The 143,929-nt window shown below is 40.0% G+C and overlaps 6 protein-coding genes across 14 annotated transcripts in view; all 6 read right to left on the reverse strand.

The window, feature by feature from the left end:
- Positions 1-1,754: 1,754 nt before the first annotated feature.
- uacab (uveal autoantigen with coiled-coil domains and ankyrin repeats b) lies at positions 1,755-29,993 on the reverse strand. 8 transcript variants are annotated; one of them, XM_037246868.1, is made up of 20 exons: positions 29,790-29,992; positions 18,320-18,387; positions 17,831-17,961; positions 14,213-14,301; positions 13,574-13,638; positions 11,541-11,598; positions 11,280-11,350; positions 10,776-10,882; positions 10,334-10,515; positions 9,778-9,815; positions 8,967-9,017; positions 8,694-8,801; positions 7,947-7,979; positions 7,208-7,297; positions 7,021-7,051; positions 6,848-6,897; positions 4,079-6,772; positions 3,798-3,950; positions 3,325-3,390; positions 1,755-2,518 (listed from the first exon to the last, which is right to left on the reverse strand). In XM_037246868.1, the coding sequence occupies exons 2-20, from the start codon at positions 18,353-18,355 to the stop codon at positions 2,297-2,299; spliced, it is 4,275 nt and encodes a 1,424-aa protein (XP_037102763.1). In that variant the 5' UTR covers positions 18,356-18,387; positions 29,790-29,992; the 3' UTR covers positions 1,755-2,296. The 8 variants fall into 8 exon arrangements, with proteins under 8 accessions (XP_037102763.1, XP_037102760.1, XP_037102761.1 ...); XM_037246865.1 differs by lacking the exon at positions 18,320-18,387 and having other exon boundaries at positions 8,967-9,014; positions 29,790-29,993; XM_037246866.1 differs by lacking the exon at positions 18,320-18,387 and having other exon boundaries at positions 4,079-6,769; positions 29,790-29,993.
- A 5,334-nt stretch (positions 29,994-35,327) lies between these two features.
- Positions 35,328-37,964, reverse strand: LOC119121004 (relaxin-3 receptor 1-like). The gene has a single exon (XM_037248325.1). The coding sequence runs from the start codon at positions 37,940-37,942 to the stop codon at positions 36,959-36,961; it is 984 nt and encodes a 327-aa protein (XP_037104220.1). The 5' UTR covers positions 37,943-37,964; the 3' UTR covers positions 35,328-36,958.
- Positions 37,965-39,249: 1,285 nt separating this feature from the next.
- On the reverse strand, positions 39,250-72,219 carry LOC119120554 (E3 SUMO-protein ligase PIAS1-like). The gene is made up of 13 exons (XM_037247551.1): positions 72,177-72,219; positions 56,140-56,635; positions 48,180-48,264; positions 47,955-48,093; positions 47,714-47,848; positions 46,246-46,351; positions 45,887-45,960; positions 45,451-45,611; positions 44,967-45,103; positions 44,210-44,456; positions 43,489-43,628; positions 43,230-43,270; positions 39,250-42,566 (listed from the first exon to the last, which is right to left on the reverse strand). The coding sequence occupies exons 1-13, from the start codon at positions 72,198-72,200 to the stop codon at positions 42,264-42,266; spliced, it is 2,088 nt and encodes a 695-aa protein (XP_037103446.1). The 5' UTR covers positions 72,201-72,219; the 3' UTR covers positions 39,250-42,263.
- Positions 72,220-74,486: 2,267 nt separating this feature from the next.
- On the reverse strand, positions 74,487-80,666 carry LOC119120970 (SKI family transcriptional corepressor 1 homolog-B-like). 2 transcript variants are annotated; one of them, XM_037248268.1, is made up of 8 exons: positions 80,499-80,666; positions 78,125-79,844; positions 77,646-77,724; positions 77,475-77,531; positions 77,252-77,314; positions 76,291-76,365; positions 76,140-76,214; positions 74,487-75,120 (listed from the first exon to the last, which is right to left on the reverse strand). In XM_037248268.1, exons 2-8 carry the CDS (start codon positions 79,832-79,834, stop codon positions 75,026-75,028), a joined length of 2,154 nt encoding a protein of 717 aa, XP_037104163.1. In that variant the 5' UTR covers positions 79,835-79,844; positions 80,499-80,666; the 3' UTR covers positions 74,487-75,025. The 2 variants fall into 2 exon arrangements, with proteins under 2 accessions (XP_037104163.1, XP_037104162.1); XM_037248267.1 differs by having other exon boundaries at positions 74,487-75,123.
- Positions 80,667-86,794: 6,128 nt separating this feature from the next.
- Positions 86,795-121,105, reverse strand: map2k5 (mitogen-activated protein kinase kinase 5). Its single transcript, XM_037246861.1, has 22 exons — positions 120,693-121,105; positions 120,553-120,601; positions 120,232-120,299; positions 116,958-117,027; positions 115,782-115,822; positions 114,095-114,168; positions 113,956-114,004; positions 113,166-113,230; positions 108,484-108,523; positions 107,491-107,559; positions 106,271-106,352; positions 105,246-105,307; positions 103,886-103,934; positions 103,704-103,777; positions 103,064-103,114; positions 102,915-102,986; positions 102,082-102,111; positions 97,559-97,585; positions 97,274-97,306; positions 94,824-94,885; positions 94,502-94,547; positions 86,795-88,408 (listed from the first exon to the last, which is right to left on the reverse strand). The coding sequence occupies exons 1-22, from the start codon at positions 120,789-120,791 to the stop codon at positions 88,280-88,282; spliced, it is 1,341 nt and encodes a 446-aa protein (XP_037102756.1). The 5' UTR covers positions 120,792-121,105; the 3' UTR covers positions 86,795-88,279.
- A 15,230-nt stretch (positions 121,106-136,335) lies between these two features.
- smad3a (SMAD family member 3a) overlaps positions 136,336-143,929 on the reverse strand; it is a 17,337-nt gene continuing 9,743 nt past the window's right edge. Inside the window, exons 2-8 of the mRNA XM_037246863.1 lie at positions 141,488-141,681; positions 141,286-141,420; positions 140,545-140,670; positions 139,510-139,722; positions 139,246-139,383; positions 138,457-138,601; positions 136,336-137,590 (exon numbers count right to left, since the gene is read on the reverse strand). Of these exons, the coding sequence (XP_037102758.1) occupies positions 137,467-137,590; positions 138,457-138,601; positions 139,246-139,383; positions 139,510-139,722; positions 140,545-140,670; positions 141,286-141,420; positions 141,488-141,681 (1,075 nt within the window). The 3' untranslated portion in view covers positions 136,336-137,466. The remainder of the gene's footprint in view (positions 137,591-138,456; positions 138,602-139,245; positions 139,384-139,509; positions 139,723-140,544; positions 140,671-141,285; positions 141,421-141,487; positions 141,682-143,929) is intronic.

Genomic DNA, 143,929 nt, shown 5'->3' on the forward strand with positions numbered 1-143,929 from the left:
GACTATGGAAAATGGGTGGATGGAATAGAAATTTCCACCTGGATTTATTGAAGGACAATTGTTCAAATTAAAACTTCTGGTGAGCAACTTGTCTGTGCGGAGGAACTGGCAATAAAAAATAACCCAAACACAAACATAGTTTCTATGTTAGGCACTTTTATTAATTATAGTCTTAATGACTCACAAACACAAATATTTGTATTAACTGCTTTAACATAGTCTTGGTTGAAGCTTGAGGGACTAAAAGTCCATCCTAAAATCAGGCCAAAGTATAAAAACAGAGTTTAAAAGGGTTAGGCTCACAGGAAAAGACAGGAGTGCTTCAAATAACACATTTTTAGGAGGTTAACTAACCATATCTTAATGGATTTTGTTTGATTCTATTTGAAAATCATCCTATACGGTAAGTAACATCTGAGTTGTGCCTTTCTACTTCCAGACCTGCTGAACGTTGCAACTGTCACACTTTAGTACAGTCATTAAAATAATACAAAGCATTGAAAAAGTCAGTGAAAAGGCACAAGAGACTCGCTCAATCATGAAAAACAAAAAACACTACACCCTCAGGGGACACACGCGGCCGCTTCGGGGGAGGAAGGCGCTGCAGCCGTTGTCCTGGGGAGCTGCCGGAGTTTTCGATTTCCATTTTCTTATGGACAACTTTTCAATGTTTCTTATATAAGCAGCTCCCAAAGACGAAAGTGTGTCCACCTCCCACACACAGAAGTTAACATTTTATTAACTTGGCCTGCCAAGTCTGACCGCTAGAGGGCACTCAGGTTTCAACAAGGAGATGATCAGCCCAGGGATGAGAATGGCAAGTGTGAAAAAACACTGAAAATTAGCCGGGGGTCTGGGGGGCCCGATCATATATATCATCGGCCCCCCCAGACCCCTGGCTACACGTATCTATATAATTGTTTTTGTTTTTTTTGCCTTGAGATGTGCCAAAAGATGCTGTCGGCGGGCGGGCGAGTCGCCGAGGCTAACGTTGCGCGGCCAGCTGACCCCCCCGCCCCCCCCCCCCCCCCCAAATATATATATATAAAAAAAAAAAATCTCAATGGATTTACACGATTCACAAAATTCGATTCGGCGGAAAAATCCCGGAAATCCGCGGATCTGCGGAAAATTCTCATCCCTGGCAGCCACCGCAATAACTACACAGCAAGAGAATCCATTTCTCATACACACACTCACACACACATACACACACACACACACACACACACCGACATGACTCAAATCCAACATTATTCACAACAACGAACCACTATAATTGCCAGATGATACCCTCTACAATAATGGCGAGCCATTTTCAGAGTTAGATGACGTCTTTGGTGTTGTTACGCCGGAAAAGCCCTGGTAACAGGCAACCAAATTTGTTTTCAAATATTGTATTTAATGGGTACAAAACCGTGGAAATGTAGGATTTCACCACACTTTAACATTGTTAATTGCAAAACTATTAAATTATTTGTACACAACATTATGTCACTGAGGCTTCTCTTCAGCACTGCTGGTCACAGAAAAAAACAAGCAGATATTGTGAGAAGATGATTCAATCTGTACCTATTATACAATTTGAATATATTTGTACTTGCAATGTTGTACTATGAATCCTTCAAATGTCAGCTGACAGCACACAGCAAACAATCTATCTGAGGCCTAAGTATGGGAATGTGGAAGTGATCAGTGTGTTTGTGGCGTTAACAGTAAAATCGATAAAATGACATCACTTTTAGTTTATTTTCATGGAGGCCATCTTTAACTAGTCCTGTACACTATTGTACACTACTATAAAGCGGGCTATGCTCGTAAAAAGAATCAGGCTAAATTTCAAGACTTTGGGGAGGGGGGGGAGTAAAAGTCCAATTGACTGACAAACAATGGTCAAGATAACAATGGGCAGGGCCACAATCCCAAATCTGTTCAACATTTCAATGGCACCGATATTGTCCAGCAGTAGAAACTAATAGAGAAGCAATTGCTTGTTTTTACCACAACAGAACGACTGGAAGAGGACTGCAACCATGATTATCAAATACGCCAAGTTAGCCTAGCTTCCAGTTTTTTCTACTGTTAGTTTCTAATTTCTAGAAGCCCTGTGGCAACATGCCGTCTCCAATGTCAGCCTTGGTACTAAAACGGTATCCTGGATTTGGCGCTGAGACTTGAGATTTTCGGTCGTGATATTGTTGTACTGGTTATCTCCTGAATAACACAATATGTAAGCACACCCTTTTGCCCTCTGATGAATCACAATCCGGTTACTTGGAAGCCAATGTGCCAATAGCTATACTGACATGAAATGGGATTCAATAACAGTCCATTGAAGAGCTATCATCTGTGTGAATAATGCAGTGTGAAGCATGGCGGGTGTCGTGGAAGTGTGAGAATGGTGAATTTGAGTCTGCGGGCGGGAGCATAACATTACGCTGAAGAAAGCTTTAACACACAACTCTGTCTCATGCTGGATCTGTAGCAAGGCAGCTTGGACGTCCTCGTCCATGTGGCCCTACAAAGATAAAAAATACACTTACACAAGGAATTCTGTACCTTTCTACACTGTGTTATCATTAATTGTGAATTTGAAACCATTGGCTTTTATGCAATGTATTTTATTATTTTTATCAGTGGGTTTTTTTTTGGGTGGGAAGGGTGTAAGAACTATAGTTTTCCCATTACCACTCCTTTCCCCAACATCTTGCATTATAAACTTGAACATATCCTATCCTCAAGAATACAACAGTTTTCACCGGTCATGGAAAAATGCATTTAGAACTAAATGGAATAGTTCTGCCAGAATAGAAAATCAGGGTAAGAATCAGATGTATCAGATTACGATTTGAGTTTCATCATTAGGCTTGCTGTGCGTGCGACATATTTTACACATGACTTATTTGTGTGTTACACAAGATAATCTCTCAAGGGGAAATTCAAGCCACTCAGCTGTATATTTGTTTTGCACAGAGAACAGAGAACCAGGTTACACATGCAGGCATGCAAGGAGTGTGAGCTGTGCAAACGGGACCTTACCTCACTTTTAGAAAATGATACTAACCACAATGTTGTATGACAAATAAATAAATAAATAGGCACATAAATAAATAAATGCCATTCGTTTGAATGCTGGTTTGTCTATATGCCCGCTGCAATTGACTGGCAATGAGACCGGGGTGTAATCTGCCTGCCTCCAGTCAGCTAGTATCGGCTGCAACTAACCCATGACCCCAACAAGGCAATTTCGACTAAAAGCATTTTCTACATTTATATAATGTATCAAATGTTTAATGAAGTATATTTTATTTTGTGACAACTAACCTGCGCTGCACTGAGGAGGTGTGTTCGATAAATGGAAACCACCTCTCGGTGTTGTCTCTCAGCATCCTAAATGAACAGAGACAAAACACAAGATTAGTACTGCTTCAACGGCTACATCACCCAATATTAACTTCAGCATCAAAATCAAGCAATGCAGCCATTTTTGAACATATTGGTATAATGTAGGCCAAGTGCTTAAAACATAACAGCTTTTCTACTTGCATATGCACAAGTCAATTCCGGATGACTTTACGAGAAAAAAGCTACGTTTGTAGCATTTAGCTCCAAGTGCATTTGAACAAGTACGTCTGAACGTACGTCAAAAAATGTTTACCCCACCTTGACAGCTTCCACGCTTCCGTCGATAACATTCATTGGGCTTTAATGCAAAGTCAACAATGATGTACATGAGTTCCTATCTATCGATGAGTCAAATACATGCCATGTCTTGTGTGTTTTGCTCATTGACTCACAGCCAGCTGTTGCTGTAGGTTCTTGATCTGGGCTTGGAGGGTGTCGATGAGCTGCATTTGCCTTTTGTTAGGGGCGTTGCTCGTGTACGCCAGCTGGGACAAACCATTCAGTGCTTGCTTCAGCCGCTCCACGTCCATCAGCAACTCTGTGATCTGAGCCAAGCAGAAGCATGAAGACAATGGATTCATTACACAACCACCCAACAGAAGGACAAAACATATGCAAGTCAATTTAAAAGATGGAGGAAATAACGCGCTCTGATCTTTGATTCAACTGTTACCTTCTTGTCTTTGGCTTCAGTCAGCTGAGATGATGTCTGAATCCTTCTCTGAAGATCGCCAATGGTGCTGAGTGACTCATCATATCGTTCTTTCAGCTCCCTAATTTCTCGTTCAATGGCCTGTCCCTTCTCACGAACAGCATCCATCTCCCTCCTGGCCTTGCTTTCGCCCTCCCTTGCTTGAGTTGCCTCCCGGTGGACCGCTTTACATTCTTCTGTTAAACTCAACAGCTTGTTGGTCAAGTTGGTAGCTTCCTCCTCCAAATGCTGTTTCTCTTTCTTCATTTGGGTCATATGATCTTCTTTGAAGCGAAGCTCTTCGAGAGCTTGAGTGGCTTGAAGAAGTTCAGATTGTAGGGCTGAAACGTCCTCGGTCCTCTGGCCGCTGTTCTCCTCCTCTTCTCGGAGCGCTATTCGAAGCGTCGAGACTTCAGTCGCCAGGGCTTCATTGGCCTTGCTGTGCTCCTGCAACAGAGAAGCCTGTTCTCTGTGGAGTTCCTGAACTTCCTTCTGCAGAGCGCAAACCTTCTGGGCCTCCACCTGCTGAGCCTCTCGTGCTTTCTTGCAACCGGCTTGGGCATGCTGCATGGCGTCATGAAGGGCCTTCAGCTCAGTGTCATAGGTTGCGATCCGTGTTAGCTCCGATTTGAGACGGTCCTGAAGATTCTGGATTTGAGTGTTGCACAGGGCGTTCTGGTCTTCAAGCTCAGCCTTTTGACGATTTACCTCATTGTGCTTTTCTTCCAGACTGGTTAACTTGAGAGACACTGCCTCGTAGCGACCCTTGAACTCTACCTCGTATCCCTTGCGCTTCTCATCGGTGACAAGAGCAGTGTCAAGTTTTTGTTGAACAGATTCAATCTCAACTTTCAGTTTGTCTTTCTCCAGTTTGTTATTCTCTCTTTCAGACTTCTCTCTGTTATACTTCTCCTCCATTTCCAACAGTTTGGCCCTCAACTCCTTGATTTGGGTGTTGTACGAGTTTTCTTTGTCCTCAACGGCTGCCAGTGGGACAAACTTGGACTGAATAGCCTCCATGAGAGTGTCGAGTTCTTTCTTTTGAGCTTGCAATTCTTCCGTCAGCTTCACATTGTCCTCCTGGGCCAGCACGTGCGTGTCTGACAGTTGGCTTGCTCTATTCTCTGCCTGTACAACAGCATCACCCAGCTTTTCTGTGATATTTCTGTGATCCTTCACGCTCACGTAGTCGGTTTTCATCTCAAACAGAACCTTTTCCAACTTTTCTTGTAACTTGGCGTTTCCTTCTTTCACATTCTTTAATTCCTCTCTACATTCTTTCCCTGCGGACTCCAAACTTAAATTCTCTGCCTTGACACTCTCGAGAGTAGCGGTTAGTTCTATCCTCAGTTGCTCATGCTGTTGTCTCGGCACATAGTCTCCCTCGAGGCTCTGTTTCAAAGTCCGGCTCTGTGCTGTCAGCTGTTCACACTGCTTGTCTCTGTCGTCGCAGCTCGTCTGTAATCGTTCAAATTTTCTTATCAGTTCGGCATTGTGAGTCTTCAGGGCTTCTATTTCACTCTCCCGCTTCTCATTGGTACTTTGCAGATTGTTAATATTCTCCTGGAGCATCAACCTCTCGGTGTGAAGCGGTTGGACTTGTGCCTCTGCTTTGCCAAAACGTTCACTGGCTTCCACAAGTTTGTCCTCCAGCTCCTCCACAGCGGATGCCATCCTCATGCGAGCTTCATCGTGTTCCTTCATCGGGATGAAGTCCACCTCAAGCCTGCAATTCAGCTCCTCCAGCTTCTCTTGCAGTATCTCCCGCTCTTCCTCACTCTCCTCCATCTCGTGAATAAGTGCCTGGCTTTTTGCAGTTACATCATGTAGCTTTCTTTTCAGCGAGATATTCTGCTCTTCCAGGGCAGCCTGAATCCTTTGTTGCTCCTCAGTGGGCACCGCCCCTGCTCCTCCCTGGGTCGGATGATCCAACTTCCGATGGAGCTCCGCCACCTCCTCGAGGACACGATCATAGTCGTCTCTCAGCTCAGCAAGTTGCCGTTCCTTTTCATCTACTGCATTGGTCAGTAGGTTTTTCATGTTGTCAAATTTCTCGGCCGGCACCATGTTGCTCTGCTTGGATTGAGCTCCCTTCAACTGGGTCTCCATGGCGAGGACAGTTTCTGAAAGTTCATCTCTCTCTGCAGTCACAACTTCGAGCTGTTCGTTTAACCGTTCGGCTTCAGTTGCCAGCTGGCTTTCACTGTTCTTGTACTCTTCCAATGCCTTCTCACTCTGTTTAAGACGATTCCGAACACGACCCACTTCAGCCGAAGCGCCTTCATACTTGGTTTTGACATCCTGAAGCTGAGCACGAAGCTCTTCTGTGGCCTGGCCTCCCAAGTGTTCCTTCACTGCAACCACATGGGCCTGCAGCTGCTTAACCTTGCATTCCGAATCAAGCATCCTCTTCTGGACCTCCCCCAAGGCATCCTCGAGTTCTTTGACTTGCTGGTCACCTTGTCTCTTGATGAGATCTGTGTTCTGAACGAGTTCTTGGTACTCTCGATTCTTTCGGCTCAGAGCCGCGTGAAGTCGCATCCTTTCCTCCTCGGTTGTTTGCTGTTTCCTTTTTAGCATCTCAAGCTCATGTCGGAGAAGATCGCGCTCACCAGAAAGACCTTTCTCTAGTGGTCTACACAGTGAACGTGACGTTGCTGGTATCTGGAGTTTCTGCCAGGAGAATTGAAAGATGCATGTGAGACAAACTGACAACCCACATATGTATCAATTGTAAGTAACTTAGTTTACCTGATCCAAATCCAGGCTATAAGCTTGCTTGACCAAAATGTTCTCTTTTCCTGAAGGACAGTCCAAAAATTAATTAACACAATTTCAAGCAAGTTAATATCAATTAAGTGATGTACATTTCATGTGTTTTTGTTTGTATAGCTATATTTTCATGAAAGACGAGTAAGTCAAACCTTTGATCACTGACTGTCCAGAGTAATCCCCCTGCAAAAACAATACATTTGGAGTAAGTGAACAACACTTATATACGTATATAAAAAAAATAAAACAAACATCACACAATAAAAGAACAACTGAGGGAAATGCACTCCAACAGTTTCCTATCAAGAAATATCAAATGATCTGTATACATTCACAGACCATGGTGCTTTTGAGCTGGACCTTGACAGTCTCCAAGCCTCGTGACCCTTCTGGTTCGTTGGCACTAAGTAACGCCTTTAATTGCTCCTTCTGATACAATGAAAAAAAACAAAAACAAAAAAAGAACAAATAAGTTTAACAAAAACAAATCTTAATTGTCCTTTTAGAAGCCTGTGCTTTTCAAACAATTCTCAAAGGGGGAACAAAATTAGGATTACATCAAACTTCATTATGGTCATCTCGGTGCTTTAATGGGTACTATTAGATGTTCTGCACTGGTTTTTAAGGGACACTGGTCGAATGGACATTTACAAAGAATTGATGTCCATGTCATTTTTGGTTTTGCTGGTTTGTAATCGCCCCCGTTGGTGGCAGGTTTCCATAATGCATAGTAAGAACAATCGCTGTAGCCACTGGCTTGATTCCGATGATGCGTCACTGGATTTTTCCTCAATCGAAAGAGGATAGTCCTATTTGTTTTGTGTTGGTCAAACACGTGAGGTCTCTACCCACATTCTCGAGTCACGTATTCGATGAACATAGGAGCATGCAGGACATTTGTTAAGAAAATATCTTTTAAACCATCAATGTGCATGAAAAAACTCTTCACAAAAAAAAAAACAATAATCAGCATCAACAACCATGAAAAGAGTACCCTATCCCAGTTTGGCAGGACATGTTTCAACATGTTAAACAAAATCCCGGATACACAAATGGAATTTTTTATTTGACATCGTACCTCTTTGTGAGTGTCTTCTACTGTCTTCTTTTCCTATAAATACAAGAAGAATTAGACAGAGCCAACGAAGGGCTGCTCTATTAAAATATGTCAATTCAAAGTTAGACGTTATGTTCTAAATAACTGAACTGTAATTATCTTACTACCACAGCAAGATATGATGAAAACATTGCCGCAAAACAATTTTATTTCCTGATTGAAGCCTGGAAACTGCGGCTGAAATATAGATGAAATGTTAAGGATATTCAGATTCTGGGTGAAAGTAAAGGATGAACCTGAAATGCACTGTAACCTTTCCCAATGAACTTTACTCTCTAAACTTTTGAACAGAAGCGCAATCCAGGTTCAGAAAAAAAAAAAAAAAAGAACTGCCTCGGTTAAGCACATGTAGCTAAAGCCAAAATGTGGCAGGGTTTTTACTTTTTGGACTGGATTTGACAGCTCTGCTTCTGAATGCATATCTAACAGATTGTTTCTGTACTTTTTGTGCATCCTGATGTTCTGTAACAAGGACACATAAGAACCAAAGCAAACTAGCAAAATTAGTATCCTTAGCTCCCAAGTGCTTATTGCGGTTAAAAGAAAAGGATTTCCAAATTGTTCAATTGCATTTTTGTATCACTCAACAGTACAACTTCAGTGAGTTTGAACTTAGTACTGTACATTAATTCATCCACGCACTTTATTTTTGTTTTTTCTGTGTCTGTCCTATGCAAGCAATGTGTCCATTTTACGACAAGCATTTACCTGTGTGAGCTGTTGTTGTAACAGGTTGACCTTATCAAACAAGGCCCTCTGCTCCAATTGTGACTTCCTGAGACTTTCCTGCAGGGACTCGTTCAGCCTCTCCAGGTCCTGATATATAAAACGAGTAATAAAAATCACTCGCAACAACTTAAACCAAATCAAATATCAGTGGCTCAAAATTTAAAGAAAAATGACAAGAGTAACATCAGATACAACATATTGATTGGCTGCAGAATCTGTTAATGCAGCAACATGAAAAAATATTGTGCTTACATGTATAATATGATCCTTTTTGTTAGCCTCCATGGTGTCTGTCACTGACTGCTGAGGAAAGGACAGTTATGATTATTACTATTTTTAAAACAGCAACATTCCTGTAACAATCTACACTCAAGCAGCAAAAATGCGCACCAAGTCAGCTTGATATTGAAAGTAGTTGGAGACTATTGCATGTGATCATAATAGGAATACTTGTAGCCTGCAAGCAAAAAAAGCCTTGAAGAGCTTTTGAAATGTCTGCGTGTTCTCTGTTAGGTACCTATCACCAGCAATGTTCCCTCGAATTTTGCATGCGACTGGTAAACTACATAATTATAATGTTCCTACAAAAAATTCAAATATATTGTTGGATAGAGATTTGTATGACTCATCAAATGAGACAGACTTTTTGAGAATAAATTCAATGCCACTTTTTTTCATGAATTGGCCCAAATTAACTTCATCAAAGTAACTAAAAAAATATTTTGTAATCGTATATTTTTTTATTATCAAAATATATAATGTGAAGGTTGACAAGTGTCGCTTTTCAATAACAACATGAGTATAAAAAAAGATTAAAAAGATAAACTACATTACAGCTCTGGACTGAGCCAGTCAAATGGCACGTTCAGAAATTCATTTAGACAATTTGTACGAGGCGAATATGAAAAAGCAACCGCCAATACAACTCAGGTTTGAATTTTTTGGAATGCAGTTTAATCTGTGCACTGAGAGGGTGAGAATAGTGTGCGATTTTTGCATGCATGCATCTTCGAGAGAACATTGACTATGGGTAAAATGTGTTTGTTTTTTAACGCCACATTACCTGTCTCCTCCATTGTTCTACTTTTGCTGCCTCTCTTCCTGTAGGGTGAAATAAATTTCAGAATTACTTTCTGTTAAGCCAAAAGGAAAAACATTGCAATCGTGAAACATTAAAACATACCACTGTTATGACATCACATTTTTCAACATTGGTATGACTGTCCAGAAGAGAAACAGGTGACTCTTACTCACATGACAACTTTTATCTTGCATTAATATAAACGATTTCAACAGTAAACCCCAAACTTCCCAATTACTATTTACTGTCTTCATATACAAAGCTATTTAGACCACTGTTTTAGTGTGCAAGTCTCTTTTATGCCCAGGACCTAATGTTGAGGCCAAGTAACCAAAATGAATGAATGTTTGAATCAGAAAATCATTTTTAGAGATTAAATTTGATTATAGATCACATTAATGTTGGGGGCAAGGAAAAAAATAAATAAAATCGCAAAAAACCCAACATTTGAACAGGGGTGTTTGTTTTCACATCGTTATGTCTTGATAGACATCAATGCTGTGCTTCTGCAGAGCTCCAATGACTCACACATTCTCACCTTTGCTGGCTCTCTCGAGGTAGCCTTTGACCAAAGTAACAAGCTCTGGATTCTTGCTGAGGCGAGCGTAGTGGAACGCATCATGACCCAAGCTATCCACGTCCTTCACATCAGCACCACTCTTCAACAACACCTCCACTGCGTCTTTGCAGCTATACTCACAACCCAGAATGAGTGCTGTTCTAAAGTTGACGAGTGGAAAAAAAAAAGGGCTTCAGCAACAACTAACTCAATATAACAAGCAATTTAATTACAAAATATGCATAAAATCAAACAATTGACAATAAGCTAAATATTAATTAACCTAACCATTTTGCTCATCATAGTTTGAAATTCTTTTGGCACAAAAAATGACTAGAAAATATGATCAACATTTTAGCAATATTTTACTACGTCAGTAAAAAAAAAAGTGTCTATTCATGCAAGCAACATTGATTCCTACTTTTTTTGTTTGTCTCGCACAGCGATATCAGCCCCTCGTTCGACAAGGAGTTGACAGATGCGTGGATGACACATTTGGGTTGCAAGCACCAGAGGAGTCCTGCCATCCTAAAGAGATGAATGATAGACATGCCATATTTACACATGCACGCCCAGGAAGTGTTCCATTAATGTGTAGCAACAACAGTCTTTCACTTTGAAACACAAATGTTCATCAATTTGAGTGTGGTATTTCAAGAGACAAGTTACGTGCATTTGAAGATAGAATCAAGATTTCTGTATGTTCTTAATATTATACTGTTTTTTTGTATTCCATAGGTATGTTTGATCTAATTCATATTATAAAGAATATTTTGTTATGTCAGCCAGAAAGAATTGTAAATATTCTTTAACTGACGGACCGGACCGACCAACCAACTAGTAGGTAGCTCATTTGGACTTGGTCATTTCATAAGTAGTGTGGGCGGCCCTGGTGTTAGGTGTCAAATGACGTTTGGATTCTTACAAAATCACTGGCATTGACAGAAGCGCCACTGTCGCAGAGAAGTTTCACACTGGATGAGCAGCCTGCCATGACTGCGGAGAGAACAAAATAACCATCAGCTCAAAATGACTAACACATACTGTACATCAATTGCTATTAGCTCAAACGTTCAACAAATATACATTCCTTATAATGATGATTCCTTACCTTTGCTAAGTTACGATTGTGATACGTTTTGTTCTGAACAACTCATTATTATCAACAAGAATTGAATATTCTTACCAGCATCATGCAGAGCTGTTCTTCCTTGAAGGTCCACATTCCCAACTGGACAGTTATGCTATAAGAGTAAAACACAAGCTTACAAGAGCTGATAACAATTACCACAGTAGTATTTCATCTTGCACTTCAAAACTGTGGTCAAGTGATATTAATGACCATCTTGTACAGGTTCACAGTGTAAAATTGACATTTTCCTTTGATTAAAGTGAATTTATGATATTATTGATAAACTCTCAAGAGGAAATTCATTTGACACCTTCACAGAGAACCCGAATTCATGCACGCAGAGTTGTCAGACTGAAAGGCCATGCAAATAGGGCAGCAACTCTTGAGGTGGCTGGGTTAGTGCCTTGCTCAAGAGCACGTACCACAGTGGTCAGGAAGCAGACTAGCATCTCTTCAACAACTATTGGCCTTTTTATTTTACTGTGGCAGAATGAATGAGAGCCATGAACCCACCATTCCAAAATCTGAGTCCTTACAAATGAATGACTGCCATCACAACTGAAACTCGACAGTATGCATTAGTGTATTTTCAATCAGCTCTACTTTTTTTTTTTTTTTCAACTAATGAACAATCACCAACAACATGTGATTTTGCGATGGGATGTTTCAACAGTGAGAGAAGAACTACGTAAAACATGCAAATGTCAAATAAATGGAAATTATTGCCACCATCTTACGAAAAAGAATGAATACTGATATATAATCAAATTTACCAACTCAGTGTGAGATTTCAGCCTGTTTATTTAGTGTGACACAGAACCATGATAGGGACATAAACAATACCGCAGAAAAGGCTCCTGATGCCATTACCACTTCTGTCTCTCTTATTGTACCATGTGCGAAAACACGCAGTCACAAAAACAAACACATAAAAGCTTCCATACTACTAACATTGCAACTGCATTCCATTGTAGTCGCTGTAGCAGAAAATGTGCCAAAGGTTCTATTTTGGGTGGGTGGCAGTGAAATGTGAGGCATCAAGCATGTCAAGTTAGGGCAAGTGGAACTGGGATACTATGCACTAGATATTTCAGCCAACAGATTTAGTCACCACAAGACATAGTGTTCCACTCCAGTGAAGAGGACCTGCTATGACAGCCATCAGATCAGAAGGAGGCCTGATGTTGCTGGGTAGTTTGCCAGTCAACACGGACCCATACGCACTATAAAAATCCACTTCTCTCTGGCAACAAAGGCCAAAGTTGAGCATCGTGCTCAAATGACCATTCAGGGTAGGTGGTGGGGGTGAGCAGGTTTGCTCAGGGAGTTGATTTTAGAGCATCTAAGGGGGATATCCTAAAAGACGATGACGAAGTTAGACTGAGGCAGTTGAGACTGAGATCGTGCGGCTATGTCTGGAACGATGACGGCACCCAGAATGGGCAGCAGGGCTGTGGAGGCTTGTCAACACTTTGGAAATCAACAGACATGCCCTCTTAAATCACTAGCCATGAGGAAAAGGGACATTTAGGAGGTGGGGGCTCCATTTCAGTGAGGGAACAATATTGCAGCATACAGCAGGCAGCGGCTACAACTGCCAGTTTATTTTTGCATGAATTATTCAAATAAGTTGAAAGGAAAAATGGTCTGACTGGAAGGTCTCACCATCAATAATACACATTATAAAATGCAAAAAAAACCACACACACACAAATGACATCAGCAGCCACAACATGCTCTGCCATACATCTGCAAAAAGTGATCAATCCAATGCAAAAGTTGTATCAACTACATTACAAAACTAAAATGCATTCTTGGGAGTTTTGTTTTTAAAGGTACTTATTTATTTATATGCTTAGTTAGTGGTTGACTTATGAGAGCTTTGTAATTGCACTGCATTGCACACAATGAACTGTATTTTAGCAATACCTCTGGGCAGCGTCATTCAAGACCTTAAGGCTGTGATGGATTGTATTAGATTGTGCAAGTGTACCCAGTTAAGTGTCTAGAGACTGACTAAAAAAAACATTTCTTTCCCATCACATTATACAAATGAGAGCCTTAAAATAACACCAACATCACTCTACCTGCAGGAGTTTTTGCACACACAGCGAATGGCCATTTCTTGAAGCCAGATGAAGAGCGTTTTTACCTACAGAGTCAAATCACAAATAGGAAAAAAAATAAAAAACAGCATCAGGAATTGTTGGGAAATGGAAGTACCGTAATTTTCGGACTATAAGTCGCGGTTTTTTTCATAGTTTGGGTGGGGGGGGCGACTTATACTCAGGAGCGATTTATATACATATATATGGTTTTTTTTCACTTTTTTGGGCATTTTATGGCTGGTGCGACTTATACTCCGGTGCGACTTATAGTCCGAAAATTACGGTAGTCTATTTACAAAAGCATTTTCCGAGCAGTTATACTGTGTTTAAAAGCAAATTCAGTTCCAAAATACGAGCAGACATTCCCCCTCAATAATTCGAGGTTGCATGATCAGTAATATTGAGAAAAATAAGAATGAGACACTCAAGTCAAGTAGAATTATTAATTAAGCTGTTGCTATTCATCATTGGAGCATTCTATTAGAGGGCAAAAGTATATACTGACTTGCCATTTCTTGAACCCCTTTATTGAAACCGACAGTGCCATATCGAGAAGTAAAAAATTACAACTGGTTCATGAAGCAGATTTGAAGCTTCATTTTCTTACTGGTGACTCACCAGTGGCATCAGTTGCAGTGATATCAGCACCGTGTGACAAGATGAGATTGAGACAGTCCAAGTGTCCTCGTGTTGCAGCCAGATGAAATCTAGGAGGAGAGAGAAGAGAAAAATATGATACGTGATGAAACCATGGCAGCAAAGAAGACTACATGAGAGCTGTCACGTTCAATGCGTGCACACTTTGTATAATCTCCTGATAAGGATTCCAAAACGATTATGGGAGATTGCAAAAGGATAATGAGATCAAATGCACAACATGTCTTTAATCACCACACTGGAGAATTAAGATTTGTGACTATCTGCAGTGACTTAACCCAAAGCAGCAAAGTGACCATTGGCTGCTCAGAAAAACACCCGCACTGTGTAAACTGACCTCAGCCCATAACACATCAAGTCACATGAATCTGTTTATACACTAACCCCAAGCTATCTGCCAAGGCGACAGCATGGCTGTCACCTCAACACCCATATGAGTATTAAAAGCAGTGAGGATGGCCCCCGGAGGCCGGTTCTTGGGGGAGAACTGGAGGGTCCCTCCCTACCACCTCCAAAGCAGAAACTAGTTTGAGGGGGGGGGGGGGGGGGATACAAGTCATTTGACCCCATACAAAGAATGTTCAGACACCACAGTGCTGCCAAGCATGTTAATAATGGAACATAAAGATATACATAAAACCTGAAATCAGATCCATGCAAGCGACCCAACAAACCGGCTTCATAAAAAGGCTAAACATAATTCTGAGCTTCAAGACCGCCCATTCAGTGATGTCATTTTGTCATCCTACATGTTATTTGGGCAGCTTTAAGGTTGGCAGCCTACAGGGTATGGTGGCTATTTTTAGACCGCCTGAGACATGTTAACCAGAGAAACTACTGGAAGTAACTCTCGCTTTAGGATGAGGACACTTCACCTTCAATAACCTGTCATGTACACCGACTTGAAAAATGTCTAAAAGTTGTGTATTGAAGTTGATTTGGTAACTCTCAGATTCCTCTCACATTACCTGTGTCAAAAATAATTGATTGACAACAAATTGATTGTCAAATTAATCACCTTGTATTTTAATAATCAAGTAATTGTATAGAGCCATTGTTTAAATATATTGTCCAACTCCAAATCTGATTTCAGGCGTTCAAAAGAAATAATTCTCAGATTTCTCTCGTTCTTCATGAAAGCAGGCTGATTCATCTTTTGTTTTTAATCAAAATAGGACATTTGCAAACGTCTTCTTTTACGTTGGAAATCGATGACTATGAACGCTTCTTGTTCGATATTCCTTATCTGCTGTTTAGTTGTTTTTAATTACTAAAAATACCAAATACACCAAATAATTGATAAATAAAAGTTGTTGTTTTTTTAATCATTGGATGAGCGGCCAACTGTTTTTGCCCCAATCCACGTCGGGTTGGAAGCATTGTGCCTGTGCAGGCTGACTTTAGGACAAAATCTACGTACGCAATTCATCAAGCCAAATGCATGGACAGAAAAACACACAATGTAGTTAACGCACGCAAAGACAACAAACACTTGTGTTGTATCATATTAATATTTAGATTTTTCTTTAAAAAAAAAAAAGCTTAGTTTTAAGTGAACCCAGAATACATTGTTATCACATCGTTAGAGATATCTGGCAAAGATTACGAGATATGAAACTTTGTCCGTATTGCACAACCCCTTCTTTCACTTCAAACCACGCTGTTGTAACACATACAGATTGTGGCTTGACATTGTCTTACTGAAATAAGCTGGGACGTCCGCAAAAAAGAGCATATGTTGCTCCAAAATCCATTTGTACGTTTTAGCGTCTATGGTGCCTTAACCAGATTGTGCAAGTGACTTATGCCATAGTCACTAAAGCACTCCCCCCTTCCCATCAAAAATGCTCTGACGCGTGACCAGCAGGTTGGCCCAAAACGTTCCGAGAACTTCCCATATGGCTTTCGCTTTGCATGGAAGAGTTTAACTGTGTTAACTGACAATGGCTTTCTAAAGTGTTCCTGAGTGCACGTGGCATTTCTCCAGATTTTCTGAATCTTTTGAGGACTTATTGATCGGAGATGATAGCACCAATCCTTGCTTGTGAACGACCGAACCTTTCAGAGATGCTCCTTTAGTACCCAATCATGACATCCACAGGCGAATACAGTATGGCCCCAAGTCTTTAATTCAACATTGACAGTCATATATTGTTGTTAAAATAATAAAAACAACGACTGCTAATCTTTGAATAACAATGGGACCACAATCAAGTATGTGTGAAATTGAACAAGTGAGCATCTCAAGAGCTATCAAATTGATTGTTGCAGATGACTCCTTGTTAGCATGCGGTCACATCTGCACTTTTTTAAGCCGGTGTGGCGAATTACACAAGTCATGCCATGACAGGCATTAACTGTGTTTATTCAGCTGGACGCCTAAAGTAATTACAATGCTAATCCATCTTGCGAACACCCCTATTAATAACAAGTACAGACTGACAAACAAATTACGACAAATTGAATTAATGCATTAGCAGTTTGTGTTTCCCCCATAGAGAAGTCTTTAATAACCACTGGCGGTCACCATTCGACATTCTTTCCTGGCTTTTGCAGCAGCCAGATTGCTATAGACACGTGTTTGCCTGTGTGTGGCACACTGAACTAAATGTAGACTTGCTGAGTAGCAGTTGTGGTTCATTTTTGTTTGGGGCAGACCAAGCAACTGGATGAGGTCCGGGTTACAGCATTCACTTCGAATACATTCGAGCACAATATTATGATAAATCTGAGATCAGGACTGAATGTTTTCTTGCTTTGTGCAACAGTGATGAAAATCAATTACACAGACTGGAAATATTTGTCGGATTAGAGGGTCTATAGTGATAAGCTATTAAAGTCATTTCCAAATTGACCCTAGAAGAGGCCAAAGATTGCAATATATTGGGTGGTCATGTGACTTCATTTCATGAAACGTGGAGTCAAGTTTTCCTGTCTTTCTCTGCAGAAAATTGGGAGGCTCCATAACAAAAATGTAACTATGTAAATAAAACATGCCATGCACGATGTCAACTGATCCCAAAATAGATTCATTTGAAGCAAAACATCTGTCTGACTTGATGTAGTGAACACCCACAACAAACCAAAGCTGAATTTTTAGTTCTGTGAGAACTACCCAAAAAGCCCGTGGCCAGTGTGGTCAAGCCTCGAGAGGCCGCAAACATTCTTTTGACTAACTCCGACACTGACCTCCAGAGGCAGATGGCCATTTAATGGGACAAGTTGGATATATATAAAGCACTTTACTAGTGCCCAACAGTTAAGCAAAAATGTAAGGCAGTTGGATGAACGTTTAAAGTGAAACCTTCTCCATAACTATCAGGCTTTTATTGCAATTTTGAGCGTGTCAGTAAGTGAGACCAAGCCTTGAGGTCATAAGGAAATATTTCTGAGTAAACAGTTAAGACCTGAGCGAACAAATGTGATTTTTTCTAGATATGAGCAGGAGCAATTTGCTCTTAGTGTATTGGTAATGAATATTTGAAGTATTTTGTAAAGGTCTCTACTTCTGTATGTCAACAGACGGTGACTGGGCGTGAGCTTGTCTGAGTATGGAAAAGTGTGTGTCTGTTTACTTACGCAGAGCGTCCCTCCACATCAAGCTTGGTTGGGATGATGCCCTTCTTGCTCAGGACAGCAGCCGCCTTGTCCACTTCCCCTCGTTCCACTGCCTTCATCAGCCGATCATCATGCTTGTTCCAGTCTGTGTTCTGACAATAACAACACAGAGATGTAATCTTGGACAGTTGTTGACAGGAACATAGTTTAACAGTGTAAAGGAGATCGGTGATTAAGATCTGCAATTTTTTGGGGGGTTATTTTATGCAAATCAAAAGTGTTATATGAAGCCCCAGCACAAAGCCGGATTAAATCAGAAAATACGGTCATACGTTTTATGGTAAGTGCATTACGGCAAGCGAGAATGGCAACTTGTTTGCTGCATTTGGCTGCCAACAAGCCACCAATCAAAGTTCAAATACCGTTTTGTCTAGCTCTAATTTTATTGGAAACGCATTGAATAAAACAAAAAACAGCATTTACTAGTTGCTCTTAGAAAGAAGTACCTACAAAGTGCATGGACGTGCATTTCAGCCAGCGGCTCATCTTGGGTGAGTGGAGCTGGTCCTTGCACCGCGCTACCGAAAAGGTTGCCAGCGTTCCGGTTTAAAAAAAACAAAAAACAATTAGAAGGGGGAGAAGGGATGCTATTTTCCTATATGCACCCAACCAGTGAGTGCAAAAAAAGGGATCAAAATTGCAGCAGAGGTCCTCTCATAAAAGGCTCATCCTCTGGAGTGTTCTTCATTCGAGCATTCCTGGGTTTCTTACGGGCTCTGCCTGTAAGTTCAGCACTGCACAGCAGTCGATTCTTCAAGGGAGGATAAGGAAGAATGGAAGAGGAGGAAAGAAATGGAGGTGGAGAAGCAGTCGGGCCAGCCCCTGCCAGCCGTTGGGACCTGCCCCGGCCGGCAACTGCAACTCCTCCTCGGGGGGGAAAGTCAGCTCAGCTTGGCTTCTTCTCAACACCACCAAATGTCTTCCGCTACGCTCGTCAAAACCTTACATGAGTCGCCTTACTCAGTTTTCTTTTTGACAGTCTTCCTTCTCCTCTCTGGACTGCTTTCAGGCTGCCTACAGTCACAGGGAGCAGGCTGCTTATCTACAAAGCCTCTCTCTTTCCCAGCTTCTTTTCACTGTCTGTGGTCTCATGCGTCTTAACCCCCAACAAATGGCAAGGTCAGTCAAGCTCAGTGGGGTAAATATGTGGGCTCTCCGGTTTAAAATATCACCCCCCCCCTGGTAAATAGCAGTGGTGCAGACAGCCTGTAGACTGGCTACCTCTTTTTTGGACTTGCAAACCTTTCTATAGTGACTGATTGGAATACAGGAGCCAAGAATACATTCTGCACATTACTGCACCATGAGTAATGGCTAAAGAGTCACCACGCCCAGCATGAAAGAAGTCCATCCAAAGACACTGCGTACATGACCACCCCCCACCGTGTACCCCTTACTTGTTTCCATCTGAAATATTAAGGCCAGAGGGGGATTAGTGTTTGCACATTTGAAAGGGTCCTGCCATTTACACACATCGCGTATTAGTTGGGCAAAGGTACTGTTGACCCATTCAGCTAAAGAAGAGAGCTGCTTTTACAAAGCCCCCTCGTCCGAGTTCCCGATAGCAGGCTTAAACGTCAGCCTTTTTACAACCAGCCGTCTGAGACTGAAACGCCAGTAGTACCACCACCACCGATGTAGAGCGGTGGAAAAAAAGTCAGTGAAACGTCCACGCTTAAAATAAGAGTGAACGAGATGAGTATTTAACTGAGACAATTTTCGGGTCAAAGTGGACTCGTGTTACTGGCCTCTCCTCAGGAGTGGTGTAAAAAGAGCAGCTCGGAGATCCAACAACACGCACAATCCTCCACATGACAGGTCATATTAAGAAGTGGGTGTCAATTTACGAAAGCTGCTCACCCTGGCATGGAGACCAAGGTGCCAAAATGGCACCTAGCCGCTCAGCATACTGTAGAGCACATCAAGTAAAGATCTCACATGAGTTGATTGTGTGTGTATTTGTTTGTCACTCTGTTTATGTACTAGGTAATAATAGAGCTGTTAGCAAGCAAAATACAACCCCAGAGTTAGTTGCTTTTGAGGATATAGAGGAATACAACACACACTTTGAGAAATTGTGTATGATAAATCTAATAGACATGTCGTACTTTGACCCTCAGGTTTAATTTGTTCTATGACTAGATCGCAACACTGGTCATACTTTTGTGGGGACATCAGAGCGACAGCATATTGAGCATGTATTTTGGGAATTTCATTCACCAACACTCAAATGTGTTAAAACAAAGCAAACATTTCAACTTGCACAAGACACTATTAAACAATCCATTCCACAGAGCCATGCAAATTCCTAAAGATTGCTGTGCCCGTCCGTCCCAAGTAAAAACATTTTAGCATAAGACGGTGAAAGGATACTGCCTCCTCAATCGTGAGGCAGAAGCATGCGCTAGCATTATCACAATAAAAGTTAAAATAGTTAAATACGAATAACCTGTTTTGGCGGGACAAAGCAATAATACACGTCTTGTTTACATGCATCTAAAGGTAGCATGTCAGCATATCAAGTTGCTATTTAAACACACTGACCTTTGCTGCATAACATCACCTGACACACCCAAGGTGTTTAACTATTCACACATTCTTTCTGCCTGAAAATATTTCAGCGTGAGACTTCTGTCATCCTTTACTCGTGCTATTAAGCCCTCAATACAGGCTGTAACTCTTCACGACACCTTGGTTTCCTGCCTCTCTCCCAGCAAGACTGACGGGTCTCTAATGTCCTGAAGGATGAAATCACTGGCAGCAAATAGAAAACCAGTCATCTCATAACAGCCTCCTGCCAGGACACAAACATAAAACTGTAGGCTAATATGTATACGGATACTGCCAAACTACTGATGTTACAGATGTGGTTTCACAAGGTTATGGAGATGGTGGTGAAAACTATCATCGTAGACATACTGTATGTATCTATTTGTGATTCGTGACGTGGTATGAAATGTCAAAGTTTGATCGAGAAAAGCTAAGGCACTTGTACAAAGTATTAGTGATCATGCATTTTCAAATAATGCGGTTTACATTATTAATCCACCACTATCAAACAGTTAGTTACTTTTGAACTCAACTACATGCACTAGGGTTGACCATAGTAATTAAGCATTCTGTCAAATCGAACAATTCATGCAAAATAATGTCACTACTCCAGTTTCCTCCCACAAAAACATGCATGGTAGGTTTATTGAAAACTCCAAATTGTCCGTGATTGGCTGAGCCAAATAAGTAGTGTTTCCCACAAATGCATTGAGCTGAAGAGTTCCGCCACAAATTAATTTTGGCCACAACCATATTCCGGGGGTACCATTTCCCATTTTTGTTGTGGTATGATACTGCAAATACCCCACCTCAAGTATCAAACATATAGCTGGGTAAAGTTTGGTCATCGATTTAAGTGGTATCAGCTCAAACTGTTTTCCCATCACCTCAATGCAGCAGGTATAATGGTTGTCTCATCAAAACATCAATTAACTTAAAAGTTCTATGATTAAGAGAGTTGTAAAAGGTGATGTTGTTTCTATTCCTATTACAACAATTCAGAATATTCCTACTAGAATATTTTCTGCTACGTGATTATTCAATAATCAAACAAACAAACAAACAAACACTATTCTCACTAATAAGAGAACACCTTAAAACAAGTTTCTTATCGATAAAGTCATGAATATTACATAGTCTAGTATACGGTAATGATTTTCAAAAATATGTTCAGTAACAATAAATCGCATTGACTATTTAGGACGATGAATAAAACCAATGCCTACAAATTTGGGTACTGGTCAGTATCACACTAGGGTATAACTACTCCACACTTGGTCTGTGATGATACCTAAATAGACCCTAATCCCCAGTTGCTACATTCTATCATCACTGGAACCAATGAATATTGCATTAACATAGCTTCCTGCCTCATGAAAAACCACGTGACATGCTGATTATTGGTGCACTATACTGTGGCGGTAAGATCCCAATCCCTGCCGTATCGGAGCTATCACGATAACATTATGCAACTAACCTGTCATAGCAATATCCAGAAACTATGTGAGCCCAAGTAACATTGCCAGGGTAGTCACGTATGCATGCTGTGAAATAAGTACTAAACAATATTATTTAATACAGAAATGAGACGATATATTCACAGTGGTTCAGTAAGTCTGCAACCAAAATGTTAATTGTTTTAAGGCAAACACTAGTTATTTTGGTCTTGCAAGTTCAGATTAAACTATCTGAATTTAGGGTTTTAACTGTACTTGTCACCAGGCTATAAAAACAAAATAGAATCATATCATCAAAATGTTATAAAGCTTCTCAAACTGTAGCCAAAATAGGTTTTGTATAAACGACTTGCCCGGGTTAGGGCAGGGGGATAAATTTTCACATCGCTTTTTTGTTTTTACAGCTCGATCCAGGCGTCATCAGTACATTCCACTTGCATCTCTTGTTAGGATTTTGGTCACATTTATCATTTCATTATGCACAGTGAGAGCAAGTTCTGTTCATACAGTTCACAAAAAAGTTTTTCTTACCCCAAATATTCTGCTTGTCATAAATCTGTTTGCATCTGCCTATTCCTAAAATCATAAATCAATCAATCTGTTTTCAGAGTTGCCATGCAAAGTATTCATTGGGTGCATTTCAATTTTACACCCTCCTCTCCCTCCACCATTGGGCAGCGACATCTACCTGGCAGTTGAACTGTGCAGCTGTCGGGCATGTAGCATGCAATACAACCAATCAAGGCAGGAGAATGTGGGGTCAAGAGTAGGGCACAACCATTTTTGGAGTCCAATGCTGATATGAGGGGGATGATTACGATTAATGGGCCGATCATTTCTAAGAATACATGCAGAATTTCATTTTTTCATAATTTCCAAAAATCCATGAATTAAAGCTACGTTTGGCTTTTTACAATACTTTCCTCTCCAGTATTTGTCTAATTTTTAAACAAAGGGAAATCTAGGAATACAAAAAACTATGTAGCGTAATTTCTGCACCAGAATACAAATCGCACTGGCTAAAATTAGGGGAAAATCCTGTTTCGTCCATACATAAACCGCACCCGACTATAAGAAACAGGTGTTTTAAATGAAATGTCCTCATTTCGAATATTACTATTATTACCAAAACAAATCCTCTTACAATACCATAAAACCCATGAAACTGGACTATAAGCAGCAGGGTTCAAAGCTTGTGCAAAAAGTAGCGGTTTATAGTCCGGAAATTACGGTAAGTAATCATATTTTCTGGACTATAAGTCGCACCGGAGTACAAGTTGCACCAGCCATAAAAAGCATAATAAAGGAAAAGACATATGCAAGTCGCACTGGAGTATAAATGGCATTTTGGGGGATTATTCTTTTTATAAAATCCAACACACCAATAACAGACATGTCATCTGGAAAGGCAATTTAAAATAAAAATAGAATAACAGGCTGAATAATTGCACAGTATGCTAACGTTACATGACATATAAACGACCTAAGAACATGCCTGGTATGTTAACATAACATAGTAAGAGTTATTCAAATAACTATAGCATAAATAACATGCTAACAAGTTTATCGAACCATCCATGTCACTCGAAATAATTAAATCCAACAAAATCTTCATCCTCTGTGTCACTCATAAACAACTCCGCTAACGCCGGAAGTTGAAGATGCGGCGCTTCCTCTTCTACGTCGTTTACGTCAGACTCAGCGTCAGTTGCAGTTCCAATTATTCCAGAGGCCTATAGCGCCCTCTTGCGTTTTAGTGTGAAAATGCCATGTGAAATGATATGTGTTAATAATTTCACACAAGTCGCTCCTGAGTACAAGTCGCACCCCCGGCCAAACTATGAAAAGAACTGCGACATATAGTCTGGAAAATATGGTTATTATTATTAATTGTTTAACTAAAATAAAAATAAATCAAATTATAAATGGGTTTTGAGATACCTCTGGTTGCTGTAAATTGGTGGTAGTTCATTGTGCAGGTGGAACAACTTTAAAACCTTATCAATGCAAAGTAAGCAAAAGCTAGCCGAACGATGCACGCGTTGTCAGGCACATATGACAGACAGTTAATCTAAAATGGGAACATGTTGAGTCACTGTTAATTTCACAAAATTACAGTGCCCTGTTGGAATGCTCCGTTCAGCCCATTACTGTAAACAGGTCTGGCTGTAGTTGTCTCTACTGAGAAGCGTTGAGGTTTAAATGAAGTCACAGCTCTACTTAGTGGACAAACACTGTAAGGACATCATTCATTCTTTGAAATATTATAGTTACCTTATTTAGCTTTAATTTAAATCAATATATATCCGACAGGAGAGACACTGGGGGTACTGTAGTTTTCACAATTCCTTTCAAGAGAGAGAGTGTCAGCTACAGCTGTGTGATTCAAGATTCAAGATTCAAGAGTTTTTTATTCGCCATGTTTGAGCGTGCCAAACAAGGAATTTGACTTCGGTAAATCACAGCCTCTGTTCAACATTTAGGTGACTAACACACTCAGGACATGTGAAAATGGCAAATATTCTCAAACATCCCCTGATCTTAAACTCCCATATAGTATATACTATATACTGCTTTATCGTGCCAAAACTCAACTCTTGGCAATTGATCACCCTACTCAAGTGCCAATGAAGAAGAACTAATTCAAGAACTAATGCAAAAAAAATATTTCAGGCAAGACTGTCGGTGGAACAGCACATCAATATCGTGTAATAAAATAAAATGAAATAAAAATGCTGTCGTTTCGAAGCACCAATCAGAAATAGTGGTTCAATAGTTCAGTAATTATTTCCCCATTTCTTCAAAATTTTAATCCTTGAAATATAGTGATAAAAATTTGAAGTTACCACATAATTTTGTGTGTGCACAGAATAATTGTGCTTGAATTTATACGTTCCTATTCCTCAGTCCAAATCTAATACTACATGTTGAAATGCTCGTACGCATTCATTCCGCACTCTTTTACATGTTGATAAACGAGGCCCCAGGCTCCCTACGTTTTGGGACACACTATTGAGATTTGTGATTCTTTCTACGGTTCACACTGCCAGAGGGAATATCAGTCTTTCATTTGGCCAAGCCAAGTGAACTTTGCCCATGTCAGTGTTCCAATAGAGAGACTTAAGATGCCAAAGTCATAATAACACAGTTGTGCAAAGGTGGAGATTAGAAAATCTGTTTAATCAGTCAAAATGGGCATAAACCTTGCTCATGATCACATATTGTGAGAATAGAGGACTATTGTTAAATCTGTACAAAAGCTACTATAATACCAAAATAATGCTATTAGCTAAATTTATCCCTAATGGATTAGCCAATTCACACCTTCTAGGCCTCAAAGCTTAGTGAATAATAGTAATGACGGATAAATGTTTTATTTAGTTCTAGACCTATATGTTTTGTTCAGGGCCAATACAGAGACCAATTGTATTTTTTAAGCATGAGTTTTACCGATCAAAAAATACACCATGAAGATTTTAAGTTTATCTGAAGTACAACTCGCATTTTTATGGGAAAAAAATATTGTACAAAAAGTCAAGCTTGGACTCATTTTCAAAATCCCCATTTTGTACATTACATTTTTCCCTTCACCTTTCAGATTTTCTTCAAATTTTGAGATGTGGTTGGAAATGGTGGAAGACAATCTGAACACAATTTCTTTTTTTGCTCCAAATCTCCTAATTGAAGAGATGAGACAACATGGAAATACGCACTTTAAAAACATCAGATTTAACGTCAGATTCAGAAGTAGAAGGCAATCGTTTGGGCGTTCTCTTAGCTTTTGTCACCATGATTTTTGATCTTCTTTCCAAATTTTATGAAAGTCATATGCAAAGTGCCTCCCCCACTGAGGGTGAAAAGATGAATCAATTGATTGAGAGAGGATTTGCTGAATCAATATGGAATTGAAGGGGAAGTTGCTGATTCGATATTGAGCCACTATAAATACACATACGTATTGTACATAGATACTTACTAATTGCTCAAATATGTTTAGAGTGCCTATTGCTATTTTTACCAATATATACACACACACACACACACACACACATATATTCAAAGAGGCTAGCACATCGAACATAAAAAAAAAAACAATAAGAAAAGACATTTGAGAGGAGGGAGAGCCCTCGATTCCTATGTTCACACATTCTTTTGACAGCAGATAAAGATTAGTTGAGAACAAGCGTGTACGAACCTGCCTAACACATAACAAGGGACCTGTGAGTGACAAATAACATTTCAGAGAGATCTCCACCCAGTCTTAAGAAACATAACAGTACACACACATTGCCAAGTTTTTTGAGAAGCTATGTGGTACAATAAACATTCAGGCAATAAAAATAAACTCCACAAGGATTACAACGATCAGTGGGAACTTGACCTGTTTGAAGGGTGAATGGTTTATTTTATTTGTGAGGGGAAAGAAATAGTGATATGGTCTGTAAACGACTGATTTGACATTTAGACCGAGCACAATTTCTGAAAAGCAATAAGATGTAATGATAAGGTGTAATGTTGAACATGGGATACAATTGCCTTGTTTTATCCCATCGTGCCAAGTTTAAAAAAAAAAAAAAAGTCTTTGCAATACACATTCTGGCTGCATTGCAATTCCAAATAACATGCTGCAGATTATATTCTAGTAGAACGAAAATTGGTCAGACAATGTTTTCAACACACTATCACTTGTTTTCTTCGTGTAGACCCGCAAAGATTTTCCCATGCCAAGAAGGAGCAGGAAACAAATTTGTCACAAGTGTCAGGTGAAAGAAAAAACAAACACTTGTCCTGTAAATTTAATCCACCAAGACAGAAAAACAACAACGGCCATAGCACAGCTTGATGAGGCTTAGTCTGAGCCAAGTCACAACAGTTTGCTGCTCATCAGCAGAACTGGTTCCTGCCGCCACTGCTGCCGAGCACGCCTAATACTCAACATATGGTATGTAGGCATCTGTGTGTGCATTGGTAGAGATGATATCGGCTGTGCCCTGACCAAAGTGGGTCAACGAGCTTCAGCCCTCTCGCATACCATCATCCATGAGCAGTGGTGGACTCTCAAATATTTGCTACTGCGTACAAACATCCACAGGACAAGACAAGATACATGCCTGGAATATTAAAACAACACAAATCTAATGAGTTGGGGTAAAAACACTACAAGCATGCCACTGCCGGCCTGCACAGCATGGGAGCGCAGACGGGTAAAACTGGAGATGACCTCATGGCTGGCCCCCAAAGAGCCAGACAATAATCCTAAAAACACAGACTGGTCACCCTCCCACACATTCTATCGCCAACACGGCACCCTTAAACCACGGATGTTGTATGGGGCTTTAAAATGTACTTTGGATAAAGACACATGAATTATCACTGCTTAACACTGATGTACTTATACGTACGTCACTATGTATCGATCAATCAATCAATCAACCTATACACCATTTGCTTCAAACTAAATGCGTACAGCCACACACAGTGAGACAAACTGGCTTTTATCAGTTTACTTGAGACACTCTTGGACTAAAATATGTTTTGTTTTTGTTTGTCTTAAAATGAACCTGCACCTCATATTAAGGCCATAATAAATGTAATTAAATAGATTGTAATGTCACTGCAATATTATGCAATGCTATAGAAAGGCTATTTTTCAAAGTGTTTGAAAGATTAATAACTTGCTTAGTAACTTGTTGGCTAAATTCGATCCATCATTAAATTCTACTTGTAATTCAACATGTTGTTGTTGTTTTTTTTACATTTAGTGCATTTGTTCAGAAGAAATACTACTTTTGCTCTGTCACACTAAACATATCCATTTGTTTCGATTTGACAGAAAGATTTCTGCCTCAGGTGCTGTCGGGTGAGTCTGTTTCACCAAGCCAACATACTATTAGCGACATCTAACTCCATTTCACCAAGATACAAAGTCACGGCAAAACAAAAAGCTCTGTGGTGCAACACAGAAGAAGTTTTCAGTGACTGCATTGACTTGAAGCATGGCAGAAACAAAGAAGAAAAAAACACGCTGTGCGACTTGCAGAGGCAGGCCAGCCCTAACACTCCATCTCATTTTACAGACTATGAAAACAAACAGCAAGTCAAGCAGTCATCTGAAAAATGTCCACATTTCAACCTACAAGAATTCGACTAAACTTTCAAATAATATATTGGTTTTTTTTTTTATTCAGCCTTTTCATTAAGGTGGAAGTCAACGCCTAAATTTTCGTTGTGACTATGTTCTGTGCGGCCCAGTGTTCTGATGCTCTAATGTTATATTAGTGGAATATGAATTAAACAGGCCAAATCCACGTTTTTATCCATCTCAGAGGGTGGCCGTTTGGCCACTTGCCATCGACTTAAAATGACATCACAGTTGCCAGGTCTCGGGTCACAACCAATCACGGCTCACCAATTTTCTGGAGCTGAGCAGTACCAAGCCGTTTATGCATGTGTATTTTCTTCATTATAACCAGCCTGTGAAGGGTGAGCATAACTGCGATGAATGCCTATGATTTCATAACCCTGGTTAAAGGGACTATGTCATGTAGTGGTGAACTAATAGAATGCAATGACCTGAGTTCGAAGCGCACGATTTGACTCATGCACACTACGGTGCCAAAGAGAAACCACACGTTGCAAGTCTACCACCACATCCTTTAGCAGAGGTGCAAGAAAATGTCATTCATCACAAATGACCCCTCAAGTGACAAAGTAAGTACATTGCATTTGTTGCACATACTGTAGTCATAGAGCATATTCTCCTTTGGGCATCCACGATAGAAAGATGGCGGTGAGACATGTCAGCGTCCTATATGGTGAGGTTTGACCCATGTAACATAAATTAGCAATTACTAGGCCTACAATTATCTATAAAAATGTCCATGTGATATGACAGATTTTTTTGCACATTATTGAAATTAATCGTGTTTTTAATGCCTTAAAATTGGAAAAAGCAAAACACTTAAAACATTGTCCCTCCGAGGCCGGGGAGGTGTTCTGGGCATGTCCCACCACCGGCAGGAGACCCCTGGGACGACCCAGGACGCGCTGGACAGACCCCGCGACCCGACCCCGGATAAGCGGCAGAAGATGGATGGATGGATGGATGGATTAGTTTTGTTTTTCTTAGATTTTTCTACCAACTAATTATGGAGCCGCTGACTTCTATGTTGAAGGTTTCAATGTAGTTCACTCAACCGATCAGTGGATATAGAGGGATGAAGATAGATGGTTAGATATAAACCCTTTAATAATTATGATTCATTTTAAAAAGGCATCCAGCAAAAAATGCTAGCTGTTTTTCAACAGTATCTTGTATAGGAGCGTATCTGAGTTTTGAACGTGATCAACAGTGTCTTCTTGTCAACATTGATAAACAACATTTTTGTCAGCCAGGTTAGGATTTATTCAATACATCTATTTTATAACGTAACCCGTATGCCGTCATTTCTGATCGGGTAATATTGGTATTGAACAGATGCACCGTCCTAGTCTGGCAGAACATTGAATCAGGCCGGCACAGCTTGACATTATGCGAATTAAAGCTTCAGTGTATAAATCGGTCTAGCGTGTACCCGGAGAAACAGAAAAGAAAAAACTAAACAAAATAGGCGCTTGGAATCCACGTAGATATAGAAAGCACCGGTCAGTCAAGTTTGGTTGTGTATTTTGAGCTGGCGTAGTACATACAACAAGTGGCTGGCTCATAACGACTGCAGGTGCTCTCCAAAGGATCGCTAGTTTGCAAAAGAACACGGTGGGAACGAGGTCGACGTAGAGTGGCGGAGAAGAAGTCTAAACTACACTCTAAATCCTTGTGGTGAACTTCGTTCACGATCACACAGCTAAAGCTAAATCGGCAATCACAAACGGAGTCGATCGCAATAATCAGGAAAAGACAAAAGTCCACTTACATTGATGTTAACTTCGTGCTTTTTCAGACGATACTTGAGACTCTTCATTTCGACTTGACGGTTTGTTAAATTCCTTCTTTCTTTAATAAAAGCATCAACAATGCAAGGGAGAGAAAAAAACAACTTCCCGTGGATGATTACGAAGTTTTATCCAGTTCTCCCACGGGGTGAGTTCCACCTGACTCCTAACCGCAAAGCCAGATCAGAAGAGAGGAAGGAGCCCCTGCAGCCAATCAGAGGCGAGTATTAGCAGGCTGGTTCAGTTGTAATCCAATCAGTTGCGTTATAGGGCGGGACTTCCTTGTGGTATTGCTGGGAAAAGTTGGAGACATCCTGGGACAAGGCGGGGTGACGTCAGGGTTACCTGAAACCGAAACACCTGAAATTAAAAAAAAAAACACCATAAAGCTTTTTGTATAACACATGTTTGATATGGATATCTCAGCATGAAGTGAATGTAGTAGATGAGATATAATATTTGTATGGTGTCACAACTGACTCATGTCAGGCAGAGGTGGGGTGCGCAAAGTACGTATTTCAAATTTTTTTAAAAAAAAAAATCCTCAAGATAATTACTTTCGAATGACGCAAGTTAAAGTTAAAAAGAAAAAGTCCTCTAAATAATTGGATATCATAAATATTCAGTGACAAAACTACTCAAGTACTCAATTAGGCGAGTACACTTCTAATTTATTTTTAATGCATGGATGTCAAATAAAAAATACATTAATAGCAATTTAACATTAAAGCAATATTTTTTAACATTAAACAGGGCAATTTCCTCACAAATAAATACTCTTGAATAATCGTGATTACTGACAAGAAACAGCATAATAGGCTGTAAATAATCTGTAAATAAACAGATTCTAACATAATTGTTTGGAATTTGATGATATAGAAAATTGACAAGTGGATTCACCCACATTTATTGGCTAAGAGATGCTGAGACAGTATCTTGTATGTGTCTCTAGTTCAAAGTTGGGTTCTTGTGAGCTGAAACATCAATATTTTAGCCACATATGAGAGTGCTTAATAAAGTTGTTCTCTGTCATTGCCTATCTATTTTCTGTCATATCCTCAATTAAGCTGTAGACTATATGGTAAAAATTGATGTTTTCCCTTGCTTCATGTGAACAAGTCACGTTGATAACTTTGGTTCTTTGTGGGGCTGTCTCAGTCTGGTTGGTCAGATGGAGTAAAACGTTCCTGGTCCTTACATTGGATAGAAAAACTGAAAATATCTTGACCAAAGTCTCTCTGATTAACCAAATGAAATGCACAAGCAATAATAAATACCTGTAGATAAAGATGCACAGTAGCATGCACAATGTAGCTCAATGCAAAGAAGAAAAGGTTTTCTTTCTTTCTAGTAAAAACACCCAAGTAACTGAGAAAGACATCGAATTAACCTAAGCAACACCATTTTAGTGATGTGGAAGGGAAATCAATACTAGGAGGGGAGAACATGCAAACTCCAGGCAGAGACTTTCCAATGCAGGTCCAAACTCAGATCACCTGATTTACTGTATTCCATCATCCTGCCATTGTGATCAATAGTTATGATTATTTCTGGTCACAGACAGTATTAACAGAGACAAAATGCATACTGACGTTACTCAGTAGTTATTGTGACAGCCAGATTGGAATCTGTAATGATGTTTGCTGATGTATTTGGTTGTGGATATTTTTAATTGTAAGAAAAACAATTTTTGACTTACATACATTAAATACAAAATGGTTTTGCATTACGTACATCGCAGTTATTGTTTACGTCGCACTCTGGACGTGACATGGATGCGTGCTGTTGTTTCTACGAGTCAGTGATCTGTTAGCAGAGATGAATCCTTTTCTTAACTTTTTTCTTATGGAGGCATAGAAAGCTGATTGAAATTAGTAAATAAAAACAGTTTGGCATTTTGACTATTTTTTTTCTGATGCTCGTCCTAGTTCACAGCAGTCTTTTTTTTTTCCATTTTCTGAACTGCTTGTCCTCACAAGGGACCTGGGCGTGCTGGAGCCTATCCAAGCAGCTTTTGGGCAGTAGGCCGGGGACACCATGAACTAGTTGCCAACCCAATTGCAGGGCACGGCATAGACGGACAAATATTCACGCTCAGAACCATTCCTACAGGCAATTTGGAGTGCTCAATTGGCCTAGCAGGTATTTTTTTGGGATGTGGAAGGAAATGGGAGTCCTCTGAGGAAACCTGCACAGGCACAAGGAGAACATGCAAACCCCACACAGGAAGGCCGGAATCGAACCTGCAACCTCTGCATTGTGAGGTGCACCCGCTAGTTATTATTGTCTATCCATCCATTTTCAACTGTTCAGAGGGTGCTGGAGCCTATCCCAGCTGACATCGAGCAAAAGGCAGACTACACTTGAACTGTCGGCAAACATATAGAGACGGAAAAAAAGTCACACCCACATGGACAAGTCAGGCGAGTGTACCTACACTATCAGCGACTCGTTATTATTATTATTATTATTAAATATTATTATTTTTATTATTATTATTATTATTATTTGAGGGCATCAATGTGGTTTGCAACCATATCATGTCATCATCCAGAATGCATTGCGCATGCGAAAACATGGCAGGCACTTTGTATGAAAGTATGTTGTAAACAAAATTCTATTAACTTGCAAGAAATTATTATTGTATGTATTTCTAATCGTGTGTTTTGAGAGTAGAGCTTTGTCATTGTATTTTTAAGATTCATTTGTCGTTTTGGTCAGGGTTCCTTTTAAAAATGCTGCCAGCTGCGAAATGTGTTTCTCAGTGACTCCATGGCAACACAGTAGTTACCATGGAAACAAAGCTAGAGGCATAGGATTTGTGATGCAGAATAACAATGCCCTGCCCCTCATTTTTGGATTGTGTAAATCACAGACTCAACTGCCCAACATTGTTGAAAGCCCTTGTATCTACATCGCTTATAAAGTGTTGTCCCCATGACTGAAACATTAAAATAAACACAATGTGCAAAATGGTGCATCCAACAGCAGTAACTTTATGTGAACTTGATGCCACTATAATAGTTTTGTTTTAATTTAGGAACAACAACACTAAGATATCAAACAACATTGTGTACATTTGTTTATGAAGTATACAGTTTGAAAAAAATGAAAGCAATATAAACTGTACAACGAAGAGTGAGTGCAGCTTTCGAATCGGAAGTCTTTTTAGTGTGCTTTTTAAAGAGAACCAGAAAAAGGAAATCCAAAGTACCTTTTAGCTTTAAAAGAGTCCCTCCTTTATCTCTGAAGTGTGACGAGCACTTTAGACCTTTGCCCAAGTGAAAATGTCATCCAAGTGTGCACTCAGGAGCGTGGTAATGGTAATAATGTAGGTGGCCTGGGAGACGGGAGAATGTGTCCAGTTCTCACACAGTCTTGACGTGGTACTTTGGGGACGCCATCTCATAGTTGCTTGCATTAAAGACTGTGGATTAACTAGATAGCTGTCGTCAGATATGATGTGAATTGACAGTGATGGTGTTATCCACAAACTATCAAAAGGTCAAAAGACCCTTAACACAAGTAGAATCCTTTCCACTTATCCAAGGAATACTTGTCTGAAAATATTTGGCATGTCATACTGCAATATTGTATGGAAAAAAGTCCACACCCATTTCCAAATGCCAGGACTTTGTGTTATTAAAACAAATTAGACCAAGATAAATCATTGATTTTTTTTCCTTAATTGATGACCTATATAATCCATCCATCCATCCATCCATCCATCCATCCATCCATCCATCCATCCATCCATCCATCCATCCATCCATCCATCCATCCATCCAACTAAACACGGTGGCCCTATAAGCAAGCACACACAAAACATTTCCATATGTGACATTTTTTAACTAGGAGCTATAATAGAAGATTTGAGCGCATTTAAGCTGTAGACATGTGGTTAAGTTTGTCACCTGCCGCCATGAGCACCCCAATTCAAGACTGCCCTGGAGCGCAGAGCTGTTAAAACAGTGAGTGCATTGTATAAATTCAGACTGTGCACTTTACTGCACAAAATCAGTTCTGTTTGGAGAACATGGAACAGGACTGACTGTACTAATGTGGATCGGAATGAAACATGACAGTAGAGAGTCCCACCAGCATTAAAACATTACTTGAGGAAATCCTGGAGGTAACTAAGGTGCAAAACCAGACTTTTCTCATCAAGTGGAGTACGAGCCAGCATGGCTCCAAATCAAACTAGAAGGGAGATAAAAGTAAACAGAGATGAAATTAGATGGCATTTTAAGATTCGTACATGCAAGCATGTCTAGTTTGGAAGCTTGCCGCAGTGACAGTTTTGAGTTAGCATTAGGGGAGCTGTGCGGATGGCATTTGACAGGTAAAGTACAAAGCCAAGAAGATGAATAGAGGAGTTCAAATGTGGTCCCTTTGTTGGCTAACCCATGTGTGAAAATGATGTATTATGTTCACTCAATCACTTCTATTTTAGCACATCGTGACTATTAAGGAGATATTTGCCATAAGCCCTTAACGACAATACCTAACAATAAAACTCATTACCTCCCGAGGTTGTTAAAATGTAGTAAAGTGCTAAAAAGATTTGTGCCTCCTAATCTTTAGTTTTTTTACCTGCTGTTTTTTTGTGTTGAGTGCTTATCAATGTGTAGGTCAAATTATGCATATTGAAAGGAATAGTAAAACAATTTGGAAAAAGATTAAATAAAAACAAAATTAACTTTGAGGACTCTGGTGATGACAAATAGAGGACACACTTTTTTATTTTTATTTTTTAAACTAATGTCTTCATAGCGCACCGTAGTTTCATGTAATGTTGCAGAGAAATGTAATGTTTTCGTAAATTGCCGTAATTTGGTAATGCATTACTCCCAACACTGCCAGCAAAACCCAAATAGCCTAAAGAGTTTTTTTGACCACAACTTAGTAAGTGAAGTAATCTGAAGGCAGCGTAACACTCAGCGAATTGATTGCCGACTTTACAACTATGCCGCAATAATAATTAACTGTGGAAACATTTCTCCATGTAAAAAGTGTCAGTGACCAGAGAACGCTTTCTGTCAGGCTGATCACATGTTCTGTCTCTTCTACTCTGTCTGTTCCTTCAGTTCCAAGGTATTGTCAAATTCTTTTTGTTTGCAAGGTTGCCGTTCACTATTTGAGAACTCTGCTTTCATCCCAACTGAAAGACAAGAATGGTAAATACACCTGCAAGGTTCAGTACTCAAACAGCCCACACAGAAAAATAGCTTTTTATTCTATCTGACGTAATAGTGAAGTTCGGACTATAAGGCGCACCATTAATGCATCATGTCAGACTTTTAATCCAAATCAAATCATTCTCCATTATATCTTTTTTATTTCAACTTCAGCCGCAACAAATCACTTTATAATCACAAAATAATGATCCATAGTCTTTTTGATTCATGATTCATAGTCTTCAGCGGGCCACTTATGATTGATTTCATGACACAATGCTTCGGGCCAGTTTAAATTTAGGAATTTGGTCCATATATAAGGCGCACCAGACGCGCCTTATAGTCGGGAAAATACGGTAGTTGCATTACGCTTGGGTTGTGTTCCCACGCCAGGTCTGAAACTGGTCCAAAAGAGAGTTGACTTTGGCTGTGTGTGAAGTTGTTTGTGGTCTGAGAGACTCAGGTTCAAAATTTGGAAAGGGAACGCTCATTTGTTTGAACAAGCAGGCTGCTAGAGATTTGTGTCTAGAAAGTTATGCCAAAGTGCTTGGACATGCGTCTCGATCCTGAAGGAGAAGGTGGTGTTACAACCACACGTGGCATGATATCTTTCCAGTTGGGTTTAGTTCATCAGGTGACTGGTTAGTACAGTTGTTTGTCTTGGAGACTGATGTTCAAAACCCAGTGCAGGGAACCCCTCAGCTCACGACGCTGCTCAACACATGTATCAATTTAATTTTGTATGGCATGAAATAACTGTAGCAGACTGAGCACAATAAATTGATCAGTGCATGACAAATACATTGCATTAGAAATACTAAAACTTGGCTAATTATTTGAAGATTTGTTGGGCACAATCTTCTAATTCCCATGTTTTCAACAGCCCTTGAAGAACCTTTCTGTACTGAAACCTGTACTATAACCACTAGTCTCATCATGCCAGGTTTCGGTCACTGTAGCCATTTTGTGAAAAACAATTTTAAACCAATGATATGGGGCGGGGGAGAGAAGGGGGTGGGGTCAACACAACAACCTGGCGTGTCCACACAGGATGTTCTGAGCCAAGATAAGAAGTTTTTTCTATATTTTTTTCTATGGCTTGTTTCACTCATGTATCCATTTTAAAATCAATGCAGATCTTAATTGTACATGTTTGCCATTTTCTGCTTTGTATTTAGAGCCAGGGGAGAGAAAATCGGTTGCAAAGCTTTTATCTTCATAGGTGGCTGGGAGTCATCCGATCGATAGTCAGTGGGGAGGCTTCGCAAATAGCCCCCCTGTCCAGCAAAAACTGTGACGTGAGCAAAACAAAAAGTCCCCGAACAAGAAATTTTGACCCCCAGCACCCAGTCTGTGGTTTTTGCCAGTTCTCCCCACACTGATCTAAACATGTCACTGAGTCCACGAAAGCACAGTACTAGTCACTAAAAACAGCTCGCTAAAATGCATGTAATTACGCGCTAACCCAAAGTTTAAAGGGCAAGTCAATCCCAAAATCTTCTCTGTAAAATTATGTTCTGTGCAGCTGAACTCGTCAAAACACAGAGTTCTGATTGTTTTATTTGTGGAATATGAATTAAACAGGCACAATCCACCTGTTTTTATTCATCTCAAGGGTGGCCATTTGCTGTCAACCGAAAATGATATCACAGTTGACAGGTCTCAGGTCACAACCAATCACGGCTAACCAGTTTTCACATATTGAAGCGTGATTGATTGTGACCTGACACCGGGCGAGTGTGATGTCATTTTCAATCAAAAGCAAGTGACAAAATGGCCACCGCCTCAGATGACTAAAAAGGGGTGAATTTTGCTGCATAACCCATTCCACTAACGCAATATTAATCAGAATACCGTTTTTAGACGAGTGGGGCATACTTATCCTCAAGAAAATGTTGGGGGTGACTTTCCCATTTACAACAAATAAACATAAAAACAAACAAGAATAATAAATAGATAAATAAATAATTGAACTAAATATCGGACACATGTCTGTGGATAAGAAGCCGAAGCTTAGTCCTGAAGTTGGGCCTCATGAGGCAATATATGACTGGGTTGAGACAGCTGTTGGCGTGGGCCAAACACACGGTGAGCGGGAAGACGTACGTGTGCGCCATATAGTAGCTTCTGTCCCAGTTGGCCACATTTAGCTTGACCAGAACACTCCACAGGGTGATGGCATGGTTGGGCATCCAGCAGAGGAAGAAGGAGAGCACAATGATAGTGACAGACTTGGTGACTCGCGATATGCTTTTGGGGTTGCTCGTCTTCATACTCCTGATGCGGATCACGCGTAGAAGCTTGATGTAGCTGACAGACACCACGGAAATGGGCACCAAGAAGCCGACGAGGATCTTTTGAATGTGGTAAGCCGCCAGCCAGTCCTGTCCGCCGGGGAACTTGAGCAAACACAGGTTTTCTCCGCTCACGTGGCTGACGGTGGAGTAAATCGAGGTGGGTAAAGTGACTACGGTGGCGAGGATCCAGATGGCGCCGCAGGTCCACTTGTCGGAACGGGGGCTTTGCGCGTCCGTGCGCTTGAGAGCCGACCTGAGCGATAAGTATCTGGTGACGCTCATGGCCGTGAGGAAAAAGACGCTGGCGTACATGTTCATCACAGTGACGGACAGCACCATTTTGCACATGGTGCTGCCGAAGGGCCAGCTGAAGTCCAGCACCGTGTCCACGGCCCAGAAGGGCAGAGTCAGCACAAACTGCAGGTCCGTCAGCGCCAAGTTAAGCACGAAAAAGTTCATCCGGGACGCCTTACGCTCTTGTCTGGTCCCCAAGAGAAGGAAGACCAGAAGGTTGCCCACAAGACCCGCGGCGCACACCAGGATATAAACCGAGCAGATGAAAACTCTGAGAACGTGGCTTTTGTCCGCAGAGACGTCAATGTCATCCAGGTTAAGAAAAGTGGAGATGTTGGACCAAACGGTGTATTTGTCTTCGCTCATGGCTCGACCGGCTCCGCTGCAGTCATGAGCCGCTCTCATATGCAGCCCCGACTTCTCAGCCTTTTTCACTCACATCCCCCCTCCCCTCTACGACAAACATCATCATCACGACTCTCACACCACTGACACAGCAGCAGAGGCTCCTTCTCTTAAACATTGGGTCCGTGACCAAGCATTTAGTCCAACTAAGTGTTTCGTAAGTGAACTTAAGTGTTTCTATTGTTGCATATTTTTAATAAAGGTGGAAATGACAGCATAAGGAAAAAAAATGGTTTCTATTAAACAGTGGATTTTTTTCTTGAAATAGATTTTAGGAAATCAAATAAAATGCTGCGGGGGCTTAAAACTGGGGCTACACAGATTTCTGATGGGGGCACTTTTATACATTTTTTTATGCCTATTTCCCCTGTGTTCCATGTAGTCATAGGGAAATGAAGCTTCGAATTTGCTTCATAAACCCGTTGTATTTTTTGACTCCGCTGGATGGCGCTGTGTTCAACATTGGTCTAAAAGTACCTTGACTTGCCATTGTTTTAACCCAATTATTTAAAATAACAGTGCCATCTAAAGGAGTCATAAATACACTACTCTTTCATGTAGGTAATTTGCCAAGCCAACACGCTAACCTCAATTTTGAGTTTGCATGTAGAAAAAAATGCGTGTTTAGATATGCTATATATTGTTAGAATTTAGAAAATAGACGTTTGAATCTAAATTATTATACTTACAACTAACTCATATTAGCCTGATGTAGACAAGGCTCCAACATATAGTTACGTGGGAAGTATATTATTGACAGTGATGTATAATTATATATTTATGGCTTCTTATAAACGCAAGTAGTATTTGTAACTGTAGATTTGTGTCCGTATTATCAAGCCAAATCTTCTTGGCCTTCTTCGTTCCACTATGCAGGAAATGAAATAATGTTGCTAACACTGCTGTTGCAATAGCTTCTCTGCATATCAGACATATAGCCGTTGATCTGGCTTCTGTGAAATAAATATGATCATTGTCCACTGTTTATTAAATATTCAATGTCTAGTTTGTGATCTGCTCATTTTTTACACTAAGGCTGAAATGGCAATGGGTATATGATAGCGAATTAAAGATCAACATCTTTCTACAACGGAAAGCGGATGTAAATAAAGCAAGGGTCAAAGCTAACCCTCCTGGAACAAAACGGGAATACCACTGTCTTTTGTTCGGACAGAACATCGATGAAAGGACAGAATCTTTGTCACGCCTAAATAATAAAATAAAAAAGTAGCTCAGCTATGTTGGTGCTACCGGTCAAACAAACACAGTGAATTAGCAGAATGCACTTTTAATACATCTAAACTTTCTAAACATCAACAGTTAACATTCAAGAAGTAAACAATTTATTCCAATGCATGTAATAAATATTTTCTTCCACTTGGTACTTTTGTACAAACTGACAAGGGTTTACTGTAGTCGATACAGTCCTCTTTAAAAGCCTCGTGTGGTTTTGGAGTTGGAGCCATGAAACCAAACCTGTGCATGTTTTAAGGCAGTGAGTGCGGGGGTTGACTATTACAGATCGACGACACTCTTTATTGGCCACAGTCCTTTCTTCGATAGTTAGCTACGGCTTCCGTTCTCTTAAAAATATATATAAATTACTTTCTTCGCGCGGCTCTGAATCGACACAAAAAGTGTACAAACGGACATCAAACACATTTGGATCTGAATATTCAGGAACCCATACAGGCAGAATACACACATTGTTGAATTTTCCCTTTTGATCATTAGGACACATAAGCGTTTTTTTTTTTTGCGGAGTGGCCTCATTTCATCCACTGGATTGAAAGTAGGCTGGGCTCCAGCACGTTCATGCTGACCTCACAGGGTAGATAATGGACAAGCCACAACGTGCACATGTGCAGACGTGCGCTTATCCTTCCCTGCATGCTGTCAGGCTCAGCTGTCCTCTCACACAAGTCAGTCATTTTAAAGGAGAGATAAATACAGTAGCTTAATATCTGTAGTGAACCAGGGCAGCGCTGTAGACAATCGGGACATTTTGAGATACTTTTTGTCTATCCAGGGCACTTGAGCAGGAACACATCCAACATGGCCTGCATCGCCCGTTACACCCATATTGTGTAGTCTGATACGCAGCCCAGATGCAAGTTCCAGTACATTGAATTCACTCCAATAGTTGGGAGTGGCTACTCAACCTTAGTTTGACCTTCTCCAAAGCTTTTAACCCATACGTCAAATGCTTTTATACGTTCACGCTTAAAAATTTTGGGTGGGGTCAAATCATTAATGACTTAACATCAAATATTTTTTCTGCACATTGCGTAATTATGAATTGATCCATTAAGTTAACTCGTAATGACTTAAGGACAGGAAGGCATGCTACATCCATTAAGTCATTGTCTTTTGCATGAGCAGGCTAAGATTCTTACGCCAGTAAAGCTCTCAAGAGAATGAATGAACATGTCTTGTTCAGAACTTAATTGTACCTTTGTCGTTAGGGAGAAAAAAAACACTTCTGTCGAAGGGAGTTAAATACAAAAGGGAACTCAACACAACGCAAATAATGAATACTCATGCATTCTCCCACAGACATCAATTGCTCAAAACACAAATAAATAAAATACTGCACAACACAGGAAAGACATGAGAGCTTACTCCCAAAAATGAGTTTGATAGACTGGGTTGGTTCTTGTGAAAAGATGAAAAGATCAGTTTGATGGATTCCTTCTTGAATAAACGTCATTAGAAGAAAATGGAGTCTGTTCTTATGGTTGATTCATTAAAAAGGGAGCCCAGTACTTTCTCTGGCACACTTCAGGTCTAATGGGAACTCAATTAATCCCGGGTACCCCATAAATCACGATACACTTCCTGTGAAAATCTGATCAATGGAGACAAGGCAAAGTGAATTGTTTGTTACAAAAGCTCCTCTATGCGTAACAAGCAAACATCTCCAGGGGCCATTCACAAAAAATGCTGACTAATGGCTAAGACTTCATTTGGACTCCTCAACAGGTGCCAAGAGTGAATTAAAAGTGGGTCACCTGGCTATGGGAGCGTGCGCGGCAAAAAGCGCTGCTTGTTGTCAGCAGTGACACTTGGGAATGTGCTGTCTGACTGCACACGTCTAGGAGTGGAATCTTGAAAGATTTTAAGACATGCAGGCAAAACGAACGGCGAGCCTGACAGGGGCCGAGGCGAATGTGAGCAGACGACTGCAACCTGCCCATCAACCAAAGATGCTCTAAATGACCATGTCCTATATAGAACGTGGTCATTTTCCTCACTGCCCATCCCTAACTGTACAGCATTCAAACTCTAAGAGTCCACTAAGCTAAACCTCATATGAAGACATCCTTTTTTGACTCAGGAGAAATCTTCATCACTGACATGCAGTGATGCATTTGCACAAACAGGCACAAGTTGAAACTCAAGTCCGCCGTGGATTGAATCCTTAAGATGGGCTGCTGTTTGAATTCCAACTGCATTGTTCATTTATTCCCAATGGTTGAGTGAGAATGTCGCAATGAATGCGTTTTAAGTGTCCAAAGAAAGAAAAGAAAAAAAAAGAACACTTCATCTTTTAAGCACTCCGACTGCACTCTGATCATCGTCAAGGTACCTTGTTACTTTTTGGCATAAGCGAAACAAAAAAAAGAAATAAAAAATTCTTTCCTTTTCATGATTTACATATATAAATACTGTGAAGCTCTGAGAACAGTCTAAATGCTGGATGTTGATGGAATCTTTAAAAGGAGTGAACATGATAAAGCAGATGTGGCTGCTTCGCCTATCACACAACCGGGGTAACCTGAAAACGTGAAAAGGAATGCATATTGTGTAAAAGCAGAATTCATAAACATAAGACAGAAATGACTGTAAGAGGAGGGTGAGGACTTCAAAACCAGGTTAGCAGGTACATGGCAGGAGCCAAACTCAAACACGGTCAGAAACAGCAGTTGAAGCAGCTCACGAGCCTGGACGTGTCCCCGTTGACCATACAAAAGTCAAAGAAGAAAATAGATTTTGTTCTCTGTACACGATGCCTCTCCTAGAGTTCATAAAAAAAGAGAGAGCTGTCCTCCTTTGAGTTTTTGCTGTTTGTGCCAGGTTGAGAGCTGTAAAGCCATAACGCCGGCCACTAAAAACGTCAATGTGCCCAGCTGACCTTCACGACAGTTTAAGGCAACATTGCCTGGTGCTCCTCTTAGGCGGCGACTCCACAGAGGAGTCGCACGATTCTAGTCTGGTTTGCGAGTCATTTCTCTACCCTGCAGCCAAATTGATCGCTGGATCCGGCCCGACTCTTTGTGAGTCAGTCCAACGATATAACATCAGGAATGCCTCCGTAAATAGCTGCCACCGCTGCTTCTGCGGCACCCCGGCCGGCCAGCACCCCGCCATGCGAGTGTGAGGATAAGGAGTGAGGATCCCGGAGGCCGCCGGACGACACCAGGCTGCTGCTGCTGCTGCTGCTGCCGGACCCGCCGGCCCCGTTGGAGGGCGGCGTCAGTAAAGATGCCGAGGAGCCAGAGGTGCTGTAGGGCAGGAAGCGGTTGAGCAGAAGCTCGTGGTCTTCCGAGGCGGAGGCGGCCGCCGCCATCACCATGTTGTAATGCTGACAGAGAAGATGTGATGCTCGGTCAATCACTTTATACTTTTAACACCACGGAGTGAGCAATACCTTGCTACCGGACTTTGCAGGTGCATCTGGACCCAAACTTCAACAATCAAAAGTCTTTTTTCAGATACAAATTAGGTAGGTTTCCCACAAAAAGATTTGCGGCAAGCACTTCACTGTTGACAATCTGACTTCCAGATTACTGATTTAAAATGTGACATATTTTCCAAATGAATCTTTATGGAATTTGTGAAAAGTCTACAATCCAACAATTAAGTTCAACGTTAGACTTTGAATCACACCACTATGGTGGTTCTGTACAAATATTGCATAAATATGCATAAGCATGGCGAGCAAAAAAATATTTCTGCATGCATCCTGGTGAAATTTGCAAAGGAGGCATAATCACCATCCAGAAAGCTGACGACAAGTGACACATGGCCTATGATAATCATGAAAGTGTTCTCATTTTCCTTTCTTTGCATTGTCTTTTGCCAATAGCTTCAGTTGCCAAGGCGATGTGCTATTTTCTTTTCAATCAAATCGTGCTGGTTGTGACTCAATCTAATTATACGGTGGCACTTCAAAATGTTACTTTCTAAATGCCAATGTCAGGGGTTGCATTTTTTCTTGCAGTGAGGACTTTACTGTGACACATACCTGATGATTGTCACCTTGCAGGAACGAGAAGAAATTCAAATCTGTAAATCGGAGAGAAATAGGAGAGACTGGTAAAGTGGAGGACACACAACAATTCATTTGATTATCTATCTATCTATCTATCTATCTATCTATCTATCTATCTATCTATCTATCTATCTATCTATCTATCTATCTATCTATCTATCTATCTATCTATCTATCTATCTATCTATCTATCTATCTATCAACACTGAATTAAACTTGTCTTCGTCATTACCTGGAAGGTCATTGGTGGTGTGGTAGTAGGGTCTATAGTCCTGGATGAGTGGCGGGACAGGAGGCATGTAGCTGGTGTCCATAGCTGGCATGCTGGATGCACGACTCACCGGGGAGGCCTGATGGTGCAGGTTCAACACCCTGAGGTAGGTGGGGACAAGTGGTCACACAGAGTCATACTTGACATTTCATCAGTGAAGTCAATGTGTTTTTGCACTTCCAATGAGCCAAAGTTGTGAGAAATGTCATATGGTTGACATGAGCACGTTTGAATGTAAGACAATTTAAGCTTAGCTTGGAAAGAGTGATTTTAGAACATCTTGTACGTTTATCAAATCCATTTTTATGAGAATTCATGTGATGCAGTCAACATGAAAGATTTCTTTTAAGAACATCAATCTAATTGTACCAAACCAAGTTAGTCGTATTCACTAAATGACTACTTAAGAGACTGCTTTTCATGTCTATTACTCCAGGAAAAATCTCCAGTAAGCGTTCTGACTGTCACAAGAGATTTGAAGTACAAATGTTACACAGACACAACCTTTTATGTGGTTGTTCAAGCAAAATGGTAAAACCCTATCCGGGCATTCAAGTGTACACCTCATGAATCATTCAATTATCTACATGCTTCGCTTCCCATGTGAGCTTTTTCCACATTTGATGATTCCCAAGCTATGAGAGCAGACAAAATCACAACCGGTGCTCCGGGTCTGACTGACCCTTTGTTGAGGATGGGCGGCGATGTTGGGGAAATGGAAGGACAGGATCGTTTGGCGGGAGGAGGCAATGAAGGTAGAGGCGGCGGCGGCAGTGGCGGCGGAGTGTCCTGCTCGTCATCTTCTGAGGAGCTGTCTAATGTCAAGTCGATCACCGCCATTTTCTTGCTGCTGCTGTCATTACTGCCACTGCTGTGGTTGGCTGACAAGGAGATCTGCTGATCTGAGCCAGCAGATGTCGGACACAGACCTGGAGAGCGCCATTGAGAGTAGATGTCAAAATTAATGGACAATTCTTTGAATTAATTGACAACTATTTTGATCAACAACTTCTCGTTTACTATTTGTTTAAAACCATTGATTATATTAAAAGTGTCCAAATCCTGATATCAGACTAACAAAAGCAAGAATGCTCTGATTTCTGTAGATCTTCATGGAACCAAACCGATTATCGTTTGTGCTTATTCCATATGACAATTGCAACATTAAATAAAAAAATCTGAAAATTCCAAATAGTGTAATCAATAGAATACTGGAGGATAGGTTCCTCCCTCATAACAAAAATTAGGAAATAGGTGACTTTGCGAATGCCAAGCTGCTAATATGTGGTGGCCCACGGATAACATTCAACCATCTTCATCATCATCATATGTGTTTCCCTAGTTTGTGTATCCTTACACTCGGTTCTTGTATCATTTATTTAATGACTTAATTAACAGTCCTTCTTATTTGCTGCTTACTAAACCATTTCGTTTCTTACCATTCAGGCTGCTGCTTAAAGCAGCACAGGAGACTTCCTGTAAGTCCTTTTTTGTCCTCATGGGGGCCCAGTTCCCATCTTCCTTGAATTGGATCTCATCGCAATCCACACAGCTGTTCAGGATCTCCACAAAAAGCCTGAGTGATTTAACAGTGCGATGAAGAATAACAGATATGCAAGTCCAATTCAAGTGGTGCCCAATTGTGCAAACCTGATATATTTCCGTTATTCATTAAATCACATTTGGATTAAAACGGAGACTACTGTATTCAGATTGAGGGTGATCAGATAATTGGTATAAGGTTTAAATAATCATGATGATGCTGTTTCATCAATTAAAATAAACCTTACTTGATCGTACTGCTGTCATGTATATATTCTAAAAATACTTTTCCAGGCTTGGATCGAATACAAATAAAACAGACCATGCCATAAAAAAAACATTGCATTGCTCTGCCGCGGGATGAGAAGCAGCGGAATTTACCCATCGATGATGAGGAGTTCATAAGGGGCTTTCTTGTCACAAACAGGACAAACCCAGGTGGGCTTCTTCTCGTTCATTTGAATATACAGTGTGGCGTCAAAGCACTGCAGGTGGGAGCATGTCAGCGCCCGGCATGGAATCATCAGCCGCATTTTTCCGAGCTGAAAAGGGTGCAAGGATATGTCTTAAGGCAATAGAGAGGTCACTCGCATAGCAGGGGCATAAGGTGCTGTCTATGGGTAGCATCAAAAACACGTCAAGCTTGTGGAAAAGGTGCACACTAGCGATCGAGAAGAGACTGACAAGTCTATGTAGAAGAAAAAAAAAAAGAAATGTAATAGAATGAACACAATAATTCAGCACAATAATTTTGGTAATGTGTCTTCATGCTATGAAACATCTGTAGATTGCCTTCAAATGAAAGAAGCAGGCTTACCGGGCAGAGCAAAGACACACGAAGGCTAGTTGTTGCTATCTCACTGTCTGGGTCTGCTGTTAGCTTCTCTTTGACTGGAGGCAAATGGGGAGAATAATAAATACCAACATCAAAGTGTAATAAAGACTAAAGATTAGTCAGATTGCTGTAAGTTTAATATCTTATGCATTTTGCAGACTACAGTCACATTGCACCCTGCCATACTGTTGTAAAAATAAATATACATATCCGTCCATTATAGAACAGATATTTGTCACTGGAGGTCGCAAAGAATAGATAATTAGTGGGTATCTCGAAATTGGCACACCATATTCTGGACCTGAGCTTTACTAAACACAAAGAGTTCAGAGAGGCCTTACTGAGTGCTCTGGAGTGGTCTGGATTCCTTATGCCTTTAGCTCGAAGCCTCTGTAAAAGCACCGTGGAGGACTGCTGCTTGACTAAGTACACTGCCATAGAGTAATTCTGTGGAGGTGAAAAACAACATGGAACCATATTAAATCAAAGCGTACCAAATAGACGCCTGCTTTCCTAAGACAATTTTGACAAGTGTAATACTGCCATCTATTGTATTTCTCTGGAATTGCAAAAAAAGGTAGACCTTGGAAGAGTTTGGAGGTCATTTACTCAAGGCCTCTGTGTGCAAACCCCCCCCCCCCCCCCCCCCCAAAAAAAACTTGATTGTTCACCCAAACGTATGTGGAAGCTCACTGGGGCACCCAGAATTCTGAGGAGTACCTCTAGGCTATATACATATAGCAAATAGATCAATTTAGCATGGTTCAATGTTATTTAGCAAACCAAAGAGGAATTGCATTGGCTGATTTCGCATCTTTAAGTAGCCCATCTGAAATACAGGGGCAAACGGCAACACTGTGTAACCATGACGAATAGATGCAAAATGAGAGATGGTGGGCAGAAAAGCTCTTTTCTGCCTGTGTCAACATTTTTCAAAATCCATAAACAAAAAAACAAGCATAGTGTGCTTAGTTGTCCATTCAGCACTGCAATTTTAAAGCTTCTGGATGGTGTCAAACTCAAGGCACAGAGGCCAGATCTGGCTCAAGACATCATTTTATAAGGCCCGCGTAATGTTTCTTGCTTAAATCTGTACCAAAATGATACATTTCGTCATTTCCCTTCATGCTTCAGACCAATTAAATTGATTTACTGAGCACGTTAAAAACAGTAGAATTGACTTTTTTGCAATAAAAACAATTTTTTTAAACAGTCATTAATATTTGATATTTGGCCAAATTAAATATGATCTGTGAAAAAAATGCAATTGTTGCTAGCTTCATCTTATGCCTCGAATTTGATTTAACAGAAACAATAGCTACTAAGAAAAAAAAAAAGAAACAAGGGGGAAAAAAAAACCAACCACTCAAGAGACCGACGGCGCAACTTACAAGGTGTCTATCATTTGGCGTACACTGGCGGGCACACATCATGGGCATAGCCCCACAGCCTCGCTCTGACCTGATAGCACCGTGCCACCACAGAAAATCTCCCTATTCGTAATGAAGTATAACTTTAACACTAAATGTCATTTTTGGGGAGGCAGGGTGGACAGCTGATGTTTGTCTTCCACTACCACATCACCCTACCTTCAAATTTTATTTTTCCCAGGTGGTGCACTCCCAATTTTCCAATGAAGAACGTCATCAAAGTACAAAAGCCTCAAAATGTGACAGTCGCCTACAGCCAAACTTATTAAATGTGGCGCAACATGGGAAACCAACAGCGCATACAAGTCTGGGAGAGGGAACACCCATTTTCATGCCTTCTATATGGGATTTTTAGTAAATCCATCCCTCTGTCGCTCACCCTTCCAATCTCAGAAGTCCAGGACACCACAATGGTATTAGGGACTGTCGTGGACAATCTCACCAGTGAGGTAATGTTGATGGGTCGGCTGGGCCGCTTGGGCTCAACACCGTTTTTGGTCGGAGGAAGATAACCCTGTGATATTAAATGGCAAAAACACGATTATTGCGTATTGTATCGAGATCCAACTCAAAACATGGTATTAGGCTGCTTGTGCACAGCATGTGTTTGTGTTTCTCACCGGCAGGTTACATGGCTTGCCGTTTACTTTCACACACAAACTGGGTGGAAAATGATCTTCCTGAGGACAGCTTGTCTCTGACAGGCAAAACCGCAATTGGACTTGAACTGAGAAATCACATTTGGTCCCCGAGATGTCCCTTAATGCACAAAAAGCAGATATGAACCAAGCAGCCTGATAATTCACAGTCCGGCTGGGACAAAAATGGCGTTTCATTTGTCTTACATTGAACTGCTGATCTGCTGGACTTGCTGTGGCGTTAATGCAAAGGCAAAACATGTCTCCTGGAATCTCTGGCTGTTGTCCGAAGCTGCAGAAAAACAAGAAGCCATAACATGAAGCTAGACAGAATAATTCACAATTTAAGCATGTTTTTTTTTTTTTTTTTTTTTTATAAACCATTCGTGTTTGGCAACAGCAGGATAGTCATTTTTTATTTTAAAATCAAGAATTAGTGTACAATTGAAGCAAAACAAAAATTTCTAGTTTGATACTGGTTAGAACACTTTTGAAAACACATGGATATTACTTATGGTAGTTCATCTATTTAAGATAATCAGTCGTGGTCATTAGGTATTGTGAGTATTTCATTTCCTTGGTACACCCTTAAAATTGCTGGGTTAAAATCAACCCGATTTGGGTTAAAAAAAATTGGACCGACCCAGGAAGTTGAGCCAAATGTTAAAAAAAACAAAACATTTTCGGTCCAAAACAATTTTTTGCAAAACAAATCAAAGTTGGGTCAAATTGACCCTACTTTCTGGGTCTGTCTAATTTCCAAGCTAGCAGTATTAAGGGTGTAATTACCACCCACTCTGTAAATGGCATATTATACATTCATTGTACCGTCTCTTTTCTTTCATGCATTTTGGAGCCTGTCTGTGCCATAGAATAATATTACATGTCATGTGCTTTCAGACTTCCTCATTCGGGCAACTGCAGCTAAAAATAGATCTCGATCACTCTAGCTCCATCACTCCCTTTCTCCCTCTCCCTCCCCCTTCTCACTCTGTCCTTGCTTGCGTTTTCTCACTCCCCGTGGCCGCTCCATTATAAGAGTCACTCTCACCACAAAACTGAATTTGTTCTCATGTTGCAGTGTGGCTAAAAGACATGGAAAAGGTGACAACTCCCATCTACTTTAAATCTACAATCATGCAACTGCCACTTTTTTGAAGTTGCATAAAGAGGATAAAAAATATAGCAAGACAGAGCTCTGAAGTCGATCAAAGAGCTTAAAGACGAACTACTCCCATATGATTAGTATCCCTTTTTGTATGCCCATAATATTTTTCTTAATCATCAAGCTTTGTGACACAAAGCTTTTAATAAAGGCAGTACAGTTCACATGAGAGAAGCAAATGAACAGGCTGGTGACACATCCGAATTGTTGTGCTAATATCATTTTAGACTTGATCAAACGCTAAGATTATCTTTCTGCAAAGGTTTTATCTGCAAATACTATGTCATCCGCAAAGAAAACCCATCACATATGAATGCAGTGAGACTGGAACACCAGGTAATTCTGCATATTTAATCTATACACTCGTACTGTAGGTATTTTGCTGTAAGATACATATGAGTCATCATCATGAGGAGAGAACGTTCTGGTACTTCATTTCATTATATTCTTGCCGGGTGGTGATTATGACGCTGTGGAACGGAAAGTAACGTTGAAAGACAAACTGTGTGAATACAAATGACGAATTGAGGCAGAAATGATGACAAGCAAACATAACGGGCCGATCATTGATGTTCTTTATAAGAGATATTTGAATCAATTTCATGTTTGGTGGGTGAGGTTTGGACAAACAGACCAAGCACGCGCAACTACATAATTCAACCATGGCATGTTTGAATGTCATCTGAATATTTGGGGGCGTATTCTGATAAGCCTGACTTAAAGTGCAGTCTAATCGCAAAACACAGATCAAGTGTGCGCATGGGTGCAGTTTTCTTCCATTTGCTATTTTGCTAGACTTGGCTGTGGTAGAATTGGGCGTAACTGGCATACAGAGGAATAGTTGTTATGTTTGCATTGTTGCCAATGTTTTATAAGTGTTTGATGTTTTTTTTTTGAATTATTTAACTTCTGGCACCGGGGAAACGGCAGCCTCTTAGAGCAGTGTTTCCCAACCTTTTTTCATTCACGGCACACCTTTTCATTGGAAAAAATCTCGAGGCACACCACCAACAAAAATCTGTTAAGTGTTACACCAGCTTCTATATTAAAATCAGTTATATTACAACAAAAGACGTAAAGTTCTATTCCTATGTATGTATGGAGAGTCGACTAATTGAATAAAAATAAATACTAAATATTCTTTAAATTGTATTTCTTTTGTAAATAAAAGTGACAGTTTTTGAAAAAAGGTTTTAGACAGCATAAGGAATAAACTATTGAAAGTGATTGTGATCAAAATCCAAAAGAATCAATATGACTTTGTTTACTGTTTTTGACTAGCTCTATAAATATTGCGACATTAAGAACAAAGTCACTTTTAAAGACGCTCTGCTGTTCTGACAGCGGCTGAGTGGCTATCACAGTCGAGGTGTCTCGACTTGACTGTGTATTTTATGTTGGTGAAAAATGAACAATCCAGGTTCTCCCATTGAACTACCTGCTCTGATTTCCATCGGACCGAAAACGCACCACAGCCGTCATAGTGTCACTGTTAGTAAAAGCACACAGCAACACACACATAAACTGAGTATGTGCCGATGCCACAACATGAAATCTCAAGATTCTCCGATTTGCCCCGCATGCACAATTAGCAAGTGGCTGACCAGGCCTTGTGCTAACTGACCAGTGGTTTGACGATACTGTTTACAATGCGCTCCGTAATTAATGTTGGACAATTTCCCATGGCACAGCTGAACATCTCTCACGGCACACCAGTGTGCCGCGGCACACTGGTTGGGAAACACTGTCTTAGAGCATATCCATTGTTTTCTAACTCCTGTTCGCTGCTGGGATGTCAAATCATATCAGAAGCCATTCAATTAAAGATTCAGAGTGATTGTCCCACGCTGATGTCATATTTATTAATGAAATGACGTCAAACCCCCCGAGTGCCAATTTGTCGATCAATGCTTCGATTGAATGCACCAAAATTCCGTTAGACTGCCTGCGTCTGTAATTAGACCAGCTTTTCCCCGGTCTAAAATGTATTCAAAGTTTTGTAACAAGGGAAAGCACTTAAAATCACGGAACCGATTAAGGTCGTAAATAGAGGTTTCACACTAATCTGGAAATGATGGGACTTTCTGCCACCAATCTATCAAGTGCGTCAGGAGGCTGATTTGCGTGCCGGCACACCCAGATGAGCGCAGCACGGCTCCAAACACGCTAGACTGGACTTGCACTGGCACGAAAATGAAAAGCTACGCCCGTTTTAATGCCGAGTGCACTGGTGCCAGTTCACCAAAATAAGGCCCTAATGTTTAGTTGGCTTGGCTGATTCTTCCCTAATTTGATTTTCCATGCAACTCGAAAGTAGCGAACTGAGACAACACTTAACCTCAGGCCCTCATTAGGCAGCCAGCAGGGCCGGATGTACAGTATTTGAGGCCCCCCGAGCTGTTAATTTCTTCAATGTGTATTTTGGCTGGGTCCACACATGTATCGTGGAATGTGTCTCCATGCCAACGATTCACAGACAGACTGTAGAAAAGGCCTCTAAATCATTCATTGTAAGCGAAAATATGTTCAGATCTATAACTTTTATAAATTTTTTGGGAGTGGGTTGTGAAATGAATCTGCTTTGTGGCACCAAAACTATGTAGTGTAAAGACAATATGTAGTACAACTGTTCTGCTGTTATTTAAAAAATAAAATAAATAAAACAAAACATAAAAATAATTGATCGAAGTAGACCAACTGTTGTGATGTCATGTCTACCTAAAAAGATGGTCTTAAAAAAAACAAATAAAATTGCATAGTTCTGTCGGAGGAGGAGGGGTATTCAACACGTTGGGGTAATATCTTTTACTGTTATCCCAAGATCCTTGGATTGTTTTTAAAGATAACAGGAGGTATTCTTTCTTTTGAAATAACATGCATGGATAACATACCAAGTGGTTTGAAAATGGTGCAATATGGTAATAGTGTTGATTATGGCCCTAAAGTAAAAAAATATATATATATTGCTTAAGGTCTGGTCTTAGGTATGAGCTAAGATAGAGAGCATTTACTCGACTCAATCTGCCTAATAAGCACAAAAAAAAAACAGCTGGATCTTGTTAGCTTGGTCAGGCCTTTGCTACTTTTTCCATTAATTTAGTAGGTCACAGCAAACAGACTCACAAGCAGATAAACACAAAAGACAGCTCCATTCTCAGAAAACCAAGAACAACAACATGAAAATGACAAAATTGCAAGAACAATGTAGATAACTTCTAGAATTTACAATCCAACCTGTATAACTTCTTCCTTCCTCAGTAACAAGAGGGACTGTTTGAGAACTGAATGCGGTTGTTCTGCAGCACTGTATATGGTTACTGGGCTCATTAAGGCATTCCAGTGCGCACATATAGAAACGCTTAGATCAGTCTGGCAGTTGCTCCTGCTATTCTCATCAATGCAAATAGGACACATTTTACAGGACGTGTCACTGCTACACTACATGGGCCACACCCAAGACAACACATCTGCAAACATGCATAGGAAGAGTCAATTCAAGCACAATTTAGTTGGTCATATGCTCCTTTCTCTCTTGTTTATCACTACAGCATTGAGTTTGTTCATCTGTTTTATCAGAGAAAAAACAAACAGGATAAATCGTTCAACATTTAAGTCATTTTCTGTGTATCTTTTGTAAAAATATCAGACTCACTGAAGGGAGGGCTGCTGGAACATAATTCATTGGCCATAAACCTGTTCACATTAATGTATCGTGCCCTAACTGAAACCCTTTCAGCTATGATCAATCGGAATTAAGAAGAGGATCATTTTATCATTTTATGACACACATGGCAATCAATACTCAATGTATGAATAAATGCAGCAGAAGGAGTGGGGGGTAGGGATTCGGTAAGAATGATATTGTGAATGAGGCAAGAAGGGATGCTGGAAAGGAACAATTGCGGGAGTTGCATGAATAGGGCTCATCGGATCTGAGTGAGGCAAATGTGCATGATGAAATGGTAACAGGAGTCTCTACCTTATAATTAGGTTAAATATAGTGATCACATAGAAACTGAAGCTGAGCAGTCTTTCAGAACCATATATTCAGCCTGGTGAAACCATGTGCACCATATTCTGCAGGTTTTTTTTTTCTCTCACTGTTGAGCGAGCACATATATTATTAATATAGAAGTAGGTCTAGTTTTGGAAGGAAACATGTGCAGAGACATCAACGTCGTGCAATTCAGATTCAAATAAAAGGGCCAATGTATTCTACAGGCACAGTTGTGTGCCTGCACAATTTTAGCACTTTGAATGCAAATGTTTGCGTGCAAAGCGGATAATGGCAGGCAGAGTGGTGAAAGAAAACAAATGAAGGGGAAGGACTCATTTAGGACAATGTACAGGAGGAGAAATGCTGTGATGACAAAGTTGCGGCCACCATGGATTGGCAAGAAAATAAATGACATGATCCTTTCTTATGCTATTAAAATGGTAATGAAGAACGTCACAGACATATTCCCATTATTTAGTAATATCTTACAAAGCCAGAGCATTTAAATTCGATACGACAGTATATGAAAGGTGGATACTGGAGGAGCACTCGAGACAATGATAGATCTCACCAGGGTTGGAATCGAACCTGGCCAAACTAGAGAATTCATCATCCACTCTAAAATAGGCATGATTAAAAATGTTCACTGAAGCACCTATCCTACTGAGCTGCAAACAATTGCAAGTGTCACGTTCTCGTCTGAGTTTGTTGTGGTTCGTTCAAGGTCACAAGTGTTCGCAAAACGTTCACCAGATGTTCGGCAACAGATGGAAAAAACGTATGTTGACCGTTTGAACATTTGCAACCTTTTACAAAGCCTGCCAAGGAGGCAACACCTCTCAGTGCGATAGAGGCTTAAGACAAGACTAGATAACATTTTCTATGTTGTCACGTGTTTGGCCATATCCTTGTTGTTGTAAAATCCCATTCTCAAATCCTAATTTGACAGCTGTCAACATTTAATTTGGCATTGGAATGTCAATTTGGGATAAAAATGCATTTAAGATGGCACCAATTCACACTATAATTTAAAATATAAAACAATATAGTATGTTAAAAGAATAAAAAATGGGCTATTGTAAATTTGAATAATTTAAAAAAGGCAAATTATTATTATTATTATCATAACCAGTAGTGAACACTTCATGAATAATTGCTAAAGGTTTTTGTGCCTTTCTTAAAAATAATGCCAAGATGGAAAACAAAAGCTCAAGTACTGACATACTGCCAATCGTACAATCTGCAAAGTTCAAACAAGACTTAAATGAAAAATAGGAGCCAAATCACACACAACTTTTGGAGTTTTCACCATCATCTAAAGTGGTTACAAAAAAAGCCAACAAACAAAGGCAGCAGTCGATAGGGATGGGTAGCGAGCCCCGGTAATAAACCGGCCCCGGAGCTGAATTATTAAAGACCGGAGCATCGTTACGCTTCACCCTTAGCAGTTTCGTTAACGGTCCATTAAAGAGAGAAATTACTGAAATTAATTTTTGATTTATTTAGTCTATATGAACGCTATTTTACACATTTTACCTCTGATCTCATTTCGAACTAGCAATAAAATTAATATATTCATCTTTGAAGCATTTTACAATCCCTCCACTCCGGCGTCATGCGCTACACAGGCACAGGAACTTTCTGTGCCAGTGCAGTATAAAATAACAGCATAACAGGCTGCCACCGCATCACTGCCCCACTTTGAAAGAGGAGCAGCGGTAGGCGGACTACACCCTGAACTGGTTGCCAGCCAATCGCAGGTGGTTAACATTAAAATAGTGATTTGTTCAATCCATTTATTTTTAGGTACATTTTGTTTTATTTTAAATGTATGTCGTTGTAGTTGCAGGGACAGGTTGTATTAGTAGTTATACTGAAAATAATATTAGTAAAGCAGCATTCTAATATTTATTTTTCTAAACAAATAAAAAATACGATTAAGTAAGAATACTGGACCAGATTGATAAGCGCTAGCATATGCATAGGGTTAAGCAATATGGCCTAAAATTCATATAATAGTACCAATTCTATCCCATCACGATAATGGTCGATCACGAATCCCTTCACAATAATAGTCTGTATCACGAATCTCACTATATAAAATTATGGGTAAATTATTCATGATCATTTCTGAAGAGGTTAATTCCATAGTCAAGTAGAGAAGCTAAAATGATGAAATAAAAAGTGATTAAACAAAAATGAATTAACATATAGACATGCTGCTGCATGTAACTAAGAAATCATTGTTACCCTCACAATGCAAACGGTTGAGCCGTGTATATGAGAATGCAACGGCAGAGCGTATTTAACTTAGTCAAAGCGTGTGTCAAACTCAAGGCCCGGGGGCCAGATCCGGCCCAACGCATCATTTTATGTGGCCTACAAAGCCAAATTATGTGTCAACTGAATGTTTGGAATACCAAAACTGTAAATTGCCTTTCCTATAAATAACAGTGACATATTGTAATGATTCAAAAATAAGTTTGACACCCTTGGTCTAAACGAAAGGCGCAGCTGATATTTTGGAATTTTCACCTCCATGTGTCCTCTTAGAAACAGGCCCCGAGTGAAGACGTAAACTCCATGGCTATGATTTTCATCAGTGAGCTGGCAGACATAAGTCACACAAGATAGTGTTAACTGTGTGTGGTATGTTTTAATATTGTTTATTACTTGGTGGTTGATTTAATATAGTAATAAGTAAATGCAAACAAATAGATGCAAGAGAACCATTATGGACACGATTTCAAACTTGACCTTTCTAATGTATTAAATCTACGCATGGAGACAGTTCTAGAAATTAATATTCCATGTCATTGTGAAGAGAAGGTGGCAAAGTCAATAAGAGAACATTAGAACGGCTCCTAATACAAGCCACTACTTTCCATGCAAAATATTAATTTTGATGGGAACGCAGCAACGCAAAAGCGCTTATTTTGAGCCTCCCATACATAGTGAACATAACTAAACCACCTCACATATGAAAAACATTGAAATGGTCTCACCTAGACTGGTTGGCTTGATGAGCTCATCAAGCATGTCATAAAATGGCAACCTCTGGAGCTTCACATCTGGATGGACGGGGTGTAGCGGGACTGCAGCGGACAGGTGGTGTGTCAACCCGGTGAACTCGTGCTTTCCGGGGCCGAGTAGCGAGAGGGGTAGTAAGGCGGCGGGTGACGGGGTTCCACCGTGACCTGCGTGGCCTTCGTACGCCAGCTGTGTCAGGCCACTAGGCAAAGCGGCTCCGCCTCCTCCAACCACCCCCGCTGTGGCTGGGTGATGCGGTCCGGGCAAGGAGAGCTCGGAGTGCGACACCATTTTTGCAGGGAAGCGTCTGCGGTACAGCTCCTTGATCTTCATATGCACGGCGGGGCTCGAGCCTGCCTTTACCAGATGCAACGCCTTGGTTAGAAGCTCGTGCTTACGTCCGTGCTTGTTGCGCCCGGCGTAGCCCAGCAGCACCTGGAGCTCAGACACCCGCAGGCTCATCACCATTTGCTAATGGAGAGAAACAGAAGAACGAGAATATTGCAATCATGTCAATGCAATCAACTTGCATTCAAACACAAATGTAATAGAGAGAATGGCTAAGATGTCAGATCTTTTGATCAAAAAGAGAAAAAGATAAATCCCACAGACATTGTAGAGAGTTGTATTGTAACTTTATTGAAACTATGGCATTGAAATAAAAGGCATCAGGAACAAATTGTGTGCGTTTGTGCAAGTTGGTGCTATTACAATATAAAAGGAAGGAAACATCATGAGCTCCAGAGATGCAATGCTGAGGTCACCAAACCGGAAATGCAGACCAAAATCTGGCATCGATAATACAGGGACCGAACAGCCCTTATCAGTTGGTTCAGCACCCCATACTCCCGTGGCACTCCCCACAGAATTCCCTGAGGGACACGGTCGAACGCCTTCTCCTGGTCCACAAACACATGTGAGCGAACTTCCATGCACCCTCGAGGATCCTGCCGAGGGTATAGCGCTGGTTCACTGTTCCACGGCCGGGAAAAAAACCACACTGCTTCTCCTGAATCTGAGATTCGACCTCCTGGCGGATCCTCATCTCCAGCACCCCTGAATAGACCTTACCAGGGAGGCTGAGGAGTTGGAACACACCCTCCGGGGACCACCACCCCAGTCTGCCAATCCAGAGGCACTGTCCACGCAATGTTGTAGAGGCGTGTCAGCCAGGACAGCCCCACAACATCCAGAACTCCGGGCGGATCTCATCCACCCCCGGGGCCTTGCCTACCTCCGTGAATTCGACCCCAGAGATTGGAGAGTCCACCACAGATTCTCTAGGCCCTGCTTCCACAATGGAAGGCGTGTCGGTGGAATTGAGGAGGTCTTTGAAATATTCTCCCCACCGACTCATGACGTCCTGAGTCGAGGTCAGCAGCACACCGTCTTCACTGTAAACAGTGTTAACAACAGAATGTGCCCAAAAAAATAAAATTAAGATTTCTAGAAAAATAAGTGTTTTGTCACTATGTTAATAATTAAATCAACAATTATTTAGTGTAAAAGACAAGCAGTGTCGAGAACCAAGGCTGGTACATGCAGTTGGGCTGGAAAAAGCACATCTGTGAGGAGAGATGCACATTTCCTGTTTGTTTAGCTTGCTTGTGTTTCTCGCTGACATTTTAATGATTGATTGCACGTGTGGCAACATGCATTGCCACCATCAACCTTAGAAAAATGAAACCACACTTTTGACAGTTTCAATCTCTCCCCTAGGATTGCCACTCACTTGGGTCGCCGACGTTGCGGTCAGCGGTGATGGGCTGAATGAGAGCGTGTGTAAACTTCTTATCCCTACCATCCATTGAAAAATTCTAGTCGTCGCCTGATGGCAAAAAGTATTCTAGTTGGCAAAAGAATAGATGATCCATTCGTCCATCACTCTCCAAGCATGGCCAATTAAACTAAGAACCAAACTTTTACATTTGCCTAATGGTTGCATTGAGTGTAATTTAGTTTGTCATACTAAGAGAAAGAAAAGCTAATATGCGTGTAGCAACAGAGCTATCCCAATGTGTAAAACCTCACCCCTTAAAGTGGAAGTCAACCCCAAAATTTTCTTTGTAATAAGATGTTCTGTGCAGCCCAACTACCGTATTTTCCAGACTATAACTCGCAGCTTTTTTCAGTTTGGCCAGGTGTGCGACTTATACTCTGGCGCAACTTATGTGTGAAATTATTAACACATTATTATATCATTTCACATGTTATTTTCATACTAGGCGCTCGAGGCCAGTGGAATAATTGGAACTGGACCACAACGCAATAGGAGAATCATTCGCAACCGTGACTCACTTTGGTTTTGCTATGCATGATGTCCCCCAGGTTAGTATAATGCGGTAATTCTGAAGGTGGACACTATGCATCGTTTGGCAAGAAAACCTCTCTTCTAAATGACTTGCTCTACACCCATGCTCTCTAGCAGCCAACAAGCAACACTACATATTGGATATTTCTATACAATGGTGTTTAAAATTCTCATGAATACATACCATAACTACTTTGCAAATTTTTGATTATCACTGTATACCTGTTGTACAATGATGTATTCTATTCTATGAGCACTTCCTTACAGTCCGATCGATCACCATGTACTGCATCAAATCTAGACACTGCTTGCAGTCATGCCTTAGCTCTCTCTCCTTTGTATCAACAAATAAACACTGCACCTCACTGGAAGCACACATTATGTAAATGTAATTCTGAGGGTCTGGATGTGAATAACAGTGCAGTTCTAAAAACACATCATTCAAACACAGATGGCTCTGACAGCAAGACAAGGAGCTTCAATCACAGCAGCAGCCTGCGAGTAGCAGCTGTCCATCTGTGGATTTCTACTAGAATGACTTGCTAACTTGATGTTATTCTGTTTCATATCCCCTTTCCACAAACACACATGCTGCCAAGGAACTGCCCTGCTGGTGACATAAATGACCAGCTCCATGAAATATGCATGTGGCGGAATGGCAAAGATGAGGTGGGGGTGGTTTAGCCAAATGATGACACTGGCAGGCCACTATTTCAAACACACTTTTCTATATTTCTATAACACAAACACATACAAAGCATACCACTCACTCTCATTCCAAAGCAAACACGCACATAAAACAGAGAAAACAGCAAAAACACACGCAAACCTTCACCATCCACCACACCGCGGATGTGTAACATTCCTAAGCCAGACCGACAGAAAAATATAGAGGAAGACAAATACAGGAGAAAACGATAGCACAATAGGCTATAGGTCACCATACCTTCCCTGTCATTTGATTTTCTAAGATCTTGAGTCTCGACAGTACAGCCGGAGAGGTACTGTAGCTTTTCCAGTTGGAGACTTTGATGGAATTTTTAAACTGATGGCCACGTAGATATCATCATACAAGTATGTGGTCAAAACAGACACACAGGTGTGAAAGAATGGTACAGTTTACTGATAAGACATTTCAAATGATTAGTATGATCATTTTGTAACGTCACTACCCAATTTAGCACATAATACACCTAAATTTTGATTTTACACGGACTTTGGGGTCCAGAATTTGGGAATCGCGTTAACCCCGAAAGTGCATTGTCTAGAAAGTCTTGTTTTTTTTTTTTTTAAAGGCATGTTTTTAGGGAGCTTTGGGTCCTTTGTTACATTACCGTATTTTCCGCACTATAAGGCACACCTAAAAACCTCCAATTTTCTCAAAAGCCGACAGTGCGCCTTATAATCCGGTGTGCCTTATACGTGGACCAATATGGATTTGTGGATGAGGACTAATTTATTAAAGTAAGCTTTACGTGTTTATTTTGTGTGTTGTGTGATATTAACGTTTGCGCAACGTTGAGTTATTGATATATTGTTATTGTTTTCACTATTTCGAGTGTTACTATATTGTGGTTGCATTAACGTTTGAGCAACGTTGAGTTATTTATTCTATGCGCCTTATAATCCGGTGTGCCTTATATATGAACAAAGTTTTAAAATGGGCCATTCATTGAAGGTGCGCCTTATAATCCAGTGCGCTTTATAATCCAGTGCGCCTTATAGTGCGGAAAATACGGTAATTTAGGTCAGGCATGTTGGTGGGCAGCCAAAGTGGTCCGTTTGCCGTCCGTCTCCACACACGTCAAAGTCTGTTGACATTTTATTAAAAGAGAAGCAATACGCAGATGAGACTATCAAGCGGATTGAGTACGTCACTTTGATGCTACGTGAATAGGGTTGGGAGATGAACACTCTACCATTGAACCAGGAAATGAGTATCCTCAAATTTAAAGCTTAAAATGAAAAAAAATTGGATCTTCAGTTTATTTTTGATTTGTTGTAATGGTACACAAGGCTAATTTAATCAGTCATTTTTTAATTTGGTCTCAATTTTAGTCCACTTTCAATCATGATTGTTAGTTTTAGCATATTTAGTCAACCTCATCCCATTTCTTAAAAATCAAAGTTGGAAAGCTTTGCAGCAATTTCATATGTGTGGTAAAAAAAGAAAAAAAGTCTGATCCTGTATATGAAGCCGATTTATACTTCGAGAAAGTGCTGATACATGTAACCTGCTTATACCAAACAAAGGGGATTGTGAACCGGATGTGCACCTCCCTTGAAACATTGCAGCATTGCAGAACTGGTGCAGACCACAAAAACTGGAAATCACATGTTCTACTTCCCATTTCAGCATAGCACCTCAAACACCGGTCTTAAATTTGCTTCATGGAATGCAACATTTAAAACAAAAGAATAACATTTTCCATGCTAGTTGTGCTCACAGAGGGTAATACTTATTCCCAGAAGTCCCAAAAAGTGGAAATCTGTTCGACTCACGATTCAAAGTAACATGTATCTATGGAGACATGATATAATTAATAGCATCTGTGTACTATCTCAAATTTCCCCTGGCAGCATACCATTAATTCTAAGTTCCAAATAATATTCAAAACGATGGTGGACAGACAGAATGATGTGTAGGATGATAATTGCAAGTGAAAATAAGGCATGGTAGGATGAAGTAAAGGGGGGATGGAGAGGGTGGGAGAGAGCAGAAGAGCCTCCAAACCAAATGAAATTCTCCACACTTTCAGTAGACAAGAAGGTGGAAGCTCAGGAAGGAGGACTTGTAGCCTTGGAATGTGCCGCTAAAATTAATACGTAAGAGAGGCAAAAACACAGACAAAATTGGTCTCAATTTAAAGGAAAGCTTACCTTATCTGCTTGCTAGCTACACTTGCAATTCATAGTTTTTGGAACTCTGCAAGCTTCCAAGCTCCATCATTTTTTAATTGGAACAAGCTGTTTGTTTACAGGCAGTCAATATTCAGGTTATTCAGATTTAATTCAGATTTCTGTAACAATTTTGCGAACGTGTAGGGTGTGCAATGACTATTGCAAACTGGAAAATCAAGAAACCACACACACACACACCTGGCATTTATGCATGCATGCCCAAAGCCGACATTTCACAGTTATCATGCAACGTTTCAGCTTAACTCAGCACACACGCAGAGGGCAGTCACAAAGACAAAGTGCATGCGTGCCACCAATCTGGCACACAAAAAGATTGGCATGCGAGGGACACCCACAAAGCGTTAGAATCTTCACACAGCACCAGAGATCATCAAGCTCACACTGATTTCCAAATGGCTGGTGTGGTGCACAAAGCCTTAAAGGCATCAATCTGTTTCATGACCACACTTGAGGAATACGCTCTATATATAAAATTCTGAGGAAGGAAGAATCACGTACACGTTTGGACAAAATTGTACCCTTCCGTTAAAAAGAGAAAAGCCCACAAAAGTCACTGAAATGATTGACAAAATAATTATATCATATAATCACTTCGCCTGAGCCCACGTTGATGACCCCTCAGATGAAGCTTACTACCCAAAATGCATTGCGGAATTTACCAAAATAACGCGAAACGGGAGACATTTGGTAAAACTCTTGTTCCTGTGCTGACAGTCTTCAATTGTTAATATCGAATATGCCACGTATTACGACACTTTTTTTATAATTATATTATATTTACAATTTAATTGAACCTAAGTATCTTTAAGTGACCTATACATTTTCTCCTAGTGTATTTGCCATACATGAGCCTGAGTTTTTACTTTACTACTACTACTACTGCAACCAAGTCCAAAGCAAATAGTGAATGCATAATCATGACCACAATTCCCATCGATGCTGTGTGGAGGTATACAGCACAAGACCATATCACAGGCAAAAGCCTTTGTCTTTGGCAAGAGATAAATTAATGACCTGCCATTATGTTGTTGTTGTTTTTTTGTAGACGTACTGCAGAATTATGCAAATAATGGCAGCCAAAGGTGCATCTTGTATACCCTTTGTCAGCATGTATACAGATTTAGAGTTTGACCTTTTGTAGGTCTCCAATGGTCCCAACACCGGTGTGTGGAGAATCATTGTCAAATTCATTATCTTGAGCAACAAAACACATACAGACGTGCAAAATCTGCCAAGTGCTTAGTTAATGTTGATTTGGTTGATTAGTGCAAGTCTACAGTCACACTGACTCTGTCTAAAGCTGACTCTGACTCTGACATCTGGATGTCTCTTTTGCACAGATAACAGTTTTCAGCATTTACTCAGAAAGAATAACCATGTTGTTATCAAAAAACTGTTATTTTTTAGTCTTTGCATCTCGGAGCTACAAAACACACAGACACATTCCAAACAGCTTTCAAATGAAAACAATGTCACGTAAACAACTGTTTCCTTCCAGGGGAGAGAAAATTCTATAGGATACGTTTTAAGCTCCTGACATTGTTTTTGCACAGTGACTCCACAATGTGTTCACACAGTAATAAAACTATGCTGCACGTGGTTAAGAAAAGCTGTAAAATAAGGCTGTTCTTACAAGTCCCGGGAGACTGGAAGATGGTGAGGGTAATAGCATTGTGTGTGGAATGTGTGTTTGTGTATGTGGGTGTTAAACAGTTGTGTAGGCATGGGGGTGGAATCCTGCACACTACCTGGCCATTATATAAAGCTCCCACTCTCTGCAAAAGGACTCTGTACTGAGTGTTGGATCCCTCCCTATCCTCTTCTCCTCTGTGCTCCCATCCCCCCACCTCTTAGCCTTCCAGCTTCTCTGACTCTGAAATACCTCCGCCTGTTGTTTTATCTTCCTCCGGCCTCTATAGTATCCAAAATCGCGGCTCATATTATAGCACAAAAAGGGACTGGATTTGAGAGCACAAACACATCTCGTAAGCACGAGCTTCTACCGAGCTGTACGGTTTAGTCCAGTTTACCAAAGTCGTTTAAAATGATAAACCCTAATCTGGATTGGATTTACACCACAGGGTGTGTATGTTGGGTTGGTTTGCGTGACACACTGTAACCTGCAAATTATTTCAGGGATACAACAGAAGATAGTGCCGTAAACCAACAAGAAAGCCTCAGCCCCTCTTTCACAGCCTTTCAGCTAAATTCATCACAGGCATAACCACCCAGCATTTATTTGTCAGTGCATTTCAGGCGGAACTCACGGAAGCGGGATAATCCTGTAGCCGTAATGTGCAGTCAGATAATTTGACATCAGCAACAGCATCTACGGCAATTACTCAGTCAGCATTTAGGGGCATCCAGTCAGATATTAAACTTGTCACTTCGGTCCCAGTGCCTGATATTCCCTTCAGACATCCAGCCAGGCATTTCTACCTCTGATATATTGCATGTATGATTCAACCCCTCATTCAGTATCAGTTAGGGCTGGGCAATTAATGGAAATGCAATCGTGAAAACAAAAATGTGTACTTGCGAAGCAAGCGTGTAACTTGGATGTGATTCTGCCATCCCTGAGTTTGCTTTAAGAGGTATGTCAAGATTATATAAAAAAATAAAAATAAAAAAAATAAAAAGGTATGTTCTATGGGCCCCAACTAATCCAAAAAAACGGTATTTTGATTAATATTGCATTTTACGACTACAAAATGAAGCAGCAAAATTGAAAATGACATCAAAGTGCCCAAGGGCACAGCTTTTTAATATCACATGACTAAAAAGTTTCCAGATAAGAAAATAGTTTGCCGCTATATTATACAATGAGGATATAAGATAAAGAACAGTGTATATACAGTAATCCCTCGCTCCATCGCGGTTCATTTATCGCAGCTTCAGTCGATCACGGATTTCCCATTTTTGTTGTTGTTTAATGAAACCCTTGTTTCTGGTCCCTAGTATTAACCAGCAGAAAAATGCTTCTCAAAATTAGAAAGTTAGTCCTCAAATGAAGTCATTGATTTGAAAAACTGCTTTGCAGTGGAAAAAAATACAAATGAAGAAAAAATGTCTGTAACGATCAATCTCTACCTAAATAACAAAAGCAAATTTTCAGCTGTCAGCCAACCCAACAGGAGGGGAGTCAATGAAATGTCTTTCTCTTCCAGTTGGAAGCACACACTTGCGCTCCAAACTGTTATCTAGCCATGTCCATCTCAAATGTGACAGGTTTCCATAGCAACAGAACTGCTTAACAAAATCACCACAGAAGTCAACAAGAGCACCCCCCTTGCTAAATCGTTCCAGACGTCAATGGCTGCTGACAAATTCGAAGCACAGTATAAGCCAGTGCCTGAGCTAGGCTGTAGAAAACATGCAACTGTTATACAAAGGGCAAAAAAAATAAAATAAAATAGGCTTGGCAGTGTTATTTATGCCTTATGACAAAAAATAAGCAAATTGTATTGGTCAGATTGCTGAGAAATGCATCTAACGAGCTAAAATGCCATTTTTTTTAATTAATTGAGAAATTTAACAGTATTTACACTAAATTTGTGCAACAGAGACATAACGCAGGAGGCATCTCATAATGTATTACTCATTTCCATGTCTGTGCTTCCTGCTAATTATTATAAGATAATTATTAGATCCATGCTGAAGACTACAATTGGTGTGATGGTACTTAAGGGACAGCGACAATTGCGGTAAAAGCAAGTCGGCCATTCCATTACATATCATTTTGTTCAAGCATTTGCTACACACAGTAAATCACTCGCACAGCCAAAAGTGCTACAACAATGAATGCACATTTACAATGAGTTCCACAACCACATCATGCAAGGGAAAAGCCAATCTATTCCAAATTTAAAATGTGACTTGCGCTTATTTGTCAGTGGGTGCAGCACTGAGGAAGGAGACAACTTCAGATGTCAGTGACGTGAGCAAGCGCCTCAGCTTTCTGTGACGTGGCTGTGGACCTACGGGACTGAGTGTGTTGTTCAAGTGGAGGATGTGTGAATTGATTTGTGGGTGATAAGACATCAGGTTAATGCAAAAATCAACAGGCATCATCATGATCTAATGCAACAAACAAAACTTGAATTACTAACACTATTGTGATGATTTTGCCAATGATTTGAATACTTGAAACATCTTTGTTAGCAAACTAAATTAATGGCATTCGATGGGTCTCTAATTTATTTTACTCATGATAATACGGGTCCTGACATATATGGATAAAAGGAAGGAAAAAGAAAGCTATACAAAAAATACGGGAAATAAATTGATTCAACATCCCTCCACAATCTATACTCGAATTGTAATTAAACTATATTGCTCAAAAACTCCCACCCGCGGTGTGAATGCTTAGCATGCACACAAAGGCAGAAAAGACAAGAACTCAGGTAGGAGAGAAAAGCAGAGGGCCTGTATCATTAGGGATTAACCTAGCCACAGGCTCTACAAATAGACTGTCTCCTCATATAAGCTGCCAGAGCCCAGATACTTATTTGTATTGCCATGTTGCTGCTGGAGAAAAGAGAGAAGCAAGACAGTTCAAAGAAGCTGCGGCGGGCCGGGTCTCCTTTGAAACTCAATTAAACGCAACAGGACACATTTGAGAGCCTGCATGATGATCGTACACCAATACACTTTGTAGTATTATGAATTCACAGAGCAATTAAAAAAAAAAAAAAAAAAGGTTCAAAATGGCAAAATAATTTGTTACAGCGATTGTAATATTACTTGCCCACCGAGCAACTTTGATCATCTCAATGACAGTATAATTGGCCAAATTCATGACAGCTTTCCAAATTAAAAATATAATCTTTGGGCTTGAGACTGTGGGTAAACAACATAATTTCAGTACTTTTGCAATTGCTTGAAATGATATATATAAATAGGACTATTTAAAATTAATTTGATTTGTCAGACTGATATAGGACTAGTTAAAATTAATTTGATTTGTCAGACTGATATTTTTCAAGCAGTTTTTTTGTTTAAATCAGTTTCTGTGTGTCCCCACTGATGTGTGCCGCCTCCACTAACAGCGTGTCTACCAGCAAAGGAGAGCTAGTTTAAAAAGCACAATTGGTAGCTTTGCTATGTTTACGACAAAATTGGTGGAATCACTTTGACATTGTTTTGACGTTGTATAATAAAAAGGTGGATCCCAATGAAAGGCAATCACAGAATTACTCACACTACACAACTGCCAAAAACATGGTGCCCGTCTACACATACGGAGCAAGCAGTTATTCAACATGTTTGTTTTTTTACCTGATAGTATATACTTGCAAGGTAATATCTTTGCCAAAGTAGCCTTTTTTATGTGGAAGTTGATGTTAGTTAATGCTCAGGAGGGAAGATTAACAGTTTCAGAGCTTGGATAGTATTTGGAGAAATAAAACACTAATCTCCAGTGGAAATGACAAAAAGAAAAACCTGATTTGGATTTAGAGAAGAAAGGGAAGAAGAAGAATTATTAAAGGGAAAAATAGAGATTTTATTTAAAGCCACATAACCCAGCCCTAAGTACAAATGGCAGGCAACTTCTAATTTCCTTCAAATCAAATCAAATCAAATCATGTTACAGCAAAGCATTCAAAAATGACCTAGTTTATTTCAACAAGGTCCTTTTCTCCCAATTAATGTAAGACACCATTTTTCTTATTACATTAACAAAGACACAAGTGAGTATACTCTATTGATCTTTATACAGCAGCATCTTGTAATTTGGCTTGTCAAACAAAACCACCAATCACAATACCGTTTCACTTCAAATGTGTTGATTGAGGAATGATTTTTCTGAAGTAAATTGGTCTCTCGACCTGCAACATTGAGAGTGCCACATTCTCAGAATTTCTCACGAAAGCCTCCAAAATCTAAACCGAGCTTTCCTGGTTCTTCTGTTTGTGTTGTGTGAAAACTGGTTTAATTTTCACTGCATCAAGGGAAAGACTAACATTTCTGTTTTTTGGTAGGGGGGAAAAAAAGTCACACTTATTTACACTTTAACATACAATGTCGTCTTTGTTTGTCTTAGCAAACGAGAAAAGGGAACATAGACATTATGACCAAGATGTGTTGTCAAGATATTGGAATTTCAATCATCCCAAAAATGCTTGCGTGACCCAGCCCAGTGGCACCGGAGGTGACTTCAACCCAACATGGAAAGCACCAAGTGTTGTATTCTCATGTACAATGCGTAAGTCAAGTAAATGTAAACAGAGAACACACACAGGAACCTCTTCAGCATCTTGAACAATGTAAACTGTTTGGACAGACTCTTCGTCTTATAGCAGGAGGAGGTTGTAGGAACATCAACTCGGATTTGAACCACCATCAACTGGTTCCAAAAACCTGTCGAGTGATCTTGACACCAGGCTTGTTGGCATGGTAACCGGATCACGTGTACAACTGTCATTATGGCAAAACAATAGTAAAAAGTGCTTTTCATTTCCTATTCCATATATGCTCAAATCAAATACCGTATTTTCCGCACCATAAGGCGCACTTAAAAGCCTTTAATTTTCTCCAAAAACAAAGGAGCGCCTTTTAATAAAAGGTACAAAAATTTTGTGTGGCTTCCGTAATATTCAGGCGTAATATGTAGACCCGATGAACCAATCAGAAGACATTACGTTTTACGTAGATCGGGGCGGTAAACCAATCAGAGGACTATACGCAACACGTAGAGTACGGACCTCTGCCGCCATTGAAAAATAAATACTATTGTTTGTGCAAAGCATTAGGACCCTCTAAAATGGCATAGACAAAGAGACAATTCGTGAAATCTGGAAAGCCAGGATCATCGCAGAAGAGCAACGTGACAACGACGAGGAGGAACTTGGCATGTTTAATGGCGAACTTGCCAAACTGTTTAATTTGGATACAGAAGATGAGGATTTTGATGGATTTGCGTATTACTATCGATTAACAATGTGAGTAAAATACAGAACATGAATAGTAGAATAAAGTACAATGGAACTGACTGCCTTGCTTCGGTGATGTTTCTTTTTTTTTTACCGTAAGTCATGGCATGCATGCGCCTTATAATGCGGTGTGTCCTATGTGTGGATTTAGTACAGAAAAGCCCATGCTGGTTAAATTTGGGGAAAGTGTGTCAATGAGTGTGGGAGCTCAACCCAGAGATTACCTCATTTTTGGAGCTACTTGAGAAAGTTGATGATTTTCCTCAGCTGAGTGACACAGATTGGCTTTGTGATTTAGCATTTGCCGTGGACATACTGACATATATGAACGAGCTGAACGTGAAGCTACAAGGGAAAGACCAGTTTGTGAATGAAATGTACACAAACGTCAGAGCGCTCAAAACCAAGCTCACCTTATTCTCAAAGCAAATGTCAAACAAGTCATTGGCTCATTTCCCCACAACAGCGACCCTGAAAGAGGTCCCTCGACATGTGAAAAGAAACAGTGCATGCAGAATTCTGCCGTCAGTTCTCTGATTTTGGAAAAATTGACATGTCACTTCAGCTGGTTTCATGTCCCTTCGCACAAGATCCTGAAACAGTGCCAGAAGAGTTGCAACTGGAACAGATTGATCCCCAATGTGACACTGTCATGAAGCAGAATCAGCTTTATTGGCCAAGTTTGTGCATCCCAAACAAAAAATTTGACTCCGGTCGATCTCAGCCTCTGTACAACCTTTAAGTGACTAACAACATTCAGGTTAAATCTAGATGTGCCTGAATGTTCTGTAACTCGACTGAATAAGAGCCCAAAAATATGGATATAATGTAGAGCATCAACACACCCAGGTCAAATCTTGATATCATAATTTATCGCTGTGTTATGGATGTGAATCTCTCAGTGTTCTGACCCACCCCGAACACTTTAATGTTCAAGACTTTTTTGCCCCTAAAATATATTATGATTATTAAAATACATGCCAATGGACATATGAACTGTACACTTGAGTGCATTTTCATGGGTGCTTTACAATATATTAATTTTCTCACAGCCAAGGAATAGTAATACTATGGCTATTCTTGCAAAATATTATGATTTACTCACCCAACCTTGTTTCCTCCACTAGCCTCTATGAAGGCCAAATGTACACAGCGTTCATATTTTGTAGATATCTGAAAGTCCTTCACACTAATCTCACAGCTATAAATAAAGATTAAATGGAAAACTATCAACATCAAAACAGTCAACACCGAGAGAAGAAGAAGAGAGAAGAGTAACTTCAGAGTACATTTCAATGTGGTTCATCTGTTATTTTAATCCCAAGGAAGCAAGTGCATACTGTGTGCACCACTCAGCCAAAGTTACATTTCTTATCAGCACGCTACAAAACGGTCTTCTTTAGACTTTTGTGAATTATCACTCAACGCAAGAACCCTGTTTTATATTCGTAAGAAAGGAAATGGCTATCTTTATAGATCAAATCAAATTCATCGAAGATTTCTCTTCACTCCAGCAAAATGAAACACTGAGATGGACATCACACATCCTCAAAGCCTCCAAATATTATGACTCAAACAATCATGGCCTGGAGGAAGCCAGTGACTAATTTATCAGAGCATCAATTATAAGAGAAAGCTTTTGTGGATGTTTTTTATAACCATACAAGTTCCATCCCTCTTTGTCTTGCTAGCACATTATTCTATTTATTTTTCGATGAGCCAACTTTGTTTGTGTTAGTACCAACCGTCTTATTTTTTCTGCTTTCCTCTTTAATCATACCATTTTGGGGTTAGCGACCTATGCAGAGACAATGAGAACACCAACTGGCAAAAAGAAGTAACAACCAAAGCATTGGTAGGCAACCTATGAATTTTTACTGTGCAGAAATTACAGTTGAGAGGAATTGTGAAAATATTTAACGCTCATAATATAAAATACCAGACATTTGTTTGAGCCATCCATTTTCTGTTGAGCGAGTCACCAGAGTAACAAGCAACCTATCAGCTGACATTGGAGGAGAGGCTGGGTACACCCTTGACTGGCAACCTGCCAATTATAGGGCACGTTGAGAAATAAAAGGCCACTAACACGCACAACTATGGGCTATTAGGGTGTTCCGTTAATCCAACATGCATGTCTTTGGAATGTGGGGGAAAGACTTCGAACGGGAAAGCAGCCAAGAACTGGGATTCAAAACCAAAATCTCCGAACTGTTAGGCAGACATGACGTAGACAATTAGAGTCTTTACTGTCGTGTTGAAGACGAAGTCCTGCGATGGTTTCTTTGCTGAAGCGCCGATATTAAATTGGCACATGTGACTTGCATCATAACTGCATGTCTAATGTTTGTAACAACCGACTCCGGGTCAAAATCGCTGAAGAATTCAATGAGTTATAATGAACGGAGCCAAACACAAGCACTCGAGATGTTGTATATGTATGGTCTCGACAACGAGCTCCCAAGAAGACACTAAGCCATCCAGTGTTTGCAGGGAGAAATATTTATCACTATTTTGCAACACTAACGTGTGCAATAACCAAGCCGGATTTCTACCATTGGCCACAATGCAATGAAAGATTCTATTTTAGGCAAGCCAGTAGGAACTGGGAAAAAAAATTCTGTAGTTAAAACAAATTGGCAGCAATGTGTCTGCTTAATACATGAAACTTTTTATCTCATTCATATGCAGTAACTGCATAAATATGCTGTATAGGAAATTTATACACAAAAGAGTATGCATAGTGTGCAAACATATTAATCTCAGGCATTAATCTAATTATTTAAATAAGAGTATGCATTCTTAACACCAGAATGGGCTGCATATCAGGCCATGAAAATGATCATAACCTGCTCAATATTGTATTTTTGTGTTCAATAGTGTTTAACAAGGTTTAAGTGTGATAATGTGCTAAGTGTTTATATTTCAAATGTTATTTTCTGATTAAGCATATCCTAATATTTTGAGTAAATAATAATAAAAGAAATAATCAAGTTCTTTTGTCAGCTTTATTTTTGCAGCTTTTTTAAAAAAAAAAAAAAAAAAAAAAAACTTTTTGTCGAGGTAGCGTTTCAGTACTGGCATTGAGATCATTTATGCAGGTACAGTATGAAAGTCAAAATGTTGGTATTACTAGTGACTAAAAGCAAATACACAGGTTCATACACAAATGACAAATTTATTTAAGAACGGCAAGGTCTCTCATGTTCAACTTCTGCACAAGGTGCATGGAAAGTGTATTTGGAGTGCATAACGGTTCAGGAGGCGCTAAAGCACTGCTGCTGTCATCAACAGGTAAAGTCACATACGAACGGGACAGGTAAGCAACTACGGCTGCAAGAGTTTGGACTCATCGTTTGAGTCGTGTAAAATATAAGCGGCGAGCGTGAGATGATTTTGCAGCGTCAATTGCGCGCACGACACACACGAACCCGCTGTCATGTTCGTGCCCTGTGTGACAGCCTTGACAGTCAGTCGGCGAGATAAAACGCTCGCTTGCCGACATCTGCAAACCTGCTTCCAAAATGCATATTTTAACCCCTCTGATGGGAGCTTCTGGCGTGCTGTTTAAACGTGAAACATTGATGCCCGCCCATTCAGCAGCCGCTCAACTGGACTGAGAGGGGGGAAAGGGTCCGTGCAGTTCAGCCAAACCCGCGAGTCTCCATATCAACATAAACACGCTCGCGCGTGCACTCAATAAAGTTGCCAGACTGTTTGCGCTGTCAGCGTCATCTCGGACGAAATTGCAACACACCGACGCTTAAACCGGCAGCTCCACGACTGACTTGACAAGTGAACCCTCGACCAGCGCGGAAAACCAACCCGATTTTAGGCTGCGCCTTACCTTCAGTTCCGCACTCTCCGCCATCTTGTATTTCTCTGCGCAGGCGTGGTGAGGAATCCTGCCAACGGGCACGCGTATGTCCTTTCGTGAACGCGCTCATATCCACTGGGTTCCAGTACGTTCAAAAACACAAATGCATTTACCCCCTAAAAAACAGGTGCACTGTACAATTTTGTTATCAAATACAGTTTAGTTGAAGTCATTATGTTCATTCAGATTTTGTCTCTATGAACCTTTTTTTTCAATCCACGACTCTATTTCTGTTTTGTTTTGTTTTTGTTGTTTTCTTTTGCTTAATTTATTTACAATAAGCGCCTCACACGTGCACGAGGTGTGCTTTTGCCGGTTGTATAATCAAGCACCAGAAGAAATATAAATATTTTTTATCTTTAAATCTTTTTTCTGCTATACCCTCCACGATCACACAATTCATTCATTCAGAAAACTACATAGATATGAAAACATTCAAGGCAAAAAATATGATTGGATTTTATATGCAATGTTATATTTATTAATATCTGGTTAATTCATTCAGTTTGACGGATACAGAACTTGAACCATGCATAAATGTTAATTAATCTCTGCACTCTTCATAAACTGAATTCGCCGTTTTCAATAAATGCATTTCCTCTTTTAGACAGTAGGGGACGCCTTTGTACAGCAAATAAAGACCCCAAGAAATTGAGCATTAAGGTCACCATCCTTGTTTGTTTTCGCCAATCATCTCTTTCCTTTGTATTTGCAATAGTTTGTTATGTCTTCCCTTTGCAACCTAATGTTTGTACACAGCAAAAGCATAAAAAGTAATTTGCTTTTGGGCTTTGATCTATTATCACACTGAGATTCAGCCACAAAAGATTCTATAGTGAAACAAGTCATACCGTTTAGTATGGAAAAGGTTTTATTTCAACAGTATGTACAGTATGTCCGCCATCTGGTGCATTGTTAACAGTCATAGATGCGACAGGTGTATGTGACCACACATGTTTATACAAGTTTTAAATAATCCCAGCAAATACAGTCAGACAATGTCACCAGTGGTTAACACATGAGAGCTGAGACTGAATGCTGTTTTAAAATTGGCTGTGCAAATGCAGTCTAACTAAATGAAAGGCACATTGGATAAACAGAAATCAAGACACGCTCACAGTAATAGTACAAACAATAAATAATGTGGCCAGAATTAAATGATATGCAGGGCCCATTTATCTAATATGCAGTCAGTTTATAATATTACCACTGGCCAAAGGTTGGCAATCTGAACTCAGGCTCAAACTACCCACCCTTAAATTTTGTAACATTCAAAGGGATCACTGCTGAAGCCGTGCTAAGTTTATTCATCACACATGAAAACTTTTTTTTTAACAGTCATACAAGAAAAAAAAAATCTATTCATTCTATATAAGGCTCACAAGGGAGCTGGAGCCTATCCAGCTCTGATTTTGGATGGGAAGTAGATTCACCATGACAATTTATAGTCTTTGATTAACCGAACATGCATGTTTTAAGGAGGAAGCTACAGTTACGGAAGAAATCCCACACAAGCATATGGAGATGGATGTGCAAACTCCATGCCCAGAGTTGAACCCAGAACCTTTGGAATGAGAGTCAGACATACTAACCACTGAGTAAATGTGTTGCTCATGAAAACTATATAAAGCAGCATGTCCATAAATATGCTTAGCATTTTAAACTGGAATTGCTCTTTGTCATCACTGGCAGTCTTCTCTGGCGTTATCACAAAAAAATGCTAATAAAAAGCTAACTACTATCTGTACTCAATGAGCTGAAATCTCCAAGTATCTTTTATTATGATGAAATGATCTTTGAACAAATGATCATGAGTGGTTTTCTGAGGTTTCTTTCAACTCCCACCAAATGACCTTTAAGAGTTTTTGTGCTAAATAAAATATGCAATAAAGCAAGCAATTCAGTAGGACGTTTTAGTATGCATACATAAAAATGCAAGCATTCACAATCACAGAAAATTAACATTCATTGTGTGTCAGTTCAGTGACTTTATGTCTCAGCATGAAGCGTCCGGGGACTCGCAGCGGCACAATCAATATCTATTAGGACTCCCTTCAGAAGAATTAGATTTCACTATTAGATCAGCCTGCTCCCCTGACACCGTGTCAAACATTGTAAGTTGACTTGCTGATGTCCGTGCCAAATGAAAGCGATCACAGTGAAGTCAAATATAGCGAGACAATAAGATCATTCTGTATGTCTCCAGTAGGTGGCAGGCTAAGACTACTGGCAAAAGAAAAAGGCGCAGAACGTTCAGTGTATGAAGGCATCATGACACATGAGAGACAACCTTTTATTGCATGATCTCAAACAAACATTATGATCTCAATCACTTTTGAAGTAAGTGCTTCCTTTTCAACATAAACATCCTTCTTTTTTTTTGTTTTCTGATATGACCATTTGGTATATAAAGGACGACAAAAGCAGAGATGTTGCCCATTTAAAGTGCTTTACAACACATATGGTGATACAAATAATCTGAAAGAGAAATGAAGATCAATACAGAACTGAAGTGATTTAAACAAGCAATAAAAAGCTAAAGTATGACATAGGTTTCAACTTATCACAATTAGACATGCCATTGCACATTGTCACATGGTATATATTGTATTAGTGCTTTGCCACCATTTTTCAGAATCGTTAAATAGCAGGTGGATTCTTGGTATGAGCGTTCATATCAAACCACTGGACTCTCAACATAAAACAGTGTTGGAATAAATCCTGCTTTTTCTGAGTGTTCGCTCAAGTGCTTGATCATCGATAGGAGTGTTTTTGTGTGTGTTGGGGGTTAAGGGTGGGTAAAGGGGTTGTGCCGGAATTTAAGGAGGCAGTAGAGGAGGTTTAAAGGTGCAGGCTCCAGTACACTGGCGAGGGGTCAACATCTTGCAGGAGAAATGGTGAAGGGCGTCGTGAGCTTCTAAGGAGGAACGGGCCCATCAGTAAGAACATGTCCACTCACATTCAAATTACTTGCTTACTTCTCACCCAAAATATTGACATTGATCAGTTATTTCTTGGTGTAGTGATTTAAAACAAAAAAGTAGCACATTGAATTGTTATTATGGTATTGTATTGAAAAGGCTTTTCGCTCTTGGTCCAAACACAAAGTATCTATTAGAATAAAATGAATAAAAAAATTAGGGAGGAGTGTTTGAGTATGAACATGCTGTTTGCCCTCATCATATTTACTGTGACCCTGCTCTGTGTACTTAAACAAGTGTAACACGAAGCCAATCCTTTAGCGGGTAGCTTTAGTTGCCGTCTAGCCCATGTAACTGATACAGCACCACATAATGGGCTGTCTATTCAATTTTCCTGGCGACGATTTAAGAGAAAATAACCCTGACAAACAAAACAGCGTGGTTTCAGTTTCACTTTTTGTTTTTTGGAGCTGTGTTATTCTAATCAACCACAGCAGAAAAAAAAAAACATGAGGTGGAAAGACATATAATGAATGCACTTAGGTCGAAAAGTATTAGGACAGTAACAATAGTCTTGAATTTTGCCTTTCAAAAGCCTGCATTTTTAAAAGCTAATTATTTTTTTGACAGTTGGTATAATATGTAAATATAACCACACCTTTTATGACCTGGGTGAAACTTGTTTTGTCAAACACATTTGAGGTAGTCAGCATCATAATTTCCAAAAACCTAAATACCATATTTTCGTGACACATTTGTCACATTAGGATTGTGACAATCAAAATCTATTGTGGTCGTGGACTAAAGTCTTTAAATCCAGCCAATATATCCATTCAGGACCTAACTGAATTGTCATTTTTTAAACATATAAAAGTGTCCGTTTTTCATTTTGATTTGAGTTATAGATTCAAAAAAAATATGGCTCCGAGTTGTTTCCATTCGATTAAAGGGCACTCATCTACTTCTGCTTCAAAGTTGTGTCTATTGATGCATAAAGCGGAGAGACACCCACCTCGAACAATCTGCAGCTGCTGGACCATTTCCTCTCTGTAGGACAGCTCGCGCTTCATTTGATCCTGAAAATTATCTGAGGAATACCAGATATTGTGGAAACTCGTTCATAATGCTTGAAACAAGATAACGGTTAAACATGAGAAAATTACCTTTCAAATGTTGAAATTCTCTCTCGAGCTTTTTCCTCAGCTCCATCTGCTCCAGGAGCTGCTTCTGCAACTCCTCTGTGAAGCCAAACAATACAAAAATATTGGCTAACATACATTCTGGAAACACCCGTAGAATGCATTATGCTTAATTTTCATGAACAATATATTACTTTAACTGTATATTTGATGCCCCGTGTAGCTAAATAAAGTATAAGATAGGTAGGCGACAGCCCTTGCCACAACCGCAACAAACAATACATTTGCCAAGCGAAATTAAAGCAGATTGTGCATGCGTACCGCGTGCATAATGAGGCAATCTTCTCTTCAATTTTCCCATCACTCTCTTGGAATAATATGTATTGAATATATGCACGTGAAAACGTGAGCATGTAGTAGACCGCGACATGAGGGGCATTTACAACACGCGTCGCCTGTCGGACTCGTGCATGTGTGTGCGCGCGCTACATAATTGTCGCACAGCACCCGCAGGCTACGCGAGGCCATGATATTTGGGTCTAGGGGTTTTTCCAAGCGTTCAAAAATAATTAGCTGCCACGCCTCGGGGTTGTGGCTCTGTTCGTTAAAATATTAATAGCCTCTAAACGATTTCCTCTTACAATAATAAGTCCAAACGACCATGTCTTGTGATTTAGTCCGCAACACCTATGGGAACGGTTTGGCCTCATAAGATGCAAATTCGCATGTGTAATGTGCCACATTATATTTAGCAGGACAGATGCGTGCATTTAAAACGTGTGGGGGTTGCGGGGTTCATAAATCAGGAATCAGCAACAGAATGATCGTTTTCGTACAGAAGTCAAAACAATAAATGCATTGAATTTAATATTTTAATTCTGAATTGCATAAATCCCTATACTGCACATAAATATACTGAAAGTGGGCCCTCTTTTTTGCTGCATCCAATAATAATTTAAAAGCATCTATTTTCTAAATCTTTTACCTTTTGCCATGTTCTCCAGATTTCGTTCATGTACACTGATGTCAATGCGTAAAGCTCCTTCAGCTGTAAAATAAATAAATAAATAAATAAATCGGAAGTTTGGCTAGTTACAACAGAGTATATTGTGCATTTAAATAAAAACACAACATAAAATGTATTGGTTTAATGCAAATATTTTAAGAGCATATTTATCATGTGAAAATACCTTCAAATGTAAAAATACCTTGTTTGTCCATCTGTTCCTGATTGGATGTTATATTTTGTTGACCGTGGTGCGCACCTGAAAATGAAAAAAAAAAAAAAAAAGAAATGGAAAGGGAAAAAAAGTATTTAAAAAGGAGGACGAACAGGTTCATACGCACACGCACGAAAGGTAAATGACCCAAATAATCACCGTTTGATCTGCAGGGGCTGCTCGGCGACTCGAACGTCTCGTCCACTTGCACTTGGCAGTCCTTTTCATCCGCATACACCTGCAAAAATGGCGCAGACGCACACGCACATTTACCGTCATTTCAACTTTACAATGGAGGTCTCGATTCTGCAAATGACAGGCACCCTGCCAATAAATGAGGAAGCCACGGATTCAAATTGTGTATTAATGTGATCAAATTAAGTATAATTAAAGGATAGGATGAAACGTAGGCTACAATAGAATTGATTATCTGGGTAAAATAATAGCATTTAAAGCAGTTCTATTTCAAAGCCGCTTTTTTAACAGTTTACCTTCATTTATTTAAAATATTACACACGCAGTCACTGATTTGCATGCAAGCAGTGCTATTTTTATTTGATTTTGAACAACCGATTCAAGGGTTGAAATATCCGTGCAAATACGACTTGACCTCATTTTAGAGTTGAATGTCATCTTACTTGATGAATAGGTGAGCCATCCCGGATGAGCCTGCCTTCATCGGAAGAGCCAGTGTGCGCCGAGTCCTCAGGTGATGCTACAGCGGGGCTGCAAGGTGCACCCTTCCCCTGGCTCTCTTCAGGCGCCTCGGGCGCAGGAGACTCGTGGCGGTTCCCTCTCGGCGAGATCCGGATCGGCTCTTCATCCTCTGCTCCTCTGCTTGACTCCACATCAACGTCGGGGTCCTCGTCGTCGTCGTCGTCTTCCACGGTGTCTCTGTCCGGGGACATGGATCTATAGCTGGACGTTTCGCTAACAAAGTCCGGGGAGAGGTAGCCAGCCCGCACATTGAAGCCCTCCCGGGTCCCGTACAACTTGGCGATGGTCTCCGCGTCTTTGACGACAGGTCTAAAGGCGGAGATGTAGCTGATCTTCCGATGTGAAGTCGTCTCGTCCCCGGACCTGTCATCGTCGTTCCTGCAGTTGCTAGACGAACTGGGGCGATCCTGCTGCTGCTGGTGGCCGTCTTTGGGGGTGTTCACACCCCTTTCGCTTTGGTCTGATAAGTCGAGGTCGGCCTGGCGAACCCCGGGCAGCTCCGGAGGTTTGGCCTGGTAGGGCGGCATGGGGAGGCTGCTAGCCGAGGGCCAAAAGACGGGGAAAGCGGGGTAAATTGCGTCCTTGGTAGTCGGCCAAAAGACGCCGGGGACGTTGCTTTTAGTCACATCTGGCACGCTGTCACTTTTTTTCGGACACAAGCCGTAGCTAGCGAAACCATACGGGTGATGCGGGAATAAGGGTGGGGGGATTTTTTGGAGCATGCCAAAGTTTTTACTGGGGACCGGGATGAGTGGATAGCTCCTCGCACTGCTCGCCAAAGTGATGTTATTACTCCCCTGATCGTCGTCGCACCGTAAAGTTTTGCGCGGGACTTCCGGGGAAGCGGTGCGGTTGAGTGCGGAGGAAGCTTGCGCTTTCATGGGCGACTGCTCCCGCGAGCTCCCCATAGGAAGCGTCCTCTTTCTGCTGCCCCCGTTAAACATGGCCTTGACATCCTCCCACGCGTGGTTGATGTCGTCCGAGGGCTTCTTCTCCGTCAGTTTCAGGTGGCGCCTCCACGAGTTGAAGTTGGCCGCGTCCGGCTGCAGGTACTTGGACTCAGGGGTGCGATGCGAGTGGAAAATGAATTTATTCGGGGAGAAATACATGTTGCAAAAGGTGCACTTGATGCACTTGGCCCGGGAGCTGTTGTATCGGGCCGGGATGAAGCTTCCCCTGCAACCCCACGCACACTCGTGGGACACATCGAATGCGAAATTCTCGGGCAGCTTTGGGGGGCTGTGCGCCCCAAGGAAGGACTTGCAGAGCCGCTCGGCCTCCCGCTTGGTGATCATGCCGCAGCGTCTGGACGAGATGGGCATGGCGCCGGCGCGTCGCAGGAGCTCCAGCTGCACGGGGGTGCACTGCACACAGGTGATGCCCAATGCCACCCTGCGGTTGTGGATCTCGTTGTAGCTGTAGTTCTTCAGGAGGGTGTTGGAGATCTGGGCCAGGCACAGTCGTTCTCTCCCGTCGATGACAAGGCAGACGATGGGCACCCCGTACAGGGAGGTCTCGCTCACTTGGTTCGGTTTGAGGGGGCCGGAGAGGCCCTGGGCGTCCCGTTTGGGACTTGGGGTGGAGCTGGCTTCTCTTCCAGGCTCTCGAAGCTGTCCTGCTATTGACTCCATCCCTGGAAGCCTGTCATTCACATGGAAAACTGGATTGACGCTGGACACAAAACAGCATATATCAAATACGAAAAAAGAGTCATCCTAGTGCGTCAACGAAATAAATTATACAGTACCAAGCCCTTTCTTGGGTTCCTATACATTATAAAGTGAACTTTTGTCTTAATTCCTCCTGCATGCGTGTATGTAATGTCCCTCCTGTGCTGAAGAGTGGATGTGCTGCTCATCTTATCTTCTGATCGGATCAGCACTTATGAGGCAACTACTTAAAGACCCACATAAGATCTTTGGAGGCAGATAAGGACAGGATGAAAATGCAGCCTTAGCTGCACAAATGCGCTTAGCGGGGAGGAAAAGAACAGGTGTAAGCTCCTTTGCTGGTAATTACACAGATCCAAACGTGCGTATTCGTATTGTTAATAAAAGACCAATCCTATTTATAATTAAAGCATTGGCACGGATTAACCTCAAACTGCCAGGAAGCAGGTCCACCTCGTCTACACTTACACATATTTACGCTTTTGCGAGCTTTTACGTGGCTCCACGAGGAAGAACGAATGGCACTAAACGTGTAAAAAAAAAAAAAAAACATTCTTCAAAATTCGGATTAAGCGCGCAAAAACACAAAATGTATAATTACTTTAATAAATAATAAAATTCTTACCTTCTGTTCAAAAAGACGACACCCCCCCCCAAATTGGGCACACTATAATAATAATTAATAGAAATGCAAACAATGCTACAACTAGGACAGTATAAAATGTGCTGGATGCGTTATTTGACTAATATGCACACATGGTGCAGCAGACAAGGTGCCTCCATCCTGTCGGCCAGCAGGGAGGTAAATAGCGGGTAGACAGCCAACACACGGCACCTCTCGATCGCCCTCTCTCTTTTGCTCACCCACCTCCCCTCTCTCTCTTTCTCAAAATAAAGCTCGCTTGCAGACGCGATGAACAGCAAAACCCCGGTTAGGATAATTGTGCGGCACCACACGATAAAACATTTTAGGCCATAGCTGCTCTAATAGTTTTGGGGTCCTTTGGATGAAATATGTGTGAGGCAAGTCTATGTTGTATAATTTAGGGGTGCTGAGCCACCAGTCATTAAGCATACTGCCACCTCGCAATCACAAAAAAAACAAAAAGAAAAAAACTGGCATCCATTTTAATTACATCACATGCATGGGTGTATTATTTCCCATCTGATACTGTTAGTAAAATAAAAAGTGGAACTTTTCAAATCATTCTATGATGACTCATTTGTCTCTTAACATTTCTATAAGAATATATTTGAAAATAGCTGCATGATTCATGATAATAGAGTAGTCCGGGCTCCTTCCATTGCAGAAAGGGCCTTACCGCAAAACACATTTTGTCCCTAAAAGACCACCATACTCTCTTCATGCAAACTAATAAGAAAAAGTCTGTTTTTCATGAATATTATTTAGAGGCGTATTATGAGGCTGATGTTCCATTAAATTCAACCAGTCATTTACACCAAAGTAGCAAGTGAAAATCGGAGTATTTTAACCCCAAAATTGCCCATTCCTACATCCGGCAAGCACATTGATGGCCACAAGAGTCTCATAAAGTGTCATTTTAGATTGGACTACAGCCAGTGTTTTCACAGAGGAAACAGACTGAGCTAGCTGCTCCACAGTGCACCGCGACAGACAATTGGCTCAGCTCATTTATCAAGTTACAACACCATCTGCTTGGCTTCCACGGTCACGCAAATCAATGTGAGGCCTCAGCAATGAAGGGAAATGTGGCAGAAAGAGGGAGGGCTAAGAGATGACGTTTAAAAAATGTTTTCATATCTATGACTATTAGCCCAGGGAGGGAGGGGGGGGGGGGTATGCGAGACAGTGTAAATATTGTGGATATACCTGCAGCAGGTGCACAGAGTCAAGAGATGATATTTACCTAATGATGGCAAAGAAAAGCTGAAGCTAATCTGGTTGCATTTCATTTGCAAAATGTAGTGCATAACAATAATAATCCCGATATAATAATATTAATAATAAGTCATATTAAAGAACATTAAAAGTAATTGTGTTGCAATCAACAGCAACTCATTTTTTAAGGTGTCATAATGGTTAAAGGCAGCCTTGAATTTGACAGGATGGCAGGTGAGAGACACAGTTACCAAAATGTTGTTTTGGGGCGGTGGTGGGTGGGGGGGGGGGCTCGAAAGGTAGCAGCTGCAGGCCTACACACACACGCACACACAAAGGACAGCCTGCAGGCCATGCAGCCTTGAGACAGTTGTGGTCTACAACATGGGGGAGGATAATTTGCAGGAATTGACAAGAGGGTGCACATGGCATACGTTTAGTTAACAAAACTTCCTGTTTGGCACCACACAGACAATTGGCTCCTCAGAATTACATGATGAAATATCAAGAAAAAAAGAAACACCAATTGATATACAAAGGTGGAGTCACTGTACTAATTTTAATTTATGAATCAATGAGCACAACTATACAGCCACAACATGGATTTATAAGTATTTTGATGGCTCCTGGCAGCAATTATGGGACATTTCTGAGTTGTTTGTGGTACTTGAAGACTGTGCGGTAGTGATACAGTTTGCTCTACTGACGCAAGATAAGCTGTGTCCTCATCCTCTCTACAATATTGATGCTAAACATGATCCTCGATCTCGTCTTTCACCATCAAGAGGCTTTCCTGCCGCCCCCAGCAATAATTACAATTTTACACTGTAATTATTCCTCTCCTCTTAATTATTTACACGGGCCAGCTCAGTGAAGCCGCTGTGGCTGCTTATTCCGCGAGAAACGTGAGCTGACGCGGACGACATTTAAGCAGTCGTTTTCGGCGAGCTCCTTAGTATTTCCGTTGGATACAAACGAGCAGGGCCTAGTAGACAGGCGGCCGATTGTTCAAACAAACCTGTAACGTGAAATATTCATGCGTGCATGCGTGGTTTAACGACGGAAGCATGCAGGCTGATAAGGGTTTACTTTACGCGGGGCGGATGAAGCGAGCGCATTTTACTCACCTCACCCGTTTGAGATTATTCCAGTAACTTTTTCTTTAAAGATGACTTCAAGAGCAATCTCATTAATCATTATTTATATAGGCTACAAGCAATAAAAATAAAATCATTATGCAAATTTGCATTGAATAACCTTTTATCATTTAATTGTGCAATGGCTTTCATAAAATTCTAAACACGTCAACATCAGCAGAAGTATTGTGTTTCTTTGTGATCAACGAGCCCCGGCTTCTCCAGGTACAACTTGGACATCTCCGTTATTTTTAGAGCCGATATCACATTGCAAGCGATTATTAAAGTCAATGGGACATTAGTGGGCGTGGTCATCCATAGTGTACTTCTACAAGTACGCATACCAGAGTAAAAAGATAAATCAGATGGGGCAGCTTTAATAAGAGTAGCAACTGGGCCAAACGTTTTATAATTAACAGTTGTATCAGCACTCTATAAAAGCGTGAGCCAATAAATTCCATTTTAGAGCGCAATCAATCCTCCTCTTGGACTAAAGGCCCTATTGATCCCTCCCTGCTCAGACTTTTTTTTTCCAGTGAAAAGAGCATTTCGATTGCACTTTTTTTTTTTTTTATTGGAGCAAAGATTCCGCCGAGAGCAACGCGATGGCTCGAAAATTAAACGGTGACATTTTAATTACAGGGCATTGATAAAGGGATGTGGCTAATGGCAGGACGCGGGACACCCACGCATTGTCGCGCCTGACGTGCTAATCAAGTCGGACTGACGCGCGGAAAGGAGGAAGGGGTGGAAAAGGTCACCGTCCCATTCAAAGGAGATCGCTGGGAATTTGGGAATATGAGCCAAATGAAGACGCATCTTCAAACAATGCGCGCTCAATATCACCAGATGAGATCGCGTGGCGCATCCACATTCTCATTGAGACATGTTTAGCACTATAGGTCACTTGAAGCAGACCCATAGATCATCTGTTGAGGGAAATTACGCGTGGCAGATGGAGTTGGCACATACACGCACCCGCAGCGCGCGCACGTTTGCAGCCTGCTTAAAATCACACCAGTGATTTATACTTCAGCCCCAAGACCACTTGTAGAGGCAAGCGCACTGTGCACCATTTGAGATTTCAAGTTGACTTGAACTTCATATTTACATACTGGACTATCAAGATCAGTGTTGATCTAATCTTGCATCTGCAACTCATAAATTAGATTAAACAGACAGATACAAAACTTCTCACAAACCAGCGGTATCGCACATATGGCTGTGGGCCACTAATGATCCACACGAGCATTTGATCCAGCCAATTGCAATTGAGAAAAAAAAAGTTCAGGAACGGTTTTGAAAATACATTGATTAGTCTTGGTACTTAAAAATGTTGCTGGCATTGGGCCAAAACTATGTACCTCCAAAATCATTTGTTCAACCATCATCATTGCATCGGCAAAGAGAGCAAACCATTTTCAACACTTTAGAATGGTCAATAATTGAAAAAAAGAGAAGAACCCCCCCCCCCCCCCCAAAGATGTGGACTCTCCAATTGAAAGTCCATGGATTATTTCTTTGTAGTAATAATAATCTTGGCAATACATTTTCAATTTAAAGGAGCCTTTTCATTTGTTGTTTGGATGGGTGAAGTTTGGAAAGACAAGACAAATAGTCTCATAACATTAATTTAACGATCATGAGCTTCAGTGGTGTGTAGATTTGGTAAATCTTTCATGGGACATACATTTTATTGCATTGCAGCAAAGAAATAACACCCATACACAAACATCATTATGTTTTGTGCTACATTTTTAATCAGAGAATTTGGAGATAGTAACATGAAGGGTAGACACATCAAAACAAGCAATTTGTCCTTCTCCATGCTGAGGAACTTGATTAAAAGCCTGTAATACAAGTCAATGAGCAATGAGTGACTCCATGCGGCTGGTGCACGTGTCAGGGTCTTCGAGAACCGCCACGGAGCACGCAGCTGTATAATAACTTGGTTACGGAACAAAGAAGATTCACGCATGTATTCAGACATCTACTTGAATAAATAAACTGTCCAAGGTCAGTGGTGACAAGGCAGCGTTTTGCTTGCAGAAAGTAAAACAAAGATGGCATTTGAAAGTCCACATGGAAACCAAAATAAGACAACAATGACATCTGTTAATTGAATGTTATAGCAGTGACAAAACGAATTGGTGAACTTGACATCCTCGAAAAAAGAGAAAATAGATATTTGGAAGGTATTTCTAAGAAAAACAGTGAGCACAGACATGAATCAATTGTCTCCTATAATTAAGCTTCGAAAAGGTCATAGTGTTAAAGCTACATCAGAATAAATGCTTAATTCAAGCCTTTCATTTAGAGCTTACAAAAGGCATCGCCAGCCACCTTCAAAAGTGTCGGCAGAGTAAGGCCAGTTTCGTTATTTTTGCTGGATATTTAGAAGATGAATATGAGACATTTCGGCTTGTATTTCCAGCTATCCAAATACGGATGATATACACAGTAAAAAAAGTTTTAGAATGGCAAGGTCAATCTCTTCGTTATGTATGGATGTACTGTATACTGAAGACATTTTGGGTTTTAGATCATAAGATGAATGAGACCAAAGTTTAGAAGGCCAGCCTTTATTTTATGGTATTTACATCTAGATGTGTTGAACAGAGCACATTTGGTTTGAATCCACCCACTCAAATTAATGGAACACTCATCAAATTAAAGTGAATAACTATTTATTATTTAGTAATGACAATAATGCATTGGATTTATATATCTTTTCTATAGAAGTGAAGAGTCAAAAGTGCTCACAGTAGAGGATATAATAGAATAACTCCCCCCCCCACATCTGGACTCATCTAATCTATGACATTTGTGGTTTAAGCACCTCTTCCCAGGTTAATGAAAACAATTACCTACCAAAAAGGCTGCTTCTAACTAAAGGTTGACTCAGATTAATTACAAAATGCAAATTAAAGGTGAATTTCAGCCTGCAAGGTGCATACAGGTTTGGGTGACTATGGCGCGACATGCAAATATCATCTGGGGAATGAAGCTATGAGGTCGCAACCCTGAACGCATTAAACAACTTTTAACATCACTTTAAAAAAAAAAAAAAAAATAGGAACCCTTCTCTCTACCATTTACAATCCAGAGCACATTTTATTTCTTTCATATATTTTTGAGGTAAATACAAAATGCTTCATGATAATGCTCACCAGCTCCTAAGGACTCATTGGCTGCCGGTACAACAAACAAGGTCCTTTCACATTGGTGACTCTGTGGAAGAAGCACACAAGACACAACCCCACTATCCCATTGACATCCATAAATCTTCAAATTAAGAATACATTTTTTTGTCTATATTTTTTTAAGTATAATTTGCCCCACTTTACATACTTTCATAATTTTTCGTTGTTGTATGTAATTACGATGTATGAAGATTTTTGGTGAGAATGTGTTTAAATTGAATTATTCGCTTCACCGCAAACGTTTTACCTCTGCTGCATTTATGCGACAATTTTAAGTCATGAAATGCAAATAACAGTTCCAGTCAAAGTGTAATTCTCTCTTAAAAGAGGGCTGAATTAGATTTTTGATTGGCAAATGCTAAACATTACACAGTCATTTATGAATTGTAGACAGATCAATATCAAACTACTGACTGATTTTTTAAACAATTAAGAACACTATGAAAATTTTGCTGTGACAGCACAGATCTGGCATAGCATCATCTTTTTAGGGGATGACATAAAAAATACCAAGACGTTGACAAATTTCAGACATTGTTTCAACTGTGCAAGACAAGAAATTCAGTAGACTTCAGTCAGAACCCAAACTCATAACAAAATCTATGTGCTACTGTTCCACATTTCTTACCTTGTCTTCAGGGCAGTGAAGGCATCTTGAAGCATATAGACATTGTCAGATATCACATTTGTTTTTTCAAATTGTGTTTTTTTAATTTTTTTTATGGAAAATCCATATCACTGTTCTCAAAGGGAAGTACCAGTATAGTACACTTCCTCCATGAACATTATGTACGATCACATTACAACTTTATTTTTAGACAGTGGATGCCACACCACAGAACAAAGCAGTGTCTTGAATGTAACAATGTTTGGTTTATAAGACGGGGAATGTTTTGTTTTTCCACTGCATGCATGTGTGCACCAAAAGCAAAAAAAAAATACAGAGATTGGTCTTTCTTTTGAGAATAGCATTTCTGTCGTGGGCTTTGCACATTTTAGGAAAATAAGATGGCCAAACCGAATTAAAGCCTGTGTTTTTACAATGGCGTACATCATTCTTAAAACATGCCTGGTGAATGATCAACCACTCTGAAAATGAGGAATTGAGACACCATCCGTTCCCAACATGGCGATGTGCACTAAAAGAATCCATTTGGCAAATACAAGACACAAAAATGGGAACACCGGATATTGACCAAACTTTACAATATTGCTCCCTTTCCCCATCAAGACCTCAATGTGGGATCTCCGGAGATACACTTCTAGTGGCTCAACGATTGTCAGAACAAAAAGCTATTTATTGATTGTCAAGTACGTATGTGGACATATTCATGGCAAAGGGTGTTTTGATTTGTGCTACAATCATAAATTCATATTGAGTAGTTTACCATCAGTTAATCTGATTAAGATAAGTAGGTTCAATACTTAAGGTGCAATAATTCTTTACTGGGAGGAGTCAAATTTCCGACTTGTCTAGAGCTGAAATAGTTTAGCACACCCTGATTCTTGTCATTATCAACGAATTGGGACACCAGTGGCTGATCTTCTCCTCAAGCCGTTATAAATGGATATATTTTGCCAGGAAAGATTACCATTGTGGAGAACCACTATGGCTGCTAAAGCGATAAATGATACCACTGGGAAGAGGAGCATACACATGGTAAACGGGTAGTCCTGTATAGTGCTTTTTGACCTTTTGGTACTCAAAGCGCTTCACGCTGCTTTCTCATTCATCTACTGATGACATGCCATCAGGAGCAACTGGGGGTTCAGTGTCTTGCTCAAGGACACTTGGACATGGTCACAGTGGCTGGGGATTGAACCTCCAACCTCCGGGTTGGGAGACGACCACTCAACCACTGAGCCGTGACCCCCCCCTACCACAGGCAGACACCTTAGCAGGGTGCCAGAACCACCATCACTCGCACAATATTGCAATCTTAAACGTTGAGGTCGTACAAGCACTAATCACCTTTTCAACTTCGTTCATCTGGTTGGACAGCAGAAGACGATCGGCACCAGAGGGTTCTTCATAATGAATGCAAAGCTTAAGAGTGTGTCCAAAGAAAGTGAGCTCCTGTCACTGCACAAAAGTGATGGCTCAAACGTTTCGTGATTGACAACCTTCACCGATGACTCATTTGCAGGTGGACATACAGTACATGACCTTGAAGCGGTGCAGCGGTCAAGGCATTGGCTCAGAATATCATGGTCCATCAAGGCGTAAGTTACGACCTTGAACCTGCTGCGTTCGTCTTGCTTCCAAACAGCGACAAACCCACATGGACACGACCTCGGCATTTCCGTCATTGTATTGTACAATGAAGGAATGATCCTAAAACAGGATGAAGCAAAAGAGATGAATGAATAGGATGGCTGTATACTGCAACTAGACTTATCAGTTACAGTGCATTCAGAAAGTATTCAGCTGATTTCATTAGAACACAGCTAATTATTCAATCCACAGATATATATACACATCTATCCATTTTTTTTTTTTTTTTTCTACAATATTTTTGCTCAAACTCTGGTGGCAGTTATTTCTCCCCATAAATAAATTACTTACAATACTTCTTCCTGGTGGTGACAGAATAATACATTGATGCTTAAATGAACAGGAGGAACAATAAAAAATACCGTTTTTTTCTTTCCGATGTTGTTTCACTCCCAATGTGCAATATCTTTTATGATCATTTTTACTATTAACAGCTTGTAAGTGCACATAATAATAAAAATAAGCCTCAATAAATCAAAGTGGAAGATGACAAGATGCTGTTAAATATTTAAGACCAACAGATTACACTTTATTATCATAATGTCTTGTCAGGACGTTTGTGATTATTGGCTTTATTGATCTGCTTGACAGGCGGTGAAATAGTTTAGTAACAGCACATAATTGGAAAATGTCTATATCTTTGGTACATCTTCACATGCTGCAACAGTGTTGACCTCCACAATTGCAAAAGTTCAAACACAGATGTGGTATGTGATGTCTCAATGACAACAATCACCACTCTCATCTGAAAGACTACACAGTTCTTGTTAAGGGTGGTCAGAGGTCAAAAGTTAACAAAGGATGAGTTTGTAAATGACAGCAAGTGAATCGAAGCCGCCCATTAATTTTGCATGGGCGCTCTGGTTGTACAATTAGAAAAAACAACCCTGTGGCTGGTCAGTTTAAACACACACTAACAAAAAAAAATCATAAAAGCTGAAACATTATCTCTTTAGTCTGGCTTTGGCACAATTGGCCTTGGCTGAGATCCATATTAAATGTCTCAATACAACTGTTGGGAAATGTGTTTTATATCTCTCGTTTTAGATGTCAAAGTGTGGATCTATGAAACGCTCCACTGCTATACCAGCGTTTGCGATCAAATATCGAGATACTTTATGCGGGTATAATGTCAAAATCAAAATGTTGGTATCGCGACAACGCTGGAAGAGCCGCAGACAGGTACTCTTTAGATCAGCATAGGTTGTTTTGCACATATGATAGTTGAGATGGGAGGAAATTACTCTGAAGTGTCACATTAATTACCACATCAAAACAAAAATAATCATTTACAAGCACCGTACGGCAATACAAATAACCCAAACACTGGGGAAATTCTACTTAACTATTTAAATAATTAAGGTCTTAAAAGAGGTGTGTTAAATCGATATAATGCTATTTTATAAAGCAGTATGATTAATATGCTACTGAAATTTTAAAATAACTGAGGCAAGTATAACAAAAGACTCATCTTTGCCTCATTGGAATAGATTTGAAAGATAACTCAACACAGATGAGGGTGATGAAACTGAGGGATAGAAATTCCCTTGCACTCATTCTGTAGATCTCCGGTTAAAAGGAATAGAACTTGGGCAATGATTTTTACAATTCCAACAGTAATCTCCCTAAAGTGCAAAGAGAAAAGCAGTAATGACTGTTTTTGTATCAGTTGGTTTGCAAGCAAGGAAATGAGACACACTTTCTAGTGCTACTGAATAAGAAGCTATGTCAAAATATTTGGTAGTGTACGTTATACATATACAGATTCAGAAGTGTTTTCATGCAAATATTTACTGTAATCACACCATAACTTTGCCTGTTAATAGAGATTACGGTGTCTTCCCACTAACGTGCAAAATCAAGTTTCATCTGAGTTGTATATAACTAAAAGAAAACCGTTGGCTTTAGACAACTATGGAGAAAAGTTGACTGGCGATGGGACTCGAATGACGCTCCAATGGCGTGACCAACTATGCATGAGTGCCACAGTGCAGCACACCAGTATGTGTGAAGGGGATATTTGTCAACAAAACCCCATGGGTCAAACGTGAAAGCATTTTGGAGTAAAGGTGCTGACAGGAAAGTTCAGGGTGGAAGAAAACATCCGACAACACACATGAGGAACCCAAATTAGGTGCAATGATATGCTGACCTCAGATGCAACCGGCAGGCAAGTAATATGGCATTACACTATGTACTAAATATTTAGTCGTTTAAACATTACATGATTAACTTAAAGTGTACCTCCAGAGATCCCCACATTGAGAGGCTGATTATACGCCACATAAAAAAAAGAAAAGATTACCATCCATATCCAAGCAAGCTGGCATATCACTCAATAGCAAGTGGTGTGATATCACTCCCTTTCTCCATCAAGACCTCAATGTGGGATCTCCGGAGGTACATTTTAAATAGACTGCTACGTATGTGAGGAATAGTTTCATAACATGTTTTACGCAGACAGATAACTACGGCAAAATTAGAGTTCAGTTGATTTAAAAAATACAGTTGAGAAAAGGAGATATATTGGACTGTACTGTATTTTATGTCTGCATATATGTGTTAATTTGGAGACAGAGCGACATGGGAGGGATTCTTTTGTGGAAACTAGAGGGGCTCATCTGGTGTCTCTGAGGTTGAATGTGTCTGCACGCCTTTGAATAGAGAAGCAGAATAGGGGGGCTGCATTGACAAGGGTGCTAAAAGGCTGTGTGAAGGCTACTGGCAAGGGAATTAGGGATGATGAGGCTGAGCGGGGGGATGACATGTCAATCAAATCCCAATCAAATAATGTAACTGTGTTGAATGCTTGCACTTGGTTTTTTTGGCCTTCATGGACACAAAAATGCACATAGACAAAATATTCAGACCACTGAAGTCTGATAAATGTGAAATAAGGTAATTTTAAAATGTGGATTTTTTTAAGCAAAAGAGGCAGGGGGAAATATGGAAGTCCTGAAGTGAAAACACAACAAATAATTACCTTAACAAAAAAGAACAAATGAAAATAACTAAACAACACAACTAACAGCTAAATGCAGTAACATAAAACACTTCCAGTAGGTTAATTATATAGGTTAGTAGGTTCATTTTTATATAGTTTTTTTATTTCTAAATTTTTGTTTAATTATTTGTTTTGTTTTTTATTTGCTGTTTTGTTTTCTTGTATTGTTTAGGTATTTTGTGATTTTCATTTGCTGTTTTGTTTAGTTTTTGTTATTTTCATTTCCTGTTGCATTTTGATTTTAGATGTTCTGTGTAATTATTTGTTGCTCTGTTTATTTTTGTTTTAATTATTTGTCACATATGTTTCGCACTTTTGGACCAACATAGGATAGTCTGTTTAGGAGCAAAAGCAAGAAATGTCATACAGGATAGGTGATCATTAAATCCTACCAGCTAAGCTCCTGGAGTGAGGCCAGTGGAAAGTCTCCTCAACTGAGCAACGTCATTAACTTATGACGACAGTATAGTGTGTCCACAATAAAAAATGCATTAGTATAAGGAGAGAAAAACACTCACTTTCATCGTAGATGGCTCACTACAAAAGCTTAAGACTTGTACAAATACTAGGTAGAATTAGTTATCTTTCAAACCAGAAAAAATGACGACTGCTTCAATTTGATCGAGTTGACCTAATTCAGCGCTTTAAACCTATGGTCAAGAAAAAGACAATATTTTCACTGTCCAACTTCAGTCTATAAGTTACAAGTTCACGAGGAACACAAAAGCAGTCTCTTTTCAGAGCAAAACTGCAAAACCTGGTCCTCATAGAGTTGAAATGCTATTATTCCTACAAGCATGTTGATTAGCTCAGCATATCTACCTGTGTTATTATTTGGTACATTTGCCTTCCAGTAGAAAGGAGTAGCTAAGATAAAAACTAAAGGCAAACGGCAGCACAAGCAAAACAGGTCGATGCCGTTTGGCACATTAACATACAGATAGAATAGGTAAAAGAGTTTTAATGGACTCAGGAGGCTGGCGGAATGGGGAAGCAGAGTAAGAAGTGTGCAAGAAAGGGGGAATGAGGCAGAAGAGAGAGGAAGACAGAGATAATCAGCAGGCTGGCATTACAAAGGCAGGCATCCATGACCTTACATCTCTTGGCTCATAGCGGGGAGAATGAAAGAACATGCCTCAAGGAAGACAAAAATACAGGTAAGGGGAAAAGTAGATGATATAGAGACAGCTGACAGGGCAAAAGCCAACAACAAAAGAATTAGGTACGTTTCTAAATATGCAAGGTGTTTATTCATGATGCTGTCCATCTATCCATTTACTTCCACTTATCAGAAGACAGGACAAGCGGGCAGTAGCTTTAGCAGAGAAGAACAGACTTCTCTTTCCACATTCACTTTGTGCAGATCTTCCAGGGCGATCCCTGAGGCATTCCCAGGCTTGCCAGGAGACATTGCCTCTCCAGCGTGTCTTGGGTTGTCCCAGGGGCCTGCTACCAGCTCACCAGGGAGGCGTCTAAGACTCATCCTAAAAGGATGCCCGAGCCACTTCATCGAGCTCCTCTCAAGGCGGAGGAGCAGAGTAAATTCAGAGCTTTACCTTTTGGCTCAACACAACCTGATTCAACTTGTTTTGGATGAAGTGATGTCGATAGAGGTATTATTTGTTCAAATGATGAGCAAGCTGCCACAAAAACTAGTACATCCAAAACCTAACATCTGCCTAAGAAGAGCTGCTAAGAACACCCTCTTTGTCATGAGACATTCACTTCCGATGAGTGCTAGACCATGGTTTCCATTTAGCCCTCCATGGTGTCAGACTGCAAACTTGCTATCTGTTAGCAGCTCCACATTTACACCCTTCGATGCTCTGTTCTCACAACGTAAAACTTCACCCCAAAACTCTCTGAGGACCTAACTGTCGCTTGTCCTTGGCCTTAAAACAGAGAGGAAAATGTCTCTCCGCTTTAAAAGGTGCTCAGTACAAATAACAGTCTTGCGGCGCAGAGAACGCCATGCACAGAAGTGTCATACATTAGAGACTAGGCTGTGAAACAACTTTGGGAAGCAAGGGGAAAGATGAATACATGCCAAAGATAATATGATGTATTGAATGATTTTTGGGATATAAATAAATTTAATCACATCTGCACTTATATCAATTAAGAAAAACTATTTGTTTCATATAATAACATGTATTTTAAACATATTCCATCTATTTTTAGGGCACTCATCATCTGCGCGTGCAGGGATGACAATTGTGTTGTTTCAGCCAGCAAAACCGCTACTGCGGTTCTGACATCACTTTGTCTGAATATTGAATGAAGCATCATGTAAGTATGAACAATACTTTGGGGTAGCATCTTCCGCAAATAAGCATTTACAGTGCACTGCTAGAGGAGCAACTTTGCCCATTAAACTACAATGTACACAAAAATTGACGTTTTTATTATTTTAAATAGGCAAAAAAACAAAAACAATTATCAATATTTTCAGCCATATCACCCAGCCTTATTACTTTAATAATCATTATGTTTAAAAACGTGTTGCTTCAATTTTTATATTTACCACTTCATTTGACTTTTTCATGGTTGCGTTGATTACTTATGAAACAATAAGTGTTAAAATGAAACATCCCAAATTCAGCCTTTTTATTTCAGTGCTATATAATACAGAAAAAAATAAAAATTTTCAACATATATTGATATTGACCAATAAGAAATACCAGTACTTGCACTTGTATATATTGTGATATACTTTTTGGTTATATCGCCTAGCCCCTATGAAGCATAATCCTCAAATACGAACAGGCACAGACGCTTGTATGCTAAAAATGGTCACAATAGATTTGATTAACTCTTGAACAGTACTTAGCTGGAATCAACAAAGTGCCAATTTAAAGAATTACTGCTGAAGTGCACCTTCAACCAGTCTCAAGGTTTTCCACAGATCTTTGTGGCTTTTTTTCATTACATGAAAGTTCATTCACGTTATTTTTACTCATTAGTAGAATTTTAAATGTGCTTGACCGTGAACTCTGCAACTTTACAAAAAGTACAACTGTAGACAAAAGCTACGCAGATAAAACTTCATTTAATTGCAATGCGCAAGAATATGATGACACTGTATACACAGATTCTGAATGTGATTATTTCGAAGGTTACAACTGCTTGAACAAATTGGTTTTACTTACCATTAAGTTATTGGGGGCAGGTCTCTCTTTGGGTTGTCGTCTCATACTGAAAGAGCAGAGAGTCAAAATGTACTCAATAGAAGATATGCACTGTATTGTTTTTGCTAAAATCCATAAAAAAGTCCATTCAGTCAGTTGCAAGGCTAAGTTGATACGGCAATAGTTATTTATTTAGATAAAACAAATTAATACGTATCCTCAAAGACAAAATAAGTCCCTCAGGGCAACGTTGTGTGGACAGTGAAAATATTTATGAGATTGTGAAGTAGAGGTGAATACATTCAGATGACAACAATGACATCTTGTTAAAAACTAGACTTACCACTGAGTAACGAAGTGAACAAAAATCTCGCTGAACTGTCCTGCAGGAAGAACTGGAGGATCCTTTGAAGATATAAAGGTATACATGTGAAGATTGGGGGTGGTGTGTTCATTTTTATTTATCGGTGGATGGATGGATGGTTTGTAACAAACCAATCAACATCAAAATCGCTAAAGAATTCCATGAGTTTTAATGATCGGAGCCAAAAACAAACACTAGGTCTCGGGGTTTCTTTGACATTTATTTTCTGTTTTCTTCTTTGCTTTGTTCTACTTTGTCTTCTTTGCAGCAGCATATGAATACGGTTTCATTGTTTAATACATTTTCAAATAATAGAAAGTCTGCCGTTTTAAAATGTTTTTGGCAATGTATGGTGTGGATAAAGAGCTTTATAGGTCTTCTGCAATTACTAATCGTTGCAAATTTTACGTAACTTCTGGGAAATAGGTTTTGTGTCACATTCGTAGGTTATGAACTGTGTCATGTTCGCCAGCACTCCTTAACAGGCCCTTTATCTGGGCACCTCACAACATGTGTGTAATAAGGAAGGAGATCCCGGAATTTTTCATATTTAACTGAACAAATACATTGGTTCCATCTCATCCCACTGCACTTTGCAGTGCTGAACCCATAGTAATATTGTTATCGTATCGCTATCGAGATGTCCAGCAAGAATAATGAGATAAGAAAATGTGGTCATATCACACCGCTCTCGAGTACACTCTTTTAAAGTGAGTGTACCAAATCAATATCAATATAAAAGAAATACATTTTGCTGTTAAAGTCCACCTATTTACTGGCACATGTACCTTTTGCGCTATCCAAAAAACATGCATTTATGCATGTATTCATGTTTCCAGCTGAGAGGAAGACTGCTGTAGCTTTGATGTGGCAATAGGCTAAAGCACAAAAGACAAGCAGGCTGATGAAAGTGGCTCTTCTATGTGAATTATTCCTCTGGTTGTCAACCTGGTTCCACGATGTGAACAAGGGTACAAGGCTACGAGTAAATATACATGTCATTGCCATGAAGCAATTATGAGGCAAAATTAGATCAGTAATTACAGTCTTGAAAATAAAGTGGAGATGCTTGCTTTTACCCAAACAGAAAAGCGGCACATTAATGAGAGCGGACAGTGGGCAGATGGTAGGACCAACTACAGAGAAGCCCTGCTTCAAGGTATCAACTGAAAACAGTTAACAAATCACCATAACATGAAGGAGAGAACAATTTCTTTGAATGAGTTGTTTCATATTACATTAACAGGCAGGATTTTTATGCCTTAGAGTTAGTGTTGGGGTTATGTGTAACAAAAGTTAGAGGAATGTATTAAGGGTATATAATGAGTTACTGAAGGCTCGAAATTGCGACCATTATGTTTGGATTTTCATCGGCTGCTGTAGGACCGTCACAAATGACTCTTTTTGTAATAATTATCCTACCGCTTATTCCATTGATTGCCTTTTGGTTTTCTTTTGTTCAGACAAATTATGAAGGTCTTACCTTAAGTTGCCACAGAAACTGTCGGAAAAGGGTTTTAAGGTAAGACCTACATAATTTGTCTGTACAAAAGAAAACCAAATGGCTATTAGTACTGGAGACATAATGAACACAATCCAAACTATTCCATTGATTAATCTGGGAATACCCATCGCCCCTCCAAATAAGTACAACATAGTATGGATTCTACATAGGTCACAGAATGTGGTCTAACTAGGGATAGCTTAGTATATTACATCTGCTAATCAGTAAAAAACAAACTTTTATCCTACTGTCATGCAGTGGTGGACAGACGAATATTGTTGCAGCGACAATCGTTGGTTCTGAATACCCGCCAAAGTATTAAAATATAATAATAATTAATAAGCCAAACATTTAGTTTCGACAAATTTTGTGGTTGATGGAATCGAGTAGGTCGACTTTCTTCCCCCCAGCACGAGTGTGCTTGTAGAAATTTCAACTGGTCGCGCAGCCATGTTTTAATGCTCCTACTTGTACATACAGCAAAGGCGTTCCAACTCTGTGTCCATCTTGTCAGACTACACACACAAGGTGGAATGCGCATCAGGTTAAATCCTTCCTACATCAACCAAATAAATAAATATCCAAGTCTGGATTTGTCCTTTGCCACTTGGACGGCCAGCAAACCTAACTAGCACTATTTGCTTGTGCAAGGGTTTCTGTTTCAAAATATTTTTTGATCTACTTTGGTGCAACTTTAGAATGCAAACCAGCGGTGTTGTGCATAACACTTAACGAACGAAGGGTCCGCCATACAGTACAAATGTATATATATTGTATAGCCTAAGGCGGTTGCTTTGGGTGAAAGGCTGAGCGAGCGGGGAGATAAGCTGCCCGAGTGGTTTGCTTCATTAGGAAACAAAATATAAGCTTTCTGGTCCATTAGGACTGACTTTAGATGCAAAAGCACGGAAAGACGACAACTCACCTCATCAACAATGCATTGCAGTAACTGAAGAGGCTGAAAGAGGAGATGAATTTCACGTTAGTTGATAGGGATTTTCAGGGCAATACGGAAAGCCGTGTTGTGATTCGTCTTTGCAAATAAATCAAATGCAGGGAAGTCAGACAAAGCCACCCTTAGCTCCTATATTATATATTTTTTCTTGAAAATACCAGCATTTTGAGCCTGAACAAATATTTTAATGTAACTCCTGTGAAATGTGAGAACATGAGACCAGACTAAGAGTTTGCAAAGTAAAATAGAAGTTACCATTAGTGATCCTTGGTTTTTCTGGATCTGTAACACAAACAAGAGATACGGCAATATGTAATTAGCATATCATAATCAAGACGATCCACTTGGACACATTATGATCACTAGGAGAAAATTATTGCTTTCCTGGTGGCAATTTGTGGGTATGCGTAACACCATTTACATAATGAAAACACACAATTGTTAATGGCCTTGCTCTCATTTGGGAGAATGGGCATAAAAGATCCACTAATGTGAATTCTCAGAGTAGCATTTTATTCTTGCCCGGCAGGTTATCTCGAGGTACTGAGATGTACAATAATTGCTACAATCGGCATGACCAGATGTCAAAGTGAGCAAGCACCAAGTTCCAATCTATAACACAGTGGAACTTGAAGTCGATTCAAGATGCTGGTCTCCGATTTGTCTGGAATCAGAATATATTTTTGCCAAAAGGAATAATGGAAAAAAATATATACAGAGTAGCGAGCTGACCATAAAAAAACAAAAAAAAACGCCGAATTATTAATTCTTAAGAGTCAAGTCAGAGAGCACAAAAGATTCTCAATGTGGACGCTCAATGTTGTTGTGACTTTCGGTTTGTCCCATTAGTGGTCACCACAGTGAGTCACTCACAGGATTTGTTCGGTGCAATTTTCATGCCAAATGGCCATCCTGAAACAACTCAGTCTTATTTTCTCAATCCAGGCTTCATTATTTAAATATTGTAAATGTTCAATCAACAAGAGTATCTTTATATCAGATTGTCAGCGAAAGATGTAATAGAATGCCTCACGGAAAATAGTCATTGATATTTTTACAGGTTGCAAAGGGGTTATGAACAAGTGGATTTTCCTGTGCGAAGAGTTGTACAATATCTGTTCCAGCTCTGCATTTTCGTGAAAAACTCAAATTGGGCACAGCTCATATCAATATCGACTACGGACACCCCTACTTGCCATGAATAGTGAAAACCCACAAATAATTGCGCGCCCACAAAAGGGGTTAGTCATTAGATACATATGCCACAAGATGGCAGCAAAGCAATTAAAACGGAGAGTATCATGAACTATCGTCGACATACAACTAACATATAACAACTCATTTTTCTGCATTTGTACTCTACAATAACTGTTGGGGAATTTGCGAGATGAAAAGACGACTATTGGTAACTGCATCTGGAGGAAAGCGAAACAAAACGTTCACTTTCATCTTTTGGCTTTCGCAAAGGAACGCCAAAAAGACAGGACATGTCAAACAGACACCATCAATTAATGAAACCCTAGAACAGCAAGATTCCACAAGACAGCTCGAAAGTCTTTTATTGATTTAGCTTGAGCACACAACAGGGAGATTTTACAGTAAATACCTGAGGATCAGTTCCACAAAAACCTTTCGAGGAAAAAAGTTTAGATTTTGTTCTACCAATTGATGGCTGTTCCAACATCAAGGCTCTCCTAATGTGTGTCTAATCTAATCACGTTTCCTAAAAGAAATGCTCATAATGCAACTTTTTTGACAGTATATTCCAGCACTTATTGATTCACTCAATTAAATACAGGTTCCCACACACTGTAAATATCAAGAGACTCTTAAACTGCCTCCATATCCACTTTTGCCTGATTCAGACACATTAAAGGCAACAATGTAAAAGTAATTTGCCCTGAAATAATTACTTGGACCAAATTGCATACTGCTTCAGAGGTTGAAATTGAATTGTGGAACACAAACCAATTCAAGCATAACCAAGCACTTATTTTTGTACGGGGAAGCCTAACCACATATCAAAATTGATCTTCTGCATATCTTTCTTGACATGGAGTTTGCTTATCATTTGAATTTGAACATAAATGTTAAGTTGATCTAAAACAGGACATTTTGCATTTTTGTCACGCTTAAATGTTTCAGACATTTCCTCACGTCCCTGTGTGCTCTGTTTGTACACGGTCTTGTCTTCTGTACGACCTTTCATACACACTACAGCATTATAGGACTATGATGAATTAAGACCTTGCTCCGGATAGCTGGAGCAAGTCAAAACGTTCACAAACACGGCCTTGTGTTTTGCAGTAAAACAGCAAAACGAAAAATAAAAATCCCATTTAGCATACAAACAGACATGTCGGTCGGAATCAAATGTGCTGCTGGCACATCAGATCGAGTGTCTTCAAATACTTTTGGGCCATTGGAGAAAGACCTCAATTAACTCCTGACAAAGATCTTTGATCATGACAAACAAGTATTCACACATTACGATCTACTGTACCGACCTTGAGTGTCTTGAAAGGCGCCTTATAAATAAAATGTATTATGATTATTATTATTACTGTGAGCACAATAACATGCATCATGTTATCTTTCACTAGACTACAATACAGACTAAAAAGAAATTCAATCCTAAATCTGTATTAAAATGCTTTCTGAGAAAGTATAGTGGGGGGGATTTATAAACAGCTGTCCCAACGTCTGTAAAAATGACAGCTTAGGCCTGAGGACTTTGGCTATGGCTGTGCCTTGCTAGATCCAAGTCCTCTTGCCAGACCACTCGGCAACAGCCTGCAGGTGATCGGTCAGCAGTACCATATGGAGGCTGAGAAAAATTAAGAGATTAAAAGCTGCATGACACTAAGACACTAAGACTTTTGGGGCTTTTACGTATTGCTTCACTTAAAAAAAAAAAAAAAAAAAAAAGACCAAGAACCAGAAATGACAAGGTCCGCACCATGGCTTTACAGTTAATAATAATAATAATAATTATAACAACTCATCTATTATTTATTATATTGTGCTTTATAATAAATAATAATAACTCATCTATATGTCTATTTATTATAAAGCACTTTAAAAACATGTTTACAAAGTGAATTAAAGAAGCATGCAGTTTAAATGGACAACAGCTATCATACGACCTAGTGTGTAAAAATGAGTAAAGAACCTAGGCATTGCAGAAGAACCCAACAACAGGGTCCGTCCGTCCGTCCGTCCGTCCGTCCGTCCTTCCTTCCTTCCTTCCTTCCTTCCTTCCTTCCTTCCTTCCTTCCTTCCTTCCTTCCTTCCTTCCTTCCTTCCTTCCTTCCTTCCCTTTCTTGCCTACCTCCTTTTCCTTCCTTCCTTCCTTCTCAAAAGCCAGTCTTAAAACTGAGTTCATCTTTCCACTGCATATTAAAGACCCTCAGCCGCGATCTCAAAGATATTGCGCTTGTATTGTTCCATAAACATTCAAATGACGGACCCGGAAGAGCCAAGTGAGAGTGGGTGGGTGGCGGGGCAGATCTTCCGTGAAATGTCAATTGTGGTGATGTATTGTTGTCTGCGTGGCTCAGTGAGAAGCCTTGCAGCTGCATTCGGAACCAAGTGTACGCAAATGAGTGATTTTTGATTTACCGGAGACAAGTGAGAGAAAATGGGCACAAGAATTATTTTGGAGTCAAACAGTGTATGATTAATATTAATATAACATAATAAAATATATATGAATATTTAGAAAAGCAAAAGCAAAGGTGAGAGGAAATGAGCACAAGATTTTTTTGGGAGTCATTAATATTATTATAACATAATAAAATATATATATGAATATTAAGAAAAGCAAAAGCACTCAATACAGAAAAAAAAAACGTCTTCCAAAAACTGCGTGACCTTGGGTGCCTTGAAAAGCCCTGAAAGTACGCAAACTCAAAGCATAGCTGAAACACTGCACTGTAGATAGAAACCACAGGCTCTCATTTCGTGCAAAGGCCCAAGATGGAAGCTGAGGTAACCAGAATCAGATTGCTCAACTAGAGATTAGTGAGATAAACCCATTTGAAGGGCTAATTAAGACTTGATGAGATTGGGAAGTCACTTCTGTGGTCGGCAATTACATCTGAGCAGGACTTAAGGTAATGCAATGAGAGAAAATGCTGCACTCAAATAAAAGATAGCGTGCATCAATTTAAAAAAAAAAAAAACAAAAAACAAACAACAACCCAAAACTAAAGAACAATCTAGTTGACACAAACCTCTTCATCCTGGCTTTCAAGAGGACATCTAATGAAACCTTGGAATCCTTTATTATTGGCTTTCAAGAGGACATCTAATGAAACCTTGGAATCCTTTATTATTCCCTTGAAAAGTGACTAACAAAGTCAGTCAGTTTCATGCATTGTATATACAGAGTTCTGTGTAAGATTAGTTTGACTGTCTTTGTATAATTTAGTACATTACCTGAAGACCATAAAAGCACAGTCAGGTAAGTCGATCATTTTAATATTAAATCTTTCCCTATTGAAGGATTTCAAACAACTGAATGGATGTGTGGATTAATACCAGTGTGCTTGTATTATGCTTGGAAGTATCAGAAACTGTACCTTTGTGGCATAAATACTGCACAATTACTTCTTAAAATACAAACTATCACAAGGACATGGAATTGAATACAAATACAAATTAAAACGGCTTTTATGTATTTTTATATATTTCATAACATACCGTGTATTATTCATGTATTTTTATTTATTTTGTACCTTTTTGACTAGAAATTAAAAATGAAATTAAAAACTTACCTGTGGATAGGGAAACATTCCGAGGGCCAGCTGTGTGGAAATGAGCACAAAATGTAAGTGAATATATTTTAGTATTCAAGAGAAACCCCCCCTTGACCATGAACAGAATAAATGGGAAGGAGATGATGGATGGTTGGTTGGATGTTTGAATTGAAATTTTGGAAATGACATGAATTTGATGCACAATTTCTTCACGGGCCACCTAAAATAATTTGGCGGGCCGTATCTGGCCCCCGGGCCTTGTCTTTGACACGTGTTGTAAGGGGATTTGTGACGGGTGTCACAACATTTGGCAAGTTACATGTTCAAAACGGGTTTTATTGATTGAAACATGATCATGATGGAGGAAGCTCAATCTAAATCGATTAGGCATGCAAGTCATTTCATGTCGCTCAATGCCTCGCGAAGATGAATTGAATAAAAGGAGACAGGTAAAACGGGGTTAAACAATCACAGAGAGTTCATGTCGATAATTTTGACTTGACTCATTTTGTGTGAGCTGTCTTATTGTTTCACTTTTAATGATATTAAACAATATTGACACAAAAAGCTGAGGCAGAAGAGCAAATCATTTGTTCTACTGTAGCCAGAAACAGATTGAAAATCGATAGCCTGAGTGGGCAGGCAAGTGACAGGAGTGGGATACTAAAATTTAAATTATATTTGAAAACACATTGTCAATCGGGCACTTTAGCAAGACCCTCGGGAACAATGAACACTGCTTCACTGCATCATCATCAGCTCTCGCAAGACACACGCATGCACAAACAACACACACACACACACACACCTATGAATCTAATCTCATAAAATCTGACAATTTATCATCATACCTCCATGAAAGAGATTCCAACACTCCAGACATCTGCATGGATACCGTACTGTTCCCCCGATATCCGTTCTGGCTGTGGAAGAAACAAAAATCTGTCATGGACATGGTTTCTCAGTCAGACAAAAGCCATGATACTTTATGTCCACTTACCGCCATGTATGCATTTGTTCCCACATATGTTTTGGCAATTGAATTCACCAACTGTAAAGAGTGAAAGAGATACTGAATGAAATACCTTATAGCTGTTATCCTTTTAGAGCACAGAGCAGTAAACAGTGTTATTTTGTAGGTATATGATGTTGGAACCTTCGTTTGAGGTTAAAAAAGCAGTTTCAATCGTTTTTTTGTCTGTTAAAAAATATATAAATATTCCGGTTTGGTGTTCAGATGAAAGTCCCAAATACTGCTATTACAAACACACATTGCAACATTCTCCAAAGGCACATACTGAGGAGAAACACACAGACACAAACATGCACACAATGACAAGGGTATTGTCAGTCACCCACGCTTTCACTACCTCTTTTGAATGCATATCAATGAGGCTTCGCAGTTGTGGATGTGGTCATAATTATAACGAGATATCTTTGAAGGGTGCACTGTAGAACAATGGCATGGGGGGGTAATGTGAACGCATGAGAAAGACCCTTGGGAAAGCACTGGTTGTAAAATGAATGCATTGATTGACAACTTGACCAAAGGCACAAAGCACTGCACACAGTAGAAAAGTGTATCTTCCCTCTCTTCCAACCATCAACCTCCCTAACATTCAACAAACAAATGAGTTTACCTGAGTGCTGACACCGAAGTCGCATAGCTTGACTTGTCCTCGGGTGTTCACCAGCATATTAGAGGGCTTGACATCTGCAGAAACAAACTGCATGATACAACTGCAACATCAGCAATCTGACACTGATCTTTATCAACTTGGATCCTTTTACCAACACAAAGCCCAAACCAAGGTTCACTCACCTCTGTGAAGAATCTTTAAGCTCCACAGATATGTTAGGCCTTTCACAACCTGCCCAGAAAAAAGAAAAAGATCCTAATGAAGAAATTTCAACGTCATTCAACTTCACTCCTTTTCAAATAATCAAGTAATAAATTGCAATAGTGTATTCATTTTGTCAGCTATTCTATGAAATGCTTGTAAGTACAGGCTCATAAATGGGATTGTTTTGATCTGTAGTCTTATCTCAAGTGAGTCCCTTTTGTAGACGGGGAATGTCATTAATTGGCCATGATGACAAGAGGACTTGTCATTCAGGCAGCCGATAAAAATAAGTCAATGATTCAAGACAAAATGGCAGGGAAAAAGTTTTTCATTTATGTGTAGACCTTGCGATTACCATTCTTTCATTAGTCAAACTTTTGGCTCTGTAAACCTTGAATTAGTTACTACCCAAGTGCAGATACTGAGAATTAATTGAGCTGAATAGCGTCTCTCCTGAACGCCATTAAAAAGTGCAGTTAGTACAACAGCACAGAGTGGGAAAAGTACACTTGTAAAAAGTAATGCAACAACCAGCAGTGGGAGCTTTTTCTGAAGCTTTTTGACCATCCATAAAGTAAAAAAAAAAAAAGTGTCTTTGGTCAAGGAGCCTAAAGTGGTGAGAATGATGTTTAGAGCTTTACTTCGACCCTCTTAGATGCCTCTCACATGATAATTAAAGGTGATGGTAAACAGAAGGGAAAGTCGTAAATTACTGATTTAACACAGACTTAATAGATGTCATTGATTAAAGACAAAGTTTGAGGAGGGAGACAGAGTAGAGGATGAGCGACCAGAAAATGCTAATGATTTTTCAAAGAGGACATTCACATAACATCAAGGCCATTACTATTAAAGGTCAAGGTACTGTATAATGGGGGATTTAAAGAAAAGAAAAAAGAAGAGTTGATCCTTCAGGCACATAGCCTGTGGTCAGGACTGCACTACATCGAGGCTAATTAATCTTTTCACACGTGTTTTCTTTCTTCTAATCTGCTTTTATCAAACAAATTTCATGGATTGAATCCCCATTTATCTTGTACATTTGGTAAAAAAAATTGTGAGTCGGTCACCCCTTTCTATTCAAAAAGTCTTAGCTCAGTAAATGCCAAGAACAACGTAAGAAGTTGACTACGATCAAAACATTCAGTGCCAAGGTCGCGTTATGCCGTTAGATGCATTTTCTTTCCATCAAGAGGGATTGATGCGCTGGCCCTTTAAATTTTGATCACTTTGAGGAGTGGTAATTCTAAATCGCCATCAAAAGGTAGCGGTGCACCATTTCAGGTTGGAAATCTCCTCTGTTGGCCAACTGTTTCCATATTGTGTGCTATAACTTACTGCCACAGCAATCCTTCCCAAGACATGCTCTGGAATCCTTTTATACACGTCAAGTGAACCACCTGTATTGGAAAAAACAGTTATGTCATTTATCCAAAAACAATCACTTGATTATATTTAATTGATAACTAATTATGGAAACCTGGCTTTTTAATGTTTGCCATACAAATGCCGTAGTTGTGTTTCTGGACTGCCCAGCCATTAAGTGTGAAAGGATAATATATCTCCTTTAAGAGAATAAGCTTTTTACATTGACAAATGTAAGATGCACTTTGAACAGAATCACATTGCATGCAAACAAAATATTTTCAGAACTTTCAACAATTAGTTTTTGATCACCCTTATGTGTCATCATCCACAATGAATCAAAGGCAATTTACTGAAAGGTCATTTACTGCTTATTAAAAACAGCGACCTGTGGAAAATGAATAAATGTCTGACTGGGTCACAAATTTCCCCCAAAAATCACTCACAATTGTGTATTCAGTATACAAAAAGTTATTGAATTGCTTAAAAAACGAGTTTATTTTTCCATCTGAAAAATTAAAAATTGCCTATTTTTAAATAGAAACAAAAGACAAAAGTATCTGCTTTTTGAAGAGGGGAAAAATATTAACTATCAGTTTAAAACAAATGCCAAGCTGTTAGACATACTTTGTTGACAGGTTGGCAAAAGTGTGAAACAGGGGATTCAATGCATTAACAGAGTTGACACACAACTACTAACACATCTCACACTGATTGAAACGGGACTGCGTGCGCGCAGACACCCACACAAAACACACACCCACACAAAAAAAACACACACACACACACACACACACACACACACACATACACACACACTTCAAATTCCACTCAAGTCAGATTTATTACACCCTTGTAGCTTTTAGCACACTGGCATGCTAAGCAGCTCACAACACCGTGACACTCTTTTGATCAGCAGATGTGTAAATGGATACATGGGAGAGACATGGAGGACAGGTCAGAGCAACATCAGTCGCTGATGTCACAGAAAAACTCACCATCCATAAATTCTGTACATATGGATATCCTGTTCTCCACAAAAAAAGCACTGAAGAAAGTGATGATGTAGGGTGAGTCACACTGCAATAAAAAGAGAAAAAAATAATAATTGCAGAGTGTAAAAAGAGTACTTCAAATTACCCAAATTATTAGAAGAGCTAAATTAAATTTAAAATATGATGTCGGGTTTTTTTGGGTCTGGAAATGTTTCTATCTTTTATATATGCATTACTAATAAAAATATCAGACAAGTTTGATTGTTTCCCAGATTAGCCTAGTAATTAAGAGAACGTTTTCCAAAGAGGTTGCTCTTTATTATAACAATTTGTATCTAATGTATCATGAGGGTGGAATGAAGGCTGTTTTGGCTGATAATAAGCACAGAATGGTCCAACGCCTTGCGAAAGGAATGAAAACACCAGACATTGGGAAAAATAAATCTCATACTGTAAAAGGACTCATGTCATGCCAAAACATATTCTTTTTTTTTTAGCTTTTAGGCATGTTTTAATGCCAATTCTACACTAAGCGATGTTTTCTTTCGTTCCCTCATCTTGAAGCAACTCATTCCTCCTCTCTAAGGAGCAGCCCCACCAGATCTAAGAAAATGATCGGTTCTCACTGTGTGATGTCACAAAGTGAGACGCCACCCCCTTACCGCCCTTGCAGATTAAACACATGCCCAGTTTCTCAGAGTAGCTGTCCCTGCAATTTGAGTTGACATATGGCTGTTTTGATTTTGTTGCATTAATCAAATTATAAAATGTTTCCACATACATCTTGCAGTGTAATCAAGTATTCGCCATTGTTGTTTGGTGCATTAAATTATTTTTTTCTATGTAGTTCTGAGGCATCCTACTTTGTGAGCGGTCATTGAATGCACCTTGAGTTTACAGACGAACACGAGTACAACGTAGGTAGGTGAGTTACATTTCAAGGACATTAAGTTATGTCCGGCTCAAAATCTAGCATAACAAAAACAAGACAAATTACCAATTGACCGTAAATGAGATTAATGTAGATTCTATTTTTAAATCTTTAAATTGTTTTAAAGCCTGTTTTTTTTTAAATTTTCTTCAATTATATTATTATGGCTGCAGCATACTGGAATTTTTCCGTGTGGAACAGTTAAAGAAATATCTTAAACAAAAAACGTTCTAGATGTACCTATAATCTGGACATCAAATTGTTCAATAAAATGAATTACACAGAAACTGACCTTGTAGAGAATTTCTAACTCTGACATTATCTGCTTCTGTAGCTCCGCAGTGATGTCAAGAGGAATCACCTATTAGAATAATGCAAAATAGAAATACCACAATTAAAGAGAGTTTATTCCACCCACACCCACCACATTTTAAATCAGTTCCCAGGTATCTTTTTTTTTTAAGATAAAGTCTTTGTCAAGGATCCCCAAGTATCAAACATAGTCAGGGTTGATGTGGGAAAACATTTTACTTGATAAGTTATTTTTCCTCCAAGATGGGCAATAGACAAACAAAAAGTAGGTATGACATGACACTTTGAGCTGTGTGCTTACGCCGATACTAATCTAACAGGGGCAAAACGTTGGAGCACTTCGCGTTTGTACATGGCACAAATAAAAACCCAAAGGATTCCTGCAAATTGTTCTACGAATGGTTTCCCACCTTTCCAGTTTCATTGCACAGACAAGAAAATTAAAACCAAAAAAAATGAAAAATAAAAAATAAATTCAGTTCTGAACATCCTGAATCAGTTCTAATTTCTTTGGCTGCACATGGATAATAAAATTCAGGTGGTCACTCTCACTATCGTATTGAGGTAAATAAAAAAAATCCCTTCAATAGTTACAATTACAATTAAGTTTGTTGACCTTTTTGCTCCTCTAAAGATATCTTTGAATTGAACATAAACTGAAATGCTCATTTAGCATTTTCATTTACTCGTCCAATTTCCAGGTCATGAGCATCTTCAATTTTAAGATACTTGACAAAGTCAATACCGAAATGCTCATTTCGCATTTTCCTTTAATCGTTCTATTTTAAGGTAGTGAGCCTCTTCAATTTTAAGATACTTGACAAAGTCCACTGAAATGCTCATTTAACATTTTCCTTTACTCGTTCAATTTTAAGGTAGTGAGCATCTTCAATTTTAAGGTACTTGAAAAAGTCAATACTGAAAATCGCGTCAACCTCAAGAAAAAAAATTATAAGGCATATGAACGTCTCACCTTAACAGCTAAGACACGCTTGCCGAGTAGATGATACGCTCTAGAAGGACAAAAAAAAAAAAGAAAACCACATAAAAACTGCATGTCACATATATGCTTGTGCTCTTCTTTTAAAGGAGCTTTAAAATAAGACAAGAGTGACAGTAAGACACAGCAAGGTCAAATTGGCTACACTGCAGCAATTGCAGACAGTCCCAAGGTTAGTATGTTGGCAAGAGAAGCACAAAAGCACAGCCCTATTATGATTTAATGATTAAAGTCCTTAATACCAGAATACAGGGTTAGTTACAGACTGCATGAATAGTTTACTAGTCACAATACTTAAAGACCTCTCACCACACATTCGTCAAGAATGCACATGGTCTAACAGGAGCCAGGTGACGAGAGATGGTCTGGGTCCAGATATCACATGGTTTACTTAAGCGTGTTACCTACCTGTAAACAGTGATCCAGACTAGTATCACATTGCTTCTTGGCTAGACACCTACAACTTGTGTGTGTTTGAATTCAAACTATTGCAAGTCAATAGGTGTCCTTTAGATGACTCATACACATAAATCAAAGTGGAATGGCTAAATATATGGACACAAAACTGACTTGAATGAAGACACTGTTATTTCTTTTAGCCCCAAGAGTGTTTTTGAACCGTAGTGTCATGTTCTCCACGAAAGAGCAATTTCACAAAAGGCTGATGTCCTTGTTTTCCCGTTGATGTCTCAGTGTTGTTCTAAACAACAATCAATATCAGCTAAGCATGACTGCTGCCTCGTAATTAAAACGAGGATGTTAATTGAGGCTAGATCGCAGGGGTAGACAAGTTAATGCTGAATGAGCAGGTTGTGGAAGCCTAAAAAGCTATCAAACAAACTACCTGGAGTCCTCCCATTATTCGAGCCTGAGTTACCAAGCATGTGGCTGAGCCGCTGTGTTCAAAATTTGTTCTAATTTTGCTTGAATCATGTCTTTAGAATGTTGATTGGTCTCTGAACAGACCAACCACATTATGACCACTTGCACTATATGGTTTCATTACAAGAGCTGTGTGAAATATTTTTTATTTACAACAATAATCTTTATATTTGACAAACAATTTACTCTGTCAGGAGGATTTACGTTTAATAACGGCTATCATTGTGTTTGTATTTGGCTGAGGTATAAAATTATCATAGCGAGAGATCTGGTTTGCCACGAAAGTAAAATAACAAAAATATGAAAGACATGCTCTCATTATATATGTATGTATGTGTGTGTGTGTGTGCGTGCGTGCGTGCGTGCGTGCGTGTGTGTGTGTGTGTGTGTGTGTGTGTGTGTGTGCGTGCGCGCGTGCGTGCGTGTACATATTTATATACCTATATAAAATGTTCACGTTTATTTTGCTTCCTCAATTACATTTTGGTTTTATGCAAGGACTTTGTCCGAAAACAAACAGGAAGCTTTGTTTTATTTGGAATAAAAAAATAAAAGTCTGTTAAAATGAAATGCATCAAGCTACACGGAGAGTTTTCGCTTGAATTAGAGCTGACAGTAAATCAAACATTGCTTGGCGTGGAACAATTTGTTTGTCAAAACTGATACACTAATAACTGTATAAGGACGCTAGAATCAGAATCTTAATTAAGAATGGTAAAAGAGACACATTGCATTTTTAAAAGGGTGGGGGGAGTTATATAGATAAACATATTGTACAGCTTGGTTAAAGAAGACTGTCCTTGACCACCTCAGGCCTTAACGCTGCCGTTTGAGTTACAGTGACAAGCCTGTGACAGCGGGAGAGATGGGGACAAGGTTACATAGCAACCCCCATCACTTCCCCCTGATCCGACCCCAGTAAATGTGCCTCATTGTCTGGATCTTATTTACACTCTAGCTCCTGTGTAATAAAAGCTCCATCATGCAGTATTCATAGGCCCTCTCGCGATGTGTCTCAAGTAGGGGCTATATGTTAGGAAGGCTGGCCTCCTGGATCAGGGCTAATGCAGTACTTGTACACTGCCACGTGCTTGACAGGCCACCGCTCTCTCTACCTGACAGCTATTATGGCCTCAGTTAAGACACAGAGGCCAAATCCTAAACACAAACAGAGATGCAACTACAATTTGTACTCAGAAATACTATAAGGGCCTTCAGAACTCTCCAAAGAATCTCCCTAGCAACACACAAGTTAAGAATAACAAACAAGAAATTAACCTAATAGTTTGGAGTCTTGCCCATGGAATCTAATCAAAACTGTGACAAAAGTAAATCAATTGAGAAAATGTAGAGGCTTAAAGTCAAGTGTCTAAGCGTAGACGTCGCCAATGTCACAGCCATGCTAATGTGCTGGATTTAATTGCACTTCCGTATTGAGATGCGGCAGATGAGATGGACTCCTGAAAGTGTGTGTTTAAAAATAAAAATGATAATAATAGGCCGACACTGATGGATGGCCAGGTCACGTCTTGTGGCTTTAGAGAGTTGAGATGTTGGTTACATCCAATTGAGTCAAAATGGCTTTGGGTCATAAATGGGTCAAAGGGTTAAAGGCTGTGGGGGGCCTTGAGTGATGCCTTTACCCTTGATAAGAACAACAAAAACAGGAACAGTGGATTAAGGCTGAAGAGCATAAATAGGCGACAGGAATAATCTTTTCAAGTATACATTTAATCAGAATTTAAAAAAAGAAACGTTTTTTTTGATTGAAATACAGTGACAATTTTTAAACTTTTTTTTTTAAATTCTTCCAATTGTATAACACAGGGGTTTTCAACTGGTTTTGTCCAAGGGACTACCATTATAACCAAGAAGCAACTCAACTCTGCTTTGGAGGAACATTATTTTATTTTGTATTGAAGGAGGACAGGCTATTTATTTGCATCTGTATGTATATTTTGAGAATCTCAGCTACATTTGACATACTGTATTTTCCGGACTATTAGGCGCAGTTTTTTTTCATAGTTTGGCCAGGGGTGCGAATTATACTCAGGAGCGACTTGTGTGAAATTATTAACACAGTAGATCATTTCACGTGTTATTTTCACACTAAACCGCTAGAGGGCGCTCTATGCCGGTGGAATAATTGGAACTGCAACTGACGATGAGTCTGACGTAAGCGACGTAGAAGAGGAAGTGCTGCATCTTCTACTTCCGGCGTTAGCAGAGCTGCTTATAAGTGACACAGAAGATGAAGATTTCGTTGGATTTAGTGAATTGGAGTGATACGGATGGTTTGGTGAACTTGTTATGTTATTTATGCTATAGTTATCTGAATAACTCTTACTATGTTATGTTAACATACCAGGCACGTTCTCAGTTTGTTGTTTGTGTCATGTAACGTTAGCATACCGTACAATTATTCAGCCTGGTGTTGCCTATATTCTATTTTTATTTTAAAATGCCTTTCAAGGTGACATGTCTGTTCTTGGTGTTGGATTTTATCAAATAAATTTCCCCCAAGAATGCAACTTATACTCAAGTGCGATTTGTATATTTTTTTTCTTCTTTATTATGCATTCTATGGCTGGTGCGACTTGTACTCCAGAGAGATTTATACTCCGGAAAATACGGTCATTTGAATGGGTAAATGATTCACAAAATTAGCTGGAAAATCATTCAAGTCTAAATAATAAATACATTTTATTTTTTAAAATGTTGCAATTATGTTCCATTTCTAATATTGTGGCCCATCTGCAATACTGCCACGGACCACCGTTTGACAATCCCTGGTATAACATATTAATTTCCATGTAATAGCATTTCAACCTCAACTTTATTGATGTTGTTTTTGTATACAAAGTGCTTACAGTATGAAAATGCCTTGCTTCTACTATTAAGTACTTTTGTAACAAAACAATGCACAACAGCAAAACAAGTGAGATATGTATTATTTTCTCCCCTCTTCTCTCAACCATAAAATTTTCAGCACCAAATCATATGGATTTTCTGCTGAGCTAAATTGACTGAGAAGTTGTTGGATTTGCAATATTGGCCTTCGCAAGTGTACTGTAACCATTTGTACCACTAAACATCAACATTCAGTTTGTCCTCAAACTATGAGAGATTGGACTTTAATGAAACAATCTCAAAGCGATAAAAGAGTCAAATTTGGACTGAGACAAGAGAAAATAAATAGACAGCATTGTGGCCTTGCTCGATTGGAAATTTACTGGGTTTGCTGTGGATGTGAGAGAACACTCGGCTGAGTCAAGGTTAGTTGGAGCAGTAATCAATACTTCAATCTCAATAAAACCGCTCAATGTAGGTGGATTGATAGAGAGAGAAAATAAGGGAGGAGGGGAGTAGGAAAGAGAGAAGCAACATTACTGTCATAACTTTAGCTGCTAAAAAATACATCCGTCTCACCAGTGAGGACAGAGCTGCAGATCATGGTTGTTAAATAAAGGCCAATTAAGTCAATCTCATTGCCTCAATCGAGTGCATATTGGTTAACTCAGCAACAAAATAAATAACTGACAACAGAGGATAGCTTGATTGAAGATAAAAAAAAAAATGTTTGGGCAACCAAACATGGTCAAAGAAGTCAGCTGCAGAGTGGAAGTTCCAAACTAGACAAGAAAATCACCTCCCGCCATCCCCAATCGTACCATGTCAGAGCATCAGCATGTATCTTTTCGGAGTAAATTCCCAACATTGTGCTTTGGTCTTGTAGTATCAGTGCCATGTTGCGTTAGCCAGAAAACACTTACTTGTAAACTGTGCCTCCATTTCCTTGTCCAAGCTGCTCTTGGTATTGGATATCTTGGGCATTTATCTGAAAAGTAACAAGAACAAGATATATCTTAATACAGTAGGTACCGACGCCAGAATGAAATGGAAGAGTCAGAGTCAGAGTCAGCTTTATTGTCAATTCCTTCATGCTAGGACACACAAAGAAACCGAAATACCGTTCCCCCTATCCCACGGTGACGAGACACAGCACACGATTAACACACAAGTAAATCGCACAAGTTGCACAAGGCAACAACAACAAAAATTGTTCACTGTTGTAATACTATTGTTAATTATGTTGTTCCATTATGTCAACAAAATGGAGACTATGGTCTTATCGGTTTACTTCTAAACCCATCGTCATTTGTCCACATATGCAGAGGAACTTAAAACAAAATAAATGAACCCATTGTTGTAACTTTGTTTTGGGTTTTTTTTTGGCACATGAGCACGTCGTCTCAAGAGGCAGTGAGGGTGATACCTGCTGAACCACCGCCAAGAATTGGGCGATATGGACAAAATTTCCTATCTTGATATTTTTGCCAAATATCTCCAAAATTCACAGTACATGACTATAGTGAGTTTCCTGTGTGGGTGGTGTGACTGAAGCAATATTTGTAGGAACATTTTGTTCCAATTTGTGAACTGGGTAATCGCGAACAAAGTTTCCAATGTACAGAACATGTAACATACATGTTAAGCAAAAGCCTTGCAGGTCTCTCTGGGACACAAAAAGCAAAGCATTCACTTAAATCAAAACACACTGACCTGTCCGGTTGTCAAGATTCTCTTCAGCTCAGCAGATGATTTCTTTAAGCTGAATCACATTGAAAACAGTTGTATTGACACATGTTCTGCAATTTTCCTCTTTATTCCATCTTTCAAATGAACCTTTCCCTGAGCTTACCTGTTGTTGGCCATCGAGTCGGTGAGAGTGACACCATGCGTGCAGTCATTGGCTGGATTAGGTCTAGTATTAACCTAATTTGAAAAGCAACAGAAGAAAATGGAGCGACAAACAGTTAATACAAAACTTGTGCATAGCCTGGCCAAGTTTAGAGTTAAAGTGAATCCATATTTTCGCTGGAACTCATAGAATTAAGTGGCAAAAGACAGTTAAGCGCAATGGTAGTAAAGAGAAATATATATATATATATTTCACACATCACTTCAATTATTATTTCCCTCTTGACAATAGGCCTCATGTCTTGTAAGTATTTTTATTCTGGGTTTTTTATACAGGCATTTCCACTGTTTTAAACGTTTGGAAATCACTCTCTGAATTAGAGGTCACCTACATGTTTGAAACTGAGAGGTACTTGGCGATTTAATTACTGATTTATCTGAGGAGCTACCAGTTTGATACACACCTCTGAAACAAAACATTTCCTCAAATCAACTAGTTGTTATGATTGATTGATTGATTGATTGATTGATTGATTGATATCTTTATTTCGAACACATCCAAAACAAAAAAAATGATTAACAATTTATGATATTCATTTATGAGAAGATACTGATCATGATATTGTTTTTCACAATAATCAGGAAACAAAAATTAGCCATAGGCTAAAATGAATTGTATCTCAGCCGCTATGGACATTTCGAAAGGATTACTTTCACAACACCCCTCCAAAATTACAAAGTCCCTCAAAAACACAATATCCTGTGGTGCATAATATTTTGAACAGGAGAATATAGATAATTGAGGGATGGGTCTATGAAAAACTGTCTCTCATCACTGTTTACATTATTTTGAGCTAAAAGAAGGAGGATCCACTTTTACCCAAAGCAGTTCTCAAATGATGGTGCATTCAAGGACATACAGTAAAAATCACATCAATAAGACTGAAGTCCAATAAGAATGTTAGGACATTCAAAATGTCATGCTTCACTAGGGACATTGTTCCTCACATCTTTTCATGTGTATCCATGTTTACTCCAAAGACGTGAAAGAAAAGACAAGAGACTACTCGGGGAATACTGAAAATGACTCTTTTAATTGAGGTCAAAAGGCGGGTGTGTTGGGTCCACTAAAGCGAAGGACATTTTCACTTTAATTAGTGCCCAGGAAGATCTCATTTAAACAGCACATACGACTCTACTCAGTCAATTACTTTTATATTAACATGAGACAAAAGAGGTGAACGTTTTCCAAAGGTTTGGGGGAAAACATCATCTTGTCATAACGGACCCTTGACCGTCGTAGTGCACTAGCCGGAGTCAAAGCGTTGCTGCAGTACCCCATGCATTCAAGGATGGGGGGAAGGGGGATTTATTTTTCAAATGAAAATGTCTATAATATTGATCATTTTGATTGAGGACATGCTATCAATCAACCAGTTGCATTTCCATTCAATAGCAACATGTGCCCAACATGATTTTTAAGGGGTAGTGGAGTGCACTGACAGAAAACTCCTACTACAGTCCACTCCATACCAAAAAAAAAAAAAGTAGACATGAGTGAGACAGAAGGAAAGCCTTGACTGCAATTGACATTTCAATAAGTGGAACACGGTGTTACCAATCCATTCACTTCAATACCTCCTCCTCATTCTGTGTAAGGCAGCTGAAACAATTATTGAGATAGGTACCTTCAGGCCATGTATGTTCCGGATCCCCGGAGTCTTGCCGGCTGAAACAGTAATTGACTAGATTGAAGAACACATCACTGGGCCGTTTACAAATGCATCACTTCAGTTTTGGAAAGGAAAAATAGATATGAAATGAGGGTGACTTGAAATTAGCTAAAGACAAGAAAGTCAGAGGGTTGCTGGCCTCTTGAGACGCCCCGGTGGCTTGGAGGAAGGGAAACAGTTCCGGGCATTGAAATGTACAAGAGAGAAGTGAGAGAAATATGGATATCAAAGCACTGAAGGACACAATACAATTCTTTGTCACTAAGCCCTTGGGGCTTGCTTGCTTGGATGTATGTATGAGCAAACATGCAGATAGATTGGAAAAGCATTCATACTGAAAACATGATGGAAAATATGGAGAGGCACAGTATACTTTTCCGCTTAGCTATGTCTTTGGGAGTTCTGACTCGGATCAGCTAGCATCAGTTGGTGCACATACCGTATTTTCCGCACTATAAGGCGCACCTAAAAACCTCCAATTTTCTCAAAAGCCGACAGTGCACCTTATAATCCGGTGCGCCGTATATATGGACCAATATTGACCCACTACGACAGGCATGTCCAAATATATGGACTTATATATGGACAAAGTTTTAAAATGGGCCATTCATTGAAGGTGCGCCTTATAATCCGGTGCGCCTTATATATGGACAAAGTTTTAAAATGGGCCATTCATTGAAGGTGCACCTTATAATCTGGTGCGCCTTATGGTGCGGAAAATACGGTAATTTAACAATTATTTTTCATTTTTAAAGATGTAATTTCAAGAACCGTTTAGAATTTTGTTTGGAACGACTATTTCTAAATTCTAACAATGCATACCTTATCTATAAATGTAGCAATTTATCATAACAAGACTAGACTTTTTCTACGTTACAAAGTATAGACAAAGTTGAGGTTAGCATTTTGGTTTGGCCTTTGGCAAGCCTTCAAATTTCTCATGTAGCTCCTTTTCGCAATTAATGGGCCACCCCGGGTTGAGAGACTACATTGTTACCTCCAGCCACTTTCATCATTTTTTTGCATAGTACAAAACGCAGCCAGAGCTGAGAAGGTGTCCCATAGCTAACTCATCAATCATAAATATCTTCTTCAAATTCAAATTCATCATGAGTAGCAATTACTTCATACCTCGTGGAAATATCTGAAGAGGCTCTGGAAGCTGTCCATTCATGCGTTGTTCATTCATTGTACTGCAGTACTAAAGGTGAAAATAAAACTCACTGTTACAAGCTTTATCTTGCACCAAGAAGACTATCTCAAAGTGTGCTAAAATGACATGAACATAAAAAAAACGGGTAACATTCGCTTCAGTGGATTCAAATAATGCAAAAATGCTCAATCGCCAGCCAATGAGTTTCCAAAATGTGCACACGCTGTGTTGAAATCTGTTGCCGATGAGGACTAATGCCCCGTGGGCTTGTTGTGAAGGAGTGTAGTATTACCCTTTTCTCCTCCAGGTCAACAGCTCACCAAACACTCATATCCTACAGGACTAACACGTGTAGACACACACGGGAGCCTCTCAGACACTTGCCAAGCCAATGCAATAATTGATGTTTCAGTTAACCAAACCATCTGTTAAAGTGCGGGTGTATGTTTTTGTGAGTTTGTCTGCATGTGTGTGCATCTTCCTCTTTTTTTTGGAGGAGCCTTCAAATCAACAACAATTAACACGGTGACCTTGCCGCCGCTACGGTTGCAAAAACGTACAAATCGGTGTAGCTTTTACGTACAGGTGTTAATTGTATCTTTTCATTTACACTCCGGCATGAAGCCTCAAGTCATTACGCAGATATGTAAATGACTTCTCTCATTGCGGGGGAGGGATGGAGGACGATGGGCCCGGCCGGCTTGGATAGAAACGGATCAGAATGGCTACCCAAGTGGCACAGCTGTTATTAAACGGCCTATTTATCACTGTCACATCCCTCCTCGCTTCTAGCTCTCCGCTGTTGCCCTCCGGCATTCTCACTCGTCCACTTCTGAACAATGGGCCTAATACCAAAAACATGTCGCACGTGTTGTGAGGGCGCTCTTCGCGTACCTTTAATTTTCCGCTCAGCTAGCTTATTGATTAAGCTGGCAATTATCGCCAAATCTGTGGAAGGTGTGTTATTAAAAGACATTCTCCATTGTTGGCCAATAACTAAACTGTGTCCAATCCCAAATACAATCGCTCAGCCTAAAGGGACAAGAGCAGGGAGAGGGTCTCATCATCATTAGCAGGCTGAGGGGCGATGGGAGCAGGAATGGTGGAATTAGAGCCATTACCTCCAGGGGGAGCTGATTGAGGAACAGATGAGGTCACATGTTTTTTTAGCACCTGACAGAGGCCAGTCTTTAACTTTGAACAGGGGCATCTGTCTTTCAAGGTGTCCAATAATGATTAGGGATGCCTGCAAGACTAGTGGGTCTCGCAGGAGCATGTAGCAATCAGTGTTTTCACTGATGGCCAGACTTTTCACAGTAAATGTCCTCTGCAGACTCATGTTAATTAACTGCTGAATTTGAGCATTCATTTTATTCAGCAATGAGAGGAAGGGAATTATTAAGTAGAGACAAAAAGAATATGGTGAGATAAAGATTAGCGATGCATACAAACAAACTGATAAATTGAACTTTATGTCGAGGCATAAAATCAGCTGCCGAAAATGAAATCAAATGAAATTAATAAATCCCAAAACAAATAGCAAGCGACTATGGCCAATCTCCAGGACTCACTCGAAAAAGACATGATGGGAGTTCATGTAGTGTACATTCGACTTTCCAGGTGGTCAGCAGCTTTTCACAAACATGCTTGTCCCGATGGGACAAGGAAACCATTACGGAGCTATTTGTTTGCGAAATATTTATTCTGCAAATGACTTGAATGTTGTGGACAAAGCAATGCTGGGATAGAGATTTTTAACGGTGAGTATAGCATTACACACTTTGGAATTAGATCTTCTGATCTAGTAACTTTTGTCAGCAGTATTGTCAAGAAACACCAGTAAGTCTGTTCAACTGCAGTTGTCGCCGTTATACATGTTTCTGCAGTGTGCTTCGCTTCATGACTTGTTCCTTACCCTCACCGTACATTACTCGTCCCATCTTCCTGAAACAAGTTGCGGAAATCTGAGTTGATGGGGGCGGTAAAAGACATCTACAGATGAACGCAGATTTGGAGCAGCCCGAGGGGGTGGGGGTTTCGTGTGTGCTTCTTAATGAGGCGAATCTTTAAGTACTGAATAATAAATAATCAAAAATCGACAGCCATTTATCTGTCAGTATGTCCTCTGTAGAGCGACCCATCACACATCATTACACGTACTGTCCGCCTCATGAACACTAACCAGTGTGTGCGCATGTGCCTGTGTTGTCGGATCATCGCATAAAAAAAAATGATAAGACACTGTACACGACCAAAGAAATGTTGAACACTGATATTCGAGTAAACACAAACATGAGTAAAATAGACACACCTCTCTCTTAGCCGACATATGCACAATGGCTCTAAAATGTCTTTTTTAAAAATGTGCCATGATACAGCGGCTTGCGTGTGTCTGTGGGGAAAAAAAACAACACTTAGTCTAGCCAGCCCATGCGTGTGATTGCCTTTCACTGTGTACTGAAAACAATGAGAAAATAATTCCACTCATGTCTGCTTTATAGCGGAACGTAAAACGGCTTGTCGTGATTTTGAAACATAGTGGTAAAAGTTGCTAACTTAATGACAGTGACTGTGCTTTTGTCTTCTCTATTTGCACTCAGGGAGGACACACTTTGTAAAACAGAAGCCGCTTTTGAAAGGAATTCAAATTTATCAATATATATAATGTATTGATCAGCCCTAGATGAAATCACGCAATGAAGCCAGTATCAATGCCTAGCATGCTCACAGCCTCTTCAGAGAGGTACAATCGGTTGTGCAGACAAAAATTACATCAAGAGGTTATCGGTGAACAATGATGTCAAGTGGCAGCTAACAACCAGTTGACAAACCATCCCATCTTTTTCTAGCAAGTTGCCAGGTGTTAGCACGAGATTAAAACAACATAATGCCCCAGCGCTCCACAATTGGGTCACTTTGACATGCTGGTAATTCTGCTGAACTCATCTCATCTTTGGCACGGTTTTCAAGACAGCAACAATGCATATTTTGCTTCACTTTGATATGGGACATTAATACACTGTACTGCATTGTAACCTAGTCATGTGACAGCGCCACACGTTTAACGTCTTGTTTTCTGTGCGAACAATCGGTGAGAATGTAATTCTATTTCTAGTACCCAGTTATAAGAAACTGCATTACAATACAATAGGCACCCTTATGTTTTTCCATAATTAAAAACGATCTGAAAATACCTAATTGTTTTGTGCCACAATGAGAAACAAATGGAAATCCAATCATTGCTGTACTTACATATGACAACATGGCTTTGAGCTCTTCATCACTTCTCACAGTGATTCTGTCACCAACTTCATCTTCATCTAAATGATAAATACACAGGTAGTTTAAACTTTTGAAAATAAAACTAATGAAAGATGCAACCAGATGTACACATCAACAAGATGAATCAATTAGGTTATTAACCGCATAAAGAATTCAACAGGAAGTGATCCGAGCATAATGAAAAAGGAATTTGTATTGAGGGGGGCAACGCAGGAGAAAGCTCTCTGCTCTTAATATTAAAAACAACAGTACTCAAAAACACTGGTAAAGTTTCAAATACTTTTCACTTACATTCAAACGCAGTGACGGTGGCTTCGGGCATAACATCCCTGATAGCGACCTATAACAGAATATACGATTGACCCTTAATGAAACAAATAACTAGCAATTATTTCAGTTACTTATAGCAGCAAAAGCATCGCTGGACTTACCAGCAAGTCACTGAAGTTTAGCAGTGATGGACAGTCGACGGACGAATCCATGTCCCCTAACGGAGTTTTTATTCGGATTACAATTGCCTCGGCGTCCATTATGAAGATGCTACTAAAGCAGATTGTTAATAGAAGGACGAGAAAATAAGCTTCATAACATTTATCCAAGCTAACGAGCTAATTTCCTGTTGACGTATGCTAACACACGTTAGCATCCCTTTCAGTCCATATGCTTGTATTAAGTCATGCACACACTTAAAGGACGGTAACAGTAAGTGTGTGAGAGTCAGAATCACGTCATAATTGTTTCACGAGCCAAAAGAACTCCAAAAACCGTTCTGCTAAAGTTTTAGCGTGTTATATTGTGGATGCTTGGCTATGAATGTGTTTGAAAGGAAATCACAAGTGTCCCAGTAATAGCACAGAATTGACATCCGTTCAGGTCGTTTCAAATTAAAAGAAATAGTAGACGCTAATCAAATGTGCTTTTGGTCTGAAGCAGGTTCTTTAAATATTCAATTACTCTTTGAATTAGATCAGACAAATCACTGCAGTCTCAATTAGCTGACTAAATTAATGCAATTGAACTATTGTATTTGCTGTGATAATATTAAGCAGAGTGAAAAGAGTGCCTCAAAGCTTTCAAGGCGAATGTAAACAATAGCTGATTCCGATAAATTTCATTTTGTTTTAGGTCAGCATAACACATTTTGGCCTCCAGCAAAACCTTCATCATAATTCCCATTGACTTATATAAATAAATGAATATCTTATCTTCAAAGTATGTCATTCATTTCACCAGATAACTTCATGCAGTCAGTAAATCACGTTGAGTTATCTGAAATTATTTTGAACAACTAAATTAATGTAATAGACAAATAAATAAATAAATAAATAAATAAATAGAGCTAGTATATATATGTTTTTAATCTTGTAAATGGTATTTTGCCATTCACAGTCTGTATAGCCATTGTCAAGTGCTGTGATACCGAAGTCCATTGGTGAACATGTGGTTCTTTTTTCTTTTCAACTTTGCAACTCAGGGGCGTTCTAGTGCACTTTGACTAGTGTGAAGTCAGAAAAGTCTGACTTTCCAACTTCACATCATAATGTTGCATTATTGTCATGTCATCAGTGTGAATATTTATAAGGCCTTTTTAATTTGATTCAACACAATCATTTATTGAACATCATTTGGCGGACCACAAGTTACGCCCCGTGGGTCACCGGTAGTCCGGAGACCCCAGTTTGAGAAGATACTGGACTTGGGACCAGGTGTCAGGTTCAACACCTGGCGTAGACGGGGGTAAAAGCAATATGACCCAAGCATGGCTGTTGGGATTGGTTGCTGTGGAGGCGTCGGGTTGCTTCCACAGCTCTGCCAAGGTGCCCTTGAGCAGGGCTTGTTACCTTTCCTGCATGGAGCATCACTGTTTATAACTTGGCCATTTGTGCATTAGTACAGTATTGTGCTTCCTGGGCCAACTTTCACGATGAAGGTCCATTGAGCATGCCAAAATGATTGCATGTCTAATTGCAGCATGAGTAAAACATGGGAGGCTCTCAAGTGCGCTGATTAGTGCCTCCACAAGCAGTGGCCTCAGATGAAGAGCAGAGGATCTATTTGGCCCATTTGTCAAACACGTTCTCCCAGGGCTTGACGTTAGGACCTTCTGCTTTTAGGGGCAAGCGGGATGACGCTCAGTCAGCAATCTACATTATCAGAAATCAAACTCCTGACTTTGCTTGGATGAGAAAGTGGAAGAGGAAGGCCAGCATTCACTGTCTGGTAATTAAAAGTCATTTTATCAGACCTCCTCTCTTGGCTGTTACCTCTTTTCTTCGTATTGACAAGCTGCTTAGCACAACCAGAGCCCAGTTTGACTCTAAATATATGAGGCGGACTTTATTTAACCAAGGTTCAGTGGAGACCAGAAGGAAACGTGCAGTATTGTGTACTACGCCTTGTTTTTAATTGCCTACGCTTCCTTTTCTTGTTGATGTGATCATTATTTCATTAATCATGTGTATTTGTTGGATTGTTTTGTTCATCGATTGAAGAGCCAACTTGAGCTCTGTCTTCTTTCACTGCAATGCTGATCTAGGAGATCTCCAAACACTATTCATCTTCTGCTTTTAAGCACTGATTGCTCTTCCAGTTATTGACAGCTCCATCAATCGGCTGTGTCCCTCAACATAAATATTAATTATTCAAAGTCAACATGCACGTGCGTGCTTGCGGTTACTTACCTCGTTGGCAGCAACAGTGAGGAAGTTGTCAGCGACTCAGAGGAACTGCTGTGAATTCAACAGCGCTAACTCTCTTGTCCAAACTCTGTGATCCAGATGCGTACCCTCCTAAAATGGAGATGCGTCTCCTCAGCCTTGAAGCCCGAAGCCTGTTGTTTATTGACGTTGTTTGAGCAGCCACTCAGATCGATACCATCTCCCTCAGATGGGCCTTCAACACGAACACTCCAAATTGAGGTCAGGGTATATAGAGGGTTATGGCACGCCGTCAGCCATGAATCGCCGCCGTGGCTGACATCATTTGTTACACCTTCCTGTAAAGTTCATCTCAAAGTTGACATGTGATGAACAGGGCTGGTTTTAATGATTTGAAGGCAATGCGCAAAGGCCATTTTCAGGTCCTTCTCTGTTTCACTTAAAATAATCCAAGTCACAAAATATATTCAGAGGCGGCTCCAACTACTAAATAAAAAGTCTAAATACAGAGCACATTAGTCAATTGAAAGATAATATAAGGGAAAAGAATGATTGTATATTATCACATAACAGCGAAAAGATGTTAATGACCTTCAGGTCAAAAGCAGCATAAGCGAAAGTGTATCAGAGTGGGAAAGCCCCGATAAATGGAGCTGATGTTTAAAGAAATGATTGTGTAAAAGTATGCTTTAGCTGCTCTTACTCTTGTTTGAGATTCACCTCTTCGCCCCCCCTTTTACGGCTACGTGTTCTCTCTGTTGTTTCTAATAAAGAGGAAATATCGGTGCCTTTCTGACCTGCTCATAGGGGCCATAGCAAGATTTATGAGCTGTGTCCTCTCCATAGAGGCTGCTTTCCAACTGTGTCTAACATAAATAACAACACCACAGCTTCACTGGCTCTATTTTTTTTTTGCCACGAAAGTGACTTTACTGAATGCTGAATGTGTGGTTTTCTCCACATGATACGATGACTGGAACAAATTGGTCAAAGGTATGAAAAGTATCAGATTGAGTCTTGGCTAGTGGTGGGCGATATTGACTATTTTGGTATCGATCCGACACGAGTAAATATTCCCCGATATCGATACTGATTAAGGTAGCGCCTTATAGTGCGGAAAATACGGTACATTAAATTCCTCTTCTGCTAACTGTCTGAACAGAAAACAAACATTTCAATGTTTAACTTCATGACATAACAGAATTGAGCTGCAATAGTGTGAGTTGACAGTGAATGTGCAGTAAATGCACATCATGGGTGCAGCTTCTATTTCAGTGCACAGTGTCAGGTGACCGGTTTGTTAGCTGAAATATTCATTGAACACATCAACGGAAAGTCTGGCTGCCTTTACAGCAGACAACCGCATGTCAATAATTGATAGGGAATAAGGAACGGGTCACAGTGGTGGAGGTGGCTTGCTGGTCCTTCTCCTGCAGTAAGTGATGCTTTTGACCTTTGGTCAGTGTACCTTTTTCAATTTGGCCTGGTAATAAAGTTTAAGTCATGGTAAATGATATCAAAAACAGTAACTCCTTAGTCACGTCATTGGTCGAATTTTCCCTTTTAAAATATATATTTAGAAAGTGTGACAACATGATCATTACTGTTCTCTGATCATATTTCTATAAGCATGCTGAAATGCTTGCCAACATAAGAGGTTTATAATTCATATTCATGATTTTGTTTTGTGGCAAAATTCTCACGAGCCTAAACATGACTAAATAGCTTTGAAAAAAAAGTGATTAATTAAACAATATATAAAATATATACGCCCATTATTGTATTGTTATTTTCACCCAAAATACTATATTTATGTATGTTGAAACCTGCTAGACGGGTGATTTAACTCAAATGTCACATGAGGGAAGTTTTCAGATGTTTTACTTTGCAACAAACTCTTCAAGGACATGCCGAACTCTATTGTATTTGTGCTCTACACATTCACATTCATGATAGAGCTTTATGAATGTGTGATAAATAATAACAGAAATATTTGTCTGATTCAGCGTGTGTGCGTGTCTGTGTGTGTGTGTGTGTGTGTGTGTGTGTGTGTGTGTGTGTGTGTGTGTGTGTGTGTGTGTGTGTGTGTGTGTGTGTGGTTCATTGTGGGATATAACAAAGCACTGCAAAGACAACCTCCAGGGGTCTACCTGGACGTGGCAGCCCCCGCTTTTTCATTAAAATCTGCCGTCGTGCAGCTGTGGCTCTGTTACACAATGTGACAGAACCACACAAGGGCACCCGTTTCAACCTGGACCCAACCTTCAAATTTTCTAGAACAGATCTTCTCCATCTCATGTTTGAATTCAAATAGATGCAGAGCATTTTTGTGTGCGTGTGCGTGCGTGCGTGTGTGCGTGCGTTGGACAGTAGTGACCTTGCTGTGTTGTTTCCTAAAGCTACCCTTGTTGAAGTGTCTTGGAATGAGCAGAAAAGTGTCACATTTGTTCAATTGTAAAATAAAAATCCAGAAAGAAATCACTAATTTTTCCACATTTCATGGGTAGTGCACATGGCGTAAAATCTGAATTAGTACATTCCCCGGGCAGTCATTATTATTTTGTTAAGAATGTGAGCGCCGCAGAGGTACTGAGGTGAGGTCATTGAAGTGAATGAGAGCAGCCTGCATTGCTGAGACATGAGAGGAAAGTTTCTGCAATGTAATTACAGGTCATAAGTTGAACACCTCCAAACCACAGCAGTCACACACACAAAACAGAAACTGTCAAACACTCTGACACACACACACATACACATACTTTTGGTTGGGTTGGTCTGCAACATTTTAGATGTGACCTAGTCTTGACTACTATACTGTCATGGGTCAATTAATTTCTAGTTCCATGCCCAATATTTTTCAACTTTCATTTATTATTTAGAGATAACCTCTACCTGGTTAAGTGGTGTAATTGGTTCCAAATGATTGTGGCGTGGCAGCTGGCCCACTTCGCTTGAGTCATTTGTTATTACCTCTTGGCTCTCCTGATGCACTGTGCAATCGTGGAGCTCCTCCGGGGTCGAGGGTCAAGCCTTTAAAAGGGAATTACTTCACTGACACAATAAGACATGACAGTTTATTTGACGTCCTACCACCACTTCACTTCTTTCCTATATCTAGGCTGCAACTGCATCCCTAACTGCTCTCCTGGGAGCACTACGTGTGTCTATCAGATACATTCCGGTGTGTGTGTGTGCATGTGTGTGTGTGTGTGTATCAGTGTTAACGTTCATGTCTTTCTCATGCACACTAAAAAATATTGGATTGTTTTCCTAAACTCAGATGTTGTGAGTAGGTTGAGTTACATTACACTGAGGTTAGGATAATTATTTGACAAATTCGTACAGATTGAATTGAAGACTGGATTTGGGTGGGATGAAAAGATGAAGCTGGTCGCCATTTTGGTGTTCACTGAAGTTGAAGTGAATTTAACATTAATAAATGGCTGAATAGTGGAAATCGCCGTCAGTGCAAACACAAGTATGATGTTGGGTCTCTTGGTCCCAAGCCTGAATTGAAAATATAGCAAATATATTACAAGCTTAACAATGCTGGGTTAAATATTGTATCTGCCACCTAACGGGTCAATTTGACCCAAATTGGGTTGTTTTTGACCCAGCAGTTTTAAGAGTGTGTGGTGACTCCTAGTTGTAGCTTCTTCTTAGATAATGTTGGTAGTAAAATTAGCATTGTTTTTAACCACAGCCAAAGGCTACTGACGACCTGGTAATCGATTTCTTGGTAGCTTCAATCCACCATTATTAGTAGTTGGAACAGAATCGTGACTCAATGTGCTATGACAAATCTTCAAGCCAACACACTTTTCCACACACACACTATCCCACAAACGAAACATTAATCGTAACACTGTGTTTCGACTAGTGGCACTGTTTGTGTATGTGTGTGTGCGTGTGTGTGTGTGGAACAAGGTGAGAGTGAATGATTGATACCCGGCATGTGTGTGTGTGTCATACCCAAGGGGATTCGGATAGGCCGCACAACCAGTTTGGCAGGTCATTATCACTGTGTGACACAGCAGCCGCATGACGACTTCTTCCTCTGAGACAAGAAACATAACATGCGCGTCTTTCCCTGGGTCATTGACGAATGCCTATCCGAGCCAATCAATTGAGCAATCAATTGAGGGCCAACTGGCAATTCCCTGCCATCAATATGGTCCTTGTTGCGTGGCTCCAGAAGTGCCACAATGGCTGTGGCACTTAATGAAGTTGTTAATTGCTGTGTTAAGCATTCTGAGGTACCCTCCCAAGACAGTAATGGGGAGTGGCTGAACAATTTGGCCATCAGCAGCACTCTGCTGAATTTAATCATGAAGAAAGTGATCACAGTTGGCCATCGCGGTGACGGCAAAGGCCAAAATGTGCACAGCCTTTGTCCTTAGCCTTATATTGGTGTGTGTGTGCGTCCTTTGCGTGATTAGTTGTGTCGTGCTCCACATACTGCAGCTGACTTTTTCGATCAATTCAATGTTTTTGACTGTGAACCATTGCATAAAGACAGTCTTTGACACTGTTCCAGCCAGTACATTAAAAAGCGATGTTAGAGGGAATTTAACGACAGTAATAAAATCTTATTTTGTGAGCTGTTGAACAACAATTGAAAAGGAAAAATGTAAACTGTTAGACGTGTATAAGAAAATAATACTTTACAGAGCATACTAAGAGATATTTGCACATTTGTCGCGCTCGTGAATTGTATCAAGAAAATACCGTTCAGAATGATGAGTCCAATTATAGACCGCTACAACAATAATCGCAGTGGTAAAGCGGAATTTTGGATACAGCACTTGTATTGGATCTCATTGCAGATGTTTATGTCATTAAGTGCATAGACAGCGTCTGAGCAATAACCATAATTGCCATCGTATGTTCCCATCACATCATTTGTTGATTAATCCCATTCAATTTCCTTGCAAACTCAAAACTATGAATGGAAAAAGCGCTCTCTGCTTTGCCGCGTAATTACAGAGAGGCAATTAGAGGCCAAAATGATATCACGTCCAAGACCATTTAACTCACACATATGCAAATGTTGTCAAGGCACAAGCAATTCATCCCGAGAGCTGCAAAAGTAGCGCTGCTCGCAGTGCTTTGATAAGAAGTGTGATGGAGCAGGGAAAGTGGAAGTCAGACAAACAACCGCCACCGCTGCTCTAGGCACTGTGAACAGGCTTGCCAATGATTAAAACAGCAAGGTGTGCAATAAAAAGCGCGGCAAAGTGTTGCCTTCCATATGGGCCCGCGCACCCCAAGGCTGAGGCCACCTATTGAGCCCCTGTGTGTGCCACTGTCCCCCCTTTTTTCGCCTCCCCTTCTTTTTCCCCTCCATCCCCAGATGGTAGAAACAATTCTCCAGCCCTCTGCCTCTTTCTGCCTCGACACACCACTCTGCAATCACAGTGGAGCCTGGCTCCAATTCAACCATTTACTCCAGTAATTAACAACACCCATACCCCCAACAATTGCAGCCACAAAGCTGCCGCGCTCCAACACGAAGAAACACACTCGCACGGCTTTAACAACATTGTGAATGGATAGTAGGGCAAAAATGAAAGAAAAAAAAAATGAAAACATTATTAAGCGTAAAGGTGAGGACGACACGTTGGCACTGCAGCAATGATTATCTCATAATTAGAGGAGACAAAGCGCTCTCTCTATCTAGTGGCAAAACACTGTAATTACTGCGCTGACAGAAAATCAAAGGCTACTTTGTAAGCAGCGTGTAAAATTAACATTTTGGGCCCTCTAGCTGTATGTCCTGATTAGAAACATATTAAATCAATGCATCGCTAACTGCTGTGCATAAATACGTCCCCTCCTGAAGGAGGCTATAATTGCGAGAGTAGAAATATCGGGTTCCAATTTCACAAGGATATGGCTTTTATAGTAATTTATTGTAATGACACTATTAGGTACTAAATACACGCTTCTATTGTTATCAGCTAAGTGCGCTTTCGGATGGAATGATGATCAAAGCGTGTTTAGCTTGGACTGTTGGAGCATCCTTCACCTAATGAGTAACTCACAAGCAACCCTGTGCATTGGTGTCGCTAAATCCACTTATATTACAAACCATCTGCTTGCTTTACTGTGTGCTATTTTCATCACAGTAGGCATAAAGTGCACAGTGTTGGTCCAAGCCGTCTTCTGTTACTTTGTAAGGCACAACCTTTATTTTCATTGATTGGACCGTAACACATTTTCCCAAATACTAAATGCCTAGGGGAGATTTTAAGCGTGTTTTCCCCTTTCTTTGTAAATTAGGGAAACAGGATTATTGCTGCATGAGAAAGTACTTTCCAGAAATACTTGCACCTCCTTTGGAATTGTTGTCGGCCTCACAGTTTTCTTATCGTCTTCAATTTTGGACGGGCATATACTTTTCTTGGTCATGACGCATGACTTGACTTTTGTCGATGTGTTCTGTCGTACATTCATTGCTTTGCACTCGTCTCCTGAATGACAAAGGGAAATAACATTGCTGTGATGCAGTGGACGCTCTTTGGGGACCTTGGCTTGAGTTGTCAAGGCTACAAGAATGGCTGAACCTTATTTGACTTTATTTAGATGTGATTTAAATGCTGGAAAGGGTGTGCTACCTAACATCTAACATGAGTTGGAATGTGATGTTTTCATTCTGAACACAGCCACTTATGGTTTTGATGTTATATTTGAGTGCTTTAAAACAGATAAAACAAATATTTCAAGTTAACCTTGTCCGTATTTAACTAACAAAACAGCATTGTGTGTAAATGTGAAATCTACATTTGCATTTTATGTAATACACTTAATTTTGAACTCTTCCTAGCAGCAAAACTGCCTTGTAAATGTAAAATCCACGTTTGCTTTTTTTGTAATTCGTGGGTTAAATTTTTTAACATGCTGAAACTCAGACCAGGAATCTCTTGTTCAAGTGTGTTATTTATTGCACACGCAAAGTTACAGCATAAATTAAAAAATGCAATTTAAGCACATAACTCAGTAAATGTATTAGTCTCAGTCAGACACAAACGGTTGAATTAAGGTTTAAACACGGCTGTTGTCCGCGTTTGACTTTGGGCCTCTGAGTGATCTCAAATCGCGCAAGCGTAGCCTCTAGCGACCTCTGCTGTATAATAAGAGCGCTGCAGCAAACCACTTAGATTACTTGGTGACAAGACTATTAAAGTTAATCATTTTTTGTGTGAATAAAAAAAAAAAAAAAAACATTCATGTACCACATATTCCATAAGTATGTCGAGCAAACTCTAGAAGGAAGATCACGGCATACATTGAATGGGAAAACGTTACACTTGCAATATGCTGAGTTTGAAGGATGTGAAAAAGCACCACTTGGACCCTCATTCATTTAAAGTAGGAGCTCGTAATCTCCCCCAAACGCTCCAGTCGGGGGTGCAGGGTGTAACGGCTGTTCCTCAACTTAGCGTCTCCCCGATGAGCCCTTAGGTAACAAAGCACCGAGGCATGATGCGCCACAGTAGTTACACAGTTTCCCTGCAGAAAGCCTCCAGCTGAACTCTCAGTAATGAACTATTTCTTGCCACCCCGAAGGCCCAAAGGCTGCAAGCAAAGTATTAATATAGCCCTATAGTTAATTTAAAACAAATTTACATCACTGTGTTAATTATTTAACGGCAACTTGGAAAAAACAAGACTCTAACTTCTTAATTATTCTTCTTCACACTGCATTTCCCATGCACATAGCCGCCTTAAGTGCAAATAAAGCCTTCCATCTGTTTGTAATTACAACTACATTATTTAAGACATTGTGGCTAATCATTTTGACTGCACATTCGATTAAAACTAGTAATGCTGTGATGGCGCATTTCTACAATTCTGTATGGACAAATGTGAGCAGGAAATACAATGAACTGAGTCTGTATCTAAAAGAAAGTGTGAACAAGTACTAAAGCTCATGCAGGCAAACTGGCATAATAGCAGCTCCCAAACAGCCCATTCCAAACGCGTAGCACTACTACAGAGCTTCTCCTGCTTGCCGCAATGATGCTTTTTATTTGCCTAATCCCCAAATTCAATGATGTTTGACGCAAGAAATGTTAAACCGCCTGTCATCAAGCCTGCGTTCTCATCAGGCCTATTTTCCCTGTGGTGTCCACGGAATAAGACAAGCATGCTGCATGGCAGGCTGCTTCGATAAAGTAGTAAAGAGCCATCACGTAACGTGACTATCGTGCGCTTCTACGTAAGATAACGACATTATGAACCCCGGGGCAGTAGAGAAACCTAATGACGGGAGGATGATGGCAAAGCCATAGTGCCGTAGAAGCCAATTTCCAGATGTTTAACGTCTAAATGTGCACGGATCAGTGATGAGGTAGGCTTCAGAGATGTCCTCATTTACTTCAAAATAAAGCACTTTTTGACAATGTTCCACATTTACAGTCTCAATGGGCTATGAGTGAGGCATAAATGAAACCATTTAATTAATGAGCAGCAACACACAATGAATTCTAACTAAATTATCAACTATTGCCCAAAAAGACAAATATTTTTTATTATTTTATTTTGAAAAAATAAAGCATGGTGTTTTAGTTTAAATATAGCCTGGTCAAGGTACTCTTCATGCAGACATCTGGCTTTATTTTCATAGACAGGCGAATATCCACTTGGCGTCAAAACTTCGTGTTTGGTTTACCGTGTTTGACGTGCAATGCTGCAAGGCATTTTCTATTACACGGATGATCTCATCCCACGGTTTTTATTTACAAAACAAGATATATAATTGTCCCTCTTTCATTCTTTTTTTTTTTTCAGGTCAATGTTGTGTATAAACTGTATCAAGTCCATCCATGAGTTTTTCGTAAGGTTTCAGTAAAGTATCTATTTTGCATGACATTTGTGTAAAAGAGGCTTTTAGAGGTCAAGTATCAGAACTTCATTTTCCAGACGCCTTTCAGCTCTTCCAACTCCTTCGCTGGGATTCATTTTTCCCTGTCTAATGATTTCATTCGCGCTGGTAACTTTCTCAAAACAGATGAGCCCTTCAGGAATATTTAACACTTTTTTATTTTCTTTCAAGCATATTCTTACCTTCCAAATCAATTCAAACGTTTGAGCAAAGCTGATTTTCCCCACCAAACATGCGATAACAGAACCCTGCCAATAAACAGGAAATAAGCAATTAACCCAACTATCCCCCCAGAGGCATTAATCCAGTGTGGAACTAGCAGGTACCCAGTTTGCTGGCAGACATCCTCTTTTTTCTGGCAGCAGGGACTTTGGAGTGCAATGATGGAACATGTGGCAGAAGCCGGCAGAGGCTGGCACTACACGAGGGGAGAACAAGTGCCTGAAAGCTTCATTATGTCCCAGCTGTTGGACTCGCTGTCGCCTTCAGCAATAGCAAAGATGATGGAATGATGTTATTGGCTAATACAACGTAGACTCCATGAAAACAGACAGTTTGTTTGTGTTTTCCAGAGTTTAGCAGGAAACATGGGTTGTTAAATGTGTTATGTGTTGAGTTGATGCCCACTGAGCTGGTTATTAACATGAGAAACACTCGCGAACCTCCACACTTACGGGATGTGATTAAGCATTCACTTTACGATTTACATTCCTGGGGCACAACTAGCCAATACAAGAATCGTATAAATAAGATGGGACGGAAATTTTCTGTGAGACTGACCATCCGATTGACCTGTTCATTCATATTGTGAAATGACAAAATTTCAACTAAGCCTTATGAATCGTAATCCAATTGAATGAAGACAAAGCGAATTATTCCTCTTTAAAAACTAAAAAAATTATATATACATATATATATTACATATATATTACAATAGCCTGATATAGCATTGCTAATTTCAGGGTAAAAGAAACAAAGTAGGCAGATGCATGAAATGGAAATCTTGTCTCTGGCTGGCTGTTTGTTTGTTCTCAACTTTTCTGATTTGCTCTTTTCTTCATGCCTGGTGTTGCGCTGGCAGCAGGCTAGACAGCTTGTTCAAGTTGAATGCTATTAGTTCTGGTTCAGTACGTGGCTCTCTCTACACCTCAACGACACCTTTCCACCAAGCACGGATTCCAAGCACCATTAATCAGAGTGCTGACAGCCCATGGATGTCAGTAAGTATGTTTCCTTCGCTCCCACGTTATTTCTTCGGTTTTATCCCTCAATGTAACGCTCTCATGATGTGTTCTTCTCATGACAATTCAATGCTGATTTCTTGCTCTTATCTGAATAGGCTCCAGAAGAGCCGCAACCCTAATGAAGACAAGTGAAAAGAGAATGTAATTAAGTTTCAATATGTGCAAGTAACTACAGCCAATCCCAAAAATTTGAAAATATTGTAGATAGTGTATAATGTGAACTGTAGAGGACGAACAGTTTGCAACTTTGCAACATTAAAATTCAGCTTCATTTACAAATTTCATAAAGGGTTGATATGCATTACGTTACAAATGATTATGCATCTCATGTGCTTATGAGTACACACTTCATTTCTATTGATTCAACAGACTGTTCAAAACATGTGATGCACATTTAGTCCCAATTAGTTGTAATCACAAGGATGCACACAAGGCACCAATACCCGCCTGTGATCATTTCTCAACGTTGCAGTGATAAATGATGGAGAGCGATGGAACGTTTGCCCTTTCTGGGAAGTGTGTGACTGTCACTGAAATTCAAAAGAAAATGGAATTGCACGCTCTAGTGACATGTTGCTGCATGTCCAAATGGAGACGTGAGGAAAAGTGTGATAAATCTTTTGTCATAAATGTGACCAAAAAACAACAACAACAAAACGCTCACTGTTGCTGATCTTTCTGTTAGGACTGCAATGAAAAATAAACAAACAAACAAATAAATAAATTTGGGGGGAGGTGTGATACAGTTTTCTTCCTTCCTGATTTTTTTATTTTTGGCATGTTTTTCTCAATGTTTGCCATCATTAAAGAAATGTAAATATTAATCCAAGACAATAAAAGAGAATGCAAAATGCACTTTTTAAATGGTGGCTTTCATGATTAAGGAAGGAAAGCAAAACCTAACCTGGTCCAATGTGTTGTGTTTTTTTCTTCCTAAACCTAATAACTAATTGGGCCGGCCTCCCGTAGCAGCGGCATTGCATTTGGATTTATTTTTCCAGCCAGCAGAGGTCAGTGTAGCACTTACAAACTGTCATTTAATAGGGACCAACAGCAGAAGCATTAGAAAATTTAACTTGGAGGCTTTTTAAAAGTCTCCAGTACAATACTACTACATATGTAGTAAATAGTAGATACGCATATTTTGCAACACGAGGTTTAAAACATTAGAGGTTATCTACAACTCTCAGCATGAGGCAGTGCATTTTTATGCACCTACAATTTAATTAGAACGTAGATGATTCAATTGGTACCTCAGTGCTGGTGTCAGTCACAAGTTAGCATTATTGCATACTTAATTAATCTCTGGTAATGAAAAGTCAGTCAATCAGATTATTTAGGTGCGGTAGTTAATACAAATTGGAGGCAAGCTTATTAAAATATTACATACTGGTAGGTTCAACAGGTTTACCTCCCCTGCAACAGCTCTGCAAGCTTTTTTTCTCAAGCAGCCCAACTATTTGAACCGTCACTTAAGTGGTTTGGGAGGGCGTGCAGTCTCTTTTACCCCAAGGGTACCAGAACAAAGTCTGCATTCATATTCTTAACCCCTGCGGTGCGTCTGTGACAGGAGGAATGGTTATGCTTTTCATTAGTCTCCAACACACAGCAGCACATAAAGAAACAAGAGTGTCTGCATGCTATGGGCCGGTAATTATTGTTTCTGTTTGCTTCTGAGGATGCTGCCAAACTAGCCTCTGGGGTTGAGGAAATCTCAAAACTGCACAGTCAAGCAGATGGACCACTAAAATCTGAAAGGTCTACAGACAGAGTGTCTAATTCCTGCCGTTGAGCCTTGCTCAACATCACATTCTTTTTTTTTTTGTAATTACAACTTCACTGTAACTAACAGACTACATGGATACCAAGTTTTTGAATGTGAGAGACACCAACCTTGAAGAGGAAAAAATGCTTATTGCTTTGATTGTGTGTGTTGTATTCCAGATGACCAGCTCATGCATGCCCTGTGGCTCGGCCCAACGCGGTGTGCAGTAAACCACACAGGGATTAACAAACCAAAGTATTGAACAGGTTTAACAATTACGACAGCTGGTCGACAGATTCATGAGCAAATTGGGGAGTAAGAATCACGTGAACACTTTCATTGCATAGGATAGACTTTTTGAAACAGTACAATCAGGCCTTTGCTCGGGGGGGGTGAAATTATAGGTCTGGTGATAGATACTGTATACAAAACTGTAGTATTTTATATCGTCAATTAGATTGTCAAGAATCACAAGCTATACGGTATATATTTTATTTTATAGATAAAACAAATGTATAAAGCAACACATCATTCTTTTTCTAAACAGGAGAACATAATGGACATAATTGTATACCAGAGATTCAAAATGAAGCAAAATCATAACTATTACAGATGAACTAATAAAGTGAGCAATTTGGAAACACTCAAACATAGTAACTAATGAGTGTACAAAGAATCTTTCTCGGATTAGCGGGTCTAATAAAAGCCCTTTAAGGACTTGGACTGAGGCGATCAGTGACACCACCAAAAAAGGAGTCATAGTCTCAGATTGGTAGATGCTACTTTTCTGAAACAAACTGAACACTGACAGGGTTTGATCATCATCACCCATCTGTTAAAGATAACACACTTGCTTTACGTCCCAATAATGTTAAATATTAGCACCATTGGGCAGGGATTAATTCCAAAGATGTACGTATTTATGAAAACAACTGCCGACTATAAGTCGCAGGTTTTTTTCACGTTTGGCCGGGGGTGCGACTTATACTCAGGAGCGATTTATGTGTGAAATTATAACACATTATATCATTTCACATGTTAGTTTCACACTTAACCGAAAGAGGGCACTCAAGGCCTGTGGAATAATTGGAACTGCAACTGACAATGAGTCTGACACAAGCCATGTAGAAGAAGCGCAGCATCTTCTACCGACGGAGTTATTCAAAAGTGACATCGAGAATGAAGATTTCATTGGATTTAGTGATTTGGAGTGACACGGATGGTATGGTAAACTTGTTAGCATTTTATTTATGCTACAGTTATCTGAATAACCCTTAATATGCTATGTTAACATACCAGGCACGTTCTCAGTTTGTTGTTTATGTGTCATGTAACGTTAGCATACCGTACAATTATTCAGCCTGTTGTTGCCTCTATTCTATTTTTATTTTAAATTGCCTTTCAAGATGACATTACTGGTGTTGGATTTTATCAAATAAATTCCCCCCAAAAATGTGACTTATACTCCAGTGCGACTTACATATGTCTTTTTCTTCTTTGTACTGGAAAGGAAGAAGCAACTGTTAAGCATTTTATGGCTGGTGCGACTTGTACGCCGGGAAATACGATCTTATCTAAGAAGGTTTTGTATCTTTTCTGTGTTCAGGTAATGGAGTGTTTATTTTGGAAGTAAATGAACTCCCTGCAAGAAGTAAAGCTAAGACTGAGTATTTCTCATCCATCTTTGATCACCTTATGACAAAACATTACAAAGGTAAAATGGTCAAAAACAACAATATAAACGATATAGTACAAATAAAAATTGAGCTGAGCTGTTATTATTTACATGCTGCCATCAAAACCTTTCCCTTTATCAAAAGCTTAATGGAGAAAAAGTCTCTGACCAGAAAAATAGAAGTCATTTTGGGTTAGGACAATCTTTTCCCCTGGTTTCTGTATATAATGAGGCTGTGTTTTTTACAGTCCTGAGAGTTTAAACATGAATATAAAGTAGGGAAGCAACTGGACTGTCTACACAAATACAAATATTAAGCCATGTGAGATGACTCTGGTGTCCTTATTGCGGATGCCTACTACATGACAATTATGAGACAACACAAATAGGTTTTGTGACGTGAGCAATAGGAGTGTCAGTAGCAAAGGCTGCGTTAACAGCAGGGGCGGAGCTACTATCTATCTAGCCACCCCTCTATCAAGGGGAAGATGTTGAAAAATGTGAATCTGTGGTGCAGATAATCAGTTCCAAATATCATTAGGGTGATAGGAAGTATGTCCAATATGTTTCTGAGACACCTCGTTTTAAAATTTTGGGGGGAAAAATGGTACACTCATCAGACAGCCAAATAATAGGAGGTTAAACAAGATTTTAAAGACAGCGATTCTTTCTTCAACAATACAATGTGACATACTATATGTACAATATTAAAACAATTGAACAAAATCAATAAATGAATCTCTTAATTGAACAACAAAAACACCTCCTTGTTGAGAAGTGACAATCAACAAGCAGAGTTCATACTAACATGGTCTTACTTTAATGCACTTGTCCCCTTTTGCCACACAAAAATCAAACATGTCCAGTATATAAAAAAAAAAAAGTGCTACTGACAGCTGGTAAGGGGGGGAAGAGCAGGCTTGTGGGTCACTGAAGGATCATTTTGTTGTTTTCAGTCCCTACCATAGATGGGTTCCCTAGGAGACGCTGGAGCAGCGGATGCTGGGGGAGCCCATCTGCGTGAGCACCTTGTCCAGCCACTGCAAGGGGCCGTTCAGGTGCAGCTCGATCCAGCAGGGGGTGCTGGTCACCGTCTGTCGCCTGCAAACAGATCCAGTTGAATGAATGAGCTTTTACTACTCTGGCAGAGAAGATGATACAAGAATAACAAAAAAAACAACTCGTAAATGTTATCGTCACGATCTTTTTTTTCCTTTCCTCTCAATAAATTTAGAGAATAGAGCGCGGCCAGAAGATTTTAATCATTCGGCTGAAGAAAGCGATAGTGAGGTGTGGGTTGAGATGGAGAAGCGGGAGGCCGCGGCTGGTTTAGTTGTCAGAATCCTGTTTTTAAGTGTCTCCAAACGACCGAGCTGGAACGCCGCCACTCCCGGCGCAATAGCATCTCCCCCGTGGGCGCTAATCATTCTTACTATCAATGAGTCAGACACCATGGAAAAGTGGGAGGGAACCGTAGAGGGAAAGTCTGACATCTCTTTTTGACACAGTCCATGTGTGTTTGTTTGAAAATAGCCTGCCGGCCAGCCTGATTGAGGGAAGCCAGAAGACCTCTGAGAGCGGGGGAAGACGGTCTCTGGCACAGGAAGAAATGCATCCACTGAGGTATTCTAATGTCCTCTTGAGAAACATCATTAGTGAGCCATGTCGTCCACTTTTTAAAAATCCACATGATTAGGAAGTCGGAAATGAGTAAATGATTGCAAACACAGTTGCTGCATATCTGGATTTTTAGTCAACTACATACAGTATAAAGATCCCTCTTAAAATCTAATACAAATCTAATAAAGGAAGCCCTGAAGTCCGATATTAGACTCCTCTCCGCATTGACTTAATTGAGGTTAACCTCCACATTTATTTCCCTTATTAACTTAAGATACTACGAATGTACATTCGGAGGATATTTAATTACCAATACAGCCTTGCACAGCAAATGAGCCACAACTTACCTGTATTCAGCCCCCCAACCCTTCACAAAACTCATGCGAATAGTGCACATCCTGGTGAGTTGGTAGACGGCCTCAAAACCTTGGTTGACAGATTGCGCCAGCAGAGCAGCAAACTCCTGGTTGTTGAAGATCTTCAGATTACAGCCTGACAGAAGAGCGGAAAGAGCCAGATGACAGGATGGAAACGATGCAAGTGATTCTTGCCTCAGGGAATGTTTCAAAGTATACCTGATGGTCAAAACATATCAACAAACTATTCATGCAGTGAAAAATGTGTTTGTTTTGTCAAAGCCAGTCGTGGGTGACAATTCCAGCAACAGACAGACAATGGGCAATCTGAAGAGTCTTCATTACACTTGACACACATGCCGATGGAATGTTGGAGGAAGCCGGAACACACAAAAGGGCCTGATCTCAGATTCCAATGCAATGCTTGCCAACCTCACCAGAGCAAATTTTTCCAGAATGATTTTCCCAGAAACTATGACGGTAAACAATAGTATTGTTTTTTTCTGTGTGTTTTTTTTTTTATTTTGAGCAAATTGAAGTAAGCTCCGTCAATTTTCAAACCAGTTGTTTTTCAATTATGAAGAATACAGCCCATTTGAATAGAAATGTAGCACAATAAAAAATCTTTAAATAAAGTTATCGAGTGTAGAAAAAACTTTTCTATCCCGTTTTTTTTTTTTTGTGCGTGATAAGTCTAATTATCAAGATGGACTTATGAGCACCTTCCCTCCCTTTTTCTTCCTTGATTCCATGCCGATCTCTTCTCGGTCCTGGACTCACCTGGGGGGATCTTGCAGACGGTGGCAGGGTGCCAGCCGTAGCGCTGGTTACAGTTGGGGCTCTGCACAAAGATGGCGCTGTCGCTGAGACACTCGGCGAACACTTCTCCTCCGATGTAATACAGTCGTACTCCGCGACCTCAAAAGAAGCAAAGAGTCCTCAGGCAAATAGTGCCAAGAAGATACGAGCGAGACGGTGTCAAATGTCAACGATCAGTTAATCCGGCTGTGGCAGTAACGGCGCCATCCAGCAGGGCATGCCTACCGATATGTCTGCGCGTTAGCTCCACTGCAGCATTGCGGTTGACGTTAGACAAGAGGCCCAGGCAGAAACGCTCAGAGTTGGAAGGGTCGGTGAAACCGTCTACCGTCAGCGAGGGCTGCGAGGCGTGGAAAGTCTCTCCTACTCGCTGGTTCAGCTCGTAGTAGGAAATGGAGCACCAGAAGGCTGGCTCGCAATATGTCACGGGCTGGAGATCTGAGATCAGCACAAGCCACAATGAACGACATGAAATAGGTCCATTCATGGTCAATACATGAATCCACATTTGCTTTTCTGGATCTCATGTCCATGGCAAAATGGAGCACCACAGTGTGTTGTCTGTTTTTCCTTTTTTTTTTTTTTCCCGACTCTACACTGTAGAACAAGCTTAAGGTCACAGTGTTTCAGAATAAGTCAGTTCCAGAGAGCGACAGAGCAGCCACAACAAAGCACAGTGATGATGAGGACCACATGAACATGGAGACACGAAACACAAAGTGTGGAAGATATTATACTGAGCTTGCGTCACACCATTTCAATATCATCTGCTGTGTCCCAGAAGCTTTTACCAGACGACTAATAGTGGAAACTCAAGTCTCACTGTTGGGACACGAGAGCCAGAAATGGTCAAATTATATGATACTTCCGAAAATATCCTCTGGTTCTGGTCATTTGGAGCCAGAAATGGTGAAATTTAATGACACTTCCAAAAAAAATCCTCTGGTTCTGGTCATTTGCAACATTTTGTCCTCTACTTTCATGAATGGAAACACGCTGCCAAAACTCCTGCTGTTTTCCATCCTGATTGGATAAACATGGGATATTGTCACTGATGTCTGTGTGGCCGGAATGCTATCTTGGCTGTTTCACAGCTCACACGGTGCAAGGAAAACAAAAGGCTCTTTCATCACCTGGTTTCCTCTTACAAAAAAGGAGTCAAATCAAACGCGCTTTCCCACTGGGGAGACGTTCTATCACAACATTTGTCTGCAAGTGAAGGCGGACAGACTGAAAAGAAAACTCAAACACAGTCCTTACCCAAGTTATTGTGTGTGGGGGAAACAGGATTGGGCGATAGGTTTGGTGAGCCTGTGTCCATGCTGTGGGTCATCTGGTGGTCGCTGGTCTCGCCATCCTCACTGAGGTAGCCTGGGGGTGGCGTTTCTGAGCATGCAAACAAACGCCATATCACCGATCTCATTTAAATATACGTACATATCACTGGCAGACAGTCAAGCACCGTACATTTGATGGTGCCATTCTATTAAGTTTTTTCAAAAATGACAGGAATTTCCTTTTCATACCCTAAATCAGGGGTGTCAAACTTGTTTTTTTCGCAGGCCGCATTGTAGTCATAGTTTCTTTCGGAGGGCCATTATGACTGTCAACCCAAATAAATGTATGAGCACCTCACATTATATACAGTATAAGCTACAAGACAAACTGACAAATAACTCGTTTTCAAATCAGACGAGTAAAAACTGGTCAAATATTTAAAAAAAATAAATAAATTTAAAAGTGAAGGTAATTTGCAATTCTAGTAATGACACACGAATATTATGCACAATCTGTCTTCGCGGGACACATAAAATGATGTGGCGGGCCGTATCCGGCCCCCGGGCCTTGAGTTTGACACCTGTGCCCTAAATGTTTGTTTGACTTTCTCTGTGTAAAAACAAGCATGAATCAGTAGCACCACGTGGATGAATGATTAGCCTTAACAATACACAGCATAAAAGAATCCCATGCATGTGCCTTCTTTGTAGGTCGACGCTCTACCTGGTATATAGTTACTCTGGGGTTCAATGCCAGCAGGGAAGTTGGTATTTTCAGGTATTGAATGGCTGTAGTCATCCAGAGGTGGAAATTCACTGGGGATTTCCGTGTGTCTGGGCACCAGCACAGGCGGGAGGACTGTATGATGGACACACAGACGCATGAGAAAGTAACCCAAACAAAATGTGCCTGATGAAAATCTTACCTGGAGTCTCCACTCTCTCGTAGTGGTAGGGATTGACGCACACCTCGTCCTTCTTTGTGTGAAAGGCGTACTCGCACAACTCCACCGCCCGCAGTTCATGGTGGGACTGCAGGTCGGGCCAACGCCACAAACGACAGTAGATAACGTGGGGCAGACCTTTTCTGTGCGATACCTGCAGACGGCCATCCAGAGACCTGCACAAGGGAGAGAAGTGAGACTACAGTTAGTGTCGGGATTGCTGAGGGAAGCAGCAGGGTTGCAATATTGTTTGACAAAGTCTGGTCCTTGAAAGCCTCCATGCAGCCTGAATCAAGTCCATCCCTACTTCCACAAACCTAATTCAAATGATCAGCTCACCAGCAAGCTTTGCACAAGCCTGATAACGATCATTTGAATCAAGGACGTTGAGGACGTGCAAACCTAGTCGCGTCTTTAACCACAATTCCTGGGGCAATCTCTTGATGAAAAATGTTTCTTTCTATCAAAATGGCAATATAGGCTGATGTTTTGTTTTGGGTTGCTATTTTTAAATAATACATTGGACGATTCAGTGCCTCATCAATCATGAACCAAGCTGCATGTCACTGGCATACACTTGGAGTTATAAGAATGGAAAGTAGTGAAGAAAAAAAAATCCCCAAAGCATATGTGTGATATCAAATGTCATCACGGCATTTCCGACCATTGCCTTTTACAAGACTAGGATCTGAAAATAAGATCAAAACAATTGCTGCCTGTCCAGAAACCAGAGTAGAACAACAAAAAGCAATTCACTGTACGCTGACTGGTAAATGTAGCTATTGAAAGAGAAGCTCAATGCTCCACGAGGTCGGCTGTTCTGACAATATGTTTAGCAAAAGATTGGACTCACATGCTCTAACATGCGCTGACGGGACCTCCGAGCAAAGAACCAAACCGCTTGGGTTACAGAACACACACTCTCTGTAAAGATTACCATTTGTTCTGTTTGTTGCAGGGAAATGCCTGCGGAGCAGTCACATTAAATAAATGTCCGATTTATGTCCACATACAAAAAAGAACCCTGGGTCAAATTGAACAAAATTGATATTATACTGTTCACATTGACAATGGGGTTACTTGTGAAAGTTTAGACTGATGCAAGCAGCTAAAATGTCCAAAGCTCCTGCTGACTAGAAGGAAAACATGGAGAATAGATTAGCAAAGAGGAAAAGAGAATGGAAGAAAAACATTTACTTAAAACCATTAGCCTGTTGGATAAAAGCAATTCAACTTGCGGTTCTGAAAATATCTCTCTGAAAATATAACTACTGTAAAATTGGCATTGGATCCAGCTACAGGGTGTTCCCTTTGTCTTTTTGCATGTTTAAGTAAAACCAGGTCGCTTGAGCGTCGATGTATGAAATGATGCGATGTCTTTGGTATGCGTCTTATGTCGCTGCTGCTGCTGCTGTTGCTGCGTGGGTGTCTGCTTGGGACTAGACTCTGCGTGGGCTCACACAAACAGACATGCACAAAGTCGGGTGATCCTACTTTGCTTCATTTTCTTTGAAAATACCCTTTTATGTACCTCATTATTACACTGGAACCTCTAATCGTAACAAAACCAAGATTGGGATCGAGCTATTTAAAAAAAAAAAAAATAATTGCTACACTTTATTCTGCAATTATGTAAATATGTACAGAGCTTTTTGTTTTTGTGTCAAAGCAGGAATGCGCCTCATCAAGATAAGCCTGTGAGTAAGTCATGGTTGTAAAAACGTTGAGTAGGGCAGGGGGATGCGGGATAGTGCGACAGGTCATGACAGTCTCTTCTTGCTGTATGGCTGCTCGAGCCAAACACTGTCAACATGAAATCCAGAAGGACAGACAGGTCCAGGCACACATTATATGTGCCCTTCATCCCAATGACTCACTTCCATGAGGACATTTACAATGCTGATGAGAAACAGCAGTAAAAACTGCACCGCTTTCACACTTGGCCTCGCTACTGAGAGGAAGAAGTGGTCATATTGTCAAAACAACCACAACCTGAAGGGATGCAGGAGGCTAGTCGTGCAACCGCTTGTGTTTGTGGAGAAGGTGAGGGGCTTCCAATGAAAACGTAGTCGCGTTTGTTTTCAAATGATTTTTCTCCAAAGAGAATTGATTTCTTATTTCATTTTATGTAAGACAGATTCAACATTCATTCATATTTACCAGTCTTAAATAGGGCACACTCTTCGAAGTTACTCAAATAATATTTCAATGTAACTAAATCTTGCACGTCTGAATGATTAATATTGTCATAACATGGTGAGTCAGAGCACGATCATAAATACTTAAATTGTAACAGGATGTCAGGAGGATTACAGAAAGAAATTAGTTGAGAGGAGTGACGCTGGAACGTGGGCGTACTTCTTTTCATGTTTCTCGGCCTCCTGTTGATTCTCAGTAAAACACTAGAAACCTTTTTCTTTCATG

This window comes from Syngnathus acus, chromosome 3 (genome assembly GCF_901709675.1).
Source record: "Syngnathus acus chromosome 3, fSynAcu1.2, whole genome shotgun sequence".
Classification (NCBI taxonomy): Eukaryota; Metazoa; Chordata; class Actinopteri; order Syngnathiformes; family Syngnathidae; genus Syngnathus; species Syngnathus acus.

Excerpts from the sequence above, each read along its gene's own strand:
- uacab (XM_037246864.1), bottom strand. The coding sequence starts at position 29,837 with ATGAAGAGTCTCAAGTATCGTCTGAAAAAGCACGAAGTTAACATCAAT. Across the intron at positions 7,052-7,207 it reads TCCAGCTCAAAAGCACCATG|GGGGATTACTCTGGACAGTC; the intron begins GTCTGTGAATGT and ends TTGTTTTTGCAG. Across the intron at positions 6,898-7,020 it reads TGGACAGTCAGTGATCAAAG|GAAAAGAGAACATTTTGGTC; the intron begins GTTTGACTTACT and ends ACTGTCCTTCAG.
- LOC119121004 (XM_037248325.1), bottom strand. The coding sequence starts at position 37,942 with ATGAGCGAAGACAAATACACCGTTTGGTCCAACATCTCCACTTTTCTT.
- LOC119120554 (XM_037247551.1), bottom strand. The coding sequence starts at position 72,200 with ATGGCGGAGAGTGCGGAACTGAAG. Across the intron at positions 47,849-47,954 it reads GCAAGCCATGTAACCTGCCG|GGTTATCTTCCTCCGACCAA; the intron begins GTGAGAAACACA and ends TTAATATCACAG. Across the intron at positions 44,457-44,966 it reads TTTAAGCAGCAGCCTGAATG|GTCTGTGTCCGACATCTGCT; the intron begins GTAAGAAACGAA and ends GGCGCTCTCCAG.
- LOC119120970 (XM_037248267.1), bottom strand. The coding sequence starts at position 79,834 with ATGGAGTCAATAGCAGGACAGCTTCGAGAGCCTGGAAGAGAAGCCAGC. Across the intron at positions 76,366-77,251 it reads TCTGGAGAACATGGCAAAAG|AGGAGTTGCAGAAGCAGCTC; the intron begins GTAAAAGATTTA and ends TTGGCTTCACAG. Across the intron at positions 75,124-76,139 it reads GCAGCTGCAGATTGTTCGAG|AAGCTCACGACGCCCTTCAC; the intron begins GTGGGTGTCTCT and ends GTTCCTCCTTAG.
- map2k5 (XM_037246861.1), bottom strand. The coding sequence starts at position 120,791 with ATGGACGCCGAGGCAATTGTAATCCGAATAAAAACTCCGTTAGGGGAC. Across the intron at positions 117,028-120,231 it reads TCAAAGCCATGTTGTCATAT|TACTGCAGTACAATGAATGA; the intron begins GTAAGTACAGCA and ends TTTCACCTTTAG. Across the intron at positions 108,524-113,165 it reads AATGGAGGCACAGTTTACAA|AGCGTATCATCTACTCGGCA; the intron begins GTAAGTGTTTTC and ends TTGTCCTTCTAG.